Source organism: Citrus sinensis, chromosome 2 (genome assembly GCF_022201045.2).
Source record: "Citrus sinensis cultivar Valencia sweet orange chromosome 2, DVS_A1.0, whole genome shotgun sequence".
NCBI classification, from domain to species: Eukaryota; Viridiplantae; Streptophyta; class Magnoliopsida; order Sapindales; family Rutaceae; genus Citrus; species Citrus sinensis.
Window position 1 is genome coordinate 29,096,989 of NC_068557.1, and position 121,896 is coordinate 29,218,884.

General features: G+C 35.0%; 12 protein-coding genes, 1 long non-coding RNA gene and 1 pseudogene across 21 annotated transcripts in view; 6 read left to right on the forward strand and 8 right to left on the reverse strand.

The window, feature by feature from the left end:
• Nucleotides 1–1,401, reverse strand: part of LOC102615554 (probable NAD(P)H dehydrogenase (quinone) FQR1-like 1) — a 2,839-nt gene extending 1,438 nt beyond the window's left edge. Inside the window, exon 1 of the mRNA XM_006467874.4 lies at nt 1,238–1,401. Within this exon, the coding sequence (XP_006467937.1) occupies nt 1,238–1,260 (23 nt within the window). The 5' untranslated portion in view covers nt 1,261–1,401. The remainder of the gene's footprint in view (nt 1–1,237) is intronic.
• A 9,899-nt stretch (nt 1,402–11,300) lies between these two features.
• On the reverse strand, nt 11,301–12,817 carry LOC102615274 (U-box domain-containing protein 8). Its single transcript, XM_052434813.1, has one exon. The coding sequence runs from the start codon at nt 12,673–12,675 to the stop codon at nt 11,557–11,559; it is 1,119 nt and encodes a 372-aa protein (XP_052290773.1). The 5' UTR covers nt 12,676–12,817; the 3' UTR covers nt 11,301–11,556.
• A 6,718-nt stretch (nt 12,818–19,535) lies between these two features.
• Nucleotides 19,536–29,456, reverse strand: LOC112497256 (uncharacterized; annotated as a pseudogene).
• A 1,629-nt stretch (nt 29,457–31,085) lies between these two features.
• Nucleotides 31,086–35,237, reverse strand: LOC102627899 (G-type lectin S-receptor-like serine/threonine-protein kinase At1g11410). Of its 2 annotated transcripts, XM_015526981.3 has the most exons (7): nt 33,856–35,235; nt 33,159–33,299; nt 32,639–32,850; nt 32,221–32,431; nt 31,896–32,133; nt 31,642–31,792; nt 31,086–31,504 (listed from the first exon to the last, which is right to left on the reverse strand). In XM_015526981.3, the coding sequence occupies exons 1-7, from the start codon at nt 35,138–35,140 to the stop codon at nt 31,388–31,390; spliced, it is 2,355 nt and encodes a 784-aa protein (XP_015382467.2). In that variant the 5' UTR covers nt 35,141–35,235; the 3' UTR covers nt 31,086–31,387. The 2 variants fall into 2 exon arrangements, 1 of the variants encoding a protein (XP_015382467.2); XR_008052328.1 differs by lacking the exon at nt 31,896–32,133 and having other exon boundaries at nt 33,856–35,237.
• Nucleotides 35,238–37,043: 1,806 nt separating this feature from the next.
• Nucleotides 37,044–39,280, reverse strand: LOC102614776 (uncharacterized). Its single transcript, XR_369482.4, has 3 exons — nt 38,570–39,280; nt 38,229–38,292; nt 37,044–37,257 (listed from the first exon to the last, which is right to left on the reverse strand). It is a non-coding gene; the product is annotated as an uncharacterized LOC102614776 (long non-coding RNA).
• Nucleotides 39,281–54,058: 14,778 nt separating this feature from the next.
• On the reverse strand, nt 54,059–60,215 carry LOC102614004 (receptor-like serine/threonine-protein kinase SD1-8). Of its 2 annotated transcripts, none has more exons than XM_052434811.1 (7): nt 58,786–60,215; nt 55,801–55,938; nt 55,503–55,690; nt 55,193–55,403; nt 54,847–55,084; nt 54,611–54,761; nt 54,059–54,492 (listed from the first exon to the last, which is right to left on the reverse strand). In XM_052434811.1, exons 1-7 carry the CDS (start codon nt 60,137–60,139, stop codon nt 54,184–54,186), a joined length of 2,589 nt encoding a protein of 862 aa, XP_052290771.1. In that variant the 5' UTR covers nt 60,140–60,215; the 3' UTR covers nt 54,059–54,183. The 2 variants fall into 2 exon arrangements, with proteins under 2 accessions (XP_052290771.1, XP_052290772.1); XM_052434812.1 differs by having other exon boundaries at nt 55,801–55,954; nt 58,786–58,977.
• Nucleotides 60,216–66,668: 6,453 nt separating this feature from the next.
• Nucleotides 66,669–71,065, reverse strand: LOC102613319 (G-type lectin S-receptor-like serine/threonine-protein kinase B120). 3 transcript variants are annotated; one of them, XM_006467870.4, is made up of 8 exons: nt 69,487–71,064; nt 68,788–68,886; nt 68,455–68,693; nt 68,101–68,311; nt 67,732–67,969; nt 67,478–67,625; nt 67,111–67,374; nt 66,669–66,895 (listed from the first exon to the last, which is right to left on the reverse strand). In XM_006467870.4, exons 1-8 carry the CDS (start codon nt 70,805–70,807, stop codon nt 66,881–66,883), a joined length of 2,535 nt encoding a protein of 844 aa, XP_006467933.2. In that variant the 5' UTR covers nt 70,808–71,064; the 3' UTR covers nt 66,669–66,880. The 3 variants fall into 3 exon arrangements, with proteins under 3 accessions (XP_006467933.2, XP_006467934.2, XP_006467932.2); XM_006467871.3 differs by lacking the exon at nt 66,669–66,895 and having other exon boundaries at nt 66,914–67,374; nt 68,122–68,311; nt 69,487–71,065; XM_006467869.3 differs by lacking the exon at nt 66,669–66,895 and having other exon boundaries at nt 66,914–67,374; nt 69,487–71,063.
• A 12,197-nt stretch (nt 71,066–83,262) lies between these two features.
• LOC102613020 (calcium-binding protein KRP1) lies at nt 83,263–83,915 on the forward strand. Its single transcript, XM_006467868.4, has one exon. It carries the CDS (start codon nt 83,458–83,460, stop codon nt 83,803–83,805), a length of 348 nt encoding a protein of 115 aa, XP_006467931.2. The 5' UTR covers nt 83,263–83,457; the 3' UTR covers nt 83,806–83,915.
• Nucleotides 83,916–86,491: 2,576 nt separating this feature from the next.
• LOC102612309 (protein SOB FIVE-LIKE 2) lies at nt 86,492–87,692 on the forward strand. 4 transcript variants are annotated; one of them, XM_015526843.3, is made up of 2 exons: nt 86,492–87,103; nt 87,231–87,692. In XM_015526843.3, the coding sequence occupies exons 1-2, from the start codon at nt 86,591–86,593 to the stop codon at nt 87,288–87,290; spliced, it is 573 nt and encodes a 190-aa protein (XP_015382329.2). In that variant the 5' UTR covers nt 86,492–86,590; the 3' UTR covers nt 87,291–87,692. The 4 variants fall into 4 exon arrangements, with proteins under 4 accessions (XP_015382329.2, XP_006467930.2, XP_006467928.2 ...); XM_006467867.4 differs by having other exon boundaries at nt 86,493–87,103; nt 87,234–87,692; XM_006467865.4 differs by having other exon boundaries at nt 86,496–87,139.
• Nucleotides 87,693–89,563: 1,871 nt separating this feature from the next.
• LOC102612012 (universal stress protein PHOS32) lies at nt 89,564–93,705 on the reverse strand. Its single transcript, XM_006467864.4, has 2 exons — nt 92,836–93,705; nt 89,564–89,896 (listed from the first exon to the last, which is right to left on the reverse strand). The coding sequence occupies exons 1-2, from the start codon at nt 93,557–93,559 to the stop codon at nt 89,877–89,879; spliced, it is 744 nt and encodes a 247-aa protein (XP_006467927.2). The 5' UTR covers nt 93,560–93,705; the 3' UTR covers nt 89,564–89,876.
• Nucleotides 93,706–99,535: 5,830 nt separating this feature from the next.
• Nucleotides 99,536–102,101, forward strand: LOC102611724 (E3 ubiquitin-protein ligase CSU1). Its single transcript, XM_006467863.3, has 2 exons — nt 99,536–99,912; nt 101,241–102,101. Exons 1-2 carry the CDS (start codon nt 99,674–99,676, stop codon nt 101,914–101,916), a joined length of 915 nt encoding a protein of 304 aa, XP_006467926.1. The 5' UTR covers nt 99,536–99,673; the 3' UTR covers nt 101,917–102,101.
• Nucleotides 102,102–104,938: 2,837 nt separating this feature from the next.
• Nucleotides 104,939–107,773, forward strand: LOC102610736 (protein PLANT CADMIUM RESISTANCE 8). The gene is made up of 5 exons (XM_006467861.4): nt 104,939–105,679; nt 106,103–106,166; nt 106,318–106,482; nt 106,819–106,884; nt 107,066–107,773. The coding sequence occupies exons 1-5, from the start codon at nt 105,423–105,425 to the stop codon at nt 107,267–107,269; spliced, it is 756 nt and encodes a 251-aa protein (XP_006467924.2). The 5' UTR covers nt 104,939–105,422; the 3' UTR covers nt 107,270–107,773.
• Nucleotides 107,774–110,498: 2,725 nt separating this feature from the next.
• LOC102611036 (myb-related protein 308-like) lies at nt 110,499–113,439 on the forward strand. Of its 2 annotated transcripts, none has more exons than XM_025095498.2 (3): nt 110,499–110,700; nt 112,023–112,152; nt 112,631–113,439. In XM_025095498.2, the coding sequence occupies exons 1-3, from the start codon at nt 110,625–110,627 to the stop codon at nt 113,244–113,246; spliced, it is 822 nt and encodes a 273-aa protein (XP_024951266.2). In that variant the 5' UTR covers nt 110,499–110,624; the 3' UTR covers nt 113,247–113,439. The 2 variants fall into 2 exon arrangements, with proteins under 2 accessions (XP_024951266.2, XP_006467925.2); XM_006467862.3 differs by lacking the exon at nt 110,499–110,700 and adding an exon at nt 111,223–111,850.
• A 5,509-nt stretch (nt 113,440–118,948) lies between these two features.
• LOC107175470 (myb-related protein 308-like) lies at nt 118,949–121,515 on the forward strand. Its single transcript, XM_025095499.2, has 3 exons — nt 118,949–119,119; nt 119,301–119,430; nt 120,179–121,515. Exons 1-3 carry the CDS (start codon nt 118,987–118,989, stop codon nt 120,792–120,794), a joined length of 879 nt encoding a protein of 292 aa, XP_024951267.2. The 5' UTR covers nt 118,949–118,986; the 3' UTR covers nt 120,795–121,515.
• Nucleotides 121,516–121,896: the final 381 nt, after the last annotated feature.

The window sequence follows — 121,896 nt, forward strand, 5'->3', positions numbered from 1 at the left end:
AGACACCCAATGTTTTGACATCACTATTTGACTATGAATTGAACTCTTACACACAATTCAGAGCTAAGCTTTATATGGATACACATTGACTGGCCATTTTTCTGTACATGTTTACTTCCAAGAGATATACCATATAAAGCCAATTTAATACAAGTTTCATTTTTGAAATCCAAAAGTAAAATAAAAGAACTTATCCATATCCTCAAGCAATGAATGATGAAAGGCATAATAATACAAAATCTTATACAATTGAACTAGACTCCACAATGATGAACAATGGGACCGCCTTCTCTAAAAAGCTTTGAGGTAGCTAGCATTTCACTCTCCATTATTATATTGTCAAAAGATAGACTGCGTTTCACAATCGATTTTTCGGGGTTTGAAGAAAAATTGACAGCAGAAATACCTCATCAGCAAACCCAGAAAATCATGGACTTGGATTCACACATGTAATACAAAAACTCAAAGACAGGGCCTCTTTCAACAGGTGAGTGCAAAAATTAAAATCAAATCAAACAAACGTAGCAGGTAAATAGACCACAAGTTCAAGATATTACTTGCCAGGCAGGGACATTAAAGTTTCAAACTAATGAATTTCTATGGTTTCTATTCTCTCTTATTTCCATATCATTGAATCAATGCCTCATTGTATCCAGGCATAAAATATTCTCCCTTTTTTTTTAATCCTCAATTTATTTGTTGATGAAAGGGCCACCATTATAAACTGGAACCTTAAAGAAGTTTTCCAGAAAAAGATTAACACAAAAACCCTTTTAAAACTGAAAATATCATCTACATTTTGATCAGCCTACACCTAATGTATTCAAAGATATGAAATAAAATTAAGTTGAATTCTTATGAAAAAAAAACATAGAAGCTATCAAAATCATCAAAATAAAAATGAAAAATTGGAGAATTATGAAGCGAGAACAGAGCAATACCTGAAAATTAAAAAAAAAAAAAAGAAGTAAAATTACAGTAAACCACAGGATTAATACAAGGATCAAGATGATTTAGTACTTAAAAACATGCTAATTGATACATGGCAAACCAACTTAACAATCATGTAAATAAATAAACTCAAATCACAAATAGCCCAGTTGCTTTTTAAATAGTACTGCACTAAATGATACAAAACTGACAAAATATGATCTCTAAAGTATTGCAAATAAAGAGAAATTCAGTGAATTATTAATAGAAACAAGAAACTGAAAATAGGAAAAAGAGCAATGCTAACACAATATAGACTTTGGTGGCCATGGATTCCGAGCCTTTTTCACTTTCTCTGTGTAAATTTGTTGTAAACTTTGAAGCAAGAACGTGAAAAGTGAATGATACGTAGATAATGTAAGGAAAAATGAAGTGGAGGGGACCCTTTATTTATAGTGCCATTTATTTCTTGGTGTGTAGTGTTAACGGCTGGCTGATTGCATCATTAGTGGAGTCATTTTCTTTTCTTAATTATTTCTTTAATTAGCGTGCAATTTCGGGCGTTGATGTCATACACATCATCATCGTCATCCTAATCAAAATTTGAGATTAGAATTCCTTATTTCTCTTTGTAGATGGGTTGTAGTTATTAAAAATTTCAACCTTACATGAATTTGCGATGCAATTTAAGGGAAGAAAATTTGAATCAAAAGATTTTGTTTTTTTTTTCCCATAAAGACGCTACTGATACTCATCCTAAAATCATCTTAATAAAGAAAAATATGATCATAGATGAGATTATTATAATCATCACCTGAACTATGAAATAGTCAAATAAATTGTTTTAAAGATTATGAAAAATAATTGTACATGACATATCATTTTAGAATTTTCTTTCTTAAATAATTCCGGCAGAGAAGGCATTATTTATACAACACACATATTAGATCTTATGAATCAATTATGTCATATTAAGATGATGTTAAATTGAACTAATTATGCAAGAACACAATGAATTTTAACGATTAGATTGTATGAAATTAACCGCTAGATTTTTTTCTTAATTTAAGGTAAAAAAAATAAATGAAAAAAATTCTCAACCATAATATGTATTATTATATTTCTAATTAGTATGATCTTTTACATATTTACATACTATAAAGGGTTGATTTCAAAATTTTATATTAGGCTAGATTTTTCTTTTTCGAATAAAAATGAAATGCATTAAAAATAAAGAAAAACTATAAAGAATTTAGGATTCGATGTCATCCAACCAAACCACAAAATTACAATCCTTAACATAGAAACTTTTGTGCTTGAATTCTCTTATGATCTAATCTTTATGTGAGCAAATAAAGTCACTAGATTGTTAGTTAATAAATAACTAAATTTAGACCATACAAAAATGTATACTTGTTTAAAGATCCATTACAAATCACATGTACTCAAAAATCAAAATCATCATAACATCTTTATTTGAAAATTTGTGTCACAATTTACTTAAAAAAATAAATTTAAAATTTTCCATTAGTAAATTTATTATTACTTAAATAAAAAGTTTTGTATATAAATATTGATAGCAATAGGTGGTTGATTTCAAATTTTAAACTAAAGCAAGTTTGATCTAGATTACATACAAGTTTTCAACCTCTTTCTTGCACAATAAATTTTTATTTTAGATTCTTTATTCGTGAGTGATAAAGTTAACAGAAAGTAATTAGGTAATATAAATCAACCTAAGATAGTGTAAACGTATTATAAGATTTTTTATAATAATTACATATGTTTTCGATATTCTTGAAGTGACTGGAAAACATATTCTTGAAATGGCCGGAACAAATAAATTTCCACACAACTACTGTTCGTGTGAGTGATTGTAACTTAGGATTTGCCTTTATAATAAATATAAATAGCATATCTCAATATAACAATAATGCAAATCATAAGCCACAATCTATGGAACAGGCTGGACACGGAAGCTGATGCATCATGTCATCAGTTACGATGTCGTGATCGTTGACTTTATTTATTTATGCAAATTGCCATTGGCTATCATTCCGAGATGAACATTTAAATATCGTCTTTTTTATTAAATAATAGATTGTTTTTATCAGTATCAAATTGCATTGACAAATTCAGAAAACAATATAATACAATAAAAATTGCATTGATTTACATAGAATAAATTGTTTGTGTTAAAAGAGTTCGTGTAGCTTACGTTTAGAAAGAGTCGCTGTTTTGACCACTGCATTTATTTCCGCTGATTATGATTTATGAAGCTTCATTGCATGAGTATTTTGTTAGAACTCGCAAGTAGAATAATTGATATACAAATGATACTTGTAACATGTGTAATGATGCAATCAATAGGTCATGTACAGAACAGCATTCATTTGCATCATTGTTACATAGGTTCCCCGTAAGCAAACTAATTCGCACACATATTCAACAATTTCTCTTTCAAGAATCTGAGGGTTTACTGTGTCATAATTTCCGCTGATTATGATTTATGAAGCTTCATTGCATGAGTATTTTGTTAGAACTCGCAAGTAGAATAATATAACATGTGAAAGATAGCATGTGTAATGATGCAATCAATAGGTCATGTACAGAACAGCATTCATTTGCATCATTGTTACATAGGTTCCCCGTAAGCAAACTAATTCGCACACATATTCAACAATTTCTCTTTCAGGAATCTGAAAATTATCGCTAATATACCAATCTGAAAATTATGTTTTAGCACCATGCATAATTAATCCTAGAGCTGGCAAAACGGGTCATCGGGTCGTGTTCGTATCGTGTCAGCTTCGTGTCGTGTCAAATTTAGGTCAACCCAAACCCGACCCATTTAATAATCGTGTCAAAACATTGAGACCCAAACCCGACACGGAAAAATAATCGGGTTACCCAATAACCCATTTAATATCTATATATTGAACAAAAGTTACATCAAATATTTACACACTATCATACATACGTATGTACATACATACATAAATAATTTATCCATATTATAAAATATACATATCTACCAATATATTACACATTTACACTATTGAGGTTTTAATTATATATATAATATTATATATCAATATTATAAAATATACATGTCTATCAATTTTTACACATTTACACTATTGAAGCTCTAAATATATTTAAAATTTTATAAATAAAACACTGTATTTATATTCACCATTTTAAAGAATAAAAAAAAAAGAAAATCATCTCTAATATTTGAGTTTTAATGATAAGAATATGTAAATTATTTTAAAATAGAAAATATAATCGGGTCATTGATCGGGTAAATGGGTCAAGAATTTTAACCCAAACCCGACACGGAAAAAAATCGTGTTGACCCGGACCCGACCCATTTAATAATCGTGTTAAATTTGACGACCCATACCCATTTATTTATGTCGTGTTCGTGTCGGGTAATCGGGTCGTGTCAAATTTTGCCAGCTCTAATTAATCCTACTTAACCATCCATGGAAATAAAACCAATCTCGCTAGTAAACCATAAGCCAAAAAATAAGGGCACTGTCTAACTAAAATCAACATCATCCAAATAAATCCCCATACGAATAGCTAAAACCATTGCAAAACAATAAAAATTAAAAAAAAAAAAGTGGAAAATAAAAACAAGATAACTCATTAAAAAAAAAAAAAAAAACGTACACAAAACGAAAAAATCATAGAGGCACACTTACAGAAATTTTCATTAGAGAACATACATAAATACCACTGCCCCAGGACCATCGGAACCTCCAAACCTTACCATCAAAGTTAATATAACTGTCACCAATATGAGTGTATTTTGAGTACCATAGCTGTCGCATCAAAAGGATCATCATAAATAAAATGTTTACGAGTTGAACAAAAACTAAAATAGAAAACTAAAAATATATGAAATTAAAGGATGCTGGCAGGAGAGGGGAACTCCCTTCCCGATAACAAAACGGTGGCTAATTTTGAGTGTTGTAGTGGCAAGAAGATGCAAAGGATCATGAAGATTATTCGAGGTTGGCTTTCCCTTGAAGGCCTGAAGTGGTTAAAATTTTAGAAAGAGGACCAAGGGGTTATGTTAAACCAAGCAAAGGTAGTGTTAAATTATACATATTCGAATACATTCGTTAACTTATTGGACCGAAAAAGAGAAATCGAAACCATTTTCTATCATTATAGTGTTACCCAAATCAAGCCATTTAATTCATTATTTTTGGTATTATATTTTTTATTTAAAACAAAAATAACAATTTATAAAATAAAGCTCTTTAAGAATATAATATCAAATAAAAGAAAATATTAATATTCTTCATGTTTTACATTATCAAATACTATCTAAAAAAAATGAAGTATTTAGTTCTAGGCACCAATATCATTGATTAAATTCTTAAGAAAAAAATTATAAAAAGAGAATTGAGTTACATAATAAGAACACAAATGTATAGTAATGGCTACAGATTTTATAACAAATACTCATGAATTTTAGCATTTGTTTTAACTATACATAAGTAGTCAATTTATTTTTTTTAAAAAATTTTATAATTTAAGGTATAAAATTTATGAAATTATTAATCTTAAATGTTAATGGTAATGGGTGAATTGTTTTTAACATTAAGCTGAAATCCAATCCCTTATAGAATAGGTTTTAATGGATTGACTGATTGAGTGGTTGATCTATTAACAACCCAACCCAATAAAGATGGACCCAACAACTATATTTATCGTGTGAATTGGTGTTAGTGGATCCTACGAACTTTTGCTTAAACGTCTTACTCGTAACCGTTAATTTTAATCACAAATTATATATTCTAAGTTATATGTATGTAGAAAGCAATAATCATGAGATAATCAAATCTTAATAACAATTTAGGAGTGGCCAAAATTACACATAACTAAATTGGACCATCTAATGTTTGGTAAAGCTGTAGTTTTTAAAATATTTGTTGTTAGTTGTATTATAGAAATAATCAGCCGTGAAAAGAATTAGTTAAACGTTTGATTAAATTTATTTTAAAAAATGCTATGAATTATAAAAGCAATCATATGTGTTTGGTAAATTTGAGTGTCAAGTACGGTAAAAATGCACATTACTGAATTGGGCATAAAGTTGAAAAAAACTTATTTTATAAATTTATAAACATGTATATAAAATACTTTTTTGTTGTATATATATAATAATTGATAACTAAAATAAATATTTTATACTATTAATTATATTTTTATTTTGTTATTTCAATATAAGTGGTAATAATAATATCTTTAAAGTTAATTATTTTATTTCCTATTTAGTAAGGATAATTTTGAATTTTTATAATATATATGAGGATTTATATGGAATTGTATTAAATATAAAACTGATTCTCAAAATTTGATTTTGAAAAATTACTCTTTCTTTACTTTTCAAAATTTATTGTAGGATCTGGTAATTTTGCAAAAGTGATTTCTAAACAAATTTATTAAAAAACGAAGTTAGTTCTTGACATTTCAAAGTCACTTTTGTGCCTTAAAAAAACAATCCCAAAGAAGCCCCAACTTTCTACCGTGATCGGTTTATTTAGTTTAGTTTTTAAGAACCAAAATTAAAAGTCGAAAATAGAATAAATTGGTAGAAAACCAATAATAATCAATAATAGAACTGATTATAAATTGATATAAAGTGAATCAGACTGGTTCATTTTTCAGAATTTGAAATAAAAAAAAATTCTTGAACTGATCAATTTCAAATACTTGAATATGGTCACCCCTAAACCACATCACATATTTTTGTTAAGCACCAGTTCTTTATCATTTGACTGTCTACTTTATTAGATAGAACACAAATGAACAATTAAAACTCTAGTAATGTCCACGAGGCATTTTGGAGTTGAGAAACAAGGCCATGTATCTAACAAGGAAAGTAGATATTTTTTTTTGGAATATTATATGCAACACAATTTACAAATAGATAAATAAGAATAAACCCAAAGAAATATTAACATATGTATAAAGTCTAAAGAAATACATAACATAAACTCTCATGGCTAGTGAAAGGCTCAAACCCATTACTTTATAGTTATGAGTTAAGGAGAGGATGTGCTGGTCAATCTGATTAAAGAGTTATAATTACGTTTGTCATTCAATAGGGATTTTATTAAACTCGCTAGTATCACAAAATTAAGATCAATCTTCTCGCGAGAATCATTTGGATTTATATCTGAAAGATGTTAACAATAAGTCTTTTCAAAATTGATTATTTGTCCCTATGTTGAAGTTGTTCTATAAAATGGCTGCACCTTATTGGAGTTATCTTGTTATAATGACTTAAAGAAGATATTGCAATGAGGAGACAATGGTAGGGCATATTGATCGCCAAGCATGGCGGGAAAACTTCTTGTTCTCTCTGTGTCTCAAGGCATGCATCTAAATTCTAAAAGATAACATCAATAACCTTGGTCTTGAAGCGTGCTTCTGCTATTAATTAAACCAATCATTCATGCCCTTCAATTTCGTCCCGTTCACGCATTTTCATATGATTAATTACTATCTTATATCCTTTATCTGTATCAACTGCGTGATTCCCTAATTGGTCTAGAAAATTTGGCATTCCATTAGCGTTGATTTTGTCTAATTCTCGTTCAAAATCCTACTATTTTAGCTTCTATTGTAATCAACATATACCACTTATTCCCTTATTATTTTCATAATGTTTCCAAGTTTTGAGTAAGAAGTTGCATGTTCTTTCCAGAGAGTTAAAAGGAGAGGTTTGGATGTAAAATTCAGAGTATTGTGCCGGTTCTTAATTCTTACGCGTGTGATATCCGTAATTCAAAAATAGTAAGTGCGAAAAAAGAATTAGAGGAAGAGAAGAGAATTCAGTAGTTTTAATCGTAAATGTTGAATTTACGGTCGTAATTTTTTTTTGAAATTTTTTATTTCCCAATTGCATTGAATACTTGAAAGCTATTTTTGGCTTGAAATATTTACCACAAGGTTGGCACATTGGTATTTATCGTAGGTGCCTGGGGCCCTGGAGGCATCAAAATTAAAGAATGATGGCATCAATACCATTGTCTTGAAGCGTGCTCCCCACCTCATCAATACCCTCAATCGCTGCATCCCGTTTACGCATTTAAAAATGGCCATTATTAACTCGTAGTATGCAAAACCCCATAATCATTGATTATTAATCTTATCCTTTATCTGCAATCTGCATGGTTCACCTGCTTAACCAGGACTGTTCAAATAGAGATATTTAATTACTATTATTTAATTTGATTTAATTTATTATTAACACGCGCATTTTTTTTTTCATTTTTTTTCCCAAATGCTATTGCTAGCCGAAGTGCATCAGCATCACTTCAGTTTTTAGTACATAACACAAGGATTCTTGTAAAAAATCCTAGCCAATTAAAAAAGGACCAGGACACACTTCTATTTCTATATGAGCTTCTCTTGCATACAATTCATAGGATGAATATTTTAAGGTTTCACTCTTCGGCTGTGAGCAAGGGTCAATTTCAAAGCACTTTTCAGTGATTTTATGATCACTAAAAAAATGTGACACGCCTCACATTTTAAAACTTGCTAAAATGGTGCGTCCGACCACTTAGATGAATCCCATCAATGTGACCTACAAATTAAATAATATGAAATTCTTATCATTTAAAAGAAAATATTTGTAAATCCCATTAAAAGACCCATAAGACCAGCCATAAGTGGTCGCACCACCTCAGCACCCGTCCCACCCAAAAGTTTTCTCCCCTCTTAGGAAAGCGTAAAATGGCTTCATGGAGTGTTTGCATATCAATAAGTGGTATGGAATTTATGGAATCGAAATGAATAAATCATTTAATTATAAATTAAAGGTTTGGAATCATAATAAAATTCTTATGAGGTCCATAATTTTGAGAATCATTACTATAATTCTAATTCTCAAAGGGGATTGAGAATTAGAACCCATTTCTTGTACTAACAAAAGTATTCTTACCCAAATATCTAAATTTCCGCTTTGTCCTCATTGAATCATAAAAATATAAAAAGCAAAAAAAATAAAAAAATAAAACAAAAATCAAGATGCCATTGAACCAGGCAACAGCACCCAAAATAGAACCAGTATCATAACACCTGCCATTGCCAATCGCCCAGCTGCCGACGACCAGCCATCTGTCTTGCATCGAGCAATAGCACCTATCGTCGTTAGCGCACCGAAGCGGCAACTTCTCCAATTCATCAGATCAGCAGCAACCCAAAATCACAGCAGCGACACCTTTCATTGCTGGAAATAGCAGACGCTAACGTGTCGCCAGCTGATCTTGAATGGAAGCAGCTACCTGCCATTGATCTCGCATGCAGGAAACGGCATCACTTTGCAAATATGATGATGATTATTATTATTGTTGTTATCTTTTCTTTTTTCGTCATATATTATTGTTGATGTTGTCATGTATATTTTTATTAATTCTCACTTATTTAATTCATTTCAATTATTAATTAGTAAATACACCGTTAGTTTATCTCCAATATTTGAAACAGTCCCCTTCTGAATTTTATCCACCGTATTGAATAATCTATTAAAGATCAAAAGCATGCTAGCGATGGTAAATACGTAGCCAATGGATAGAATAATCAGTCAGTCAAATCACAAACAAGGCTAGGAAGAACCGGCACTGAAATATATTACATAATGAACAACGTTATTGTCCATAATATCGTTATATTACAGGTATTGGACTATTAGTCGGCAGGCAGCTAAGGATAGAATCATCAATTTTTTTAATTCATTCGAAAAAAAAAAAAAAGGAAACAACAAACGAGTCTAGTTTGGCAACCAGAGGCATCTTACCCGATTTCAATAAATAATTCAAATAGATTTAATCACTTTTTCCATCACCGGGAAATCTAACCAGAAACAACCTACCAGATTGCATTGCAATTACCAACCAAACAAGGACTTTCTTTTCAAATAAAAGTAACAATAATAAATCATAAGACACTTTTCCAGCTTAGCAACATAATTTCAACATTTAATTAGCATACATCTATCATTATCAAACCGACATCCTTTCATATATATGGGTAGAGAATTACAACTATACAAGCAAAGCTGAATGCAGCAGAGAGACGTACAAGTACAAGGTTAATGAGACACCAATCACACACAGCCTAAGGGAAGTAAATTGGAGAATTATCACAACAAATACATTAACCTCATGACTTGAATTACAAAACCTCAAATCTTAAAAATACCCAAGACATAAATAACATATCCTTAAGCCAAAAGCCAAAATCAACAAATGAAAACCTCAATTTTCAGGGAAACCCTAAATAAAAATTATCAACAAAATAAGTATCATAATTTTACCAAGTCAAATTAGATACGACCCAAAAGCTTCCCAGTCTCCACATTTTTCTCAAAATACTGTCACTAAACTAGCAAGTCATAACAAGGCCATGGCCATGGGCTTCTATAAATAGTTGCTCTTCCCATCAATAGTCTAAATCCACATCCATGCATTTTTAAAATACCACAACCCTCAAGGAATCATAAAACCGGCATGCCCTTTTCTCAATTTAAATCAAAGTATCAAACCAACAACCTCTAATGGTAGAAGGATATTCTGCCTGGTTGAAAAAATAGCAAATCACATAAACCTATGGAATCAAAGCAAAGGGTATCATCAGAGACAAATTTAACAGAACTATACGAACTGAATCATCCAATTCGTACTTGTTCTCAGACTTCAATTGCAGATCCATTGAAATCATGCCACAACATGCAAACAAAGATCATTTTCACCCCATATTCCTTCCATGACAAAAAAAGACAAGTGTTAGTACTGTTTTATTTCAAGCACTGAGCAGCTATCTAAAGTGAGCAGCATGTCAAAAGCTGGGCATGAAGAATTCAACTCAACTTCAAGTGTATAATTAAGTAAATAGTAATGGAGATCTACCACGATTAATATACTAAAGAACATTGTGCAAGTGATAAGACATGACGTTCAGGCCACAACAATATACAGAACAAAAGGATTGTAAGAAATTCAATTAGCAAGCACCATTGCTCACCTTCCAGTTTAGCAATCAATCATCTGTGGAAACGAAGATCCCATGTTTTGCACATCCTAAGTAGATCATATTGTCCAGAAGAAATTTAAAATTTTGCTTTTTCTGTGATCACTTCAATTAAATAGCTTATCAGTTCATAACTAACCATCCAAACTACCAACCAAATCATTTGTCAAAAAAAAAGATCCCGGGTTTTCTGTGTTCAAAACAGATCATCTTGTCCAGATGGAATTTTTATTTAATTTTTTTCCTGCAGTGACTTTCATTTAATACCTTAAGCGAGAAGAAGTTTGCCAACAAAAAATAGACACAAAAAATTGATTGGAGGAAAGGATTGCTTTACCAAGAAGCCAATTTCCAATTACAATTCAGATAAAATGTGATACTTTCTACACTGAAACATCTATTAACCAGAGAGCAAGCTCTCAATGCCACCTTTATTCCGATGTACAACATAAAAAAAGAAAGAAAAAACAATTTTTTTTTTTTTTACATGAACAGCTATCCGTCCAGGCATCCACCAAAATATAACCCACAACAAGGAACTTACCGCGACTGGTTTCGCCATCACTGTCACTGCATAGATGGATTTCCACTTAGAGTCTGAATCAAATTATTGGCATTTCTCCTAACCTTCTCATTGTCATCCTCCAACAACCCCATACAAATATCCAAAACCCCTTCTTTTCTTGAATCCCCACAAATTTCCTGACTACAACAACACAAACAACTCAAAGTAAAAAGTGAACACTGAACCGCTCTTGAACTCCCCGTCTTCAACATTTTGACAAACACTCCCACACACCCACTTACTCTCATCATCTCCTCTCTTCCTTCCTTGCATTTCACTAAAATACTCAACACCTCCACTGCCCTCTCCAGCCCAGCATCCGCTAGTCTCATCAGTATTGGCACCGCTCCGCAAGACACTACCCGCTTCCTGTTCTCAGGAAACGACGTTAAAGCGTATAAAGCTGTTGCAGCTTCTTTTTTCTCTCTGATCAACTTCCCGTTCTGTAATAGGGATACCAAAGCGTTAATCGCATATGGATAATCCCCGATGGTTGCTTTGTTCACTTCCACTACAGCTAAACTCGTTATTATCGTCGCTGCTATAGCCCGGCAATCAGGAGACCCGAACCGTAACGCCGCCACGACCCGGCTTACTGCCCCTTCAGCAACCAGACCCACTTTGTTATCGTCGTCAAGGGATAAATTGAGCAGCAAAGAGAGCGCTTTTTCTTGTAGGGTAAAACCGTCCGAGTGGATCTTGAGACAGTTTAAAACGGCCGACACGGCGCCGGATTCAGTGAGTTTTCTCCGGGAAGCCGAGTCGCGTTTGGATAGCTTAGTGAGTTGAGTGAGCGACTCGAGTTTGGACTCGAGAGGGGAAGATTTTGATGTGAGCACGGAGATTAGGGTTTGTGGGTTCGGGTTTGCGTGTTCGAGCTGTGGTTTCGGTAATGGGGTGCGGGTAAAATTGGAAATTAAAGATCTCAGAGCGTGGTTGGGGATAAGAGAGGGTTGGTCAGGGAGGGGTAGTTTAGTAATTGGACAAGTACGGTGACCGGAGTCCAGCCACCGTTGGATTGACGCTCGGTCAAAGGTGTGGCCAGAGGAGAGTATGACCGGGTCGGACATTATTTCTAGAGAAATCGGACACTTGAAATCGTCCGGGAACTGAGTCGCCATATCTACTTTGACTCGGTCTCGAACACAGCTAACTCGAGAGGGGTTTATAAGGTTTTTGGAAACTGCTGCCGCTGCTGCTGCCTATGAGATTTTCAGTTTCATCTATCTGTCCAGCAAATGCAGGACCCCTATCTACTAAACCGAACTGAACCTATTGTTATATAACGGACTGACTGACCGTAATGCCCCTGGTGAGCCGTTGATATTTGCAAACGCAAGCCTCCACAACTCTTAAGGGTATCTTAGGCAACTAATTTATTGACATTTTTCATTCAATTCACTTCCTAATTTAGCTACTAACTCCTGTATTTCACCATTGACATTATCACTTTGCGCAAAAAAAAAAAAAAAAAAAAATGAAATTGAACCAAAAAAAATAAAATCGTATCCTATCCTTACTCTCATTTATATTTTTATAGGATTTGATTTTTTTGAAGAAAGGCCGCTTTGAGCTTTGGACACATCATTTATTAAAAGAGAAAAGACTTTAAGAAATTGAAAAAATTTATTAGCAAATTTAAAGTAATTTAATATATTTTATCCTAAAAGTACACATGACACGATTTATTTTATTGTTTAAATCAATGTTATTTATAACTTAGAAGAGCTCCAGCTAGAAAATAAATATCTACTTAAACGATATTTAATTATATCTATAGTTATAGACGACGAAAGTAATGTTTCTTATTCACGTGCAAAAGACTAAAAAAAAAACAATAAAAAAAGTGTGAAAAATCTCCCATATTTAATTTTAACAAAATAGGAACCAAATAAAAAGATAATACCCGATTTAATAATTGATCCTAACAAAGTAAAAACAAAAAAAGAGATAAAACTCCCATAAATAATACTAAGTAAAAATAAAAGCAAATTATCAACCGACCACATGTTTTTTCGAACTTTTTAAAAAATACACATGTATTTTTTTTTATAGTTGATTTCCACCTGAAGTTATAAAATGTATTATTTTTTACTGCCGTCTAAACTCTGTGAGAGAAGCTAACATAATATTAACAAAATGACTATTTTACCTCCTTAATGTAAAATTACTATTTCATCCTAATTAAATGAAAAAAAAATAAATTACTTCAATTTTTCTTTGCAATTTAGACATTAGATAATAAATTAAACAAAATAATCTAGAATATTTTTACTTTTTTTTCCTCTTTCTACCGAGTTTAAATGACATTGATTTTTGTTATGCAAGTAAAATGATAATTTTATCCCTATGACATCAGCAAGGTTATAAAAGAATGCAAACGGAAGTGGAAAAGTGCAAGAAAATGTAACTTTTAGTGGAAATCAACTAAAAAATAGGTGGTCGGTGGATAATTTCTCAAAAATAAAACTCTCACGATGAGATAAAAACAAATGGAAATACATCTAATAATTAACATAGAAATGAAAAAACATTGATTGTTTTATCCCTCTCCACAAGAAAGGGAGGAGAGAAGAAGGACGTTGAAATAAACTTATTTTAAGTTAATTGTTTTTCTTTTCATTAAAAAAATTTAATTATTTTTTATATTAATATGTATGTTAATTTTGGTAAATATTAAATCTAATAATTATTATCATTATGTATGTGCCTTTTATTCAATAAATATTATATTAAATAAGTGCAAAAACATTGTGCCAATCGTCATTTGTAGTAAGTCAAAAATTAACCTTTTTTATTGAATGATGAGGAGGTAAACAAGTCATTTTACACTAGAATGGGAATATTCCATCCTAACAAACGGAATTTAGTTTACTAACCTATAAGGGTCTCTATGTCTTTTGAAATAATGTTTAGCGGTTTTTTGTCCCCTTATTTTTAAACATTAAGGGTTCAATTGTCATTTTGCCTTTAATTCATTAATAAAATAGATTGATGTAGATTTGTTGCATCGCAGGACTTGTGAATAGGGATTATCCTGAGGTTTGCTCTTATTTCTACGGACACAATAATAATAATAATAAATACGAAAATAACAAAATGTAATTTTATCATTATTGACAAAATTTTAGTTCTGATTTTATTTGAATTTTTCATGCTGTTGAAAGTATTAGTGATGATCATAATAATAGAAATAATAATAATAAGAAGAAGAAGAAGTAAATTCAGGACACATAATGGCATTACAAACATGTTTTTATTGGATAGCATGTAAGAGTCTTATTAAAGCAAGTCTTTAAATATCTTTAAAAACTGTAACTGTTTAAATAGTAAGCAGCAAATGTGATATTACCTTTTAAATATTTAATTTATTTATTAATTTGTCTTCTACAGAACATCATATCATCTATTACAATTATTAATATATATTTTTTGGTCGCTATTGTCAATTCACTAACCTACCTACTTTGTAATTTTCTTATACTGATGCCAAATGTAAAATTGAACGCAAATTTATCACTTAATTTGTAATTTTTTTATAATATTTTTTGTTCAAATATCACTACCCTATTAGGCTATTACTACCCCACTCCATCAGTTATAGTTGCATTGGTCTTAGATTCTTGTTTGTCGGAGCATAGGACTGAGGGGCTTCCTTTAACTTTCCAAAGGAGGAAGAGGAACGCGATCATTCTTATTTACTTGTTTCATTATGCTCTCCCAAGGATGTTTTTCACAGCACAGTTGGTGCCTAATTTCACAAGTGTATTAGTCGGTACAAATAATACAATAAAGAGTAGTATATCGTTATATAAAAATTGTATATCTTATTACTTATTGAAATTATTCTAATATTAATTTATTTGAATAATTGTATAAGTGAATTTAAATTAAAAATTAAAAAAATAAAGTAACTAAAAATTTATATAAAAATACAAGAAATTACAAAGAGATTACGACACTAGGGCATCCAACCTCACCATAACCAATCTAATTTAATCTTCTATTTATACTATTAAAATCTATTACTCATGTTGATAGTAATTTTAATTTATTCAATATTCTCTATTGAGTAATATAAAAAATATCCTCACATATTAACCCATTATATCTCTACATCTGATTAACCTCTATGGAAATTTTCAATCAGCCTCGCTTGCTCTCATGCGGCTGTTGTTTCTCTTCTTTTTCTGTCGGCTTCTCCTTTTGATTCGGTTCTGCTCGTGTCTTTTTAATGCTTTCAATCCGTGGCCTTCTCTTTTAATAATGCTGACCGCCCCTTTTATATGGTAACGCTTGGCCTCAAATCCTTAACTCAAAAGGATTTAAAACAAATCAAGCCAAGCCGCCAACAATAAGCCCACCACATGCTTGCCATTTAAATTGTCAATTAATTCTTTAATGCTCCCACGTGAATGTATGCCACGATGATTAATTAAATTAAATTTTCCTTAATTTATTTCAATTAAATTATTTATTCTTTTTTATCCTTTTAAGTATATTTCTTTCTAAATATTTTAATTTAATTCTTTTTTAATCTCAGGTTATATCTAAAATAACAAAATATAAAAATTAATATAAAAAATATAATTTGATATAAAATTAAGTTAAAAATTATTAAAATAATATATAAATTATTAGCACATCAATAGTTTTATGTCACAAAAAATTATGGGACGATTCTATGCCCTTGAATGGCCAAGTAGGAAAGAGGCAAAACAAATGTATAACGGATGAGCCAGTTGTCTAAACTCAGCTGTCATTATATAGAACTATAGAAGCCAAATAACAATATTTCTGCGGATCAAGATTCTCTCATGATCTGATCATGTTTTGAGCAAACCAATTAATTACTGATTGGTTGTTAATAAATAAAAATAAATAAATAAAATTAAATTTTACCATACACTACCATTAAAAAATATATGACAGAAAATATTTAAGAGATCAATATAATTCAGATCAGAAAAAAATCATATTCCTACTTTCGCAGTCTTCTGAGGAAACTTTTTTCAACCTTCAACGTTTGGCAACCAACAAAACAACCCCTCACAATATCAGAATGAATTCTTGTGTATTTAGTGGTTGTGTCGAGGTAAATTGGTTGCTTTGCTGCTGGGTGTAAATGCCACAAGGAAAAGGAATTTATTCCCTTTGCACGTTTAATCTATCTCCGTACTCAAATGATGCCAAAATACAAAATTCGGCAGCGCAGAAATTTCTGTACGTCGGAGGCCGCCCATTTATGGACCTGTTTATGGTACAGATTCTGTAACAAACATCTCCCGTCATCCCACCATCCGATTTTCTATTGTTTAGTTTCTCACTCCACATCCAACCACATCCAACGGCTGATGCTGCAGTCTGTACCTTACAGATTCTGTAAGCTAGTCGAGTCCCCCATTTATATATCATGATTCAAGTTGATAAGATCATTAATTGTAAAAAAAAAAAAAAAAAATTGAAGATAAGATCGATCTCAAATGTCACCCGCGTCAATTACTAGGTTGCGTTTGCTCGACAGTGGAAAGAAGAAAAATATTAGGACTGAATTATTTTAATAAACTTTAATTTAATCCCATGCCCCACTCTTTTATCCTGCCCCCGCGCTTTCGAGCTTCCGTGTGATAACCATAAAAATATGTTCCCATCTTCACCGGCGAGGATAACCTTTATACGTTTAAAATAATATTAAATAAATTTTTTATTATAAAAATATTATAACTCGAATTTTGATATTTATTTGTTTATTTTTTATTAACTAATAATTTGAACGTTAAATATTAATTAGAAATAAATGTAATATTAATTTATTAAGTTGTTAATTTTTATCCATAATTAATTCAATATATTAATTAAAAAATAATTTAATAACATGATTCATGATAATTAACAGTCGCTAATTTGTTCTTTACATAAAATACTTACAATTGTTCCTATGCGTATATAAAAAAATGAAAAAAATAATTAAACTTATATTATTTTTATTTGAATAATTCAATTAGTTAGTAATACAACATGTAATTTAGAAAAAGGAAAAAATAAGTGACATGTTATACAGGTCTTGTAGCCTATTCCAATGTATCTAGTATGCATGTTTCATATATTGTACGGTATGTCATCTAAATGATGAATTTATAAACAACATGCTTACGATATTTACTCTCGAGACAAAAATAATATGATGTATTCTCCGTGACTTATTATGACATATTACGCATTAAATTTTAATCTAGTCCAATATACCAAACATGTCTTTAAGAAAATGCCCAATACACTATCAAGAGTCATGAATTAATTTAAAAAAAAAAAGTGTTCTCCGAAACTTGTAAATCGAGGATCAAGATCCTACCCTAATTTTTAGTTGATGTTTGTATCAAGTTTGCGTTTTGCGTTTTGCTGAAAAAGAAAATAAATGGTGAATATTAAAGAAAACGCAAAATTCTTCAATTTTACTGAAATAGAAAAGAGTTGGGGGGGGGGAGGGGGGGTTAAGAACTTAAGATTAAGGTCAATTATCACGTGACAGCTGTTCAAAAACTGGTGGCTTGCGTTAAATTTACAATATTTTTTTTTCCAAATTTGCATTAATTTACGGGGTTTGAGAAAGGGAAAGGTGAAGATAGTGATAGGTGGACGAGACTGGTTCATTAATCTCGACCCCAAAATGCTTAAAAAAAAAGAAAAAAAAAGAAAAAAAAAGAAAAGAAAATAATAGAAAAGCTAACGCGTCAACAAACTTGATTGATTTGAAGACAAAAGGGACCCGTCCTTTTGATTATGATAATAACAATAAAGAGAAAACGTGTTCCATGAGCATCGCCATTTTCTTTGCGTTCGTTTGGACCGTTTGTACAGGTACTCACTCGATGGATGCGTATCATTCTTTTTTTTTTCGTGATTTTTTCTTGTTAATTTCGGTGTTCCTTAAACGAGTGACGCTATGTTTATTCAATCGAAAATAGGAATATTTGGTTTGTATTTTAATTGGTGTGTAATAAATAAAATTTTATTATTCAAATTAGAAATATTAAGAGTTAATAATTAATTATCACTTAGGCTAATTAAATAGTAACACATCATTTGTCTTGATTAGAACACAAATTAAATATCTCAATTAAATAACTATAACATTATTCTCTAAAGACTGACGTCCTTAAAAAACTAATTACATAGGCAAACAGAAAAGCCAATTGAACTTATGAATTATTATTTTTTTTCCTCTTTTTTAGTCTCTAATTTAAAGTGCAATCAGATCTTTTCTTTTCAACAAACACAAAAGAATTCAGAGTATGAGAAATAAACTACAGTATGATGAGGATTTACATATATTCTCTTTCAAGCTCATTAGTTTCTTTACTCTATTTCCGCTATTTGGACTCAATCCCCAAATCAATATTAGAGAGAAAAAGAAATCTTAATTTATTTACAAGAAATTTCCAGTGGCTTCTTTCTCAAACTTTTAATCTCCATTGCTTTTCACATCTATTCGCACTAACAAAAAGATTTTGTTTATTAAGATAAAAACAGAGGTTCATTTTCAGATTTAATAATTGAGTTTTTAAACAAGTCTTGTACGTTGGTTTTCTTTTTTTTTTTTTTAATTTGTTCTTTTTTAATTGTCCTTATTGGAGTTTCAAAAGAATCAAAACTGATATTTGTAAAAGCAAAACCCTAATTGAGAAGAGAAAATGTAAATTTTAGATAAGGTTTTATTAAGAGAGAAAAAAAAAGAGAGTTAATCCACAACTGATGAGCATATTGGGACATAGGGTATTTATTAAATTATTTGTTATTTTATTTTGTAATCAGCGGTTTTACAAGAACTTTAGAAGGGCGCCAATAGCTGTAGTCTGACAAAACTACAAGTAACTGTATAAGGCCAAATAGAAATGCCTTACAGATAAAGCCCAATGCCTAACTCATAAAACTCAAAATATAACCATGGAATAGAATTAAACTCCATTTTCAGATCAAGATCACCAAGGCTAATGGTAATGAGCACGTCCATTGAAAATCAAGGTAAAAATGACGATATACACAGCGGTCTATTATTATATTATACAGACTAGTAAGACTTGACATGGGATAAAGCTGCTGCTTTTTAATTATAGTTGCATCATTTACAATGTCCAAGCTAGAGTCTACCGAGGTTGAAATGCAGTAATTGTCAGGTCATTCACAGAAGTAGTAACTCCTTCACCAGTCCAGAATTCATCAACATTGGAAAGTCCTTTGGCAATGAATGCTGGATGCTTTGGAGAAGAAGGAGCATTGTCGCTGCCCAACATAGAAACGACCGCCGACATGTTCGGTCGATCTGTTGCTTGTTCTTGCACACACAAGAGCCCGAGGTGAATGCACCTTAAAATTTCAGGGGCACAACATGACTCACCCAATGATTTATCAACTGCCTCCATTGCTGTGCCTTCTTTCCATAGATCCCAAACCTAATGTATATTGCAAATTTATTATGATTAATTAACGGTATAAGGTGAAATACTAAATTTAAGTTGTGAGAGAGTTATATTCGGTTTACTTACATGTCCAACCAAATTCCAGGATCCACTGCCTTGTTCAAGATGAAAAGTGTTGTTCCTTCTACCTAAAATTATCTCCAATAGTAAAACTCCAAAGCTATAGACGTCAGATTTTGTAGAAAATAACCCTTCCATTGCATATTCTGGTGCCATATAACCACTGTAAACAACATCGCAATGTATGAGAATTAAACTATTAACCTTAAAAAAAAAAAAAAAAAAGGCAAAATAATTCAGCATAGTCCTTCTATATGGCTGTAACTCGAGCATGTATATATAGATAGATACTTACTACGTTCCAACCACGCGATTGGTGTTTTCTTCGATTTGGTCCCCTCCAAATATCCTAGCCATACCGAAGTCTGAAATTTTTGGGTTCATTGCAGCATCAAGTAGAACATTGCTAGCCTTTAGATCTCTATGGATGATTCTCAATCTTGAATCTTGATGTAGGTATAAGATTCCTCGAGCAATCCCGCAAATGATTTCAAAGCGTTTACTCCAATCTAGCAATGATCTTTTTGCTTCATCTGAATCAGAAGTTAAATAACTCAACAATCATGACATAATGAAAATCTCTCTCTCTCTCTCTCTCTATATATATATATATATGTATATGGCAGTGGCACTTAAAGTTCATCCGAGACACAGAGAAAAATGATACTCTGAAGTGATGATTAATGAAAGAAAGATTACCGAAAATGTAAACGTCCAAGCTTTTGTTAGGCAAGTACTCGTAGATTAACATTTTCTCTTGTTCTTCAATGCAACAACCTAGGATGCTGACAAGATTCCTGTGTTGGAGTTGTGCAATGAGTGCAATTTCAGTTTTGAACTCTTCTATTCCCTGCCCAGAGGACCTCGATAGTCTTTTAACTGCTATTTCCTTTCCATTCTGAAGCACACCCTAAAACCATGATTCAAAACCATTACTTATGCAACTCTCAAAGCCAGCTTTAGAAAACATACAGACTGTAAGTACAATAATATCACAAGTGCTTTGAAGAATAGACATGTCTATGAAAATAACAAAAAAGTATCTCTATTGAGACAAGGGGGACAAATTACCTTATAAACAGAGCCAAAGCCACCTTCTCCAAGTTTATTATCAGAAGAAAAATCATTTGTGGCTGCAGCAATGTTGCTCAGGTCAAACACTGGAAGATATTCCGAATTTCTTCTGCTGTCATCTTGTTGATTTTTACTTGTAAAGGAGACGTCCAAGTATGATGATCTTTGGCTAAATTGAAAAGAAAATCCGCTAAATTTGCTACTTGTTGCATTCTCTGGTATCAAACACATTAATTAATAATGCTAGCTGTTGTATTTTAGAGGCTAACTAATATAAGAATACTAAAAAGAGACAAGGCTTGAACAAACCAAGATCAAATTAGAAGCAAAAACAGAGAGTCAAATCAGCAAGCTTTAAGAAGTCAAAAACTACCACAGTGACCAAGCTTCTATGTTTGAAGGAAAAACATACACAGTTTTAATATTCAAACTGTTTAGAAACAGATCACACTTTACAGAGGATATTACAAAGTCTATCAGAATCAAGAATCACAAATTTTGGTTAAGAAATGAATGAGAAAAAGGCCCAAACATCAGGTGCTGCGCAACAGCCCTTTTATACTGTATTTCTGGAAATTTTCTGGAAACGGCCTAGCAATCTTTAACGGCTTTTGGCCACATAAGCAAAATATTTGTAAGACGACCCCTTAACTGTTTATCTGCTCTATGGCCCAGAAATTTTCACACTAGCCAAAGTTTGTGAACAATTATACGCATGGTAAACAAGTGCAAGAGTAGACAGAAGAAGGAGTGAGTAAAAAGGAAGTTGATTACCCATTAATCTTTTCCTTTTGATTAAACAACACACAGCCGCTACCATTAGAAGCATTGCAATGAAGGAAAGTACCACAATTGCCTCGATTTTCTTCTTGGCAAGCGAACCATTCTTCATATGTAACGCTGAGCAGAAGAAGAAAACTTGTGATCAAAAAAGCATAAACAACATTTAGGTAATTATGTGATGATGCATGTCTAAATCATTATCATGCGAAATTTTTGAAATTGATATTTCAACAGCTAATACTGTGATGGTTAATTTATGAAATCAGGCCAGGCCAATTGATAATGGAAAAATAAAAGTACTTGATGAAAATTGATATGTACCTAATTCAGCTGCATCAACACGTACATAAAGATCTTGACCCGCATTGATATACGTTCTTGTGTCCATCATATCCCCATGATATGTCAAGCAACCAATCCTGCCATTGCTTTCACTTTCAGCATATGCACTTGTGTAGGCCAAGCAAGAACAATTCCTCAAGCACATATGCTTGCATGCTTCCAACCCCAAACTCATGTCCACACGTGCAACTGACATATCGGGCACCTTGACACCCGCCACCCTTATGAACCCATCTCCTCTTCGACACGTGGACATCTGGGGTTTTCTCAGGCACCCACGCAACCCCTCTCTCAAGAACCATTCTGAGGGAGACTTGGGTTCGAAGCCGGGTAGGCAGGTGCACTCATACTCATCATACACACGATACGGGTTACAATTACTATTTGATCCACAATGCCCGTAAAAATCACATGGCTCCTTTGGAGGGGCGAAATACTCGATCCATCTATTTTCCTGATTACTCCAAGTAAGCCGCTGCTCATTTCCGGACTCATTGACAACTATTCTTGTTAACATAGATGGGTCAGTTACACTATAAGCCATCGACACTTCATCTTCGTTATCAATATAGGTAGCATTAAGAAAATTTTTCCCCGTCCAGGATCCGACCCGCCACCACTTAGCCTCACCCTTGTATAAGAACAATTGAGGAAATCCATCGAGTTCCATCCTGAAAGTATAATCCCCAGTTGCAGGGTTGTCCCAGGATTTCCAAGACGTTAAAAATCTGTTAAGACCACTTCGCTTGTCCAAACCAATTTTCATATATGGAAGCATAGTAGCTGAAGGATGATCAAAACTTTGCCACAACGTTTGTCCGGTATTATTTCGAGCCAAAACAAGATTTCCTGTATCTAAAAGCTGAGCAATAGTGTTGCTTTCTGATGAGTCCGAAACATTTGCGTGCCAGACAGGAACGGTTTGATTTCTTCCGCAAAGGACAAGGTTTCCGAGACTGCTGATTGTGAGAACTCCCGATGTATCGTTTATAGGATTGTCTCTATTTGCGGCCCAAACAACTGTTTGCACCGGAATTTGGTTATACCAGATCCCGACGTATCGTCTCACAGAGTTGCCAGGACTGAAGAACCCAAGCGCGAAGATATTTCCGCTGGAGACTATAACATCCCCGTCTTTGATGGGCTGGTTTGATGTAATGGTGTCGACGGAAATTGAGACTTGAACAAGACGGAAGAAAAGCAATGTTTCCAGAAAACATAATTTTGCCACATTCATGATTTTTGATTCATTTGCTAGTGTAACTGGAGTGGTTTCCGGAGATTTGTCTGGTAAGCGAAGTCGTGATTCATTAGTAGTATAAGTGGGACTACTTTTACCTGGATGATTAATATAGGCCATATCCACGAGTACTTCAACTGTTAACAACGAAATAAATAAAACACGAAAAGGACTTGCGCTTTCCATTTATTTCATGAACGTCCATGGCGTCAGAATTTCTTTCCGCACCAAAACATGTGATTTACTCTTGCTCATGTGATTTCCACAAACGAAAAAAGAAAAAAAAAATTCAAGCGGCAGATTGAATCCTGACAGAATCCATGTTGAATGATTCTCATATGCACGGATTTTGAGTTCCAATTCACATATTGTTCTTTGCTTGTCATAATTTCTTGACAGTGATAGAAATGTGCCCTCGACCTGAAGCAAAGGAAATGTTTAGTACCTAAAAATCTATGTTTTTGGTTTACTGCCTGCCATGAATGTGAAGACTTTGGAAACAATTTGGATGCAGCCAGTCAAGATCCAAGAAACATACTAGAAGGATTAAAGGAGTGACAGGAAGCAATTTGACGTGATTCTATTAACTTGGCTTTTATGACCACAAATTAAAGATAATTTCCAAGAACCAACACTACTTCTATCTTATAATAGAGCAATTGTTGAACTGTACATCAGTGGTTTTGTTTGTTTGTTTTCTTGTTTTATATTTTTTTCCCCGTGTCACTAGTTAAATAATTCTGGTACTTGCATCAATCTTCTACGTCTATTATCGAGATTGCATTATACGAATCTCAATAGTTATTCAGTACCCGAACAAGCGTGTCAGTTTGGACTATCTTTGACCGCATTAGTTGTTATTCTATTCAGTATTCACATTTCGTTATGAACTTGATTCAAATAAGTGTATTATCTACCAATAAGCGCGTAGATCAACTGGCATTGAGTTGTTCTAATTTAACCAAGGTTCTCGGTTCAAGATTTAAAAATGTGGTTGCGTTAAATACTTGTTGGGAGAGATTTGCCACTCTAGTGATCCTACCCGGCTTAAATTTGAATTAGTCGAAACCCAATATAATTTTCGGATACCAGATGGTTTATACACAAAAAAAAAAGAAAAAGAAAGAGTGTACTATCTTCTCTTCCAGACAAAAATTGATGAAGACAGTTCTGAAAACAGAGCACACAACCGTCTGAAACTCGAAAGGAGAAGTCGAGTCGCGCTTAGTAGACATTCTTTCTATCTTTTTGCACTTGAGCCCTTGTTGTTTGTAGAAAGGAACTCAGAGACCAAATATTTTTAAAACACATCAGCTAAGTCCTCCCTATTTATATTTTTGCAACCTTTTATGTTAATTTCTGTTCTTGCTTCACTTTTACCTACAGCATTTTAAAAATTAATAACGAAGTCACACACGCTTTGCAGTACAAATTCTATGACAATTGACTATATTCAGCCACTTCATAATCCATTGTTAAGACAGATTTAACCAATAAATGGGTAAGTCAAACTTAGTGGACTTTTCTGAATTTAATTTTTTCCACTTTGAAGCTAACAATCACACTTACTGCAAGTACCGTGCATCTTGACATTACCATCACATAATAATCATAGTCATGCAAGGGCATTTAGATCTATAAATATTTGAATTCTATTGGTTTTTCCTGTCCTTGAACCTCCGATTTTACTAGGTCTTTTTATCATGATTTTACAAATGAATTGTTTGTCTGCATACAATTATAATATGACAAGCTTTGATTCTAGAAAATAGTTGCAATACAATAGAATATCATGCAAACTCATCGACCAATAAATGTAGTTAGTGTCACCTCATTAACAGAAGACTTTGTCCCAGTACTAGAGTAGTCTGTGTCAATTTCTATTTTCCGCACCGAAAATGTAGGTTGTTTTGGGGAAGGAACAGATGTTTCATTGCTTAACATAAAGACAACTGTTGACATGCTTGGCCGGTCTGTTGTTCTGTCCTGCACACACAAGAGTCCTACTTGAATGCATCGCAAAGCTTCAGGAGCAGGGCATGAATCAGCCATAGATGAGTCAACTATCTCCAGGGCCTTGTCGTCACTCCAGAGTTCCCATACCTTTGTGCATGATTTAAGTACATAAGACATCAATAAACAGATGAACAAACTTCATCTGAAAGAATCAATTGCTCATGAAAGAGGAAAGGAAGACTGTAATCAAATCAATAAAAAGTATTATCTACTGCAAAGGCAATGTCAAGAACATTTAACTTACATATCTTATCAGATTTGAGGAATCATCATTAAAAATTCCAGTGTTCTTCTTGCCAGTTATAATCTCCAATAATAGGACTCCAAAACTGAAGACATCTGATTTCGTAGAGAATAGGCCACCCAGTGCATACTCTGGTGACATATAGCCACTGCATGCCAAAGAAATTGTTTTTATCTTAGTCATAATCTCTTTGCATCTTAAGTTACAATAGATTACAAGAAGTAAAATAACATCTTATGTTTGCTTACTACGTTCCAACCACCCTATTTGTATTTGTTGATATCTCCTCTCCTCCAAATACTCTAGCTGTACCAAAATCTGAGATTCTAGGGTTCATCTCTTCATCTAGAAGAATATTACTAGCTTTCAAGTCTCGATGGATAATTCTTAACCTCGAATCTTGATGTAGATATAGGACCCCTCGAGCTATCCCTAAAATTATATCGAAGCGCTTTTTCCAATCCAACAATTGCTTCCTTGATTCATCTGCTTCAATTCACATTTTATCATATTTGTTACAACAGGAAGGCAACAAATTAAGTAGATATCAGGTGCATAGTTAAGGAGTCATACCAAAAATAAAGTAGTCCAAGCTTTTGTTAGGCATGAACTCATAGATTAACATCTTTTCATCTTTTTCCAAACAACAACCCAAGAGCTTTACAAGATTTCTGTGTTGAAGTTTTGCTATCAATAAGACCTCATTTTTGAATTCCTCAATTCCTTGTCCTGATGTTGTTGATAACCTTTTGACAGCTATCTCCTGTCCATTCGCTAGCTTACCCTGAAATTTGCAATATTCAGATGCCAATTATATCAGTCTAAACAAATAACTTCAGCATGTGCTTGCTCTTACTGGCAAGCTTTCGTTCAGGTCACCTATCATACAATTACAACTGAAGGTTTTAAAATTAGTGGAACGACTGTAAGACAGTGTTCACCCCAAAAGTAATATATTCTAACTAAAAGAAAAAAAAAATTATTATGTCACTTCATGTAAGGGAGATTACCTTGTAAACTGGACCAAATCCCCCTTGTCCAAGCTTATTAGAAGTGGAAAAATTATCTGTCGCTGCTAGCACAGTGCTTAGTTCAAAGAATGTCACATCTACATTCCCAGTGTCTTTGTTGCGTTTAGCACTAGTAGAGGCCTCACGATCAGACAATCTTGTGCTTGAATTCAAAAATAACAATTCACGTCGCCTTTGTCTTTGCCTCTCACCTAGATGAGATAAGGCATTTACACATCCGGAAGAAACAGTAACCAATCAACATTAATGTTGTAAACTGTCAGGCTGATGTTCTATTTTGGTTTATTAGTAACAGTGGGATTCAAAAGTAACTTAAGAACCTTAAAACATATCGAGTCAGTCAACATAGATTACAGTCATACCACTTTCAGAATCTTGCATTATGTCTTGATAATAACAAGGTCCACAATATTCTGCAGACCATTTAATTTTGGGTATAATTCTAATAGATTTATAATCTTCTCTATAACAATAGTATAAAATCGAGTGCCTTGCACTACTATAAATGGTGACGTTAAAACATATCGAGTCAGTCAACATAGATTACAGTCATACCACTTTCAGAATCTTGCATTATGTCTTGATAATAACAAGGCCCACAATATTCTGCAGACCATTTAATTTTGGGTATAATTCTAATAGATTTATAATCTTCTCTATAACAATAGTATAAAATCGAGTGCCTTGCACTACTATAAATGGTGACGTTAATGGTATAATTGTTTGGTTTTTGATTACCTATCCTTGTATCAAGCCTTCTGCACAGGAAAAAGTAGCATAAGCCCAGCAGAAGCACTCCGAGAACAATAGCGACGATAATAAGAGCAAGCCTCCTCTTTCTTGCTCGATTGCTTTTTGAGTTTTTCTGTGCCTCTGCAGCTGCAAAAATAGACTTGTCATTCAGACATGATAGGTTCAGCCATGCATTAACCAACGGTCAAAGTTCAGCCTAGGTAGCTACGAATAAACAAAACAAGAAATTGGGATGAACAAGTTTCCCAGTAAATAATTTTCAATTGGTTTACTGAGAATCTCAGTCTAACATTGAACCCATTCTCCAATCAATTAGATGACTGAATCGAATTTTTTTTTTAAAGTTATTTCTTGAGGAGTAAGCTTTCAACAAGAATTTTAGAATCTTCTTCTTATGACTATGAACAAATTACAGTGTCCATCTTCCGCGGTGGTTAATCAAGCATCGAGGCCTAATAAAACAAAAAGAAATTGGGTGAGAATAGACACTTTACCTAATTCAGCCGCGTCAGCACGTACAAATAAGTCTTGACCAGCATTTGTGTATGTTCGTGTATCATTCAAATCTCCGTGATATATCAAGCAACCTATCCCTCCATTAGTCTCAGCATACGCACTTGCGTAAGCCACGCACGAACAATTACCCAAGCACTTCTCCTCGCATGCTTTCAGTCCCAAATTCATGTCCACATGTGCTGCAACCGAAGTATCCGGCACCTTCACAAGTGTTAACTTTATGAAGCCTTCCCCTTTCTGACACGTGGACGTCCCCAGTTTCCTCTTGCATCCACCTGACCCATCTCTCAAGGACCATTCTTTCGGATACTTGGGTTCGAACCCGGGCAGGCAGGTGCACTCAAACTCATCTGCATGATACGGGCTGCAATTACTATTTGGCCCGCAATGCCCGTAATAGTCACACTGCTCCTTGGGGGCGGTCCAGAACCCGATCCATCTGCGATCCTGACTACTCCAGGTAAAACGTTGCTCAAATCCGGTTTCATTCACTACCATTCTTGATAATATAGAGGGGTTATTTAGACTATAATATACGAATACTTCATCTTGATTGTCCATGTAGGTAATATTGAAGATGAAATTTCTGGTCATTTCGGGCACACCGCTCAACCTTTGGCCCGTCCAAGATCCGGCCCGCCACCACTTGACATCACTTTTGTATAATGACACTTGAGAAAATCCAGCAAGGTCCATCTTGAAAGAACAGTTTCCGCTTCCAGGGTCGTCCGGGGATTTCCAAGCTGTTAAGTACCTGTTAAAACCGGTTCGTTTGTCCCATCCAAGTCTCATATTTGGAAGCAGAGTATCCGTAGGATGATCAAAACTTTGCCACAGCGTTTCTCCGGTGTCATTTCGAACTAAAACAAGATTTCCCGAGTCTAAAAGCTGAGCCACACTGTTGCCCGTTGACGCGTCCGAAATATTTGCCTGCCAGACGGGAACCGTACTTTGGTTTCTTTCGTACAGTACAAGGTTTCCTTTAATGTTGACTGAGAGGACCCCAAATGTACCGTTGATAGGATTGTCTCTGTTTGCGACCCAGACAAGTGTTTGCTCGGAAATTTGATTGTACCATATTCCGACGTATCGTTTTACAGAGTTTCCTGGACTGAAAAATCCAAGCGCATAGAATTTTCTGCTCGAGACTATAACATCACCATCTCTGATGGGCTGGCTTAATGATATGGTGTCAATGGAAGTGGAGATTTGAGAAAATTGGAAGAAAAGTAAGGTGTTCAGCAACAGTTTTGCGGGATTCATGGTTTTTGATTTCTTTGACTTTGATGATGAGAAAGATAAATGCAATAGAGGTTGCTGAGGATTTAGGTGGTAAATCTAGTTGAGATACATTAAATGAAAGTGGGACTACTTTTTACTATACATTAAATTATATGATGTGGCCGTGGCAACAATTATTAACCTCTATATATTCAAATTAATAAAGAAACCGTGATAGAGACTTATTTTATAATCATATGGCCTCAAAATATCTACTCAGTTAGAGGACTGATCAGTCGTACCTAAATCGATTTTGACTAGTTCTCATAGTCGTATGTATGAGTATGACTAACTTATCAGTTAATAGTTCCAAAATATTTATGTTTTACTTTGTAGTAGGAGAAACTACCATGAACGGAAAGACTTTGAAAGATGATGTACAAGTGAATTAAATCAATCAATATTTCCTCTCGAAGTATGCTCTTTCAAAGTTAAAGTTGACCCCGCTTTCATACGTCTGAACCCGCCTGTAAAACGGTTTTATTAAGAGAAATCATCGGCCTTATATATTACAAGTTTTCACATACCAAGTCGCCAACTTCAGCCTCATGCTTGCTTGAATGCATTCAGTATAAGAATTGGTTTAACTTCTATATTCAAATGATCAGATAAAAGTGTATGGAAGAACTTGATCTCTTTCATCAAGTAAAAGATTTAGATGAAGTTCCTTCTCCCATGTTTGCTTTGATTCTTTCAAATTCCTAGAGATTGTACTATATAACTTAGTATGCACTTCCTATTCACCAGTTCTATGTTATCATAGCATCAAGCCATCAAGTTAGGACTTGGTCATCTATATTATGTTTATTTCTAGAGGAACTGATAAATTGAAATATTACTAATGGCAAATGAAAGATACAACATCATTCTGTTTGAGTTGGTATATGCAGTTTTACTATTTTGACCATATAAACTACCTCTAACTTCAAGAGCAAGTAATCTCGAAATTATCACGATTCTGCTCCTCATTACCACCGACGCATATAATAATCATACTTGTGAGAGGAACGTTTTCAAGGATTTTTTGTTTGGGCCGTCATTTTCGTTCTTTTTCTTTATTTGGCGCTCTTTTAGGCCGGTGTCCCATTTTCACAGCAAAGAGAAACGAATGCACAATCAGATTGCAGGTTGCAGCGAAGAATACAAATCATAGAACAATTCAATTGGTTTTACCTGTCCGTTAACCTAGAAGTCTGATTAGCGTCGTTTTATTGTATAGATTGTTTTCTCATTTTGCAAATGATTGTAAGTTTAATGTAAGCTAAAAACAATGTAACTGCAATTCGCGCAAATTCATCGAGCATTAAGTTTACCTACTGTCACCTCATTAACAGAAGACTTGGTTTCCGCAGTAGTTGAGTCCATCTTTCAACTTTCCTCACTGCAAATGTAGGTTGTTTAGGAGAAGGAAGAGATGTTTCGTTGCTTAACATAAAACAACAGTGGACATGCTTGGCCTGTCTGTTGTTCTGTTTTGCACACACAACAGACATACTTGAATGCACCGCAGAGCTTCAGGAGTAGGGAATGAATTAGCCAAGGATGGGTCAACTATCTCTGAGGTCTTATTATCTCTCCAGAGTTGCCACGCCTTGATCCATGAAATTAGAATATAAAACATTAAAAGAAAAAGAAAAGTCAAACTAAATGCTAGGACATTTAGATCTATAAATGTTTGAACTCTATTGGCTTTTCCTATCCTTGAACCTCTGACTTTACTAAGTCTTATTATCATGATTTTATAAATGAATTGTTTGTCTGCATACAATTTTCATATTACAAGCTTTGATTCTAAAAAATGGTTGCAGTACAATAGAACACCATGTAAACTCATCGAGCATTAAGTGTAGTTACTGTCACCTCATTAACAGAAGTCTTTATCCCAGAACTAGAGTTGTCTGTGTCAATTTCAGTTCTCCGCACTGAAAATGTAGGTTGTTTTGGGGAAGGAACAAATGTTTCATTGCTTAACATAAAGACAACCGTTGACATGCTTGGCCGGTCTGTTGTTCTGTCTTACACACACAAGAGTCCTACTTGAATGCATCGCAAAGCTTCGGAAGCAAGACATGAATTAGCCATGGACGAGTCAACTATCTCCAGGGCCTTGTTATCACTCCAGAGTTCCCATGCCTTTGTGCATGATTCAAGTATATAAGAAATCAATAAGCAGATGAACAATCTTCATCCGAAAGAATCAATTGCTCAAGAATCAAATCAATATAAAATATTATCTACTGCAAAGGCAATGTCAAAAGCATTTAACTTACATATTTTATCAGATTTGAGGAATCATCATCGTTAAAAATTCTAGTGTTCTTCTTGCCAGTTATAATCTCCAATAATATGACTCCAAAACTGAAGACATCTGATTTCGTAGAGAATACGCCATCCAGTGCATACTCTGGTGACATATAGCCACTGCATGCCAAAGAAATTGTTTTTATCTTAGTCATAATATGCTCTTCGCATCTTAAGTTACAATAAATTAAAAGAAGTAAAATAACATCTTATGTTTGCTTACTACGTTCCAACCACCCTTTTTGTAATTGCTAATATCTCCTCTCCTCCAAATACTCTGGCTGTACCAAAATCTGAGATTCTAGGGTTCATCTTTTCATCCAGAAGAATATTACTAGCTTTTAAGTCTCGATGGATAATTCTTAACCTCGAATCTTGATGTAGATATAGGACCCCTCGAGCTATCCCTAAAATTATATCAAAGCGCTTTTTCCAATCTAACAATTGCTTCCTTGATTCATCTGCTTCAATTCACATTTTATCATATTTGTTACAATAGGAAGGCAACAAACTAAGTAGATATCGGGTGTATAGTTAAGGAGTCATACCAAAAATAAAGTAGTCCAAGCTTTTGTTAGGCATGAACTCATAGATTAACATATTTTCATCTTCTTCTAAACAACAACCCAAGAGCTTTACAAGATTTCTGTGTTGAAGTTTTGCTATCAGTAAGACCTCATTTTTTAATTCCTCAATTCCTTGTCCTGATGTTGTTGATAATCTTTTGACAGCTATCTCCTGTCCATTCGATAGCTTACCCTGAAATTTGCAATATTCATATGCCAATTATATCAGTCTAAACAAATAGCCTCAGCATGTGATTGCTCTTACAGGTCACCTATCATACAATTACAACTGAAGGTCTAAAATTAGTGGAACGATTGTAAGACAATGTTCACCCCACAATTAATATATTCTAGCTAAAAGGGGGAAAAAAATTATGTAACTTCATGTAAAGGAGATTACCTTGTATACTGGACCAAAGCCTCCTTGTCCAAGCTTATTAGAAGTGGAAAAATTATCTGTTGCTGCTAGCAGTGTGCTTAGTTCAAAGAATGTCACATCTACTTTCCTAATTTCTTTGTTGCCTTTAGTACTAATGGAGGCCTCACGTTCAGAAAATCTTGTGCTTGAATTCAAAAATAACAATTCACGTCGTCTTTGTCTTTTCCTCTCACCTAGACGAGATGATGCATTTAGACATCCAGAAGAAAGAGTAATCATTCAACATCAATAGAGGATCCAAAAGCACCTTAAGAACTTTAAAATATATCGAGTCAGTCAACATATACTACAATCATACCATTTTCAGAATCTTACATTATGTCTTGATAATAACCAGGTCCACAATATTCTGCAGACCATTGAATTTTGGGCATAATTCTAGTAGATATGTAATTTTCTCTATAACAACAGTATAAAATCGAGTGCCTTGCACTACTACAAATGGTGAAGTTAATGGTATAATTGTTTGGTTTTTGATTACCTATCCTTGTAGCAAGCCTTCTCCGCAGGAAAAAGTAGCATAAGCCCAGCAGAAGCACTCCAAGCACAATAGCGACGATAATAAGAGCAAGCCTCCTCTTTCTTGCTCGATTGCTCTTTGAGTTGTTCAGTGCCTCTGCAGCTGCGAAAATAGACTTGTCATTCAGACATGCGAGGTTCAGCCATGCATTACTTCCTCTTTTATACTGTTATTGCCGTTATGCTTAAACAGGCTTTAACCCTAAAATGCTAGAAAATTTTCTATGCAGCCATTACATATGTAACTTGAAGTTAAAGTGAAAGTAATTACTCAAACAAACTAAGCTGATTGGAATTTTCGATAGTGAAATTTCATAACGCTTTCACTAACGGTCAAATTTCAGCCTAGCTAGCTAAGCATAAACAAAACAATACATTGGGATAAACAAGTTTCCCCTTACATAATTTTCAATTGTAAATAATTTTCAACTGGTTTATTGAGAATCTCAGTCTAACATTGAACCCATTCACCAATTAATTAGATAACCGAATCGATTTTTTTTTTTTTAACTTATTCCTTGAGGAGTAAGCTTCAACAGGAACTTTAGAATCTTCTTCTCATGATTATGAACAAATCACATTGTCTATCTTCCAAGTTGGTTAATCAAGTATCTAGGCGTAATAAACATAAAGAAATAAGGAAAGAACAGACATTTTACCTAATTCAGCCGCGTTAGCACGTACAAATAAATCTTGACCAGCATTTGTGTACTTTCTTGTATCATTCAAATCTCCATGGTACATCAAGCAACCAATTCCTCCATTAGTCTCAGCATACGCACTTGCGTAAGCCACGCACGAACAATTACTCAGGCACTTTTCCTCGCACGCTTTTAGTCCCAAATTCATGTCCACGTTTACTGCAACCGAAGTATCCGGCAACTTCACACGTTCTAACTTTATAAACCCTTCCCCTTTCTGACACGTGGACGTCCCCGGTTTCCTCTTGCACGCACCTGACCCATCTCTCAAGAACCATTCTTTTGGATACTTGGGTTCGAACCCGGGCAGGCACGTGCACTCAAACCCATTTGTAAGATTCAGGTTGCAATTACTATTTGGCCCGCAATACCCGTAATAGTCACACCGCTCCGCCGGGGCTGTCCAGTACCCGATCCATCTACGATCCCGATTATTCCAGGTAAAACGTTGCAGAAATCCGGTCTCATTCAGTATCATTCTCGCTATTGTAGAGAGGTCATTTAGACCATCACAAAGGTATACTTCATCTTGATTATCAATGTAAGTAATATTGAAGATGAAAGTTCTGGTCATTTCGGGTGTACCGCTAAACCTTTGGCCCGTCCAAGGTCCGGCCCGCCACAACTTGACATCACCTTTGTATAATAACGGTTGAGGAAATCCAGCACGGTCCAACGTGAGAGAAAAATTCCCGCTTCCAGGGTCGTCCGGGGATTTCCAAGCTGTTAAGTACCTGTTAAGACCGGTTCGTTTGTCCCATCCAAATTTCATATTTGGAAGCACAGTATCTGTAGGATGATCAAAACTTTGCCACAGCGTTTCTCCGGTGTCATTTCGAACTAAAACAAGATTTCCCGAGTCTAAAAGCTGAGCCACACTGTTGCCCGTTGACGCGTCCGAAATATTTGCCTGCCAGACGGGAACCGTACTTTGGTTGCTTTCGTACAGTACAAGGTTTCCTTTAATGTTGACTGAGAGGACCCCAAATGTACCGTTGATAGGATTGTCTCTGTTTGCGACCCAGACAAGTGTTTGCTCGGAAATTTGATTGTACCATATTCCGACGTATCGTTTTACAGAGTTTCCTGGACTGAAAAATCCAAGCGCGTAGATTTTTCTGCTCGAGACTATAACATCACTATCTTTGATGGGCTGGCTTAATGATATGGTATCAATGGAAGTGGAGATTTGAGAAACTTGGAAGAAAAGTAAAGTGTTCAGTAACAATTTTGCAGGATTCATGGTTTTTGATTTCTCTAACTTTGGTGACGAAAAAGATAACGCAATTGAGGTTGCTGAGGATTTAGGCGGTAAATCTAGTTAAGATGTATTAAATGAAAGTGGGACTAGTTTTTCCTATGGATTAAATTATATGACGTGGCAATGGCAACAACAATTAACCTCTCTCTATATTGAAATTAATGGTGCGTTTATTTCCGGGAATGGGAATACGGTAGAATAGGAATGAGAAATAAATTCTTTGTATATTTTTATATTTTTATTGACATGGTAAGAAATTATTCAAACCTTATAAAATTTAAGTTGCAGTAGCTTGTTTTCTTTGTATTTTCAAATATCATTTTATTAATTACATAAAAGTCAAATCTCACATTTATTCCTACTCAGTTTACTAAATTTCAACTGTAATCCGAAATTGGCCCAAACACAATTACGGAGGAAATGGAAAATCTCTCCTCTCCAGCCATATTTTCTAGCAACCGAACATGACCTTAGTTCAAAGAATGCCACATCTTCTCTTTTGATTTTGATTTTTGTAGATGGAGAGGCCACATTATCAGACAATCGCATGGTTGAATTCATTAATAACAATTGACGTTGCTGTCTTTTCTTCTCAACTAGATGAACGAATGCATTTTCACATCCATAAGAAGAGCAACAATTGAACTATCTTAGTAAATAGTGAGGCTTGTGGTTTCTTTGCAAAAGGGGTAAAACTTGATTGCCTTTTAAGTTTAACCATGGTGGTTAATGATAATATGATATAACTGTAGGGTTTTGTATTACCTCTCCTTTTTTTTTTTTTTTTGGTCTTAACCACGAGGTATCATGGGGAGGACCCCAACTGTGAGAGACACCTTTAAGCCCGTACCACAACCCATATTAGAAGTCCCCGCTCGAACCGGGAGGCACAGGTTCTCCCAACAAATGCGACTTCCCTGCGACTCGAACTGGGGAACAAACCCAATCAAGCCATTTAAGGGAACTCCATTGTCAGTGGAGCCAACACTTTGTTGGTTGTATTACCTCTCCTTTTAGCATGCTTTCTCAACAAGTAAAGGTAGCACAAACCCAGCAGAACCACCCCAAGAACAACAGGAAATTAATTACAGCAAGCATCCTTGGCCTTGCTCTCTTGCTTTTCAAGTTTTTCTGTGCGTCTGCAGCTGCAAAAGGAGAAGCGTCACTTAGACGAGAGAGGTTCAGGGAAGGTTTATCTGCACTTTCTACTATTGTTGTCAGATGGCTAAACAGGGCCGACTGTGAAGTTGGAAAACTTTCTAATACAGTTATATCCATGGGTAAAGCTCAGTTATACAAATCAGTTACAATGATTGTAACAAGAACCTTTATGTGCAAAAAAGTAAAAACTGCTTGATTCAAGTTAATACAATGAAACTTCGGAATGCTGAATGACTGGCAGCCACATATTGGACCGAAAAGCAGGAAAAAAAAACAAGAAAATAGTGTGGGCAAACAAGTTTTCGGGTAAGCAATTTTCTACTGATTTTTAAATATTTTTATTTCAAGTTTGAGCTTATTGACCAATCAATTAGATGATTGAGATTAGCTTGACTTCAGGAGGAGGAAAGCGTCGGCATTAATAGATCCTAGATATTTTTGGCTACTGATTCGTACCAGCGAGAAAAGGCGTGGCAATAAAGGGGATGGTGAGTGAAACAACCCGCCCCAAATTCTCCCAGATGAGTCAATTTAGTCTCATCAAAACGGATTTGATAATAATCTAATTAATGAAAATGTAGCCGAAAATTCAACAATCTTATTTATAAATATAACACTCTCAATATGTAAATATGAATAAAACACTCCCCAAAATAATTCAATACAACCAACTCCAATAATTAACATCCTCAACAAAAATACTAAATTTTACTAAAAATGGCTCTAGAATATCAAAAGATTATATTATAAATAATATTAACATACATTGGTTTATTCTTAATCCCAAAATAATAATATAACAAAATTATACAATCCCAAAAGAGTGAGATGATCAGGATGTCCTAACAAAAATCATCTATATCTTCTAACATCATCACGTGGCCAAGACTCAAAATATATTTACAGTCGCTGGATCAGTCTGGTGTACTTGCAACCTCCTAGTGGGGGGAAAATATAATAAAAACGGAATAAGTATAAAACTCAGTGAGCTCAATGAGTGGATAGTAATTTTTGAAAATTAGTTCTTACTTTCAAAGAAATAATCATATCATTTCCAAACACGATTTCATCAAACTATATGCGAGAAACCGGTAATAAATCATTTAACATTTAAATCAAATCACTAACCATGAAAAACATATATAATATCGTACCTAATAACTATATAAATCATATCACAATATCATATAGAATACACAAATCTAAAAATCATCACCAAACAAATACCTAAGGAAATAATCTCGTCGTATCCAGACCTCAAAGGGCAATAACATACTATCTAGGTACAGTCACGCCCCGGAACTATACGGATAGACATGAAAATATCATCTCATATCTCATCATATCTGTGCATCCATAATCTAGTCCCCAAATGATAAAAGCGCCCAAGCACAAGGCCAAAAGCCTTTGTGTGTACTCAGACGAGCCCCAAAAGCTTGTATCTCATATGCATAATCTGTATCTCAATATTTGTTTGTATCTCATATCTGTATCGCTGTAATCATCATACCGCATGCATATACCCCTAAAAGCCTCTATGTGTTTTCAGACGGACCTCAAATGCCTCTCATCTCATCTGTATCATTATATCTAGAGGGAAGGGTACTGTCCAATTATTTTAAAAACAATCTCTATACTTATATTCATGTACATTCTGATTATACTTTAAATCATACATTTCTTTTCATTATCACATCTAAATCCACTTTTCTCATATTTAAAATACTATCATATTTTATTCAAAGTCAATACGAAAAATCATTAACCAAACATTTTAATATAATATCAACGCGTGAATAAAATTCATTTCGAGAAAATCATTAAATCAGAACATTTAAAATACTTATTTCACAAACATGCTTTACTATCATAATTAACTATGAAAATAAATTTTGTATATTCCACTCACAGTGACGATGTTCACGCTTGGTTATCGTCCACGTCCGCGGACCGGTTCTTGCTCGCAGATCCTCCTAAATTAAGGAAACAACATAATCATTTTTCGTCAATCGGAATTAAGACTAAATTTATGCAATAAACTCGAAACAAACATTTGTCCATAATTTACAACTCTCGTGTCGATAGAATTACCAAAATACCCTCGAATCCGTAAATCATTAAAATACTCTGAAATCGTAAATCACCAAATCACCATCGGAATCATAATTATACCTAATCCTCAATTTCAGGAATTACTAAAATATCCACAGACTCAGAAATTACAAAATCGCCCTCAAAATGTGAAATTACCGAATTGCCCTCGCCAGTCAACGGTCGCCGAAATTCAAGCAACGGTGACCATGAAGTTCAGGTTTGACACATCTCACTGAGCTGAGTTCAATGATACAGGCAGTGCGCTCCCACACGTGGCGACGACACCGGAATCTAGCTCGACAGCCCTGTAACTACAACGGCTGAACCACAGCAAATCGACGGCTCTCGGTGGCTGTGGATGGTCGGAAAATCAAAAGGGAGTCGTGGGGAACAAAATCCAGCCGGTGGTGTCACCAAAACCGGTGAAAATCCCGGCAGAGCAAAGTGGAAAGTCGCGGGTTTTTCAAGCTTTGGTTGCCGACGTTCTGGCTATTTTTCGGCGACGTGGACAGCTGGGTATGATGGCCGGTCTTCAAGCTTCAGATTGGTAGCAAGCTTGACCAATAGGGTGGCCGGAATCGCAAGATATGGCCGGGTCGATTTCGGGTCAAATGGGTCGGGTTTTTGGGTCGGTTTTGATAGCTTCTCTCTCACTCTCTCACACGTGTGTATGTTTCCCCATTTCCAGCTTCTTCTTTTACTTTTATTTACTTTTTAACCGCCTCACCCTTTTTTTTTCCACATATGTTACAGTGAGGGTGGTAATGTTAGGACGTAACAACTATGTGGCCAATAGTTGGCAGAATTTATAATCTCCGGTCCACCAAGCAACGTTGTCAACAACAATAAATAGGTTTCCGTCCATTCTACCCCGGTGGATCCGGATATTTTGGAAGTTTCAAACTTGATACGGACAAAGATTTGCCGATTAATCATCAAAAAAGTTTTACAGCCAACAGGATTTACCTGAAATTTCACCGAACCCACCCACTTTAAATCTTCAATTGTTTATTTAGATAATATATAAAATGGCCTCAACCGAGCGCTACAATTTCTGTCTTGTTAGGTTAAAAAAAAAGAAGTGGTCTGAACTTCAATTCACAAATGTTAGTGAATGGATTCCACAGGGCAAGTGATTCAGATTTTTCTGGCTTTGCAATCAAAACTAATGTACGATATGCTAAATGACTAATAAATTGAAAATATATACTCACAAAACTCCACTGCATCAACGCTATTCATCCCGTCCGCTTTAATTAACATCTGCACTAGCATGCCCTGTACAGTTACAACTGTCCAATGCACTCTTTCTCACATTCCTTTAAGCTCGTATTACCCGTAATTTCTGGAAAATCTAGCATCAGGCACCTTCACCCCTTCGAGCTTCACAAACCCCTCTCCGTAACCTTTGCCACATCAATCTGGATTCCTCTTTTCCACACAGTTTATGAACCAATCATGGGGATACATTGGCTTGAATTCTGGTAGGCATGTGCACTTTATTGCATTGTCCGCACGTACAGCTGATGGGCTAGACCCAGCATAAAATCTCACACCAGTCGTCCGGTGCCATCCAAATTTTACCCATGCTTTTTTTTTTCCTGGTGTTCTCACGCCAGAGTAGCCCCTGCACAGTCCCTATTAGTTCAAGAACAAGTATAGAGGGCAAGGTACCATTTCTTGCTGAGAAAATTACATAGATTTCGTTAGGATTGTTCTCGAAAGTGTAGCTAAAAACCTCAGTCTGCTTGGAATAATCAACCTCGTAGGTTTCGAGTCCGGTGGTTACAACCGGTATTCCTCTTAGTGTGCGACCATTTCATCGCCCATCATTCCAGTACGGAGCACAGTTCTTGTACAGGGGAAACTGAGATAATCCTTGCGGGCCAAGTGAAAAGGAGAACTGCACCAAGTTCGAATATAATTCTCAGAGAAGCCATGAAGGCCAGCGTTTAGACTGGCTTGCTGGAGATTATTTTTTCTTGTTTGCTTGGCTGAGCGTTTGTGAGCTTTCACTTATGCAGTATGCGTTTAGAAATCTAAATTTATTGCATCTGTAATGATTTTACTTTGTGTGTCAGGCTGGCGGTCGACTCTTCTTGAACACAGAATTCATAATTTTAAAGGGAAAATTTAGTTTACTTCTACCTAGTTGAAGATCCTTTCATAATTGTTGAAAATTACTCGTGGTCACCTGCTCGCGTGGACGCATTAAAAATTTTCTTCCTTCTCATCAGTTGACATCCGAAGAAAAGGTCTCTTATTTTGAATAAAATTACACACCTATGGTTAGCTCAATTGACATTTGTAGTAGTTAGCTCCAACAAAGGTCTATAATGCTGTCTAATTTTAGAAAATGAACTAATCCATCTATCGTCCTTCGAAATCTGTGATAGTTAAAATGTTGGCAGAATAACAATTTTGTCCACAGAGGAAGAAGTTGCAAAACAAACTTCTTCTGGCTGGGGAACCTTAATGCTCTCATTGCTTAACATGGTTAGCACAGATGACATTGTTGGCCAGTCTTCTATCCGTTGCTGCACACACAAGAGGCCTACTTCGATGCATTTCACCAATTCATCCGCAGAAAACGGTCCCTTCATCTTCGTCTGTTCATCAATTATTTCCATTGGATCTCCTTCACTCCATAGTTTCCATGCCTGCAGCAATTCCGGGACAGTCTTCACTGTCACAGCAAAAAATTGCAAGTTAAAACAGAAATTTTAATCTTGTGACAGGGGTAGGTTAGTAATATATCCAAATATTTATGCTTACATGTCCTATAAGATTAAGATCACGATCAAGATGATGAAATCCCCAATTCTTCTTGCCATTTACTATCTCCAACGTCAACACACCAAAGCTGAATACATCTGATTTCATTAAAAATGACCCATTCAATGCATATTATGGAGACACGTAACCACTGCATGCCAAAAGAAAGTTTTCAATATTTTAAGCCAAATTATTGACCTCTGATGAAGACTAAGAGAACTGACTGTGTTCCAATTACTCTTCCGGTCACTTCTTCTGTTTGATCTCCAAAAATTCTTGCTGGGCCAAAATCTGAAATGTTAGGATTTATTTCAGCATCTAATAGTACATTGCTTGTTTTGTGATCTCTGTGGATAATTTCTAGTCTCGAGTCTTCAGGCAAATAAAGTATCACACGAGCAATCCCATAAAGAATGTTTGTCACATCTTCCATTTAAGAAACGTTTTCATATTTATAGGTGGAAAATGCAAATATTCAAACTCAAATCATTAAATATCGAGCCTACTTTACAAGTGAAAATAGAAAACAAAGCTATTAATTTTGGATGGCTTTACCCAATAGGGATTGTCTAAGCTCGTATTTGGCAGATACTCATAAATTAGCATCCTTTCATCTCTTTGAATTCAGATCCCAATATTTTAACAAGGTTTCGATGCTGAAGGTTTGCAAACAAAATAACTTCTTTCTTGAACTCCTGTAGACCTCGCCCAGAATTTTTTGACAGCCCTGCTTCATGTTGTGCAAATTTTAATGTACTCGCAAGCGCACGAATCTATTGTAGTATAGACTAATGGTGATGAGTATCGATCCCACGAGGAGGTGGATTTTAATTGTGTATAGAATTAATTTTGTAAATCGGGGATTGGATTTGTGGTGGAAATGATTTGGAATATGCTAAAACTTAAATTAAAATGGCGAGAATAAATTCTAAAATTGGAATTGAAATAGCGAGAATAAATTGAAGAGAATTCTATTGAAATGATATACTTGGGTATCTGGATCCGTATCAACATGCATCATGGGCTAAATATTCCTTATTAATACCAATTAAATCATGAGGGGGGAATCCACACCTCATGAACCACGCTCTAATCAATATGGTGCTAAGGGCTTATCGTGCCAAATAATAATAACCTTATACTAGAGAGCTGGTGTAACCAAGGCGGTATCTAGACAAGATCAGTATTATTTGTCGACGATAAGTCAAATCATCCACAAAAACTAGAGGGGAAAAGAAAATAAATTTACCAAATAAAGCCCATGACACATGTTGAGACTTCACCTTCAACCCAAGCTTGAAAGGAAATTAGCTACTCATAATTGAACTAGGGGCAAAATGGGAATTTATTAAAATACAAAGAAAATACAAGATGGAGAAGGAATTACAGAAAATGGATCCCAAAAATGGATTCAAAGATATCAAATTAGGGGGGGGGGGGAGGCCCCCTTTTTATAGATACATGGAGTAAATCATGGCCATCGGATTAAAAACAGTTTGGACGCTCAGGATTGCGCCATGTCATCAGTCAACAGTCCACGGTTTGACCACGCGGATGAACAGTAACGCGGTTTGGTTGAAAATAATCCTGTGTGATGCATGCACCGTACGCGAGATTTTTCGTCCACTGATATGCTGCCACGTCACCATCAATAGTACATAAGAATTTTAGTCCAACAGGATCGTGACACCTCATCAGTCAATGCCACATCATCGGTCAATGCCACGTCATCGATCCGTCTATGTGAACAGTGCCGTGAACAGTAACGTAGACAGTATCGTATACGTGAATAGTACCGTACATGTGAATAGTGCCATTTTTTCTTTTATGCTCCTCCTAAGGTTTTCGACCGTCCTGAGTTCAAAAGTGATGTCCGTTTTGCCGTCTGATCTCTCCTTTATTGTGAAATGACCATAATACCCCTAAAATACATAAAATACTTAATTAAAATAACACACACGTAATTACATCACAAGAAGGTTAAATACATAAAAGTAAGGGTTGTTAGTAAGACTTGAAATGTAAAATGATGGTTTTCTCCTTTATAAATATGCATTTTCTAACACTCAACACTTCACTGTTATTTCATCTCCGTAAGCCACCCTGTCCAATCTTATTTTCGAAGGAGAATTGATTAGTGGCAGTAGAAACTAAAACCAGATCAAAAGCGGGCGATTCTAGTTCCTCCACTGGATTATCTTCATAACATTTTTTAAATGCTACTTTCTCAAGTGCTGCTGCATAGGAATGTTAAAGCACATATCAAAAGAAAGAAGAAGGAAAATTAGGATTCTACTTCAATATACAGGAAGATCATCATTTTCCAGATGCTATTGATGTTGATGCGAGATTCTGGTTCTCCTCGTTCTACGACCAGGCTCTCTGCTCGATCAACTTCACCACGACCAGGAGGTCTCCTCGTAAGGCTTCTTCTCCAGAGGTTCCTGCGCACACAGACAGGTCAGAGTACGCCGGTTGTTTTCCCGGCGCAAACCCTCCGACGCTCAAGTCAGATATGAAGGTTCGGGGAACGCTTGCCACAGATCTTATGGCTTTTTCGTAGTTTGCTCTTCTTTAGAATTTCTTTAGCTCTCTTCTAATCTCAAAATTGCTCACCTTTTTACCTTCGTTGGCTACCTTTTTATAGGCTTCCTCTGAATCCCAGCTTTCCGCAGCCTACGTTCGTTATCCTCCCACCTCTCGAACGTGGATTCCCCATTTTCGTAGTCATGGGTGGTTGCGTGGCCTTCGTGCCTAGATTCTCGGGCTGGAGAGCATGCCTCGCCAACTGTCATTGACCGGGTCTCCTCGAATCAACCCTTAGCAAGAATACAGCAGGAATGGCTTTATGCTTCTTGCAGGAAATTGGCCTCGCGGATGACGCGCTTCCTGGTGACTTCCTGGTCGAGGTCACCACATATTTTTCTGGTCGAGATGATCTGCTCAACCATTTGCTCACTTTTACTTTGAGGAGAGCGCGATAATGTGTGAGCAAGCACCTTTATCTTGGTCACCCTATTTCATTCCCTAAACACCAGTCCCCCAGTTTCTAGTGTTGAGAGTGAAACGAATCAAGACTGGAACTTTAGTGGTCTGCTCGTCTTCGCTTAGTTGAGCAGATCCCGGTATGCTTGGCTTTCTGTCTCGCCATAAAACAGGCTTTGAGACTTTGGTGAGCCTTTGCATGCCTTAGTAAATTCTTCAATGCTTGGGATTCTGCTCGCCTTCTCGTGGTCGAGCAGATCCTGGCACGCTTGGCTTCTGTCTCGCCATAAAACAGGCTTTGAGACTTTGATGAGCCTTTGCATGCATTTGGTTCTTCAAGGATTGGGATTCTGCTCGCCTTCTCGTGGTCGAGCAGATCCTGGCACGCTTGGCTTCTGTCTCGCCATAAGACAGGCTTTGAGACTTTGAGCCTTTGCATGCCTTTGATTCTTCAAGGATTGGGATTCTGCTCGCCTTCTCGTGGTCGAGCAGATCCTGGCACGCTTGGCTTCTGTCTCGCCATAAGACAAGCTTTGAGACTTTGAGCCTTTGCATGCCTTTGATTCTTCAAGGATTGGGATTCTGCTCGCCTTCTCGTGGTCGAGCAGATCCTGGCACGCTTGGCTTCTGTCTCGCCATAAGACAGGCTTTGAGACTTTGAGCCTTTGCATGCCTTTGATTCTTCAAGGATTGGGATTCTGCTCGCCTTCTCGTGGTCGAGCAGATCCTGACACGCTTGGCTTCTGTCTCGCCATAAGACAGGCTTTGAGACTTTGAGCCTTTGCATGCCTTTGATTCTTCAAGGATTGTGATTCTGCTCGCCTTCTCGTGGTCGAGCAGATCCTGGCACGCTTGGCTTCTGTCTCGCCATAAAACAGGCTTTGAGACTTTGAGCCTTTGCATGCCTTTGAAAATTTCCACAGTTGCAAGTGACTGAAATTCTTCGACGTTCCATTAATTGCAGGATTCAACTTACATGAAATTGCTTAGTCATAAAATAAATAACGGTAAATACGAACAGAAAGAACTTGAGAATATTAACGACTCTTACTGGAAATATTTCCTGAGGTGTGCTGCGTTCCATGGGCGCTTCACCTCGTGGCCATCCATGCGAACCAGCTTGTAAGCTCCCGGACCAACTAGCTGCTTGACTCTATATGGCCCTTCCCAATTCAGACCGAGCACTCCTTGAGTCGAGTCTTTGGTGTTCTGATTCACTCTCCTCAGTACCCAGTCTCCGACCCTGAACTGCCGTACATTCACCTTCTGGTTATAATAGCGAGCAACCCTTTGCTGGTAAATGGCTGATCGGCCAGCTGCTTGCTCCCTCTTCTCCGTTAGCAGATCAAGATTCAAACACATCTGCTCGTCGTTCTCCTGCTCATTGAAATGGTTTGTCCGGTGCGTGGTCGTTCCTATCTCAGCTGGTACGACCGCTTCATGTCCGAAAGCCAGGGCGAACGGTGTCTCCCCAGTTGCTGTTTTGTGGGTTGTCATGTATGTCCATAGGACACCTGACAGCTCATCAACGCATGTGCCCTTTTTTGCTTCAAGCCTGGTTTTCAAAAGCCTCTTGATGGTCTTGTTGGCTGCTTCTACTTGTCCATTCGATTGCGGGTGAGCAGGCGAGCAATACTTCAGCTCTATCCCGAGGTTCTGGTAGAAATCCCTGAAGCTGTGATTATCGAACTGCCTGCCATTATCCGTTACCAGGGCGTAAGGGATCCCGTATCGACAGACCAGGTTTTTCCACACAAAGTCTGTTGTTTTCTTCTCTGTGATCCTGCTAAGGGCTTCGACCTCTATCCACTTCGTGAAGTAATCTATAGCAACTATTGCATGCGTTGCTGCTCCTCGTCCTTTTGGCAGCGGGTCGATCAAATCAATTCCCCATTGAGCAAATGGCCAAGGGGAGACCATAGAGGTGAGCTTCTCTGGTGGTTGGCTGGGGAAACTTGCAAAACTCTGGCAGCTTGCACAGCTCCTGGTCTTCTCCTGTGCATCCTGGTGCATTGTCGGCCAGAAATATCCCTGCCTTAGAACCTTGTGGGCCAGGGATCTCCCACCAGAATGATTCCAGCAAATTCCTTCATGTACTTCTCTCAGTACGTAATCCGCGTCGTCCTCATCCAAACATCGAAGGAACGGTAGTGTATATCCTCGCCGATACAGTATCCCATCAATCATCGTGTATCTCGAGGCATGGGCTCTAATCTTCCGAGCTCGCAGCTTGTCTGGTGGTAGTACCCCGTCTCTGAGGTATGAAACTATCGGGTCCATCCACGAGCATTTTTGTTCTATTCGCAGCACCCCCAAATTCTGCTCGATGCTCGGGCTGGACTTCACCTTCAGAGGGACCGACTTTGGCATTTTTGGGTCTGCTACCGCTGCCATTCTGGCCAAAATATCTGCTCGACTATTCTGCTCCCTAGGGATTTGTACCACCTCCACCGCTTCGAATTTCTCCATCATCTGTCTGACTATCTTCAAGTACTGCTCCATCTTCTCCTCTCTCGGTTGGAATCTTTCACTGACATGATTCGCAACCAGCTGTGAATCAGTTCTGATTTTCACTCTATCTGCTCTCACGGCCTTAGCCAGTTCCAATCCTGCTATCAAGGCTTCATACTCTGCCTGGTTATTCGTTGCTGCGAATTCTAACTTTACAGCATAAGAGATCTCTTCCCCCTCCGGGCCTTCCAATACAATCCCTGCTCCCCTGATGACCCATCTACAGACATTTGCCATACTTGAGCTTCGCCACTGTCTGCAACTACATCTTGTTGGTCTAAACATACTTCAGGCTCTGTGAATTCTGCTACGAAATCGGCCATTGCCTGAGCCCTCATCGCTGCTCGGGGTTTGTAGTCTATGTCGAACTCGCTCAGCTCTATAGCCCACTTGACGAGCCGACCAGAAGCGTCGGGCTTGTGCAGAGTTTGACGCAATGGCTGGTTTGTTATAACCGAGACTGGGAATGCCTGAAAATATGGCCTCAACTTCCGAGCAGCAACCACAAGGGCAAGTGCCCATTTCTCCAATGGTGGGTACCTGGTCTCAGCGTCGAGCAGGGCCTTGCTGGTGTAGTATATTGGATACTGAACTCCTTCTTCCTCTCTCACCAGAACAGAACTGGCGGCCCGATCCGATACCGCCAGATACAAAAATAACTTGTCCCCATCCCTCGGTGTGGATAGTAGAAGGGCTTGCTGTAAATACTGCTTCAAGTTCTGAAAGGCTTCCTCGCATTCCGGGGTCCACTCTGTTTTCTTTCCCCTCCTTATCACTTGAAAGAATGGTTGACACTTATCTGTAGCCTTGGATATGAATCGGCTCAATGCCGCCAATCTCCCCGTAAGGCTTTGTATTTCCTTCAGGCTACGAGGAAACCTCATCTGCACGATCGCCTGGATCTTCTCGGGATTTGCTTCGATCCCCCGATGACTCACCATGAATCCAAGGAACTTCCCCGACTCGACCCCAAAAGCACATTTCTCCGGGTTGAGCTTGATCTTATACTTTCTCAAAAGCTCGAATGTCTCCTCGAGGTGTCTGACATGTTCCTTCGGGATTTTGGACTTGGTGATCATGTCATCCACGTACACCTCCATGGTTTTCCCAATCAACGGCTTAAAGACTTTGTTCACCAGCCTCTGATAGGTGGCCCCAGCATTTTTGAGACCAAATGGCATTACCCTATAACAGAACAAACATTGGTTAGTGATGAAAGCCGTGCTCTCCTTGTCCTGCTCGTACATGGGGATCTGGTTGTATCCCGAGAACGCGTCCATGAAGCTAAGCAGAGCGTGTCCAGCCGTTGAATCTACTAGCTGATCGATCTTTGGTAAAGGGAAGCCGTCCTTTGGGCACGCCTTATTGAGGTCTGTGAAATCCACACACATCCTCCACTTGCCATTCGCTTTCTTTACCAACACTACATTCGATATCCATTCAGGGTAATTGACTTCCCGAATGAACCCTGCTCTCAAGAGCTTCTCCACCTCGCCATTTATAGCCTCATACCTCTCCTGGTTGAAGCACCTCCTCTTCTGCCTTACTGCCCGAGCACCTTTCTTTATTGCTAGCTTATGACATGCTACCTCAGGGTCAATCACTGGCATGTCTTCATGTGTCCAAGCAAACACATCTGCATGAGCCTGTAAGCATTTCACCAACTCCTGCTTTTGCTCTCCCTTAAGTCTCGACCCGATTCTGATTGTCTTTCCCGGATTCTCTGGTCCCAGGCTTACAGTTTCCAGATCCTCTACAGGTTCTTGTCTGCTATTCTTGTTTTCCACTCGGGTATCGAGGGATGTTATCTGCATTGCTTCCCCTGTTTCCATCGTTTTTCACTTGCTTTACTCCCCTTCTTACTATCAACAGAAGCTTTTTGATCAGCTCCCCACAGACGGCGCCAAAATATTGATGCGAGATTCTGGTTCTCCTCGTTCTACGACCAGGCTCTCTGCTCGATCAACTTCACCACGACCAGGAGGTCTCCTCGTAAGGCTTCTTCTCCAGAGGTTCCTGCGCACACAGACAGGTCAGAGTACGCCGGTTGTTTTCCCGGTGCAAACCCTCCGACGCTCAAGTCAGATATGAAGGTTCGGGGAACGCTTGCCACAGATCTTATGGCTTTTTCGTAGTTTGCTCTTCTTTAGAATTTCTTTAGCTCTCTTCTAATCTCAAAATTGCTCACCTTTTTACATTCGTTGGCTACCTTTTTATAGGCTTCCTCTGAATCCCAGCTTTTCGCAGCCTACGTCTGTTATCATCCCACCTCTCGAACGTGGATTCCCCATTTTCGTAGTCATGGGTGGTTGCGTGGCCTTCGTGCCTAGATTCTCGGGCTGGAGAGCATGCCTCGCCAACTGTCATTGACCGGGTCTCCTCGAATCAACCCTTAGCAAGAATACAGCAGGAATGGCTTTATGCTTCTTGCAGGAAATTGGCCTCGCGGATGACGCGCTTCCTGGTGACTTCCTGGTCGAGGTCACCACATATTTTTCTGGTCGAGATGATCTGCTCAACCATTTGCTCACTTTTACTTTGAGGAGAGCGCGATAATGTGTGAGCAAACACCTTTATCTTGGTCACCCTATTTCATTCCCTAAACACCTATTGCATTGAAAGGGAGAAAAGTAAAAAAAAGAAGAAGACAACATGCACACAACAAATAACAAAAATGTACACAAATTTTTCTAGGAAACATTGTTGCAGTCAAATACCCGTTAACCCTTCAAAAATTTTAGTAATGACTGCTGCTCCCTAACTTTCTCCAGATAAGGACACCATATAGTGGTTCTTTGGGCTTTATACCCAAAATATAACAAGGCACGATCTTCCAAGGTCTCTGCAGACTGAAATAAAATGGTTCTTGCTTCTAAACTTCCCCATAGTAATGATATCATCACTCTTGCAAACTTTGAGCCTGGTGTTCAACTCTCTCTTTGCTCATAGGCCTCAGCTTTAATTCGAAATTCCTAAAAAATAGAACAGTCTTCTAAAAATATCTCGCATTAATCAATAAATCTGAACTTTGTGACTGTCCAATTATGAAAATGCATGAGCAGATGCTTAATGAATACTGAAGGGTAAATTCTCAATCAAGATTTCCATCCTTCTTTGATAAACTAATGTATTTGATATTTGGGTAAATGGAATGCATCCTTACAAAAAGTTGACGATGCAAATCAGATGCGCAAGTTGTGTTACCTCTTCTTTTCGCTTCTATCGAACGAAAAATATGCAGGGCAGAGATAACAAAGAGAAACATCATAGAAACCATTGGTATGACAGTGCGCCGGACTTTTTTTTTTTTCCTTCCCCTGCCGAATTCTCTTTCCAACCGCAATTGACTCCGGCTATCCAATGGAAAAGTGAAATCAAATTGTTGCATTTAACAGAAAATTGAAATCAATCATTCGTTTTTTAGTTGTAATTGTTGGCGTTACAAACACACTCCACTCGCAAGGAATTTAATCAAACATTTGGTGGACAATTGATCAAACTCATATGAAACATTATATAAATTTGTACCCGTGGTTGAAAAATATGTGAGGCAAGACTTTGAGTTTTTTTTTTTTGAAAATAAGTAAAAAAAAAATTGAGTTGGGAATCATAAATAAAGCAAAAATCATTACTTTTACCCCAAATTGTCATGGTGCAGTATATATATACATGACAGCAATGTAACAGTATTCAAGAGGTGATACTTACCTAGCTCTGTTCAAGCCATTCGTATATAAATAATTTCTCCGGCTACAGTATAATGTTTCATATAAGCCAAACAAGAAGAATACTTCGAACACTCAAACTCACATGTAAGCTCGACTTTGTCCGGAAGCTTTATTCCTTCAAACATCAGAAAAACTTCACCATCTCCACAATCCGCCTCCAAATTCCGTTTGCAGCCGCCAGACTAAATCATCATGTCCCCCTATTTTCAAGACCGTGGCCTGAATCCTTGTAGGCAACGGCATTCGGGATCGGCATCATTCTAGCAAATTGCATAAGGTCCACAAATCCCATCCTGTCACAATCGTTGTGTCCAAGGTTCAACACGGACACACTGTTGTTATTATGATTATCCCATACAAAAAAACAAATGGAGCCATAGTCGGTCAGGGAAAGCCTCAATAGAATGGAGTTATTAGTGTTACTTAGTGCCTATGAAGTTATTAGTATTATTTAATGTATAATAAATCTCTTTAGGATTTGACACAAAATTATGTGGAAAACTTGACTGGGTTTATGCTCGCCGCTTCTTCTAAACATGATCCCATTCCACGAGCGGAAAACCTTCTCAGTGCGTCTCCATGAAACCAGCTGAGGTGTATCAGATTTTTCCAAGCTGAAAGTGTAAACCACGAGAATGATCGTCTTCAGACTTCCATGCTTTTATATTTTGGTTCCAGCCGGTCCTGAGGTTCATTCCCCGCTTCATTCCAGGCAAGATTGTATCGGACGGAGAATCAAAGCTCTCCCACAAGTACCCTTCTGAATGACTTAGGGAAAACTCTCTCAAAACAAGGTTACCTGCGACCAAAAGCTGCAAAGCAGGACTGCCTGTAGCCCTTGGAAGGATTACATTCCATATAATGCCCAAATCATTGTCTTGTGAAAGACTTTCAGAGGATAACTATAATTTTCCGGACTTAGAATTGATAGAACCGTTTCTGTTGGCCACCCAAATCACTAGGGGAGGCAGATTCTTGTACGAGATGACCAAGAAACTTTGACTGGAGTTTCCAGGGCTGAAGAATCCAAACTCAAAAGATTCGGTTGGAAGACATCAAGCTATTGCCACCCCAGAGAGAACTAGGTGCAAGCAAAATGTCTCTTACCTCTGTTTCATCGGAGCCTGATGATAAACTAAATAGGAACAAGGAGATTATCGTTGTTTCACCGCTAAATTGCCGGATGCAATCCATTCTTTTTTCTTTTCTTTTTTTCAACAGAAACATAACAATATGTGAGCGCCTTGGTGTTTAATTGGATAATGATGAAAAGGGTGATAACTGCGTATTCTGTTGCCTATGTAATCAATGTTAGTGTGAGTTTAAGTAGGAACAAATTTACAGAGTAATTTGGTTTTTTTTTTTTTTTTTGAAATGCTTCACAAATGACGATTGTTTTTCTTTTTTCTATTGAGTATTGTTAAACGAGTTGTAACACCCAAATTCGAAATCTAAGGGCAAATATGTCCACAACTCACATATGAATTTAAATAACTCTTTACAACCGATAAAATTCGAGCCTCAAATACAAAAGCCAGCGGAATAACTTAAAAACTCAACCAAACCATCTAATATCCTCAATTCAAATCCATCTTCTCACTCATCACGAATCAATCCTGACTTATGGAAACTTAATCACAATAAACTATAATGAGTACAAAATCTAGTAAGCAAACTAGTTTTTTTCTTATACGAAATTACATACATACTCATACATAATGCAATGGATGATATGCCATGATCTTTTAGAAATACTATAAAATAATTTCATAAAAATCTCTTTCTGTCGCTTTCAAACTTTCTCATTTTCTTTCGATGAAATACATATTCTGCAATTGTGGCACTTTGTGCTGTGCGTGACACTTTGCACCATGCCTGACACTTTGGCCCTCAAGAGGTGGCCCCCGCATAGTCCCAAGAGGTGGCCCCCACACAATTTCAAGAGGTGGCCCCCAATGCAAAATCTCATAAAACAAAAATTTTGTTTGTTAAAATCCACTTTCTCATTCATAGAAAACTCAATGCATTTTCGTGCTCATGCCAATGAACCATCACACATACATATGCCCATGTACATAATCACGCCCAACACATGCCAACACATCACATAAACACATGGGCAGAGACATCTAAATCCATATCCAGATATATATATCAAAATAGGCTTTTCACACAAGTCAAACATATATATTGTTTAGTGTGATTCATTTTAAAGTCTAGTTTACTTACCTCTTGGCATCCTCACATAACAAATGCATACTGATACCATCAACCTAAAATCATCAATAAATTCTCATAAGATATAATCAAATCTCAATAATAAACTCTAATGTCCTCAAATATCTCAATTTAAACATCTCCTAAGCTCAACCTCAAATGTCCTCAATAATCGGCCCTCAAAACATAACAGTCCATACTTCTCCGATTTTTAATAAATTATTCTCTTATTGGAAGAATCTCAAATTTTACAGACCATATGCTGACACATTGAAAGTTCATTGATAAAAATTTCATAACATAATTCCTTCCAAAACGACTGAAAATAATTCACATTTCAGACATCATCAATAGTACTGTCAAACAGTTTTCTGTTTTGAACACACTTACTTTAAAAATACAAAACAATTTATTTCTTTATCATAAAATCATGAAAATTTCCAGAATCATACTAGACATATATAAAAATCATTGGTCCAAATTTCATAATTTTTTAAGAAGTCTAGATATGGTAGAAATAATTTCGTAATTCACGTTATTCACCGAAATCATAAATTTTCAGGTTTTCAGACTTGAATTTGAAAAATCATAATTAATTGAAATCTTATCCGATTAACTTGAAACAAGTTTCAAAACATTCTAGACGATGTATAGTTTAACATACCCAAAAATCAGAATCAAAATCAATTTGTACAAATTACTATGATTTCCGTAATAATTCACTGTCAGCATATTTGTACAAAATCTTAGATTTCTACATCTATTGCAATCGTGCTTCTCCAAAATCTTAGATTTCTACTTCTATTGCAATCGTGCTTCTCCAGAATAATTTAATAGAAACCAATAATTAAAACTTACCTCCAAAACTTCTCCCAACAATAACAACTTGATCCCATGTGTTGCCTATGATAGAACTAAGAAGAAGACTTTCTTCTTCTCTTTTTCTTTTCTTTTCTCTCTTGTAATGAAAAAGAAACATCATGTTCTATTTATACTAGGGTAAAAAGAATCACTAAAAATTAAAAGACTTAAATACCCTCAGGAGATTTGAGATATGACACGAGTTATTGTTTGAATGATCAAATATATTCTGTATTGTGGTAAACTGGTAATGATCCTTGCTCACTTCAAAATAATTCAACTCAAAAGCTCTCCCATCTTATCCCATGTTTATAACTTGGCTACGAAATGTTTCTGCATCCACTTGTGTTTCTGACTTGATTTTTAATCTAAGAGATAAGGATGAAAAACCACGAATCGATAAGAGTCTTGTTAATACCGGTGACTTAATTAGCACCATTAGGCGAAGTTCAGGGATAAATCCTTAGGTTGACAGATCCTTTAGGTATTTAAGTATTTTCAAACATTTGAAAAAAAAATTAATTAATGTTACCGCATGAAATAGTTTTTCTTTACTGAGATCGATCAATAACAATTAACAAAGGATCCATGAATTGAAGTTGTAACAAAAATCTCAGATCAAGATATACAAACAAAATTCCAGAGGATACTGCAATATACAGCTTTGTAGATGAGGTAATACCTTTTTTTTCACTACCTGGCATTTAACATTGTAACTGTGACCTGATTCACTGTAAATGTTTCATCATGCTTACTTGAAGATGAATCAGTTTCAATGGGATTTCTCCCTAGGCAAAATCCAGGGGTTTTAGGCTGGGGCATGGTTGCAGTTTCACTACTCAACATCAAAACTACAGATGCCATAGTTGGCCTTTCTTCAGCATTCTCTTGGACACATAAGAGGCCGACATGTATGCATCTCAGAACTTCATTTGCAGGATAATTATCCACTGATGAATCTACCATTTCCAACACCTTTCCTTCCTTCCATAGTCTCCACACCTGCAAATACTACCAATTTTAGTTTTTGCCAAGAATCGTTGATTCAATCATACGAAAATATGATCGCTAACGATAAATAATAATCTTTGGAGGAAGAATTAATCACTTGTGTACTCACATGTCCAAGCAGGTTAAGTTCATTGTTTGAGTGATAGAATCCTCTGTTCTTCTTACCACTTACTGTCTCCAATAATAAGACACCGAAACTAAAAACATCAGATTTCACTGAGAAGAGTCCATCCATTGCATATTCAGGAGACATATAACCACTGTATTTCACAAAAGTGTCAAGGAAATTATAATCTATTATAATCGTATTAATTGAAAGAAAAAATTATTATTTGTAGTACTTACTATGTTCCGACAACTCTCTTAGTATTTTGTTCAGTTTGATCTCCTCCAAATATTCTAGCCATTCCAAAATCTGATATTTTGGGAGTCATTTCTTTATCAAGCAAAATATTGCTTGCTTTGAGATCCCTATGGATAATTCTAAACCTAGAATCTTGGTGAAGATATAGTAGTCCTCGAGCAATCCCACAAATAATGTTGAAACGCCTTTGCCAGTTTAATATGGAGCTCCTAGCTTTATCTGAAAAATTTTAACTGGAAATATAAGTACCGTTGAGTCAGAATAACCATATCTACGTTGACTAAAGAAAGCCTGATTTGGCTTATTAAAGTACTAAGAAGGACTAACCGAATATAACAGAATCCAGGCTCCTGTTTTCCATGTACTCATAAACGAGCATCTTTTCATCCATCTCAACGCAGCAACCTAGAAGTCGAACCAGATTTCTGTGCTGAAGCTTTGCAATCAGCCTAACTTCATTCTTGAATTCTTCGATGCCTTGCCCAGAGTTCCTCGAGAGCCTCTTAACAGCTATTTCTTGGCCTTCTAACAATCTACCCTGTCAATGCAAAACACATTTTTTTTTCTCTATAAGCACATATTGGGCGTATTTTATTAGTAAAAGGCAGCATGTTGCAACCTGCAACAACTAAATTACCTTGTAAACAATACCAAACCCGCCTTGTCCAAGTTTATTATAATCAGTAAAATTATCTGTGGCCCTTACTATCGTTTCAAAATCAAACAGTGGCAATTCGAGGTCATCTGTTTTGTCAGCCGAGTAGTCCCTCTTACTTGAAATAACCACCTGATTTAACAGTAAATCCTGGCTTCTTTCAGGATGACCTGATTTGCATAAAGCAAGAAACACATGCGTTAGATATACAATGAATGTACAACACTATAACGGCATTTCTTTGTTCATTTATTTCAAGGACAAAATACCCTGACGTTACCTCTGGGTTCTGTCTTCCTTATTTGTCTACCGAGCAACGTCTTCCTTCTCCAAAGAAAACAGGCAACAAGTCCTAAAATCAGAATGGCACTGCCAACAGTAACTCCTATTATAATAGGAGTTGCATTTGCTCCATCACCTGAAACAAAAAGATTCTAATCAATCTATAAATTAGAAGTTCATTTGGAAAACTGCAATTTCTTACTGGTTTTCTTTTGGTGTGAAGTGGTGTCAGGTAGGCTGTTGCTTTTCAATCATTAATGCATGCGACTGTTGATTCTTTATTGTATTTATGATGAACTACTACATGACTTCCATGTACCTAAATCACATATTATTTTCATTAATGCTTTTACATAATTAAAGCGAATACACTTGTAATGCATTTACTAATCATTAATCAGAATGTGATGAAATCGGAATGAATTCGAATCAAAATGAGGAAAGGTAATCGTAATAAATTGTTTGCTTTAGCGGTAGGAATCATAATTGAAAATATATTGTCATTTATGTGTTTACTTTCTATTAAGATTAGAATAGATTGTTGTAATTTACTAAATAACCTTTTGTTGATTATTGTTATTGTTTATTATAATAACTGTGATTATTATTTTTATTAAAAATAATTAAATATTATTGTTGTTGTTGTTATAGTAACTTAAATGAGATAAAAAAGAATTTTAAATTTTTGCTAAGGGTAAGAATATCAATTCACTCCTCATTCTCATTCTCAACTCCCCAATTCTAAAATTTGTGAAACCCACACTAATTTCATTCTCAATCTTTCAATAAGTAAATATTATCAATAATTCTCATTTCTTATTTTCATTCTGCAATCCCATAAATAAATACACCATGAAAGCTTCAGGAAAACTATAGGGCTATGTAAATTGTAGAAATGGAACACAAAGAATTCCACTCCAATAGATAAAGATTTGTCCAAACATAACGCACCTCCAAAGGCACCACGGATTTCAAAGGTGTGGCTCATCGGATTATCGCCTAATCTTGCAAGATTATAATCTAAAGGGTGGGATTTGACATGGGATGGGACTGTTGTTTGAACTTGTGCTCGTAATGTTCCACTTTATGAAAGCAATTAGAGAGTTAAAACTCTGTGATTGGAACATTAAGTTGAATATCAAGCTCAGCTTGTGGACCTAATATGAGAATAAATTTTCCACAAGATCGCATGTGCTAAATGGAAAATGTTAAAAGACGCCTAAATTTATGATTCAAAACTATGAAAACTGAAAGTGTATATAGAAAGTAAAAACCTACAAATTATAGGTACCGAAAACATCATGATCCTAATTCAAGCTAATTGAAAGTATTTTCGTTTATTATTTTATGAGCACTCAATTTTGATTTTTGAGTCTTTAGAATTTAGAGCACTGAGAAATGGTAAATATTCTAAATTTTTATTTTAAATGAATTAATTACATTGTTTCACTATTTATTTGATGAATTCCACATCATTTATAATAAAATTTTAAGATAAAATTTTTGAAAATTTTCGTATTACTCTATAATATTCAAGCCATGCCATAATATATATAACCAATAAGAATGCAATTTGTACCCATATTCACCTAAGTTTTAAAATAATAATAAGGACAGGTTGATTTTAGTAGGCTATCATCTTAATCTTCTTTAAATATATTTATAATCCTTCCCTAATAAAGACATGAGATATCACTGAAATATTAAAAAAAACAAATTTCGATATATTGAATTTTTTTATCTGTATTTTTTTTTTTTACTGCTAACGCTCTTCCCAAACAAATAAAGAACAAAATACAAAGGAAGACTCAAGAAAATAATGGAGTACTACTGTTGGCATCAACGCCCTTTGAGGTAATGTACAAGTTCAAGTCCAGAATGTTGAAGCAACACCGGAAGCAAAGTTTTAACCCGACTTTTTCTCTCTCTCTCTCTCTCTATATATATATATATATATATATATTCAAATAATTCCTTGTATCTGCGTTTTCGTCCTCCTCAAATCGGAAGACTTGACTTTATTGGAAAAACCTCTTTGGTGGGAGCACTATTTGAGACAACAATCTCTATGCACTAGTCAAAGAATAATTAGGCCCGGCCCAATACGTTCGCCAAGTCAAAATTGTCGGCCCTGAAAACCTTTTACCCCAAGATTTTTTTGTGGGCCCCGACGAAACTTAATTTACTTTTAGTTGGACTTTGTGGAGTATACATACATCACGCAATCATTCAAGGATGAATGAGAATTAGGAACATGGATTTAATTTAAGAGTGGTGCCGAGAGAAAGTTGAAAGAGACTAGTTCTCCCGCTTTACCACCCATTATTTTTCTACCTTTTTGTTTGTTATTTCTCTCGGCTTTCTCTCAACTTTCTGTCAGCTTAGTATTTTTCTTAATTTAAACCGAGGGAACTTTTTAGCCACCACAGACAACCTTACCAACATCTGATCAAAATCTAACTACGATGGGACCCCCACGTGCGATTCGTACAAAAGGCTCGTGGATCATAGACAGTTAGACACCTGTTTGATGGATGGACACTAATATCCTCTGTCTCAGCCCTAAGCATATCACCGGTGCCCACTAACGTTCAATCACGCTATGCGTATACCTAAGATGGACGGCCAAAAAGCCTCCATGTTAATTAAAAAATCACTGTTTGAAGAAATTAACAAAGCAATTGCAGCACTGTCCCACGTAACTCCCATTTCGAAGGGACAACAAGGGCCAAGAACTAGGCCCTGCCACGTTTGGGGTCTTTTCCTATTGGAATGCCAAAGCTTAAGGAGTCCGAATCCAAACTAGACTCTTATGCAGCCCTCTTAGCTATAGGCTTAAAATTCCTCTAACGGCGCTGACCAAACCCTGTGTCTATTCATCTACCCAACGGACTTTTCATGCTCCATGGTTATGAGTTGTGATCATGGAAAAAAAAAAAAGTTCGAATAAGATGGAGTTAATGTAAGAATTCAGCATACGTACCAATATCAGAAGCAGCCAATCTAACGTATAGATCTTGGCCACCTTCAGCATATTTCCTTATGTCCTTGAGCTCACCAGTCCAAGTCACACAACCTGTGCCTCCAGTAATATTCGTGTTGGCATAAGCTGTACAAGAACAATTCCTCGAACAAAAAGCTTCACATTCTTTGAGCGTCATATTATAGTCAACAAACGACGTCGTAGTGTCCGGCAACTTCATGTTTTTCAATTGTAAAAATTTGTCTTCCGAGCATTGCAACTCTGTTTTTCTAACACACCCACCTGACCCATCTCTCAAACTCCAGGCTTGAGGATCTTTAGGCTCGAATCCTCTCATGCACTGGCAAACTGGAGAAGCGTTAGTGTCACAGATGCCAAATGGACCACACTCGCCGTAATTGTCACACTGATCTTTTGGTGCGTACCAAAACGGATTCCATATTTTGTTCGCTTCAATCCATGTGAATCTTTGAAGAAACCCATCTGGAGAGACAATTAACCTCGAGAATAGGTTCTTATTTTCAATAAAAAATGAATAATAAACGTCATGATCTTGATCTATAAAAAATTCAAAGTTGATGCCTTCTATCGGCTTCATTTCTGGGACGCCACTGAATCTTACACCATTCCAGGGCCCGCTGCGATATTTCCTCTCTTGTTTATTCCACAAAAACCCTTCTGGGAATCCATGAAAATCAAGCTTGAAAGAGTTGTCACCTGTTGAAGGATCATCTGTGCTTTTCCACGACGTTAGGTACCATTCAAAACCTGTTTTTAGATCCCACCCAATCTTCATTTGTGGCAACAGAGTATCAGTTGGATAATCAAAGCTTTGCCAGAGAATCTCATCACTACCAGCTTCTTTTAGCACGAAGTTTCCAGAGTCTTGCAATTGTGCAACTGGGTTGGTAGCCTTGGTTTGATTGGATGACCAGACAAGATTCTGTGATCCATCAAAAAGGCCAATTCTTTGATTGATGATTCTGAGAACTCCTGAGGAGTTTGCAAGTGGGTTGTCTCTGTTAGCAACCCACACATATGTCCTCTGAGCAATGTTCTTGTACCATATACCGATGTACCATTTGCCTGAACTGCCTGGTGAGAAGAATCCAAGCTCAAATACATCATCGGAGGAGACAAGGGTTTTTCCGTTTGTGAGATTTTGGGTTGCTGTTAAGGTGTCTACAGAGATGGCAATTGTTGGAAACAAAATGAAGATAATTAAGAAAAGATTTGTGTAACAAGGGTGGCTTGTTATATCATTCATGATCATGTTCTTCACTGAGGTTTCTCTTCTCTCTATGACGAAACATTTAAGGGTAATTTTAATTTGGCTTAATCCTGTTGAAGACATTTGTTGTTGTTCGATAGGAGAGGAAAGTAGAGCCTCATGACGCTGCCGCGACTTTCTTATTTACCAAGTCTTTGTCTTCTGAATTTTTGCTTTGAATGTACGCTTAAAAAGCCGCCAAGAGTTACCGGCAACTGGAATTACGTGGACATGAAGCACATGTTTGGCGTGGGATAATGTTGGGCTTTTTAACTTGGGCTGGTAGGTCGAATTGGAATCCTATCTAACTGTAGCACTTCATTCATTTCATCAGGCCATGTTTATTTTTAAATTATATTTAATTATATTTTAGAAAATATCTTTTTTTTAATACACTTCTAATTTTTTAGTTAATCCTTTTAATGTTAAAATTCAAAATAGTATTTTACTTATTTTTCATTTCTTCTGCAATCTTGTTATTACCCTACACACAAATTAAAAAATTCTGTGGGTGAGGAATTTTTTAATGTTGATCATTGGCTTTAATTACACATATTTCACATTATAATTTGAAAGCAATATTAGGTACAAAAAATATGAAAATAATAATAGATTATTCTAAATTTATATAATTTATTTTAATTAGATAAGAAATAATCAGTAAAAAATTAAAAAATATTTATTAAAAAAAAAGATTAATTATGAATGTAAGTAATAAGCTTTTCTTCAATTCCTATTTCTCTCAAAAAAGTGTTCCAAGTCAAAGTGCGTAGTTTATAATGGATGGTGGCCTATTTATAGTAAGGTTCCACCGTCCTCTACAAAATCAAGCCGTGCTTCTGGTCTGATTTGCATGAACAGAACAGGAGTTTTGCAATGCATCGTTAATTAAATTATTACACAATAGTGATAAATAATTACCCAGTAAATAGTGAAGTGGGGAAGAGACAAAATAATCACGACAGTCCTGACCTTGATAAGTATAGACAAATAATATAATTTCGATACAAAAAGACATGAGAACAAAATTCCCACTTTTAAAAATAAATCAAAAGGTTGCTTTCAAAGACTTGGTTAAGCGTGAAACGCAAGCCATTGTATTTTTCAATTCAATGGGACCCGTGAACCCCATTTCCATTCTTAGATGATCTACCAATATACATAAACTTTGAAATAAAATCTGGACATGACGCAATTCATTCACATTGGAAGTTCTGGCTACCATACGGTGAAGTTTGCTGATACCAGTTTCAAACTACAAATCATAGCAATACCCGATTTTGGCATTTCAATTTGTTAGCACCTGGCTTCATTTACCGCCCAGTTTCATTGGATTATTCATAAACGTCCTCGTCGATTCTCTGATGCAGGCAGCGGAATTTTTCATGCAAATAATACAATCCAATTTCATGTTAGTCCACGGCCTGTTATTCTCATGACGAAACTTCTGTGGAAAATGGTTCATCCTCATGGCAATACCATTAAGTGACAATCGTTAAAGTAAACGCAGTCTAAGGCTCTTTGAGCCTAACTTCCATTGAAGTCCCAATTTTTCTTCAAATGTATCTATTTCTTTTTCTCTAGTTTAGATTATAATTACGTATCCACTTTGAATCCTGGTCTAAAACATTCGAATTTCAACTCTGACCTCGTCCTGATGCTTGTTGCCAAGAAACTAAGAATTGATCACCCTTTTCTGGCAGGTTCAAATTCAAAGATGTTATATTTTAATCAAAATTTGACCTGAATTGGGTTGCGGTTTGATTGAGTTAGAGATGTTTAATAATTTATATGGTCGATTACTTTCCTGTATCCATCAATTTGCGTAATAAACAATAATTGCTTATTAGACTTGCAAATTAAATAAAAATATATGCGCCTTGCATGTATGAAGTTCTACATCATGTAGAGTTGGTCGGAGACAGCTTGTAGGCCCATTCAACTGTAATATGAAAAAGATTTTGAACAATAATAAATATATAAATTTAAAAAATTTATCAAACTTCATTTACAATTATTAACCCTCACTATATATATTCTACCCCAAATGCGAAAAGGCAAATAAAATTTTATATACGGCTGGATTTCAAATCTATGCACCTAATGGGCTACGTGTCGAGTGGCGAGTTTGTGGGCCATTTAAAGATTAAATTAATGTTAATATCTACGGGCTATAATTCTAGTTGGAAAGCCCAATTCTTTTAATTTGTAATTAAAAGTTTTGGATGTGACAATTAAGTATAAATATATCCGGATTCTAATGTAAAACTATCTAAACATTAATATTTTTTTTTAGGTCATTGGGCATTGTATATATACATATACATTATCTAGAACTTTTATCTAATGGCGACCTCTTCATTTTAATTAAGTGAGGATGTCATTAATAGATAAAAAGATATAATTTTTAATGCACTAACATATAAAAGAACATAATTTCTAAGGTACTAAAATATGTTTTTTTTTTTTAAATTTTTGTAGCATCCTAACTATAACAAAGCGAAGATATCCTCATTTATATGATGATGATGATTTAATGAGGATATCCTCATTTTAACTGAATAAAGATGTGACCAACAAATTAAAAAAAAATATAGATTTAGTAAAATAACAAACAAAAAATATATAATCTTTAATATAATGAAATATGTACTTATTTCTATTTTAGTAACATCTTCACTTTAATAAAATAGGGATGCCCTAATTAGAAAATAACTATGAGAGAGAGAGAGATTATCAAACGCATGTGTTCTCTTTTTTTTTTATGCGGACGCATAGTTAAGTCATATGATTTAATGGAGTCAGTATTCAATTTACTATAAAATCATACAGTTCAATAGCATGTCCTTTACAAAAAAAAGACCGAGCATATATATATGGCCAATGACCGAGAACCACAAAGCATGACAAACATTTGTATAGTACAAGCATGCTTCAGAAAGGCGCGTATATGGGCTGGGCTGAGTTTAGATATTTAAGCATATAAGACATAAAAGCACGACACGAATGGAGACATACCAAATCATGGCACACAAAAAATGCCAAAAGAAAATACACTTAAATTTTTATGTCTTAATTTTAATTAAAATAAACTACTACCTTTGATTTGAATAAATGAATTTGGAATGAAAAACATTAAATAAAAAAATGTTTTGCTCCATTTCTATTTAATTGAATTTTAATTATTAATCAATATTATGTTATTTTAAATTACAAATTGATTTTAAGTTATTAATCAAATTTGAATTGAATGGTATTATCATTGTGCGAAGATGATTGTTAAGTTTTCTTGTTATTATTGATAATGTTATGCAAATGTACGAATTTTTTTAGTATCTTTCAACTCAATGTATTAATATATTTCTAAAAAAATTAATTAAAAATAATGTAATTTGTCTTATTTTATTTTATTTTATTTTAATAAAAATTTTATAAAAAATGGATGTTTGAAAGATCAATAGATTTAAACTGTTTTATACATTACATAAACAACAAAAGCATTAATTTATTTTTAAAAAACATATAAAATAAAGGTGCTGCCGCTGGGCGGAGCTTCTGTTCGACACTCATTGGTGTCTAAGTTCAAATTTTTTTTTTTTTTTTCAATTGAATCAAACCCAAATTAAAAAATGCTGGGCAAGCACGGCCCACTGAGCCAGTGAGAAGTGCTGTGCTGACACGCATGCTCTGATACACCTGTTTCTAACGGGCCGTATACGTTGGCAAAATTATAATTTTATATTCTAATCTTGTAAGTGTTTAGTATTCAACGTCAATAATGACACGTGAAATATTTTATGCTAACGATATACTTTTTAGTCATCAACTTTACATTAAAAAAAATTAAAAATTAAAAAACTAATTATAAAATCTTCGTGGTAAAATTTTATTAATTAAAAAAGTGATCCCGAAATTTTATCAAAGTCCCGACATTATCTTGAGTTGGCATGTGGCGATCTGCTCGTAATGAAGTTATTTTGGTGGTAATAGTTAATTCTTTACATTTGAGTGGAGGATGACTATCAAATTTTTGTAGGACAAAAATTGTAGCTATAACACCATCGACAAAGTATGGGAGAGTTATTGGATTTGTAAGGGGTGATTTATATTTTAATTGGTAAAGTACATTTTGGGGTGTACGAGCGCTCCATGAATAAAATTGTGCGAGCCTTGTTAAGGCCCAAAACAAACAATATTTTGGCATGTCTAGGTTGGGTCAAGACAGATGGTATCAGAGCAGCTCCGGGTGTCTTCTTGAGCGATGATGGGCCAAACCTCAGTGAGGACGCTGAGTCCCTAAGAGAGGTTATATGTAACACCCTAAGCAAAACACGAGAGAGATGCTGGGTTTATAAGGGGTGATATACACCTTAATTGACAAAACATGTTTTGCGGTGTATGGGCGCCCTAGGAACAAACCGTGCGGGCCTTAACATCGGACAATATCTTTCCAGGTTTGGGTTCGATCATGACAGTAGCCCTACATCTCCAATTACTATTAATAATAATACATATATGTTGATGCTAATTTTTAGTTAACTAAAAAAATTAAATAAATGATATAAGAAACAAAACACAAAGAATTTACATGATTCAACGCTTTTTATGTCCACAGAAATAGAAAGAGTAACTTTTTACTATTCAATGAGAATTACAACGAATTTTTTTTTCTCTTAGCTATTTGCCTTTACCCTCTATACATCAATAGCTCTCTATTTTAAATACAATTTTAGGTATCCTAAGAGTATCACCAAAAGATTCTTTTAATTTAACTCTTCATATACTTATTTTTTTATTTATGTGGTAAATAGAAAAATAAAAAAAGATATCATCTCCTAAAAAAGTCTTCAAATAAAAATAACTATATATTATTTTAAACAAACTTTTTTTCTTTATAAAAGTAATAACAATTATAACGTTTTTCTCTCTTCATGAATTATGAGATAAAAAATCATATAATACTAAATTAAAGACTCCAAAAAACTCTCCAAATAAGAAAATACTTCTCTATCTTTAATAACTCTTTTTGTCGATGTAGTTTTTCAAATAAATAGTAAAATCTTTATGAAATCTTATATATATATAGGATCCAGCTATGGTACCACCGTGGTACGGTACCACTGGTTTTGTCTTTTGTGCCAGCTGTGTTGTAAAATTTCATTGAACCCCTTTCATTTATTTTTATTTAAACTTTACCTCATAAATATTAAATTAATTTCTATTGCATCCATATAAACATTATAATTAGCACCTTATACTATTTGTTATTTATACATTTTTCTTCTATATTACACCTTGATCACAATACCCCTCTCTTTATCACAAACACCGGCGAACCCGACCCGAATTTCGTTTCCATTTCCGTCAACGCCACCGGCCAAGGTTAGTACCGATCGGAAGATCGTGCGACGCCGGTCATCTCCACGCCATCCTTGTCACAAAAATAACTGGGTCAACCCGACCCGCGAACCCAACCCGAATTTTGTTTCCGTTTCCGGAAACTCCACCGGCCAAGGTTGGTACCGATCGGAAGCTCGTGCGACGCCGGTCATCTCCATGCCATCCTTGTCGCCGTAAAGCATTCGGAAAGCTGTCGATCGAAGCCGTGAAAAGTCACAGAATCCCCACTTCAATTTGCCGCGGTTTCTCCAGTTTCCGGTTACGCCACCACTTGAGTTTTGTTCTCCATAATTCCTTCTGTCTTTTCTGGCCAACCACAGCCACCGGATGAGCCGATTTGCCGTTGACCGGCCGTTGAAGGATTCACGGGTTTGGGAGAAATGAACTTAATATTTGTGAAGCAAAATTCAAATAAGAATAAGTGAAAGGGTTTCATGAAATTTTACACAGAAAAGACAAAAGTGGTGGCATGGTGCCACTGTTGCACGATAGGCGAGTCCATATATATATTGTTATCATGAAAGAAAGCATGTATGTAAGAACCATGACATATGCAAGATGTCATGAATATATGAAAACAAGAAAGCATGCATGTAATAAGCATGACATAAGTAAGATTTCATGAACATATAAGAGCATCACCAAAAGGCTCATCAAATAAGATTTTATTAATTATTTGAAGAGACACCTCAATATTTAAGGCTCCAAAAGACATTCCAATTAAGATTTTTCAAATAAGAAATGATTCTCTTTCTTCAAATTTGGAAAGTTGATTTCTCCCTCTTCAATTTATATTTTATTACTTTTAATTGGAGAAAAAGATAAAAGTGCTTTAATTGCTATTGATTTTTTCTTTAAAAAAATAATTATTTGATTAAAATAATATTAAGTTATTTCTATTTGAAGAGTTTTTTTTGGAGAATATGATATTTTTTTTACCCTTCTATTTGCCACATAAGTAAGCAAATAAATATTTGAAGGGTAAAATTTATAGAGCCTTTTAGAAATGCTCTAAGAGTAAGTAGCATGACATCAGCAATAAGTCATGAAGATATATGAGCTTGAAGCATAAGAGCATAAAGTAAGGATGAGATCATGAAGACAAAGTAATCGCGGTTGTAGAGGAAGAATCTGGGACCTGTTATCTAAACCAAAAAAAAAAAAAATTCTAAAAGTTTCGGAAACTCAATTTGAGAAGGAAATAAATATAAAATTTAAATAAAAGTCTAATTAAGTAGTAAAAGCCGATCAGAACAAAGGAGTATGAGTTATCCAATTACATTGCCCAAATCCTTGAAGGCCTTCGCTAGTCGTCACAGCAACCCACTCTAATATGAGTCATATGATCAAAGTTGATGGTTGCATGTATCTGCATCAATCCAGCTCAATGCTTCTTTTAACTCAAATACTTGCCCCTTTTCTTTCTTATGAAAATTCTCTCTATTATGGCCACATAAGTTAATGAAAGACCACTGTAATTTGTATTCGAATAGAGAGAAAAGCTAATAAATACAAAATCTCATGAACACTATACATATTGAATCCTGATGTATAAAACAGCATATCAGTATTAATTTTGAAAAGAATATGTGAGTTTTTTGTTTTGAATTCTATCTCCCCACTACCATAGTTACTGTCAAATCATTTGAGGATACAGTATCATGAGCTTCCATAAAATGATCACCATCTACAGAGCTTCTCATTGAAGTAAATGTTGGTTGTCTGGGCACCGGAAGTGTTAGAGTTTCACTCTCAAGCATTAGCACCACGGATGCCATTGTTGGTCTATACATTGCAGAATCTTGCACACATAGCATTCCCACATGTATGCATCTCAACACCTGATTTTGAGAACTTGAATCCCGGATATTTGGATCAACAAGCTCCATTGCTTTGCCTTCATTCCAAAGATTCCATACCTGAAATAATTCCAAATTTTCATTTTACTGTCACAAACCTCTGATTACAAATTATGAAAATCATATGCAGTAGGTTTACTAGAAAGTAAATCAATCTGCTTACATGTTCGATAAGGCTGGAGTTTTCTTCTAAACGGAAGCTAGTGTTCCTCCTGCCGCTCACAATCTCTAGTAACAATACCCCAAAGCTATATACATCTGACTTTACTGAGAATAGGCCTTCCATTGCATATTCAGGAGCCATATAGCCACTGCATTGTAAGAAAAAGGTGTCAAATTCGTATTAGTAAACTAGTTGCTTGAGTTGGAATTCCAGTGGGCTTGTGTTGTGTACTTATGTGAACATGTCATACTTACTATGTGCCAACAACTCTATTTGTATTTGCTTCATTTTGGTTAAAGCCAAATATTCGGGCCATCCCAAAGTCTGAAATCTTCGGATTCATATCTTCATCCAGCAGAATGTTGCTGGCCTTTAGATCTCGATGAATTATTCTAAGTCTTGAATCTCGATGCAGATAAAGTAGACCCCTTGCAATCCCTTCAATAATTGCGAAGCGTTTTGTCCAGTCTAGTAGTGCTTGCTTTGCCGGGTCTGCCACAATAATTATCAGAAAATGCCAACAAACATCAATACTAATGCTTGATGAAATTCATAAAGGCTAATATAATCATTTTAGTCATGAATAGCAAATTCTAACTCTGTGATAAGATTAAAAAACATGCCAAAGATAAACAAATCCAAACTTTTGTTTGGCATGTATTCATAAATCAGCATCTTTTCTTCGCCTTGAATGCAGCAGCCCAGTAGTCTAACAAGATTTCGGTGTTGTAGTTTAGCAATCAGTATAATCTCGTTTTTAAACTCCTCTAAGCCTTGGCCAGATTTTCTTGAAAGCCTCTTTACAGCTATATCTTGTCCCTCGGGAAGCTTCCCCTGGTAATAGAAATAAAAGTTAAGCTTTCTTCTTTAGTACATTTCAGTTCACAAAATCACTAGAAATAAAAGTTAAGCTTTCTTCTTTAGTACATTTCAGTTCACAAACTTACTGATTGCAGCATTTTCAAATCAAACATTACCTTGTGGACAGGACCAAATCCCCCCCGCCCAAGTTTGTTTCCTTCTGAAAAGTAGTTTGTCGCGACTGCTATAGTATTAAAATTGAACATTGCTAGGTCTGTTCCATTTACTTGACTTCCATCCACAACCATGTCAGACGGTCCAGAAAAATCTGTTGAGATTTCTTGGCCCTTGCTCATATCTATTAATTGAGTATCATTGTTCTTGCAACATGAAATTGTAGAATCTTTGCACAAGGCTACAGAGAAAAAGAAAGAAACACGATTTTCTTCAAAACTCCTTTTGTATTCAAATTCTATTTCCCAATTAAGAGAGGAGCAAAAAGTCCCTACCTCTGAACCTCCACAAGAGCCATACAGATGCGCCTAGTAAGAGTGCTCCTATCACGACAATTATAGCTATCACAGCATTGGATATTTTACTCCTGCCACCTATATTTAAGAGTTGTTAATGAATTTCAGTTGATATTTGTATCTAAAGGGAAAAAATAAGAGTTAACTGGAGAAGCAATAATTCATGAATCAACAGGACACACAAGTAGCATTTCTACTTTATAGCTGGAACAAAGCAAATACATTTGAGCATGTTATGGTTATTACGAATGGGATAAATTCAAGATTTCAAGTGGCAGTAAATTCAGCAGACTCGAGAGCATTTTCGAGATACATTTTCTTAACTAGTTTCCAATTCAATAGAGATTAATTGAGGACTCGTAGCCTAAATAGCAACTTAAATGAGGCTACTCTTGTTTCTGATGATCATTTTTGAGATCAAAAACCTCCATTAAATCCTTATCATCTAGGGATGAAATTTTGCAGCCATAGTGTTAAATGGTTCATACTATTCATTTTCAATTAAAAAACAAAAGGTATCCCTCAAAATGATTTCAACATTCGCAACACAAACTGATCAAGCAAATATGAAGATTATGCACATCAACTGGGCAGGTGATCTAAAATTCTCTCCAGAGAAAAGATAGAAAATAAAGACCAATTAAAACCAATTCAGCCACAGAAGAAAAATTAACTTACCTAACTCAGAATCTGGAAGACGAACATGCAGTAAATTGCCACCTTTCTCAAAACTCTTAACATCAATCAATTCCCCTCTCCATAACATGCACCCAATCCCAGGAATGTCTGCGTATGCATTACAAGAACAATTCTGCAGACACTTGTCTTTGCAAGTTTCCTGGCCCACCGACACTACGTCTGCAAAATCCGGCAACTTGACATTCTTAAACACTTTAAACCCATCTTCTCCTCCACTTTCCCCTGCTTCACTACGATTCCTCTGGCACTGCAATTGAGTCCTCCTAATACACCCAGCTGACCAATTTCCCATCCTCCATTGCTCAAAATGTTTTGGTACAAATCCTTCCATACAAGTGCATTTGGTAGAACCCAATGCATTACAGATCCCAAAATTCCCACAGAAATTATAAAGCTCGCAATCATCTGCAGGCTGCTTTTGTATCACAGACCACTTCTTTGCACTACCATCCCACCTTAGCTGCTCCTCATTCCCATCCCAGCCAATTCTGAACCTCAACAAATAAGATGCATTTGCTGGGACATATGTAAAATACATGCTTCCATCTGATTCCCTGGGAGATAGCTTGAAGCCAAATAAAAAACTAGTTAGAGTAGCCATGGTTGGAACTCCGGTGAATATGACTGAATTCCATTGGCCGCTTCTCCACCGCCTTTTTAGCTGCTCCCAAATCACAATCTGCGGCGAACCCTGGGGATCAACTCCCATTGTGAAGTTTCCGGGAGAAGGATCACTGGCAGATTTCCAGGAAGTGAAAACACGGTTCTCTCCCAATGCGGAATTTACCCCAACTCTCATGCCTGGAAGATGCGTATCCGTTGGATGATTAAAACTCTGCCAGTAGGCCTTACCAAGATTACCAATGTCCTCGCTGTTGGTAAGTATAAGATTTCCATCATCCTCGAGTAGTGCTGCCGTGTTGTTTGACACAACTGAAGCATTAGATGACCAAACCGCAATGCTATTCCCATTTAAAACCATCAAATTGCCATCATTACCAATTGTCAGAGTTCCCCTTTCATCAGAAATTGGCCTGTTTCTGTTTGCAACCCAAACAACAGCTTTTTCATCAATCTGGTGATACCATATACCCACATACCTTAGACTAGAATTTTCAGGGCTGAAAAACCCCAGCTCAAAGATTTCGCCGTTGGAAATCAAGCTTTCACCATCTCTGATCGACTGGCCTTTTGTAATTGTATTGACTGCACGGCCAAAATGAGCAAGTGAACATACAATAAGAAAGAATGAAAGAAGAATAACACTAACAGGGTGCTTGCTGTTGCTGATAATGTCCATATTAAAATCTCTGACAAATAATGCTGAGATTCATGAGAAAACGGATAAGAGATGAAGGAGTAATGAAAGTGTAAGAACGTATAAAATTCAAAGGAAGATACGCCGAATTACTGGCTGGCTGACCTTGAGAGAGACGAGAAGAGAATTAAGACTTAAAAACCTCAATTTGAGTGTAAGCAGCAAGCAAGTTGTGAAAATCACATATTCTTGTTTGGTTTCGGTGTAGTTACCGGTCAAGAAAATTGAATAACACATGCTATTGTTGACAACGTTTCGAGACATCTTTTTGTAAAGGTCCGAAAATTATTATTCCCCCCATAATGCAATAGGTCGTATGATAAACGTAAACCATTGACCAAGTGGATCCCACTTAAAAAGCCTTCAATCGCAAGATGACGTGTTTGCATTTATTTTAAATTTTTTGAGTCTATTTCAAATTTTCAATCAAATCTTTCTATTTCGATGTGATTATTCTTTTTAGATAATTGTTGGATGCTTCTATTTTAAGGTCCTATTGATTCACATTGGTAATTTCATACACGTGAGGCCCAAAAGAAAAAGAAAAAGGAAATTCTTGGTAACCTAATTCAACCAATTTGTGTGAAGACAAAACATCCTGCCAAAACTTTTTTCGAACTTTTGGTAAACTGAAAAAATTAATTTCTAAGTCAGATTTTTTTAATGCGGTGTAAACTTTAATTCCCAGTTTATAAGAATCCGCGGAGGCAGGTGATGAATGTGACAGGTACGGTTAAATTTATAAATAAATAACCGGTGGCCGGCTAAGCGTGGCTGCTAGAGACATCAAATTGGACGGTTTAGTTGGAGCTGAAGGGAAAGAAACTCTTCTGCTAAACAAACACTAAAAAATATCCGCACCACAAATACACACGTGAAACAACTTTCCCTGTTGTTGACAATTACAAATTAAAAAATAGATAGATTAAATTACATACAAATCACAGTTACAGGGAAAGATAATATTGGTTGGCAGCCGCCAGCCGCAGCCACTTGCTGCCCAAGAGTCAGCGGGCCCTAGATTAGTTTCCAGGAAAGAGTGTCTGTCGGTCGATTAATTTTCTATTCTAATCAATCATGGCTTCTAATCCATTCTGGCCTATGCAATTACTTTATTCACATTTCTGAATGGATAGTAATTTAATTGCATATTAATAATGAATGCCTAAACTTGTTACCTGTAGGTTGGAGCAGCGTAGCAAAGTATAGACCATCGCCAAATACTGTACTGTAGTGAATTGTGACTTGTGAGATCATTGTGACTTTGATGTAATGAGTGATGAGCGTCTCTCAATAATTTTTCTTAGAATGGAAGGCTTGAAACCATAAACATAAAGCACATGTTAATGTTGTGACGGAGGATTGGACAGTGTTTACACTACATCGTGTCTGAACGGCATTACATTGTTACTTCCTGTTTACTTGTCCTCTGCTGGTGACAAGCTAACTAACCAAGTACTGCCTACTGCCGTGTCGTGACTGAAAATTTTCCAATTTCCCATTTAACCAGAAGATGCTGAAAGGATTTTTGAGAAATTTCCCATTTTCTTGTCATGTGCCCACATTTCATTATTTCAATATTTTCAACGCAGGTTTTTCTCGTTGGATTAAACACTGTATAGTAAGTATTGTAGTGTGTACGTTTCAAATTTATTGAAAATGAGGTGAGCCCTGAGCTTAGGCCTGTGGTTTGAAATTCTTGCACGCATACGATGGATCGGTCAATTCATATGTTAATTTCTTCCTCACTTTTCATGATTATGCACCGAGGCCGAAGATTTTTTTCACAAGTACTTGATATGCAAATCAAATATTAGAGGCGGTGGTGGTGAGTTCTTGGGTTGCTTTTGCTTGCTCTCTTGGTTTTCTAGATCAGAATGCTTTTAATGCAGAGTTAATGGGAGTGATTCTTGCTATTGAAAATGCTCACATGCGAGGTTGGAATAATTTAATTATTGAATGTGACTCTATGCTCGCTGTTTTTCATCTTTGTAATTGACGTCATGGTCACTTAGTACTCCTTCGACAAATTGTTCTTTTTTATGCTTGAGAGAATGCCAGTTCGGTTCACTCATATATTTCGGAAAAAGAAATCGTGCAGCGGACACATTAGCAAATGTGGGTGCTTTGCCATCTTACTGATTTTTACTGAGCTTTTTGTTTTTATTTTCAGTTTTCTGTTCGAAGCTTTTGTTCTCTGGCCTCATTTGATTTTGCTGAATGCTATTTTTAATTTAATAAAATCTTAATCCTCGTTTTGACGAGGTTATTCCCAAAAAATAAAAAGAAAAAAGTCAAATTTTGTTAGTTAAGCCTGGAGAAGAAGCACTATATAAGCACCCACTACTCTTCTTTCTGGACACGACTTTCAAATCACATACGAACCATCAACATTTTAGTAAGAACAGGTCTCCAAAAAGATGCTTACTGGGGCTAAATTACAACTATCCGAGTCTGAATAAACACATCACCGCCTACTTTGACCCATGAATACAAGTGGAGGTGGTGCTGTTGCTATTCACCCCACCATGTACCTATCTAATTAACTTCTAGTGTAACTCTTAATTCCAATTTTATCCTCCAAAAATAACTACGAACGTCAAAATTTTTATTTTTCTAAAAGTCCAAATTAAACTAGTCAACTGATAATGCTACGACATTCTTTTTGGTTTTGGCTTCAAATTATTGCTGACTAGGAGAAAATCCGTTGTTCCAGAATTTGATATTTTTAGAATTCAACATCTTTTCTACAATCATTTAAAGAATCTCGGTTTTTTCCTTTCCTTTCCTTTTTTTCCCCCCTCCTAATTGAACTATAAAATTACTCAATAAATCCATTATTAAAATTTAAAAATTATTTTTTCTAGATACATCAAATACATTCTCACTCAATTTAATCCCATTACTAAATAAACCCATTAAAATTTATAAAAATTCTAGTAACCAAATTTATGATAAATCTCATAAATAGAAAGGAGTAAATCACTTGATTCTAGATAAGAATTGCATAATCGAAAAGATTTCTACAAAGAATCTATTTTCTTCCCTTTTCCTGTGCACATTACACATGCTCTCTAGGACTTTTGTGTTTTGGCGTCTAAAATTTTATCATGATCTTCTTTTCTTTCTCAATCATGAGAACTACCTTTTACATTGTCCAAAATGACTTCTCCATCAAGGAGAAACGGGAGAGTAATGCAAACATTTGGCAGTTTAACATAAACCCAAGATCGTCTCCCAAATAATCAAATTTCGGATATTTAAGTTATCGGTAACCAATATGCAAATTAATGACAAAATGACACGTGTCGATGTAAATTACTTGGAAATGCCCGGTTTACCTTGGGTATACCTAATAATCGAGGTAGTACGCGAGGTATCCCATGTCGGAAGTGAAGTGGACAAGAAATTATCCAAAATATTATATGCATAAAATATATTCATCGCCCAAAGGAGAATATTTAATTTGGCATAATCAAATAATGAATATATTGCTAAAAAAAAAAGATAGTTGAACACTTACAAAAAGTAAAGGACAGCACACCAAGGATAGTGGTCCTCCAACCAGCTTTTGTTGAGGTATTCAAGACCATCGCATGAATGCGACACATGTAAAAGAGAATAAACCAAGTAAATAACGCCCTACTTGCTCTCCACGCATGCTCCCAATGCTCCAAATGAATAAACAAGCCAAAGGAATGACATATTCTTTAGGGTTGACCAATAAAAAATTCTCCAGGTGGCAGGCAACCAAGGCACTCTATATAAAGGCACTCAGGTTTTATTTTTCTCACTCATGAATACTCGCAATAATACACACAAAAAAAAGTGCTGAAGCTTTCTTTAATCTTCAGCCACCATTGTTAAGGGCTGGCAAGCTCTTAACACCTAGAATATTGCCCATAAACTGATTTGAGTGTCAGAGTGTGGTCACCGCCTGCTATTGGCTCCACCTCTAACCTCTCTTCTCAATTTTACAGGTTAAATACGGCCCATCAAGCCAACCCTCACTCTAGATCTAGGTTTCCCATAGCTGACTAACTTCATCCAACGCCGTCTCAGATAACGCACTCTGGGCTTTGTGAGGCACCCATGTTACCCTCAATACAAACTTTATTGTGTTTACCTGAGTTTTAGTTTCTTTTTTCTTCATACCAAAATCTATTTAAAACACTTCTATTTAATAATAAATTATCTTTGATTATAAAATGTGGGTATTTTAAGAATATAATTTTCTATTAAAAAATGAGTTTAACGAATACTTTCGCATGTTTAAATTGCGCAATTATTAGCATCGCGCTCATTTTCCTAACAAATGCCTGCAATAATGACTATACCGAACTTTGTGGGCTTACCCCACGTTGTTTGATGGGCTTCGCACTACTTTTCCGAAAGGCTTCTAACCATCCATATTATAGGTGATTTAGTAATTGGCATTCACGTTGAGTATCAGTGTATCACTGCTTGATTTGACTGTTTTAATCCAAATAGTAAATCAGATACTTTGAGATTTTTCAACTTGTTTAAAAGCAAGGATTAAGGGGGGAAAAAACAAAAAAAAAAAAAAGTACTCTTTCCTTGCAGTTTCCAAGTTAATATCCTTAATAGAGTGATAAAATTTAAAGAAATAATTATGCGAATTCCAAATAATTGAAGGGAGTGATGTTAGGGATGGGTTTACTTTAGGAAACTGCTATGGAAAGGAAATAAAAAATAAGTGGTGACATTTGATCTATTTCATTTCTCTCACTAGTCTCAATAATCATTTTGATAGGTCTATTTGAACCTACAAAATTATTCTCTAAATTAAACCCACACTTAAATTTTGAAAATTTAAATTTTACTCAACAAACCCACCTAAATACCCAATATACCCTTACCAAACTCAATTTGTATAATAATAGTATATTTACTATAAATTTATATATGTTCCAAATAATTAATTCAAATATTTCATTTGTATAATCCAATCCATAGATAAACTAAAAATTTTGCAGATTTCTATGATTTTTTGGTTCATTTAGGAAATAATTTGATAAATTATTAAATTTTAATGTTTACGAATGGAATGCTCGAATTTTACTAGAAAAGAATGTAAAAGAATCAGTTATGTAAAAAAAATTTAAAAAATTATTTATATACTTTACTATCTCTCGTCATAAAGGAAATTTTATTTTATTTTGTTATAAAAAATTTTAAACAAACTGTAACTCTTTTTATCACTAAGATTGATTATATTAAAGCATTCATCGCTTAAGATTAAAGCATGTCCAGTTAATCACAAGATGCAACTACATGGTGAAACCATATTATGGGAATCAATCCACTAGTGGCTTGGTGACATATTCACTTTATATGTGTTTTAAGATTAATTTAAAAAAAAAATACACACAGACACAAAATATTAGTTTAGGTTTAAGAAAAATATAATATTAATATAAAAATGAGTTTAATAATAAAATTCTGTTTTTTTTTATACTATATTTTATTGTCCATCATGATAATCTAATCTAGGGGTATTTTAATAATTAAAAGTTATTTTTAAAGGTGAATTTAATGTGTAGTTTAGCTGGTAGGATTGGCAAATTAAGAGCTTGGGCCGAGCTTTTTCAAGCTCAGGTCCAAGCCCATTAGCGTAGAGGTGTAAGGGCTGTGCTTGAGCCTGGTCCACTGCCAGTTTGAGCTGGGTTGGGCTTGGACTTTTACTTATTTTTTTAATTTTTTTAAAAATTATTATAAACTTGAAATGAGTTAATGATAATCAAATTGTTATAATCACCAATGAATCCAAGAAAATAGATATTTCAAAATAATAAAAAAATAAATAAAGCAAGTAAAAGTTTAGAGATTTAATTTTTTTATTACTGAATTTTTTTTAATATAAGCACTCTGTTAATTAATTAATACTTAAAAAAGAGTTTAGTATTATAATTTTAAATTTTTTAATTCATTACTGATATATAAATTAGATTTTTAAACTTTTTTTATTTTTTTAAAATTAAATTTATTATTCTAATTTATAAATTTATATTTTAAAAACATTGAGAATTTGGGTCTAGCTCAAACTTTTTTTTTTAAACCCTTCTCCCGGTCTTCACGTGGGAGGCTCATACCAAAAGTCTATAGTAATGAGCCGGGCCAAGCCGGACTTTTTGGTCATCCCAAAGTTTGTTCAAATAGACTCACCCTAATCATTTTTTACATTAATTTTTATTTTATCCTTAAATAATGAAATTACAAAAAAGGACAAACCATTTTTGAAGTAATAATTGTTTTTCCAATTAATCGCAATGCTTGAGCAGCTCATTCGTCTTCCTGGCTCGTCAATCGTAGCAGGCTTGTTAGTCACACAAATATCTAATAATCTAGTTCGACAAAGCACGGGCAATTTCAGCACAGCATGTCTTGTAGCGCATAATCTACAATTCAGCCTTAGCTACTATTGCGCATTATACTTCAACTTCTCGCACCTGAGAATCAACAACCTCTGCTCCGCCCCAACTGTTTGAAACGAAGATCTTGTGGCTGCTATATACGCCAGCGCAGGACTTAGGTCCAAACTACTAATGGGATTGTTTGAGAGAGAGGAGCTGATGAAATAATTTGATGGTTTGGACGGCCTTGGTTCCTTTACAATGTACGCCATACGAGCAAGCATCATCAAGTTGTCGCGTCATGGGAATTTCCACTGGCGATTGGTCTGGGATTCTTTCGTTGTTCAATCTAAGTGCAAGTGACGTCTTTTTGTATGCGAGAGAAGTCCTTTTTCATCAACATACATAGCACGTACATCATTCACTAATTCCAACTTGGTACGAAACAGCGTTTAAGCTTTACAGAAGTGGATGATGCATCGTGTGTGTAAATATATAGGACAGACTGATTTAAGTAGCTAACTCGGCTATATATCTGATTTAAAGCCCTGGTGCCGGCCTACTCATGGTCATGGACAATTGGAATGCCAACAAACTGCTTATGATGATTTCATTTAGACAGTTCACTGAAAGAAAAAATCTCGAGATTTGATCAAATAACAAAAATTATTCAATCTATGTGAATTCGTCTAATCTATTAGCCTTTCAAAATACTTAAAATTTCAATAAGGAATTGAGCAGCTTCTTGCTTTGAAATCTCATCAAGAGTCATCAAACATAGATATATCAAATAAAGAAAAAGAAAACAGGTACCTGTCTCGAGATCCTCTATGCTAGCGGACATCAATGGCCGTGACAGTAACGTTGTTAATAGGACATCTATGTTGACTCCCAGAGGACTCGGAATCCAGGGCACTCTGCCCTTACTGTGAATACAGGTTGCTTTGGAACTGGTAGATCAACAATTTCACTACTAAGCATTGATATAACAGTCGATATGCTTGCCCTATCGTGCACATATTCTTGCACACACAACAATCCCACATGTATGCATCTTAAAATCTCCAGTTCGAAGTCTGATTCCAATAGCACTGGATCCATTAACGTGACAATGATGTCTTCATTTCACAATTTCTATGCCTGTATTGGGAAACATTGGTTTTAACGTCTATCTTGTGAGAGCAACAGTATGAAATAAGTTGTTGAGACTTACAAAGCTTAGAAGATTCAAACAATCATTCTCAGGATTAAAACTTGGGCATCTTCTACTGCTGACTCTCTCTACCAACGATACTCCAAAACTGAAAACATATGATTTCTCAGAGAATGGCCCTGCCATTGCATACTCAAAAGGACATGTAGCCACTGCATGTCATCAAAATATTGTCAGCTCAAACCAAATTTACCATTGAGTTGAATTAACTCCAAGCACACGTCCCAACTACCCTCGCAGTGTTGGCTTGATCTTGATTGCCTAAAAAAATCCTTGCCATTCCAAAATCTAAAATTTTTGGATTAGTTCTTCATCCAATAAGATGTTATTTGCCTTTAGATCTCTATGTATGATCCGCAGTCCAGAATCCCTATGAAGGTAAAGGAGACCTCGACTGATTCCACTAATGATATTGAAGCGTTTTCTTCAGTCCAGAAGTTCTTGCAACATTCGATCTAGAAGAATTGTGTAATCCGTAACATGAGAAAAAAAATGTGTTAATACACAAAATATTTCATGCGTGGGAAATGGCAAATGAGCAGAGTTTTTCTAGTTTGTTTCCTAATTTATTGATAAGGTGTTAAAAAGGTGGTAAGAAATTCTCTTCTTTGCCAATTTCACCACTTGAGCTTATCCTTACACATTGGAGTTGTTTCTTTCTGACACAACCGCTACTCCAGTTTCCTCTTTCTATTCCTCCACATTTTGGCTCAAAACCTTTCATGCAGCTGCAAATTGGTTTTTTCCTCTGAGTTGTATCTTCCATTCGCCGCACACTTGCCATAAACATTGCACTCGGTTTCTGGATATGAAGTTAGTAACCCCCCAATCATTCTCCCCATCAACCCGATTTGTTTTCACAAGTTTCCCTTGTGAGTTCAAGACAAAGATTGAGAATGGATCGTTTGCAATTGGGAAACTGATATTATTTCTTCCTTCTTCATTATCTACAACAAAATTAAATCCATCACCATTAGCAGAATTCATGTTAGGTACTCCAATAAATATCCGACCATTCCATGGACCGCTTCGCCAGTGAGGGTGTTCCAAATAAAAACTTCAGGAATGTTTAAAGGATCAATCCCAGCTGAGAACTGAGAAGCTTCCAATGGATGGATCAAAGGGGCTTTTCCATGATGTCAGCTGCACTTTCTTATCTGTTCTTACATCATCACTAAGTTTCATATTTGTCAAGAACGTATCCGTCTTGGAAACTTTCTCTTATGCTTATTCTACGTCAGGTGTCACTCAAGACAAGATTCCCAGAATCTAAAAGCTGAGCGGCTGTTTTAGGCTTAGTTACTGAATTTTCAACAGTCGATGACCAAAGAACCTCTTCCTGGCCATTCAAAAGGAGAAGATTGCCATCCTCAGATATGGTGACGATCCCAGATGAATCGTCGAGAGGCTTGTTTCTGTTGGCTACCCAAATGACAGTTGAATGGGTGTCATTGTACCAAATTCCAACATAGCGATTGGTCAAAATAACTAGGGCTGAAAAATCCCACCTGAAGACACTGCCATTGGAGATGATCGTTTCAGGATCTCTAATGAAATTAGAAAATGTTATGGTATCAATGGCAGTGCAAAAATATGAACAAGAACAAGACAATAGCTGCACAGCAAGGGCTACTGAAATTCTGCGGTTGATACGTTCCATAACATAACTTAGTTAATTGCTTCTTGTTGATCTTTATGAAATGTGGACTTTTTCTTTAGGCAAAATAATTTTTTCATATCTATTTCTGTTCCACGTTTCAATTGGGTAGCTTTAATTAACCTAGATTGGTCAATGCTCCCCTAATTGAATAGCTTTGAGGTTGGAAAGTGTATCAAAATGATTGATATTGATTACTGAATGAAGATCGTGAAACGATGAAAAACAACAGAAGTATTAGCTGTTTACGATAAAAACAAAAAAAATAATAATAATAAAAGGAACTTAATTTTAAGTGGGCCTTTAAATTAATTCTAATTGTCAGACCACAAAACCATGCATTGACTTAGGAACTTTCAAGGAAATAGCAAGATGAGGGAATTGACGTTTATGCTAATGTTTGATAAAATCTTAAAAGCCTAAAAGAAAGAAATCTTGCAGCCTGCATTACTCTATTTCTATTCAACATTCAATATTAAATTAGTGATATTAGTATTAAGGGGAAGGCAGTTATAAGGCTTTCTTTAATTTATATTGGAAGTTGAAACAAGACTTCGCCTTGTTGGCAAGCTCTCTTCATGTTCCCATTGCATCTGTTGTAAAATAGCATTGATCGCCGACTTTTAGAAATTCATACCGGTGCCTGATTATTGATTTCATATAAATTCAGACCATATGAGGGGAGCGACTTTGTGGGAAATTTCATTTTGTAATCTAAGTTCCAGAGTTATCAATATTATATTAATGATGCTTAAGTTGAATTCTCTTTTATCTCCTTGAGAAATTTTATTTGAATCAATCAAGACCCAAAATTTTAATATTGATTGCATGAATTTAATTGTATACATTACTGGTGCCTTTAATTTCAATCAGAATCAAACTCACGTAATCATGTTTACTTGTTAAAATAAAAGGAGGAATGAAATTCATTTTGGTGGGTTCCACATAAATTTAGAAATTGGGAATGGAAATTGATTCCCAAAGAAAAAACTTCACAAAATACCCCACTTAAATTACATTGTTACAACTTTCTCCTCTATTTAAATAATACAAAAAATGAAAACGAAAATCACAGCAAGCAACCAAAACCCAAATCTCCTCGCGTAGCACCTCGAAATTGCGTCACCTTTCATTCGGCAGCATCTTTGGTGTCTTTCATTGTTGATTTGAAGATGGAAAAGAAGAAGAAATGATAAAGAATAGAAACAAAAGAAAAATGAGAAGAAGAAACCAAGAAGAAGAAGAAGTAACGAAGAATTTGCATAAGAGAGAGAGAAAATAACGACAACAACTATTAGTATTGGATCATGATTCTCTCATGATCTGATTATATCCTGAGCAAATAATTCAATTATTGATTGGTAGTTAATAAATAAAAAAATAAAAGAAGTTGAATCTTACCCACACACTACTACTAAAAGACACATGTCATAAAATCTTGAAAAGTTTAGAAGAGATTAGATTAGGAGAGAATCATTTTCCATTAGTATTATTACTAACAATAATTTTCTTAATAATAATAATAATCATAATCATTATAATGAATAATAAAAATATGGTAATAATAAACTATAGATATTTTAGTAATTTGAAATAATTCATATGAGTAATGATATAGCCACAAACTCTTTTACAAACTTATTTTCATTCAACCAATGAATTAATACCACGTCAGTTTGTACAAAATAAATTTGTACAAGAGTTTGTGGCTGTATCATTACTCCATATGAGTAATGATATAGCCACAAACTCTTGTACAAACTTATTTTGTACAAATTGATGTGGCATGATAAGATTGGTTGAATTAAATATCACTTGGCCCACATGATTTGTTTTTATTATTTTATATTTTCATTCAACCAATGAATTAATACCACGTCAGTTTGTACAAAATAAATTTGTACAAGAGTTTGTGGCTGTATCATTACTCAATTCATATTGATTCTAAGGTAGAGTAAACACATCAATGTTAATATAGCTTATTTCTATTTCAATTTCTATAGTTAAAGTAAATAATTTATTTTGATTTTTATTCCCTAATTTGATTCAAATCAATTTAGATTGCAATCCATTACAATTCTAACCCATTCTAATTACGGATCAGTAAATTCACCATGCATATAATCTTTATTGTACGAAGAGGTCAAAAACTATAATTCTAATTTATTTAGCCAATCTAGGTGTTTCCTACTTCCATCTAAAATAAAAGTCTTTGACATCTCAAATTAGTGATAATAGTTTGTGTGATAATTCACTTGATAGAAAAACTTGAAAAGCGCTACTTTACAGGGGGATTTAACATTCAAATTTTTTTGTTAAAAAAAGAAAAGAAAAGAAAAAAAGAGAGAGATGGGGATGGGGAGAGAATTTCATCAACCTGCTGTCATCTCTAACTTATTAAACATTTATATATAAATAAATTTTTTTTTTAAAAAAAATAAAGCATACACACTACCCCATGCATTACCCAAAAGAAGAAAGTAAAAAAAAAACAAACAAAATATCTTCATCATCGAGGGGCTCACGTGCATGTCAAGACTCAGGAAGGAGCCAATACTACTGACCAGTGACCTAACTCATCTTCATCGAAGCTACGCACAACTTTCGCATCGCAGTAGTAAATGTCAGTAACTTAAATCAAATCTTATTTTATTCTTAGTTAGCTATTGCCAAAAACAAAAAAAAAGAAAAGGACATGCACACTCCACTTCCGTCCCACAAGAATAAATTTATAAGGCGATTTTATTATTTATTCAAATTTCAAAAATATTAATTACGGTTTTCATTTACTTTTATACGAGGTTAGAGCTTAAGTTTCTATTTAATACCATATAAAGCAAAAGACTATTTGTCTATTTCTACCCTACAAGGCTAACGCTATGTTTTTGGCGGCAGTGTGTACACACGATTTTAGGAAGGTGTAAAGCTATGTATAATTAAAAAAATAAAAAATAAAAAATTCCAATTAAAGTTGTAGCATGGCGTTTTAGTAAATTGCCGTCCAAAACAAAACTTTAATGATTTTATCTTATGAATAGGAAAACGCTTGCCATGACCAAAAATAAACCTGGTGGCACCTTCCCATGCAACTTCGAGGAAGGAGAACCCTTTTCAGTAGACGAATCATACTCAGCAAAATGCCGGCAACTTCTACAGCTTCTGCAACTTACCTGTACCTTCGTTGTCATTCATCTCTCCACTCTTTCCTAGAACGCCTTTTTTTTTCCTCATTTTTTTTCTTTCCCCTTAAGCTTTCCTTTGTATTTCTCTTAATTCACTCATCGCACACTTTACGTATATTATAAATACACCGCGCCCTCATTCTCAGTTCTCACATTTCAGTAGTAATTAGTTGTTCAAAGCTAGCTCTAGCCTTGATTATTGAACAATGGCTTCTGCAAATAGTGGGGTTGTGTTTGAAGATTTCTTTCCTGCCATGGTCGAGAAATTGGGAGCTGAAGGGTTCATGCAGGAGCTGTCTAACGGGTTTCGTTTGCTAATGGATGAGGACAAAGGTTTGATCACTTTTGAGAGCCTGAAGAAGAACTCTGCCCTGCTTGGATTACAAGACATGAGTGACGAAGAGTTGATGTGCATGGTGAGAGAAGGTGATCTTGACGGTGATGGGGCTTTGAACGAAATGGAGTTTTGTACTTTGATGTTTAGGTTGAGTCCTGGCTTGATGAAAAATTCTACCAATTTGTTCTTAGAAGCTTTAAATGTTGATGATTTTTAGCTTGTACTTTTGCTCATCATCTAGAGCTTCCTTCCTTATTATTTCTGAATCTTTATGTCCCTGGCTATATATATACATTACTTTGTAATGCATGTTAATTATTAATTAGATATAGGTATATCACTCTTCTTAAGCCGTAACAACGCAGTTGAGATGGCACCTATCTGTGACCTAACCTCCAATTATCCTCCTTACATGGCTTTATCCGACCACCTTTGATGGTTTGAATCATCGCGCAGTGATTGTGGACACATTACATATCTATGCCCGCAGGACGATATCAGCATTACCCGATCATCTGCTGTTTTCGTATATTCACAAATTAACTAACAAATGGGCTTTCAACGAGCCAAGCCCAGCCGAGTCATGCATCGCAACTTCAAAATTAATACGGGAAGAATGAGGATGCATATCACTTCTGCCGAACCAAATACATGTTGCCATGTGGCTACCATTTATTGCAAATTAAAGAGGGACGGAAACAGATTCTTTGGTGGAAGAAGACGCCCGGCCCCAACGTAAAATGGAAACAATTCTCTGGTTGAAACTGTTCCTAACAGAAAAGGGAAACAGTTTTCTGGCCACGGGCTGCACACATTCAATGGAGGGCATGCTTGCCACTTATGTCCATGAAAAGATCTTTTTAACTGATGAGTCAACATCATCACCATTGATGGGGACTCAACGTGAGCTGTATCTGTCATTCATACAATCCTATATTTGAAATTTTATCTTCACGCAGGGGATTTATAATTTTACTCAACAGGAAAGAGGTTTCAGAGTCAAAATCTATTTCAGAATTAAAATCTTACAATACACACGGTTTAATTCCCTGCATTCTATTTGATTGTCAGTGTAAATGGCAAAGAGTATAACCACTTACTCTATACCAAATGTCTATAAAAAATATAATAAAAACACATGAAAGGATGTCTTCATGTTACTCCAATCAAGGGGTTTAAGACACAACAAATACGTGACAATATAAAAATCACATGACAACTTATATTAAATTTCAAAATTTATAAATCGAACCCAAAACATTATCAATAAGTGACACGTGATTACTTACAAAATCACATGTCAACGGTTGAAATAAAGACAAAAACGGTTAACAAATCTTACGACATAAGGTAAAATAAAATGATAAATAGTGAAAATTTAGATCTAAAATCAAATCTCTCACCAAGTCTACTTCCTTCGATCTATAAATACAGGCCAAAAGAATTTAGAAAGGACTTTTGGCTAATTTTCCTCACCTGAATAAGAGAAATAAGATCTCAAATCTATATAAGTTCATAAAATAAATATTGACAAAAGAATCAGGGTGCCTTCGTAGGTACATGCTCCAGTTTAATTTGTGAAGATATTTCAAAAACAAACCAAAAAACACTCAATCTAATAGCACAAACAGATATAATTCTTTAATTGAATTTCTAATCTAAACATATCCGGAACGTTGAAGGTTTTTTGAGCATTTAATTACCCGTGATCTGTAACAAAATATTCACGTCGATGGATGCAAGTATGCATTAAAGTTGCTATTGTTATTCAGCAAAGTAGATTGATTTTTGCCATTCTAAAAACTGGGTTTCGATGTGTTCTATGATATGACAATGGGAACAAGTTCAGTGGCACCTTAGGTATCCAACTGTATCCGGCAATTTATTAAGACTTAGATGGTCATGGCCTAGGAGCCACACATATTAGAGTCTTAAAAAGCATTTGAACTCAAGGGTTAGACACTAACACCAACAAAACCAAACAAAACAAAGCATAAAATTAAATAACTTTTTACTTGAGATTAACCCGTAATGAGCTTCTTCACCACGGACACATCAAAATAAATCCACACATCCTAACTACCCAATTTGAAAAATTCAGACAGTTAATGATAATTTATACAATCTATCTCGAAACTCGAATGGGTCGACATGTGTCAACGTCACCGGGCACCATCATTTGAAATACTCGAACAAGATAAAACAATAATAATGCCAAAAGGGCTAGAGTCTTATATTTCATTTTCGATATGTGTCTAAATACAGAGAAGAAAGTGATTAGCGGAAATAATTTCAGCCAGAAGATTGACGCAAATTAAGAAGCAAGTCAAGTTAGGTCCAGTGCTTGACATCCATGTTAGCATCGGAACTAAAACACCTTGTGGATATCATGTGACGTGGGAAGATCTAAGTGGGCATTCAATTTCCAATATCCAATAGCTCACCAAACACACACCTAAGGAAGTACAGATTTAACTTAATACATCAAATTCGTTAATTTAATCACTCCATTATTTGATTGATAAAAGCATTTTCAAAAGATTTTTCAAATGAAATTTTACATTTCATTTAAAGAGCCACATCGGTTTAAACTTTTAAGATTTTTCAAATGAGATTGTCATTCTCTCTCTTCAAATGGTGATTTATCTCTTTTTAATTAGTGATATATTTTTTACCTCATCATTATTAAAGAAAAAAAGTGTTATAATAATTATTATTTTAATAAAAAAATTAATTAAAATAAGATTATTTATTTTTATTTGAAGAATTTTTGGAAAGGAGTTCCCGAATGGTCTAATAACCAATTATTAAATCTATTTTGAAGGGACCAAAATAGACAAATATTAACTAACTGCAAGTTGCCCTGATCCCTGAACCACGTGTTTAGTTAACCTTTAAGCACAAGGTTGGCTAACATAGATAAGAGCAAAACAGAGGGGTATATAACATATTGGTTTGGAGTAGCAAGTGTAAAATTAAAATCTCTTTAGTTTTCTTTGAAAATGAAAAAGTGTGAGCTCTGTGGGTCTCCAGCCAAGATGTTCTGTGAATCTGATCAAGCTAGCCTGTGTTGGGACTGTGACACCAAAGTTCATGGTGCCAATTTTTTAGTGGCTAAGCATTCAAGAACTCTTCTTTGTCATGTCTGTCAATCTTTAACTCCCTGGAATGGCTCAGGGCCAAAACTCGGCCCCACTATATCTGTCTGCAATGTTTGTGTTGGTAACGGCAGTGGTTCTACTTCTAGAGAAGAAACGAATCGTGGAGAAACATATACTGATGATGATTATGATGATGCCAATGAAGAAGATGATGATGATGATGATGATGATGATGGGGGTGATGAAGATGATGATGATGATGATGATGAAGAAAATCAAGTTGTGCCATGGTCATCGACACCGCCGCCTCAAGTTTCAAGCTCTTCAACAAGTGATCAAGAATTTGCAAGTAAGTTTTGTAATGGTGGAGAGGGCACTTATTCTGAATCCCAGATGTCATTCTCTTTGAAGCATGTGCGTAATGAGATTACAAAGTTTCATTCTCGTCAAGTATGTTGTTTCTATTACTCCTGAATCTTACTAGATCTTCTTGGTAACTTGAAATCTTCCATTAATTAATATTATTAAATTGTTCTTGAAGCAGGATTATCATCAAGGGTACTCATCATCTTCTCAACAAAGCAAGAATCCATACTTTTGAAATACATCTATGTATATCTCGGCTTGCTTTTAGTACCTTCTGGGCTAATGTTGAACTAAAAAAGAAGTGAAGCAGCGTCAAGATCGAAGACCAATATAGTTAATCAATCCATTTTTCTGAGATATCAAGAATAATGATTCATCACATCTCATGGGCCAAAAAAAAAAAAAAAGAGCAAATTTCAGGGAGTTGTTGATGGCATTTTCATTGACTAATAGCTGCTTAAGATGATGAGGTATTTGACTTTTAAGTTATCTAGTTCAAGTCTAATTACATTGATGATCGATGTTGTCTCTTTTTGAGTCCTAAAGATTCACATCCTTTCTTCAATATCTTTCATGTAATGTTCTTTGATGTTTATATGAGTTTGTACCTTAAAAATTAATCTCCATGTTATCTTAATTCCGGGTCACTTGCTGGATATTTCATTGCCACACATAATGCTGCCATTAGCAAATGTCCATTCATAAAGCACACGAAATATCGGGTAATGGCCAGGCCATTATCATGAATGCATTGAGTTCCAAGACAAAAAGTGGGGGGGGGGGGGAAAAAGAGTGGGACCCTAGTTCTACAAAGAATGTGGATATAATTGGCTAAGTCTCCAATTTGGATTCATCCTTAGACCGATGAAATACAAGTGAACAATCAACCAAAACCATTGAACTATTTAATTCTAGAGAGGAAGGTGGTATTCATTGTTTCTTTAGCATGCGCCCCAAGTTTTTTGGCTGTGCTTCTGTTTTTGAGACCCCTTTTGCACACCAGTGAAAATTCAAGGTACATTCCATTCCTTTGAAACGCTGAGATCATAATAAATTATCGAATGGTTTTCATTTACAGTTGGACTTGAGGCTCTCAAGCTACACTTTTTTCTTTTTCTTTTTTTAATATTTTAAATTGGAAGCTTCGATCTGGGCTTTAAAATGGCCTATTTCTCTGCCAAGTATCCAGTAACATGCAACTTTAATGGAAGATTGTCAAACGTTCTTTTGTCAATCAACAACCTGAACCTGAACCAACAGAGGAAGACAGAGAAATAGTCTCCATTAGAATAAAGAGTCATTTTTTTTTTATTATGGTAATCTTAATTCTTAAACAGGAATCTTTGGATTATAATCTCAAGATAATTTTCACAATAAACATTTCATCTCCTCATCAGATCTATCAACACAACCGACCATCACTCTTGATTTATTTAGTAGTCCTTAAGTGATAATTCGACACCTCCACGTGATTACCATAACCCATGGATTTGTATTTTAATTGCAAGTTGATATCGATCTCTGTTCCTTAAAACAGAGTCATTATTCATGATAAAGGCTTGGACAAAAAAGAAGGAATCAATAAAGGAGAAAATTTAAGTGGTTATGCGATATGTTCTAAAATCGTAAGTATCCTATGGATAAAATCAAATAGATATTTGGAAATATTGGATCCCCCTTTGGAATGATAATAGGTTAGGATTCCATTACTAGCTACAACGACCTACCATAGATATTTTGAGTCATCATATGATAGCCGCAAATTTAATTATTCTTCTCAAAGAACATTGGCCCCCCTTTTTTCTCTTGCAATTATAGCCACTTGTACTCTCTTTATATAGAGAATATAAATACATACCTCTTCCAAATTCCAATTAATTCGAGTTGCATGCATGACATATAAATATATAATTCACCCCAATACAGAAAGCATCGGCTCAAAGTGCTTCCATTTGTAGGAGATTCTCTGAGAGTTTCACATTTGTTTACAGTTCATATCCATATGCAGCCAGCAATTATCGTTTCGTATATAGCACATCAAATGCTTTTGACCTTCCCGAAAAGCTCAAGGACCTTCGATATCCCTCACTCTCAGTTACTCTTCCGTCCGTGTCTCTCTGTGTGTGGTGCGCTCGCATTTTAATTTTTAATTTTTTTTTTCCCTGGAGACAAATTCTGGGAGGCTGAAGATCATACCATCAATGCTGGAACCCCCTGAAGCCACATCTTGCACCCCCGTGTAACATTTTGTCATTCTTTGCATCCAACATCAGGCTTGTTTCTTTATAAGACAATGACACTTGAAATCAGCTTCTCACCTTATAACAGTGTCGCAAGTCATCTCACGACAAACATTTTTCTCTCATCTTTTTTCTCAATTTTTCTTGTCTCTAAACATTAAGAGCAATGTGGATAAAGTCATTATAACAGTGGGCAAGACATGCTACAATGCTAGATTCCAAATGCAAAATCACCTTACTTCCAAACCATTACCGAAAACACATGAGATACCAAACCCCATTTACAGCAGCAGTATCACATATATTATGTATTAAAACTAAAAGCTTAAGGTTGCAAACTGGTAGAAAGGTTTCTAATAGACAATTTCCATTACAAGATTAAAAAAAGGGTAAACACTACTTACACTAAAATACCAAGAAGGAACCAAAAGAAATGATTTGTTATCCAAACTTCACAGGTATTCAAGGCAACAAGCAAATGAAGAAAACATAATCAACTGCTTCCACACTTATTCACAAGACATGTTCACACACCCACAAGCACCCCTCCAATTTTTGAAACCTGGCGTCTCCTTATCTGCTCAAGAAGCCTTCTCAATATCTGTGACAAATGAAATATTGCTCTCAATATCAAGTTTCACTTTAAAAAAAGGGACAACGATTGCAGTACACATGACTAAAGGTGAACCAAAAGAGAAGGGAAATAGACGGAGAGGGGAGAACAATTCCGGCACTTAGTGCATACCATTAACTTTCGTTTTAGCCTCTACTAGTTGGCTACACACCAGTTGGGAGTGAAATATACTAGTATCATAAACATCAAAGTTTTTCACCATTAAAAAGTTGTCCACCAGTGCCTACCCACTATACCATCTAAAACACGAGCAATGTTCTAGCAATATGAACTAGATGGATTTATATGAAACAGTCTTCCTACATAAATTGCCTACAAGCAAAGATAGTCATAAAAAATCAAGGAATGTCAATCTATCTCGCTTTTTTGTTAGGGAACCCACAACTTCAGGAACCATTTTGTCACCAACAGTAGAAGGCAGTCTCCACAACTTGAGATTGCAACACCAACATTCTTCGATATCATCATCTCAATGGAAAGTGGCAACCACACACCACAACAAAGATTCCATCACTAACCCATAGTCCTCATTTATCTCTTATTCACGGATTCAAAATCTCCAGCCTCAACAATAATGAACTACCAATCCTAAGAGAGTACCAAAACTGCAAGGCAATCTATAGAAATACTTAGTCTGAGCATAGAGAAAATACGAAAAAAGTATTATCAACTAACAAATTTTGCATGCTCAAGATGCTCTGACAAATATTCCAATTGTCTGCAAATACTTTGAATAACAGAGTATCAGAGAAACACTTTTGTCACGGCAGTATGCTTGTCATTCTAGCAAATGTCTGGATGCATGTATCAGTGCAACATGGTATTTGCTAATAGCAAATTCATTGTTTCATAAAACTGGTTGCTTCACTACATTGTCACACATTTTTTCATTTAAACTAAGCATCACAGAGACCACAATCACCAATATTATCCTTGAAGTTATCACTAAGATAGGCAGTTCTCAGAATGATGCTGCATTTGCCATGATCCCCCTTTTCAGTAAAAGAAACAACCAAAAGGAAAACAAAAACCTTCTGTCCCCATTATACTTCACTCACTTTTAGGCAAACATGACAGGATCAGGACATTCACATTCAAAATTCATACTTGGCTGTACCAAGTTTGCCCTCATCTTCTGAAGTTGCTTTGCTTTTTGCAGAAACATACACAATTCACATTAAAATTTAAGAGTCTAATAGAAATCCGAGTTACAATTCCCTTTTGAGTTTTGGTCATATACAAATATTTCAGGAATCTAGAACTAAAACCTGATTACTGTTTATGACAGTAGATATAATTACAAGTCCATATATTCTCATATATTTAATATTGTAACAAAACCAACATGGATTCAAGAATCTATCATTGAATAGAAGCAAGAACTCAGTAACAAACTCTTTTTGCATCAATGAGGAACACTGGTTGCTATAGAACTTTTTTCACGGCTAAGGACAAAATTATTCTCAAGACTAATGAAGCCTCATAAAGATATATGTCTACCCAAAGTCCCAATTCAAGAAGAAATCAACAAAACAATAAAAGCAGCTCTTGTAAGGATTTACTTGAGAGAGATCCCTCCAACCCTAGGCCACTCACAAAAGGACACAATACTTCAACGGTTAAAGCAACAATTAATTTCTACACAGAAGATACTTCAAAAGATAGAAGATTCCATATTGATCTTCATACCCAAAAAGAATTGAATGAAAGTGCTCCACCAAACAACTATATAGTAAAAGTGACGTAAGAATTCAATAATCGGACCTTAAATCCAGTTTCTGTTACTTCTTTTTTCTTGTCTTCATTTAAAAAAAAAGGAGAAAATTAAATTCCCTTTGATTTCCTAGATATCAAATTGTTAATAAGTCCAAATGGATGCCGAATTTACATCATGAATGTTGGAATACTGAACTCAAAACCCGGAAAAAGGTCGAAACTGTTTCTAAACTACACTTTCAAAGTAGACATGTCCCCAAAACCTGGAACTTTGAAATAGTGCTTGCAATGGTGCCATGAAATTTAATTAAATGGGAGGGTCAAGGAAAGAAAGATTGTTGCATTGCATGTGCTTTGAATACAATGCCCATTAACTTATCTTGAAATGCTGAGATGAAAAAGAATTTTTTTTGCATAAGTGAAGTACCGACAAATGCATGAATGAAGCGGAAACGATAAATTACATTGTAACAGATGAACTGACCACAAACAGACAATACTTAAAATGATGCGTAATCTAGGAGTGCATCTTCTTTCTTTTTTCGGAATAAGACACATCAGCAATTCTAAATGGACTATCAGCAAAAAAAAAAAGAGTTTACAACTTGGGAAAGGAGGTGCCCTAGAAATAGAAGTATTTTGAAGAAGATAAATTGATACAAAACTGCAACACCTTTTATGGACTGTAAACAGGAAAATAAAAATTATGCATACTTGTCCAACCAAAAAAAAAAAAAAAAGGGACATTTCCATATGACAAAGGCAACAGTCTCTAAAAACTTTAAGCACTATGAACTAAAACTAGAGAGTCCTCATTTCCCCTTTCATCCAAATAGAATGATCCAGAATTGCTAATTTCTGGGACTAACCATTTGATGCAACAAAATGAAAAATGGTCAAGAAAAACATGGTTAACAACCGATACTCTATAGCAACACAATGTCAGGACTGAAACACTGATCATCATACACAATGATCTTCAGTTAAACAGAAACCTGTAAGTATATACAAGGAGTGAAAAATTCATAATGAATAATTATTATACACTGTCAATATGAGCAATAAGAACTGCCTAGACCACAATTAAAAATGAGGCAACAATCGCAATAAAGACCATAATCTGGGAAACAAAAATGAAAGAAAACTTGAAGCATTTGACATTGAAAGTAGGATGAAATTGTAAAAGAAACCTGAATGTTTATCGAAAGCATCATGGTACTCCTGCTCATCCTCTTCCGCAACCGTACAGAGCTCATTCTCTCGACCAAGTTTCAGTCCATCGGATTTGGAGGCAGCATCAGCATCACCATCAGCAGCGTCTTTGTCATCAGAAAACCTAACAACAATAACAGGACAAACACAGTGATGCACACAATAATCACTCACACTCCCTAGCCTACTCTTACTACTCTTCTTTGCAGCACCAAAGCCTCTGCTTCCCATAATCACCGCACTCAGCCCCAGCCTCTCCACCTCCAAACACAGCCTCTCCTTCATATCATGATCCTTCACTATGTGGATCTTGAACGGTATCTGCGCCTCCACCAGCGGCTGCGCCAGATCGTTGGCTTTAGTCGTCGTGAACTGATCAAAATCATCCTCCAGCTTCCGCTGCGACTCCTCCGACTCGCTCATTTCCAACGACACCTCTATCGCGCCCCAGTCCGCACCGTACAGCACGCTCGTGGGACGCACGTGCAGCAGAATCACGGCGTCCCCCGGGCGCAAGTAATTCTGCACGGCCCATTTCACGGCGAACGCGCTCTCGTCGCTCAGATCCACGGCGATCCCGATCTTGCGGTGGGCCCCACCGGTCGTTGGAGAAGATAGTGGGAATCTCGGGGAGGACGGTTGGACTATCACCGCCGTTGCTTGGCGGTCCGATAATTCCGGCGGGTGTTTTGGCGACGTCATGCTATATTTATATAATTATATAATTAAGAGCTACAACAGAGTTATAATTTAGTTTTTCGTAATTGATTGAGGGAGAAATGAAACGCGGAGCGGCAGAGGGACGCGGGGGTGCTGTGTATTTAATAATATTTTATTTAAGTTTAACGGGGGCGAGTTGCTGCAGAGGGAGCCACGTTGGAAGGTATCAGCAGTATCAGTGGCAAGTGCTTGGCACATTTTTTTTTTTTTATTAGTAGAATTTTCTAATATTTTGTTTTACCTATTGTCTTGTCCTTCGTCTGCCAAAATTGTTGTCTTTATTGTTCTAATAAACTAAAAAAATTAAAAATATATATATTTTATTTTATGTTGTATTAAAATTTATATTTTTTTATCATTGACTTATTCTTTATTTTAATACAGTCAAAAATCTTTAATTAAAAATTAACTCTCGTATAGATAAAATTATTAAACCTGATAACTTAATAATATTTTTGGCTCGGTCATTAAATCATATGCCTTAATAACTTTCTTAGATTTTAATAAATTCAAAATTTTGAATTGAGACATTTCTAATTAAAAGATAATCTTTATTTTTAAAATTTTGTTAAATTATGTATTGAAAACACACACACACACATATATATATATATATATATATATATATAAATTGTATACTTATTGTTTCAAAAGTATAAAATAAGAATTATGATTAGGGTACGAATCCATAGGGTTATTTGGTTCAAAGATAATACAGACAAAACTTACTTCGAAATTAAAATCACTCCGTAATTTTATGTGAACTATTGTGAAATATAGTATAATCGATTCGTACGTTGCTATAGAAGTATTAATCAATAAATAAAAGAAAATTAATATTAAATTGTATATAATTTGTCCTTTACTAAATCTAGATTACTCCTCAGTTACTACATCTAGAATACTCCTTAGCCTTGTTAGGAAAAATGAGAATGCGAAAGGCGAATTGAAAAATCATCCTACGTAATGTGCGCTAAATTACTGTGGACCACACCACATGGTGGGCTGTCTCTCTCCCGCATTATGAAAGTAAAAAGATCGAGGCAGAAAAATTGTTTAGGAAGCACCCGGGTAGCAGCAATGCACGGGCTCTGTGAACGATCTGATCCGATCCATCTGGATGACCAATCTTTGGCATGTCATAGGAGCTTTTCGACATAAAGGGTAACAATTATAAGACGTAGTTTTGGGCTGTACGACATTAACGACAACAAGAGTTCTTACTAGAGAATTTTGAACTGCTGAAAATTAAAGAGTCAAGTGTCCTGACAGAATTTCAATAATGTTCAGTAATATCAGATGCAATGCTTACCCTACATAGCATTCACATAAATTGAAAGAGTTGATGCCGGTAAAAGCTTGTCAATGGGAATCAAGAAAGTGCAGAATCTGTGTTGATTTGTGTTATATATTTACATCCATTCAAGAAGCATATATAAAAACTTCAGGCCTCGATGGATCTCCTACGATTACAATATGAGAGTAAGGGCGACAATAACAAAATTTCTAATTTCCGGATAGATCTTAATTTCTAGGTGTGGTGAAGTTCACTGAAGTAAATTTTGTGCAACAGCCCTCCATATCTGATAGAAAAGGATCCCATGATCTTGAACCGATCTTACATGGGATCGCAAATCACAAGTTTGTCTATGAAGAACATATCTAATTGTATTAGTGTCTATAATTGATTTACAATCCTCTGATGAATTTTCTACACATTGAAATTACACTAATAACCAAAAAATTAAGGATGACGAATAGCGGTTTCAAGTGCTAATGGCTTTGCCGCTTTGGCGGATGTTAAATAAAATTTTATTGGAACAAAAATAGACTTGCACAGGGTATCATCTTTACATGCGCATGTTACTATCTTTAAAACATTTGACAATGAAGCCATATATAAACAACTGTTGCAAAAATGATAACCTTCTATCAAAATTCCCAAAATTTTATAAGTTTTGGTCTCTTCATATGTGAAATTAATACGCTATTAATGTCGCATGAGTTGGAGTCAGACATTCAATGGTGAAGTGGTCATTGTCAAACGGCTTTTATAATGAGAGTAACGGTTATTTCACAACTATTTGACGCAATATCTGAGCTGTGCTTGATACCTTCAATCTTGTTATATAATTTTAGACTTAGAATTTTCAGGAGGCAATTGATTGTAGGGTTTTATTAAGTTACAACTTATGTAATTTACAATTCTTGTACCAAGTAGCAAGACACTTGATTGTAATATCAATAGATTGTAATATAATATTTATAAAAAAAAAAAAAAAACTTAAGTCTGTTATAACTCTCCATAAACTACTATTGTTAGTATAGAATCTAGTTTTAGTGTTATCAAAATTTGACGATAAAAAAAATAATAATTCTCACCTCCTTTCGTAATTTTAAACAAAAAGATTAAGGACCTATTTAGAATTATTTTTTACAGGCTCAAAAGTAATTTTTAAAAGTTAAAAACTTATTTTGGCACTTGGTAAATTTTTAAAAAAAATTATTTTTGACAAAATTACCTTATCCTACAATATATTTTGAAAAGTAAAAAAGGAGTAGCTTTTAAAATTTTAATTTTGATGATCATTTTACGTATACCTAATACAATTCCGTGTATAACCCCACATGTATTATAAAATTTAAAAATTATCCTTATTCAATTAGCAAATAATTTGAAGATATTATATTATTACCAATTATAGTGAGATAACAAAATAAAATTAAAATTAATGAAAATATAAAAAATACATCATTTTATTTATCAATTATTATATATACACAATAAAAGATCTTATTTGTATTTTGTAAATGTGCAAAATAAATTTTATTTAACATTATATCCATTTCAGTCATTTGCATTCTAATAGTAGTTTTAACTACAAGATTTTCCAAACACACACGAGTGATCTTAAAACTCACAGCACTTCCAAAAATAAATTTTATCAAACATTTAATCCATAGCTGATTATTTTTTTAGCACAGTTAACGTCAACTATTTTAAAAGTAACAATATTATCAAACTCTTCCTAAATATTTACTATTAGGAACATGCCGGTTGATTTTTCCATCAAGTAATTAAATTTTTTTGGACCGTTCATTGCGGTTGAAGATATAATATATTATCATACCCTATTTATTGCTATCATACAATTTTTATTTACTTTAATCGCTATAAAATATAATTTGTTTACAATATCCGTAAATATGTTGTAAGTATAGAATTTATAACAAGAAGTAAAAGAATGTGTATAAGAGATGAACTAGGGAGCATGATGTTATTACTCCTTGTGAGAATAAATCTCAATTCGGATAGTATCATGGTACAACTTATACAAGGCGAGAATTCACATATTTATAGCAATCAGAGACCAATACTAATTAGCCATGTCATGCTAGACATGTAATGCAACTTAAATGCCTAACTTAGATCGGTTATTTTCGGTTTGGCTTGTAATGTGTATACAGGCACTTGATGGTTTAGCCGAGGGTTGGCAATCTGGGTCAGGATTTGTTTGTTCAATTTGATTTGATTTGATACAAACTAAATAGGTTTGGCTTTAAAAATATTGATTTATTTAATAAATGGATGAATCTGTTTCGATTTGCTAATTAAAATAATCGAAATCGAGTTTGAGGACATTGATTCATTCATTCGTTCGTGACTCGTGTAATAAATTGATCATAAACGAATCCAATATGAACCGTTCCTTTAAAATTCGTTTATTATTAATTTAATTATATTTCTTATTTATCCTTAAATATGTATGAAAAAATTTAAAGTTTGAAGATTAATTTAGTGATTATAAATTATAATAAGTTTATATTTTATAAGATGTTAAATTTGTGGTCTTTTTATATTTTATTTTACTTAATTTTATTTATTAATTATATTTTTATAAACGAGTTCATATGCAATTTAATTTGGTATGGATTCATTATATGATAAATGAATAGTGGACAAATCTAGATTCAATTCATTATACGATAAATGAATCAAATATTCATTTAATAAATAATTTGAATCTAAATATTGAGATTTCAATTCGTTTAATAAATGAATCAAATCTAAATTATTAGAGTATTGACCCAATTCATTTGCGATTTGATTCGACTTAATTCATTTGTTGCTTTTGCATCCAATCAATCCAAGCAGTGTTTAAAGACATGCCATGCGTGCGTCACTCAAGTGTATGTAGCCAAAACAACCATTATCAGATTAGGCACGTGGTAGAGCTTATTCTTCCCAGGACATCAAGCTAATTACCTAGGACGTCACTCTGGTTATTCAGCCATATCTGACCACGTGTCTTTCGCTTACTGCACACTTGCAAACCAAACAGACCAATGGTGGATAGCCACCAATATCACAACAAAATACAATTAGTATACTAAAATGACCAGAACCCTTAAATATCTCTTAAAAAGGGTATTTTTTTTGGTTAATTTTTTTAATTAGAAAAGAAAGCTTAATATCATTCATATTGTCGTCGGCCCTTTAGCGGTTTAGCCCATTCCCTTAATTTAAAAACTCGCCAGGAACTCGTTTTCCTTTTGAGAATTTGAATGGGCCCATAAGAATTAAGGGAACTGCCCCAAACTCATAAACATATCACATGCTTTGATTGAAGCAGGTTTCTGGGCCTTGTTGGGAAACGTTTTGGGTTTTACTAAATTTAATGTCCTAATAAAATATTAAATCATAAAAATTTCAAAAAGAAAAAACATAGGAAAATGATACTTGCACCGGATCAAATCCCGAATTAAACGCGTCGTTTTACTCAAGCAAAAAATGCACCATTTTTGCCAAGTTAGTTTATTTACCATTTCCGTGCTCATAACCCAAGTTATTTTCCCTTGCCATCACGCGTGAAATTACGCACAACTCACAACTATTCAGAATCCACAATACGCTTGCAAATCAGCCACTGCCACTACCACCAACGACAACCATCACACGACGACCATACCAACGTGATACTTCTACACTTGGAGTAGTGCTTCGATTTTTGGTTGATTTTAATCCTTCCGGGTTTTATTTGTCATCCAAGTATCTCATCAATTCGTCACAATGCCCACTGACTCTTTACTATAAACCACATTGTGTATACAATCAAAATTTTCTGGAGAAGGATTTGGTCGACATCGTCATTATCCTGAATTAAAGCGGCTTCTTCCTAAATTTACTTTGGTTTCTGGACAAGAAGATGCAGTTAAACTTGCTAAGCTGTTGCATGCCAAGTGTATATCAATAACCTCAACCTTTGAAGCTAAGGCAACAACAATTTATTGTATGTTTATGTGTTTTATTTCCTCCTTTGTTTTACAGGTTTATTGTACCAATGAAAAATGGAGATCTTGATAGCAAAGTGTTGTGAGTATAATTCAGACTGAAGGAATAGTTGAATCATTCAAAAAAAATTGACTTTGAGTTGATTCCTTCAAAAAACTATCATTTGATTTTTCCTCCTCGTCACACTTGCTGATGGTGAAATTTTGAGTTGATTCCTTCAATGTTTCAAGTTTTTCCTATGAGATCTAGCTTGCATTTTGAAGAATGAAGTTTGACTGTAAAGCTAAAACGGCGTAGGTTTACTGAAAGAGCTGTGTAAAAGAGAAAAAAAAGAGTTGTTATTGTGAGTCTCAAAACGACATCGTTTTATTGAATTTTCGGGACTTGTCCCGGGATTTGACCCGGGTAAATAGGAGCTCTGAAAAACATATCATTCGTATTGAAATAAAAAGCTTTAATATTCTGTTGAGCCCGTATAAGCGCCCATGATTAGAATCACCCACGGACCCACCGAGATTTGGAAAATTATTAACCGTTGGATTGAAATCAACCAAAACAACGAACGGCGCCGATGCCCATCTTTTAAATCCGACGATAGAAAGTAAAACTCCACTGTCTTTACGAGCAACATCTATACTTATCTCTTTAGGATACAAGTAAAATAAACCAAACAAAAATACTCGGATCGAATTCGATCTCTTTCTTTCGCTATTTCTAGGGTTTCACGTCTGTGGTCTAGAGCAATCAATTTGGGTTTTTCTTTTTCTTTTTTCTTTTTCCCAATCAGACAACAAAATCAAACGATGCCGCAGAGGCACTCAAAGAACAATAACGATCTCGCCTTTTTCACGTACGATGAGAAGCGTAAGCTCGGATATGGCACGCAGAAGGAGCGGCTCGGCAAGGACTCGATAAAGCCCTTTGATGCATGTTGCCTTTGCTTGAAGCCGTTTATCGATCCCTTGTGTTGCCAGAAAGGCCACATCTACTGTAAAGAGTGCATTCTCGAGTGCCTTCTCTCCCAGAAAAAAGACATTCAAAGGTTTGCTTGCCTTCTGCCGTGACTACATACTTCTATTTTTCTTTTTCTTTTACTTTTACTTTTAATAATTTTACGAGTTATTTTTTTTATTTTTATGCACAAGATTTAGAAATTCCGATACAGCTATGGTTATTACACCTGATTGGGTACAGTGGAGCTTGTAGGCACAAAACTCAATTGTATTTCATGTGAATATAATGAAAATCAAATCATACTATGGAGCCCCTCCACATGAATCTTAAAACAGTTAATGGAAATTGGAATGATCAAATCATAAAGTAGACTTGTTAGTAGCATACAAGTTAACAAACATGCTTCAACGCAAGTATGTGCTGTTAACTACTGTAACTTAAAATGAGGTATGTATGCTAGTGATTTATGCCAGGGGAACAGATTAAGCATGGAAGTTATAACTTCGTGTTTTCCACTGATTTGATTTGAGAAATGCTGTATTCATTGATTTCTATTAGATTGGGTGTATGAAGTTGCGGTCCAATCAACCACTGAACAGGGAAAGGATTTTTGGAGAACTAAAGACAATCAATTGTTTGTTTGCAATTGTAATAGTGGAATCACCCAATAAGATAATGGTACATGACAAGTAGAACATAAGTGTTTTTGGATCACTTAAAATCGTGTGCAATTTTCTTTTACTCTAAATGTTTACGGATCTATATTTTTCACTTGTTACCATAATTATATGAAGTGATGATTGATTTGCAGTTTTATGCTCTTAATTGTGTTAATACATTTAGAACATTAGTGTTTTTGGAATCGATATTCATATGTTTTTTTAATCAAATAATTCTTCTCTTTTTCATATATGTTTATTGGCTATTGTGATATGAGTTTTTGGTTTGTGTACATTTTTTAAGAATCTTTTGCCGAGGTATCACTTGCCTTTTGTTGGTAGAAGCTTGGGAAACTCATTCCAAAGTTTGTTCCAAAGTATCCTAACAGTTTCCAGTCTCTGTTTCTCCTTACCTTTTAGGAACATATAATTTGGTTTACTTCAATCGAGAATCTTCATTTAAACTTTTGCTTCTGTTGGGTCATTTGTTGGAAATCTGAGTTATTTATAAATGACAATTGCACTGTAATGGAACATATATTTTAGAGGGAAAAACAAAATTTCTGGTTGTTTAGTTGAATGCTTATGCAATAGCTGCCATGTACTCGTCCCTCGAGCATTAGTTTTCTGAAAGAGAACGAAGGAAGTAGAACATTCTACACATTTCTTGATTAATGTTTTGATGAGCAGTCTGCTTAGTTTTCCTATTATCTTGTGAATTCCATGCCAAAGAGCTTATTTTCCCTTTTCCTGGCAGAAAGCTAGTTGCCCATGCTGCTCAGCAGAAGCAGGAGAAGGAAGAGGAAGAAGAGAGGTTGATGTTGCAGAAAGCCAGGGAGCTTGATGCATTTGATCAGCAAAACCATGGTGCTGTACCACAGTACAATGATAGAAATCATAGCCAAGACAAGAATGGCTTCCATGGGGCAAATAGTGTGAAAGTCACATCTTACGAAGAGGAAGCCCTCCGAACAATGAAAGCATTTTGGCTGCCTTCTGCTACCCCTGAGGCTCCTGTTAAGGTTGAGGCCCCCTCCGCTAGCACAATATGTCCAGAAGGCAAGGAGAAACTGAAGCTGAAATCCCTCTTCCCTGTCTACTTCACCGAAGACAAGAGTGAAGAGAAGAAATCCAGTTCTAATGATAAGTCTTTTATCTGCCCCAGCTGCAAGGTTACCTTGACCAACACATTGTCCCTCGTGGCCCTTAGCTCTTGTGGGCATGTCTTCTGCAAGAAATGTGCTGACAAGTTTATGGCCGTTGATAAGGTTTGTTTGGTGTGCAATAAGCCATGTAAAGAGAGAAACCTGGTGAATGTGGAAAAAGGAGGGACAGGGTTTGCTGCCCATGGTGATCGACTGGAAGCAAGAGACTTCAAGCATTTGGGTAGTGGTTCGGGATTGGGGCTGGTGAGACCTGCAGCCAAGACATAATACTTTTTGCTAATTCAATTTTGTGTGAATTGCTCTTTGGCCAAAATAGGGGAAAAAAAAGGAAAAAAAAATTGCACTCAATGGCCCCTGCTAATGTAATTTAAATTAGCATATTCTTCACGTGTTGCTGTTATATTACATTATAAATATGGTTCTTGTGCAATTCTCTTCATGTGTTGCAGTTATATTGTTTCTTGTGCAATTCAAACTGATCAATAGACGTGAGCAATTTACTCCTGCAATCTTTTGTCGATGATATCTTTAGCCAAATTCTTGCCAATAGTTTTGTGCTGCTGTCGGGGTGGTGGCGAGATTGCTTCATCTCTCCGTGCTTGCTTGCTGTCATATCAACTTGCTTGCATGAGGTTTTTCTTTTTTGGAAAATTCAACCTTGTATGAGATTGCTTCATTATTTTGCTGTCGGCCGCATCATTATTTAATGCGGCGGCAAATCGGCAGCGTAAAGGTTATTGCCTATCTTGTGAATTTGAAGGAACACGATTCTCTCATGATTTTAGTATTATTGAGTTTTTAATGATATTTTATTATGTATTTTTTAGTGGTAGTGTATGTATAAGATTTAATTTTTTTATTTTTTTATTTATTAACATCAATAAGTGATTGAGTTATTTGCTCAGGACATGATCAGATCAAGAGAGAATCATTATTCACTTTAAAAATAGAAGAGAACAACAACCAAAACTCCCAAAATATAATTTATATGGACCACGAAAATTCTCCAAGGAAATAGAATTCAAAAAATACTTAAATGTAGGGACTAGGTCCGAATATGAAAAATAGGTAGAATTGATATTCCTCCAACACTAAAAGAATGAGAGTTGATATTTGAATTGAACTGTAATATGATTATTTAATAAAATCGCTGATTGTGGATTTTATTAGGGCTTTAATTATAATATATCAATATAAAATAAAAAAAGAAGAATCATCAAATGCAGTACAGTTGACGAATGTCATGTCTTGATTGCGACCACAAGGTCATGATTATTTGAATCCTTGAATGAGGTCCCGTTTCAGACTAATGCGTGGCGGCTGAGCTGCTGGGCTGCCAAAGCCCACCTACCCAATGTTTGCCCGGTCAGTATTTTCAATCCAGTATACAGAGTGAAATAGCCATATTACCCTTGTAAAGTAAAATATAATTATATCGTAATAAATTGTAATTTATTGTATTTAATGAACATTAATCTAATTATAATATTTATAAAAATAGTAAATCAACAGTCGGCGACTTGGTGGCAAAATCAAAATGTGCCCGTCACAACACATTCAATATCGTTGAACTGTATTTCTTGTAATTTATCCTATGGTGGGATCATCGACGTCAAAGGAGCAGCAAAGAAGCCACAATTGTTGCCTGGCCGGCCAAATGCGTAGCTGTTGCCTTCGTAACACCGCCGTCAAGTGGTGGTGATTTACGGCACACCCACCAACTAAATATGGCTTCCGGTTTGACGCACTCTTTGAATCAATAGGTGGTGCGTCGTAACTCGTTGCTCTTTCACGGCGGCCTTATAGTTTTACTATAGCTTAAAAAATACATAACTTTTTTTTAGGTTATTGATTTTATTTCACAATAATTATAGCTTAAAAATAAAACACTTCAATTCCAAATAAGGCGTAAGATATGAAATCCAAAGTGTCAGGTATGATCTGGTTCCAAACTTGGGCTGAGTGTTGCAGGCAAAGTTGAAACATGGATGATTTTCAAAAGAGTTAGCTTCCCACACCCTTTTAAAATTCTTATAACACCCTATTTTAAATTTTATTTCTTAAAATATTCTAATTTAATTTATAAAATACAAATCTATATATTAAAATTAGAAAAAAAATCCTCTCTTGATATAAACTCTCATTAGTTTTTAAAAATCTCGTGTCATGTGTGTTTAAGTGATAGTGTATGGATATAATTTAATTTATTTTATTTTATTAACTACCAATCACCATATGTATATTTGCTCACGAGAATATCAAATTACGAGAGAATCTTGATCCTTAAAATTAATTATGTTTTTCATAAAATTTCATCCTGAAAATAAGTATTTCTTTTAGGTTTTAATTTATAAAATCCATATAAATTCTAAAATGTTAAATAATTTTTTTCTTATTATATATTTTTTATCTCCATCACTCTAAATTCTTATAATTTTCTAAAAGAATTTAATTATATAAAATATAAATTATGAAATGAGGTGGATTTAAAAAATTTTATTAAAAGAAAAGTAATTTAACTATTTAATTGAATTTTTTTCTAAAAATAAATAAATAATCTAATCTTTGATTATTTAAGTAATTTCAATAAAAAAAACCAAACTCCCTCACTAATCAACTTGCAACAAAATGGCTTCTTGCACGTGGGGCGGTTGTTATTTTAGATAAGAGTCATACAAAACTTTATCGGGAATAATAATAATATGGTTTCAACAAACACTGCAGAAAAGGATATATATATATATATGAAAAATCAGTGGTGCAATGTAGTATTGTGTTATAGTTGTATCTAATCGTTGGATGTCAGTAGATTCCACCAATAATAATAATAATATGGTTTCAACAAACACTGCAGAAAAGGATATATATATATATATAAGAAAAATTTGTGGTGCAACTGTAGTATTGTGTTATAATTGTATCCAATCGTTAGATGTCAGTAGACTCCACCAATCTAAATACATTCAACAGCTAGATATAACTGTGACACAATATCAAAGTTGTATAGTAACCTGATCATATTTATATAAAATCACATATGAGCCACGCGGGTCCCGCCACCCAGCCTGACACTGCTGTCCACTCCAAGTCGAAACCAACCGATGATCATGCTTTTTCTTTCTTAATAATATTCCAAAGCCTACCACTACCAGTATTATCATTATTATTATCTTCTATTCTTATCATGACATCTAACTTTAATTATAGATTCTTTTTAAAAATAGATAACCTAACCTAACTTCAACAGCATTTTAAATGTGAATATGGTTCTGACTTCTGAGCACGAAACTGAATTTTTAGGCTAATAAACGGCGGTTGCAACTTTCAGGGGCTGTTAATAGATCCTCCAAAGATAATACTTTTTTTTTTCCCCAATTGGGAGGTTCTTATATTAGAGCGTTAATTATTTGTTCAGTAATCACGGGTAGTGGTGATTGTATTGTATTGGTAGTGATCCTCTCCTATATTTGAAATCCAACGTGGCAACAGCTGTATCGTCAATTAATGAGCCGCACTGGGCCCCACTCTCCCTCATTAATTGCCCGCCATCGGCCGAACTTCCTAACACACACAGTCGTCGTCACTATCCCTCCCCTCGCCGAACTCTAAATAAAGCAAACCCTCCATTATTATTTGAAAACACGGAAAATGCGAGAATGAGAAAAGCACATTGAAACTTTTCCAAGAAATACATAAAATAACAGCAGGCTCGTTTTCAATTAGCTGAAGCGGGTCGTTTGAAACCGCGAACGAAGGGAGACGACGGCGTATTGATGGCGGAAACGGACAGGCAGCAAGAGAAGGCGGGTGGTGAAGAGGAGGAGAGCTTGCTCGAAGGGATGGCGGTAGTAAATTTCGACGTCCTGTGTTCGACGGTGGCATTGCAAACTCAGGGGAAATGGAGGACACCGGAAGGTGACGGCGCGGACGTTAATATGGACGGAGGTGAGTTCGGCGCCGTTTTGAGGATGTGGGAAGGTGAAGTCCTTGACTGTTTCGATGACCGTCCCATCGCTCTCCAATCCGCCTGGTTAGTCTGTTGCTACTTTCTTTGGATATTTGCTTTTGTTTTCTCTAAATGATTTTTTTTCCCGAATTAATTAAACCCAAGACAGTAATTAAAACAAAATTTTCTTTTGTTTTAAGGCAAGTAGCTCGTAGGTGGATTTTGTATTGAATAATTTTTGTAATTTGATGAATTTTTTTTAATAATTTATAGAAATATATTAATTAGGGCGTGTTTGGTGTGCTTCTTTAGATATGGGGCTTCAGGAGTAAAATTAAAATCGCTTTCTACAAAGGCACCTGAAATTGCTAATTTGAATATCATCTATTGACTGCTTCTACAGAAACCTAAAAACTTTTGGGCAAAAATCATTACGTGTATATTAGCAAAAAAAATTTATTGTGCTTATGAATAACGGTATGAATAACAGTGTCATTGGTGTTGCAGCTGTCCATGCTACCGGTTCGGGAAGAACATGAGACGGGCTGGTTTTGGTTATTGTTTTGTTCAGGTAAATCTTGCAGCTTTTGGAGAATGCAAATATTATCGTCTTTGATATATTTTTATACTTGTTCTCTAGCACTTAAGAGTTGCAGAATTTGATGTCATTGTTTATGAAGCTGATTTAGTCAGACCCTGAGTTTCTTATTGAAATTTTTCAGGGATCCGCTTATTTCATTCTGGCCATTGGTGCCATTATGAATTTCATTGCTTTCATCGTCACTAGGCGGCATTGCTTTTTGTATTTGGCTATGGCCTTCTTCATTTCTATAGGAGGGTACTTGGGATTTTTGCGAGCGCAGATGAGAAAGAAATTTAATATTTTGGTGAGTTTGTCGTTGATGCTTCAACATTAGTATGTTGTGTGCACTAGTTTTGTACTTTTCCTCTTCTTTTCATTCAGTTTTTTGTTCCATATTTTAATCATGTACTGGTTCATAATGAGTTTTACATATCAAAGGGATCTTGTAACCCAAAAGTTATTTTTGTTCATATCATTATTTTTGTTCCATATTATTGATGAGTTGAACCTTGCTAGAATTCTTATCTAATGACTAGTGCACTTTCTGAATCTTATGCCTTTTGATTAATAGTATTTGTTGCATTTGATATGTGTTGAAATCTCTCTTCTTGTTTTAATGGAAAAATTTGATGGTTTTCAGGGTAGTGATAGTTCTATGGATGACTGCATCTATCATCTTGTCTGCCCTTGCTGCACATTATGTCAGGTATATTTTGTGCCTTCCCTTATTCGCAGAAATCTAGTTTCTTGTTTAAATGGTACTGCAAACTTTTAGAAGTGAGGATATGTCGTCATTTTATAGAATATGTAAATGCGACTTCAATGAAACTTGGCAAACAGTTCATATATCTGAAAATTGATCACGAGTATGATTTAATTATGAGCAGGAAGCTAGAACTTTGGAGATGAACAATGTTCAAGATGGCACTTGGCATGGCAGGGGTGATACGATATGCATAGGGAGCTATAGTGAAGGGAATAGAGACTTCTTTAAGCTGCACCAACCCCCCGTCTCAACGAAGTGGCCCGAACGCTGCATCATGCAAAAGAGTAGGGATGTGGTGATCACCCTTGAGCCAGAGAAGCTGTGAATTTCAATAATTGCTCTGTTTATCCCTCCATGGCTGCTGCTGTGTGCAAAAGTACCGACTTCCCGTTTCTTTGCTGAGGGAGCAATATTGTACTGGCTCCATTGACTGATGATTCTTGTCCAAGAGTTAGTAGCAGCCAACAAAGGGAAGAATATAGCCTTGGCTGCCAGATTACCACCCTGCATTTGCAAATCCAGATGCTTACCTGTTCAAACTCTTGATGGAGATATCTCAGGTCCTTGTACATAGTAGAAAAATGGTATTTATTAAGGTGGGGTTTTTTTAACCACCCCTTTTCAACCTTTACCTGTAGTTGTTTGCCAAAAGTTTCAGCTACGCTCCATTCTTCCTGGTTGATTTGAAACTTAAATATGTGTTCCATTTTGGAACAAAGCTTAGTCTCCTGAAAGTTTCTGTTGAATAGTTGTATATAGATTGATTTGTTTGCGTTCACACGCATTTAGTTTTTATTTACGATGATAAGGCTTCAACTTTTTAGTTTTCTATTTGTCTCTGATGTTGGTTTGGGATTGTTCATTTATCTTCATGATAAATGAGCTTCTTCATTACTTTATCGTTATCACTCGATTCTCCTCCCAGTAAAATTGGGTAGGAGTTTACTTGTCTCTCACCATTTGGGATAGATTAAATATCTCTCAGATATTGAGTGAGTCGAATTTCGAACTGTATTATAATAAAATTGTTAATCAATTAATTTTTTATGTAATATATCATAAAAAAAAAAAAAAATTCTTCAAGCGCTATTAAAATTATAGACCTTTTTGGCCTTGGGGTAGATGAGGTTATGAATTATGACCAAAAAAGTGCTCGAACAAACTCTAAGAAGAGGATGGTCGGGTTCATGGACAGGACAAACTAAAGTCAAATTCTACTTATTGAGTTTCGGAGTGAATAGAAAAGCAATCGTGGAAATGCAATTTTCCTCCGGAATTCTCATGCTATTGTAGAAATTGCTAATATACATCATAAGTTTCACTGCTACGAACAGACGGATCAATAGATGGTCCCAGTCATAAAGTGATTGGTCTTTGCAGGAACGGGGATCGTGCATTCCAATTTTAAGCCAAACTTAAGGTCGCATTTACCTGCAATACCCTTTCGCATATTACATTCAGGAGAAATTAATACATTTTTGGCCACCTCAATCTACTTTCTAACTTGTCATTAACAGTGAAAACAAAAAGAGTCACTCTCCATCACCAAAAAAGCCTTGATAAAATTCGAACCAAAAATATTTATTTCTTCATGGTATGCATGAACGAATACCAGGTTCACTTAGTTTTCTAAGCCAAATAATGGAGCTAGTCTTTCAATCACGAGGGGTTGAACCGTTGAACTTTGACTAGAGCTTTTTTTCTACCCAAGCTTACTAGAAAATTTGTTGCCATGGCATTGAATATAAGCATGTGATAAACGCTCTTCCTGTCGTTACTACGCGGTCTTCAAAATGTTATTTTCATCTTCGTGGAAACTTACTAGTAAAATCCACAATATAATTCAAGTGACAGTCGTCACCAATAGTCATAAACAACTTCACTCAAGTGTGAATGATTTGATAAAAATTAATGATAAATCGAAGTTTCTATCGATCTTCTTTAATTTGTTCTTAATTAATTATAAACCATCAGACAAAAAATTGATCTTCTTATATATAAAATGAAACTCAAGCATGGAAGTCAGCCAGTCTACCACCCCGTCAGAAATTGAAGTTGCCAGCTTGTCTTTTTAAAAGAAAAAATTATTCTTCCCCACGATATGTGCATTAAATTGTTTACTTTTGTATTCTCCAATTTCATTATATTGGATTAAGGTCTTAATCCTTTTTTATTTAGCAACTTGCTTATAAAAAATGACTTGATACCCTTTTTTCCCCCCAAATTAATTACGTTCACGTAGTCCGAAGCTGCTGACCTAAGGTGACCCTGCGTCACCACCAGGCAACATGCCAGCCATCCTCACAGTTTATTAACACGTGGGTAAAATTAAAATTTAATGAATCAATAATCATGTTGACGGTAGGGATGGCAATGGAGAAGGGAGGGGAGGGGACCAATCTCCTCGTATTCATCTATGATATTTTGCGTATGTCTCCGTCCCCTCCCTGTCTCCGTCATAATTATTTGAGAGAATTCACATCTTCTCCCCGAATAATAATAGGGGATCCCGAGGGTTCCCGATCCCTGAATTACTAATATATATATATATATATTTTTATTTTGAGTTTATGATATTAAAATAAAAAATTCAAATAAAAGTAAAATTCGAAATATATCTTACATTAATATCCATTACAAAAGTCACATACATTAAATTAATAAGTACCGCAGCATGCAAGGGATACAAACTTCTTTTACAAACTATTATGAACAAATTAATAGTCTAATACAAAATTGTTACAAATAAAATCAAATTTAGATTCAAAATTAACTTTTTCAATGGTGGCGTGGACACTTTATACATATGGACTATTCCCTTTACAACACAATAGTTAAATCGGAGAAAATCAAGAGCAAATATTAGATTAGATTAGATTAGATATTAAAATTTTGATCAATATGGGCAATTATAACATCTAAAAATAAATAAAAAATATATTTAAGTTTAAAATATTTAAAAAATATTAAAATTAAAAAATTTTGGGCTAATAGAATCTATTCGGTCTTTTTAATATCATAAATAAAAATTTAGGACTTTAATTAGTTAATTAGGCCTAAAAGTTTAATAATATAAATATTTTAATATTTTTTATTTTTACCAATATTTATAATTTTATAATTTAAATTTTATTATTTATTTACTAGTAATTTTAAAAAATTAAAATAAAATTAAAAATTAAAATGGGGAAATGGGTAGGGGATGGGGATTCCACTTCATCCCCGTCCCCTCCCCGAATAAGAAATTGGGTAAAAAAAATTTCACGTCCCTTTCCCGAATAAGAAATTGGGTATGAAATTTTCCCGTCCCTTCCTCGAAGGTACTCATCCCCGTAGGGATTTTTGCCATCCCTAGTTGACGGAGTCCTTGGCGGAGTTAATTATGATTAGTTAACGACTTTTAAACCAATGAAATAATTAAACACACGCTTATGAAGCTGACCTTGCGCTGGATTCCAAATTTGACCTCTCTCGAAGCTTCATCAGTCAGTACTCGGTTTGGTCATTTGCAACTTTGTGGTTGAAAATTGAACGAAAGAAATTATTGCGGACCAAAAAGTACTAAGACCAATACCGTAGGGAGCTTCTGGCAAGCATCTATCTCAACTTAGGAATTATCAAATCACAGTTGTCTTTTAAAAATTCAGAGAGAAATTCATCTTCCAGTTTCCTTTTCCTTCATGTCTACGTGTTTTTTTAGCAAGAATTTTACAACAGATTCCGATTGTCTCTTTAGAAGGGCGTTGGATGTGCCAGGTTTGTTATGTTTAATGGCTTACTTAGGAAGTAGCTCTTGTTGCCCTATTTCTACGAGTTCATCTGTCTCGTTTGCTTAGACTTTGGCTCAGCCTCAGGGTGATCTGAATATGCTATTGTTCCAATTTGTTTATCAACTTGTGTACAGCCTCAGGCGGACTGAGGAACTTAATTTGATCGGATCTACTAAAGTACATATTTATTATATTTTTGTGTGTGAATACTTGTGCATTTAAAAGAGGGAATAAAATAAGTCCTTAACTCTAATTAAAATGACCTATTGCTTTTTTAAAATTGAATTTTAGACATCAAGAGTAGCTTAACTATAAAATTGTATTAATAGATTATTATTTTTATATTGATTTAGAGATATTCTTGAGAGAAAAGTGAAAACCCTATTATAATGAAACCTCTCTACACTAATACTCTCTCTCTCTATATATATATATATCTTATCAATCTCTATATATTAGATTTAACATGCCCCACTGATTAATTATTAATGTAATATGTATTTTACATCTATATCACTTTCACTAAGAATAACTAAGTCAAAATAATTACTTTTATTAAATAATACGTGAAGAAAAAACATATTAAAATATCTAAATAAAAAAAAAAAAAAAAAACAAAGAGTGAGTGATATGGTAAGCACTAAACAATAAAGTCCTGAGCGCTTTTATAGATTCTATTAGGATCTAGAAAGTAAATTTATTGTTTTTCTATATAGAGCAAAAAGCCTTTTTTTTTTTTTTTTCCCCTCCGAATACTTTTATTGTGTGCTTACTAGTCAAAATTGATCTGAGGAAATTTGTGACATATACTTTGGGATGGGCCCTCTCTGCTGAGAATACGTGTGCTTTGTCATCATTGAAGAAGTTAAGACATTTAAAAATAAATTTTCTCTCTCTCTCTCTCTCTCTCTCTCTCTCTCTCTATATATATATATGTATATATCTGAGCCCCATGAACTGCTTTGAGGGGCTGAAAGCGAGTTAGATCTCCACTAGAGGAAATATGGTGAAGGCTCCAGGCAGTGAGAAGCCATCTTTGAGAAAAGGATCATGGGCTCCTGAAGAAGATCGGAAATTGATAGCTTATATTAGGAGATACGGCATTTGGAACTGGAGTGAGATGCCAAAATATGCTGGTATATACATATATAAACATAAATACCTAGGAACAACAAAGGAGGAGAAAAAAAAGAAAAAAAAAAACCAAAGGAGAGAACCTCAATAATTTTTATCTTGGAATGAGAGAATATATGAATAATTATATGGCTAGCTAGCTAATCAACGTCCGTCTCCGTTTTGTTCTTGTAGGTTTGTTGAGATGTGGGAAGAGTTGTCGACTTCGTTGGATGAATTATCTCAGGCCAGATATTAGGCGCGGAAACTTCACTCAGGAAGAAGATGAAACCATAATCAAGCTGCATGAACAACTTGGAAATCGGTAAGTGATCTGAAATTTTAGCTTAACTTGGTACTTAGCAAGTATATAACATCTATACTTGAACTTTATGATTGGCTTCTCTTCTAGTAACTTTCAAGTACATCCTTTAATTTAATTATAAGCTCAGTTGGCTTTGATATATATCATATTGAAGCTCAATGGCCTCAATTGTACTCGTTACTTAGCTCAAAAGAGTTTAAGGTTGTTTTAAATCGAACTATTCTCAACCGTGTGCGACAATCTCTTAAATCTGTAATTAATATATTTATTGATGCCAAAGTCAACTGACAGTCTTAGCAGCACCACCTAAATTTATTATTCCATTTACAATAACTTTGTTATGTGAAGTGAAAAAAAATCCTGCAATTGTATTCAGGGTTTCTGTAAATTTCCAGCAAATTATTGATCAATTATGTATATTGCTACTGTAGAATTTACACATTAACTAATTAATATGTGTATGAATTCACGTCATCAGATGGTCCGCTATTGCATCAAGGCTGCCTCGAAGAACAGACAACGAGATTAAAAATCACTGGCACACTCGCTTGAGTAAGAAACGCTTAACTAAGAACAACCAGCAGCAGGTGCCGTCAGTTATTGAGTCTTTGCAAGAAACTCAAACTGCAGCCATATTTGGATTTGATGAAGCCAACAAGCAGAATCAGAATCCACCTGAAATATTATTAGCTGATCCCTTACCTATTGTTCCCAATAACTCTCCGAAACCACCAAAAGTCCTTACTGGGTGCACTTCCCCTTCCCCACAACTTTCTACTGATAATTGTTCTTCATCAACCAGCTATGTTTCTGCCAATTATGAAGAAATTTACACGATCCAGATCTCAGAAGTGAATAATTATGATCATCCATCCGAAAACTTAGATGAACTTCACAATTTTTGGGAGCAGCCATTTACAGTGGATACCTTGTGCATGACTGTGGCGGAGGGTTATGGTCAAGAGGCAACACATACAGATCCTGGATTTGTGGTATCAACTCCTCTGTGGGAGTACCAACAAGATTACCAATTTCCATCTGCTTCCAGTGCTTCCTCTTATGATGCTGACGATGATTTATGGGTCTGTTTCTGATGCAAGGAAATTAATATGGTGTCCAAGTCCATTAATATTGGCTTTTTCTGTTAATTTGCACTTCATACATATAATGTTATATGTGTTGAAAGCAATATATGTATACTGTTGCATATTGGATGCTAAGTTCATCGATCGCTTGTTCTGATTATTGTATCAAGTCTATCTAAATAAAGTGTTTGCTCGAGCGTATCACCATCGTACATGGCTTGGATAAAAGACCAAACCTTATGTTCCTCAATAGTTACAGTTTGAAGATCTTAAGTCTCAATTAGATTGATTAAGCCCAAGACCACTCTAACGAGTTTTTTTTTTTTTTTTTTTAGTTCACTGCCTATATATTTTATTCCAAATTTCCAATTGGTTGATGCTAGAGACAGAAGATTAGATTCGCCCGAGACGACGTCACCTGTGAAAGTGCCAAAGTCCGCACAATCAATGTACTTGAACATTAGGAAGACACTTATGATAAAAATAAGGTTTTTGATCATATTACAGTGCCACAATATGCTATTATTTTTATTTGGTGGTGTCTTTTTGGTGGCTCAATATCATTTTTCGGAATACTAGAAGTTTATCTAGCGTTCTTTTTTTATAAGTCAATCTAATGTTTTGTTTTTTATCATGTTTACTGCATCTTACGCATAATTATTAGGAGAATAATTCTATGTGGCCAATAATTGATAGACAAATAATATAAATTTTAGACAATTTTCGAATAGTTATCAAGGTCATTTTCAATTTGGATATAAATTGTGTAAGATGTTAGGCCATGTACAACAAGCGTATGATGATTTTTTTGGGCTTTTGTTGGGAGAGGAGAATCAGAGAGAAAAAAATGAGAATAAAATAGGATTTTAATTTTATTGTTTTGTTTTCTTTTTCCTCCCCTCCCCTCCCGTCTTTTCATTTCCTCACCTTTCATTTGTTCAAACCAAATATACAATAATAACTAATAAAAGCAGCAATGGAAACAATGTGGATGAGGATTTGGAAATCTGAAGCAGCATTTTCAACAAATACATTAATGCAACTAAGAAGAGTTTATGTCAAACTAGCAATTTCGAAAATAAAATCTGCATAAATTTTCCGCAGCTACGTAGACTGTAATTAATTACTTACGAAAATAAATTTGTCAAGAAAATCAATGAATATTTTCACAAAATTAATTAATATGAAAGTGAATGTCTTTGTTTTTTTTTTAACAGATGCTAGAACAACAAAACGAGGGAGCCTAACCCGCACAAACAGGTTTGACCGACTATTAAAGTTGTAAATTAGCTACTTCCTTTTTACATTCTTTCTTTTTAATATCATACATATACAAATTAACCGAACCTAGAATGAAAAAGTAGAAAAGAGAATGCCATTCTTGTTTCTTTCATCTTTTTAAAAAATTTAGATTGTATTAATAAACTGAGAAGGTCTCTATTTTGTTAGTGGGATCCCCTATGTTGGACTTGATAATATAGAAAATGTCTCAACATTAGTTGAGAATGAATTAATGAGTGTTACACTATTATATAAGTTTGAGATAACTTTCAATTTAATGTAATGAGTTTTTATATAATATTAAAACTAAATTCACTTTTATGTTGCCCCACGCTATTTTTCCTCGTAACAAGAACTAGGTAAAAATATCAATTTACACGTGATGAGGGTGCTAAGGGAAAAATCTCACATTGGTTGACAATAAATCTCAAGATAAATATATAAGTTTAAGACAAATCTCACCTTTTAAGCTAACTTTTCAAGTAATAGTTTTATAGGTCTTGTTGATAAATTAAGGTAACATTTATATTTTGGATTGGAGTGGAATCTTGAGGAATGGGAATCCTGGGATTGGGAGTGTAGAGTGGGAATAAGAGTGTGTTATTTACTTATACTATAATGGAAGCGTGGAATGGAGATCAGAATTCAATTTATGTGTTTACTTTGTCTTAAATTAGGAGTAAATAGTTTCAAATTATAATTTTACCCTTATTTAAAGAATTATAATTTTAATTACAAAGTTAATTAAAAAATATATTGATGAATAAATATTTATTTTATTATATTTGTTTTTAATTACATTTATTAATTAATAAACATTTATTTTATTATTATAGTTTTTAATTACACAAAATTAATAAAAAAAATATATTTGATGAATAAACATTTATTTTATTATATTTGTAAATTTATAATAATTATTAATATTCTTAATTATGCACATCACAATTTTTTTATTAATTTTAATTTTAATTATGTAAATTAAAAATTATTGATAAGGGCAATATAAATGAAACATTTTTACTATTAACATAGTACGAAATTAATATTTTCTTAGAATAAATTATTTATTACTAATATTAAATAAATATAATACTATCATGTTTAAATAAATATAATAATATTATATTTTCAAATAAAGATAGTATATAATAATATTATTAATTCTCTATTAATATAATAATATTAATTGTATTTATTAAGGTGGGGTTTTTTTTACCACCCCTTTTCAACCTTTACCTGTAGTTGTTTGCCAAAAGTTTAAGCAACGCTCCATTCTTCCTAGTTGATTTGAAACCTAAATATGTATTCCATTTTGGAACAAAACGTAGTTTCCTGAAAGTTTCTGTTGAATAGTTGTATATAGATTGATTTGTTTGCATTCACACGCATGTATTTTTTGTTTATGATGATAAGCCTTCAACTTTTTAGTTTTCTATTTGTCTCTGATATTGGTTTGGGATTATTCATTTATCGTCATGACACGTGAGCTTCTTCAGTGCTTTATCGTCATGACTCGGTTCCCCTCCCAATAAAATTGGGTAGGGATCTACTCATCCCTCCATCATTTGGCGTAAATTAAATATTCTTTTGATATTAACTAAGAGTCCAACTTCTGTTTATGTCATAATAGAATTATTGAAGAGAGTTTCAATTGATTTTTTATCGTAACTTATCAAAATATATATATATATATATATATATTCTTTAAAGCACAATCAAAATTATAGAACCTTTTGATCTTGGGGCAGATGAGGTTATGAATTAAGACAAAAAAAAAAAAAAAAAGAAGTGATGGAACAAATTCCTAGAAGAGGGTGGTCGGGTTCATGGACAAATTAAAGTCAAATTCTACTATGAGTTTCGGATTGAATTGAAAAGCAATCATGGAAATGCAATTTTCCTCCGGAATTCTCATGCTATTGTAGAAGTTGCTAATAGACATCATAAGTTTCACTGCTACGAACAGACGGATCAATCGATGGTCCCAATCATAAAGTGATTGGTCTTTGCAGGAACGGGGATCGTGCATTCCAATATTAAGCCAAACTTTAATAAGATCTATTAATGTCGCATTTACCTGCAATACCCTTTCGCATATTACATTCAGGAGAAATTAATACATTTCTAGCCACCTCAATGTACTTTCAACTTGTCTTTAACAATGAAAACAAAAACAGTCACTTTCCATCACCAAACAAGCCTTGATAAAATTCGAACCAAAAATATTTAATTCTTCATGGTATGCATGAACGAATACTAGGTTCACTTAGTTTTCTAAGCCAAATAATGGAGCTAGTATTTCAATCACGAGGGGTTGAACTTTGACTAGAGCTTTCTTTCTACCCAAGCTTACTAGAAAATTTGTTGCCATGGCATTGAATATAAGCATGTGATAAACGCTCGTCCTGTCGTTACTACGCGGTCTTCAAAATGTTATTTTCATCTTCGTAGAAACTTACTAGTAAATCCACAATATAATTCAAGTGACAGTCGTCACCAATAGTCATAAACAACTTCACTCAAGTGTGAATGATTTGATAAAAGTTAATGATAAATCGAAGTTTCTATCGATCTTTTTTAATTTGTTCTTAATTAATTATAGACGTCCGTCAGACAAAAAATTGATCTTCCTATATACACAGTGAAAATCTAGCGCGGAAGTCACCCAGTCTGCCACCCCTTCAGAAAATGAAGTTGCCAGCTTGTCTTTTTAAAAGAAAAAATTATTCTTCCAATTTCATTATATTGGATTAAGGTCTTAATCCTTTTTTATTTAGCAACTTGCTTATAAAAAATGACTTGATTTTTTTTTTCTCCAAATTAATTATGTTCACGTAGTACGAAGCTGCTGACCTAAGGTGACCCTACGTCACCACCAGGCACCATGCCAGCCATCCTTACAGTATGTTAACATGTGGGTAAAATTAAATTTTAATGAATCAATAATCATGTTGACGGAGTCCTTGGTAGAGTTAATTATGATTAGTTAACGACTTCTAAACTAATGAAATAGTTGAACACACGCTTATGAAGCTGACCTTGAGTTGGATTCCAAATTTGATCATGTAGAGAATGTAGACCAATCTCCCCGCTCGAAGCTTCAGCAGTACTCGGTTTAGTCATTACAACTTTTTGGTTGGAAATTGAACGAAGGAAATTATTGCCAACCAAAAAAAATACTAAAACCAATACCATAGGAGCTTCTGATAAGCATCTATCTCAACTTGCGAATTATCAAGTCACAATTGTCTTTTAAAAATTCAGAGACAAATGTATCTTCCAATTTTCTTTTCCTTCATGTCTACGTGGTTTTATAGAAAGAATTTTACAACAGATTCCGATGGTCCCTTTAGAAGAGCGTTGGATGTGCTAGATTTGTAATGTTTTTTGGTTTACTTAGGAAGTGGCTCTTGTTGCCCTATTTCTACGAGTTCATCTGTCTTGTTTGCTTAGACTTTAGCTCAGCCTCAGGGTGATATGTATATGCTATTGCTCCAATTTGTTTGTCAACTTGTGTACAATCTATCTAATGACGTGGTGAGTGAATGCCAAAGCTTTTCATGGGCGGACTTAGGAACTTAATTTGATCGGATCTGCTAAAGTATATATCTATTTTTATTTTTATTTTTGTGTGAATGCTTGTGCATTTAAAATAGGGGAAAAAATATGTTTTTGATAAAATAAGTCTTTAACTCTAATTTAAAATGACCGATTGCTTTTCTAAAATTGAATTTTAGAGGTCAAGAGTAGCTTAACTATAAAATTGTATTAATAGATTATTTTTTAATATTGATTTAGAGATATTCTTGAGAGAAAATTGAAAACTCTATTATAATGAAACCTCTATGTCCTAATACTCTATATATGTATCTCTTTTATCAATCTCTATATATTAGATTTAGCATGCTTCATTGATTAATTATTAATGTAATATATACTTTACCTCTATATCATTTTATCATTTTCGCTAAGGATAATTAAGTCAAAATAATCACTTTTATTAAATAATAAGTGAAAAAGTGAAGAAAAAACATAAAAAAAACACCTAAAAAAAAAAACAAAGGGTGACTAATATGGTAAGCACTAAACGATGAAGTCTCAAGGGCTTTTATGGATTCTATTAGGATCTAGAAAGTAATTATATTTTTTTTCTATATAAATCAAAATTCCTTTTTTTCCCCTCTTCCGAATGCCTCTATTGTGAGTTTACTTGTCAAAGTTGATCTGAGGAAATTTGTAATATATAAAATCCAAATAAGCAGGATAATGGCATCTATCAGGGATTAATCTATACTTTAGGATGGGCCATATCTGCTGAGAATACGTGTGCTTTGTCGTCATTGAAGAAGTTAGACATTTAAAAATAAAATTTCTCTATATATATATATATCCGAGCCCCATGAACTGCTTTGAGGGGAAAAAAAAAATTGCTGGAAGTGAGTTAGATCTTCACTAAAGAAGAAAGATGGTGAAGGCTGGAGGCAGTGAGAAACCATCTTTGAGAAAAGGATCATGGACTCCTGAAGAAGATCGGAAATTGATAGCTTATATTAGGAGATACGGCATTTGGAACTGGAGTGAGAAGCCAAAATATGCTGGTATATACATATATATAAACATAAATATCTAGGAACAACAAAGTAGGAGGAAAAAAGAAAAAAAGAAAAAAAAAAAACAAAGGCGAGAACCTCAATAATTTTTATCATGAAATGAGAGAATATATGAATAATTAGATGGCTAGCTAGCTAATCAACGTCCGTCTCCGTTTTGTTCTTGTAGGTTTGTTGAGATGTGGGAAGAGTTGTCGACTTCGTTGGATGAATTATCTCAGGCCAGATATTAGACGCGGAAACTTCACTCAGGAAGAAGATGAAACCATAATCAAGCTGCATGAACAACTTGGAAATCGGTAAGTGATTTGAAATTTTAGCTTAACTCGGTACGTAGCAAGTACATAACATCTATACCTAAACATGATCTTTCTTTGTGACTAGCTTCTCTTCTCTTAGCTTTCAATATGATATATATCATATTGAAGCTCAATGTCCTAACTTATACTCAATACTTAGATCAAGGGAGTTGAAGGTTGTTTTAATTGTATTCTTAATAATTAGTCCTCGAACCATTCTCAACCATGTGCGACAGTCTCTTTAATCTGTAATTATTATATTTATTGTTGCTAAAGTTAGCGGAGAGTTCTTACTTGAACAAGGTAATTAATTAGCTGCACCACGTAAGTTTATTATTCCATTTACTATAATATTTGTTATGTGAAGTGACAAAAACATCCTGCAATTATATTTAGGGTTTTTGTAAATTTCCAGGAAATTATTGATCTAGCAATGGCGATCCTATCTCAAACTCCAGTATGATCTGGTCTCTTAATTAATGTGTGTCAACTCCTCACTATTTTAGAGGTTGTTTATGCAGATATATGGATCCATGTACTAATGCATAGTGCTTCTGTAAAATTTACACATTAAATTTGTGTAAAATCTGGTCTCATAATTTATATTAATGCGTAACGCTCCGGAGCTGCCAAAAAGATGGGAATCTAGCTATCAGCTGAGAATCAACTATCTATTGCCGATTAGATTAATGCTTCTGTAAAATTTACACATTAACTAACTAATATGTGTATGAATTCACGTCACCAGATGGTCTGCTATTGCATCAAGGCTGCCTGGAAGAACAGACAACGAGATCAAAAATCACTGGCACAGTCGCTTGAGTAAGAAACGCTTAACTAAGAACAACCAGCAGCAGGTGCCGTCCGTTACTAAGTCTTTGCAAGAAACTCAAACTGCAGCCATATTTGAATTTGATGAAGCCAACAAGCAGAATCAGAATCCACCAGAAATATTAATAGCTGATCCCATACCTATTATTCCCAATAACTCTAGAGAACGACCAAAAGTCCTTACTGGGTGCACTTCCCCTTCCCCACAACTTTCTGCTGATAATTGTTCTTCATCAACCAGCTATGTTTCTGCTAATTATGAACAAATTTACAAGATCCAGAGCTCAAAAGTGAGTAATTATGATCATCCATCCGAAAACTTAGATGAACTTCACAATTTTTGGGAGCAGCCATTTACAGTGGATACCTTATGCATGACTATGGCGGAGGGTTATGGTCAAGAGGCAACATATACAGATCCTGGATTTGTGGTATCATCTCCTCTGTGGGGGTACCAACAAGATTACCAATTTCCATCTGCTTCCGGTGCTTCCTCTTGTGATGCTGAGGATGATTTATGGGTCTGTTTCTGATGCAAGGAAACTAATATGGTGTTCAAGTCCATAACTATTGGCTTTTCTTTTAATTTGCGCTTCATACCTATAATGTTATATGTGTTGAAAGCAACGTATACTGTTACATATTGGATGCTAGGTTTATCGATCACTTGTTCTGATCATTGTATCAAGTCTATCTAAATAAAGTGTTTGCTTGAGCGTATCACTATCACACATGGCTCGAATAAAAAGATCAAACCTTATGTTCCACAATAATTACAGTTTGAAGATCTTGAGTCTCAATTAGATTGATTAAGCCCATGACCCCACCCCCTTTTGGATAATCGAATCTTACGAGTTTTTTTTTTAATTTTTTATGTTTTTGTTTATTTTTAGTTCACTGCCTAAATATTTTATTCCAAATTTTCAATTGGTTGATGATAGAGATAGAAGATTAGATTCGCCCAAGACGACGTCACCTGTGAAAGTGCCAAAGTCCACACAATCAATGTACTTGATCATTAGGAAGACGATTCAGATAAAAATAAGGTTATTGTTTGTTTTACAGTACCACAATATGTTATTATTTCTATTTTAGTGGTGTCTTTTTGGTGGGTCAATATCATTTTTCTAAATACCATAAGTTTATCTAACTCTCTTTATTTATAAGTCAGTCTAATGTTTTGTTTTTTATCATATTTACTGGCATCTTACATATCATTATTAGGAGAATAATTCCATGTGGCCAATAATTGATAGACAAATGATATAAGGTTTAGGCAATTTTCGATTAGTTATCAAGGTCATTTTCAATTTGGATCTAAATTGTGTAAGATGTTGTGCCATGTACAACAAGTGTATGATGATTTTTTTGCTTTTTTTTTTGTTTGGAAAGGAGAATAAGAGAGAGAAAAATAGAATAAAATAGGGAGGATTTTAATTTTATTGTTTTCTTTTCTTTTTCCTCCCCTCCCCTCCCCTCCTTTCCTCTCATTTGATTTGTTGAAACGAAATATATAATAATAAATAAAAAGAGCATGAAAAGTATAAAAGCAGCAATGCAAACAATGTGGATGAGGATTTGGAAATCTGAAGCAGCATTTTCAACAAAGACATTAATGCAACTAAAGAGAGCTTA

What these genes read in the sequence shown, in the direction of transcription:
- LOC102615274 (XM_052434813.1), bottom strand. Translation starts at nt 12,675, where the DNA reads ATGGCGACTCAGTTCCCGGACGATTTCAAGTGTCCGATTTCTCTAGAA.
- LOC102627899 (XM_015526981.3), bottom strand. Translation starts at nt 35,140, where the DNA reads ATGAATCCTGCAAAATTGTTACTGAACACTTTACTTTTCTTCCAAGTT. An exon ending in TGCTAACGCGGCTGAATTAG is followed by an intron (nt 33,300 to 33,855) that starts GTAAAATGTCTG and finishes CTATTTTCGCAG; the next exon opens with CTGCAGAGGCACTGAACAAC. An exon ending in CCTCAAATCTGATAAAATAT is followed by an intron (nt 31,505 to 31,641) that starts GTAAGTTAAATG and finishes TCATGCACAAAG; the next exon opens with GCATGGGAACTCTGGAGTGA.
- LOC102614004 (XM_052434811.1), bottom strand. Translation starts at nt 60,139, where the DNA reads ATGTCTTCAACAGGATTAAGCCAAATTAAAATTACCCTTAAATGTTTC. An exon ending in AAGGAAGACAGAACCCAGAG is followed by an intron (nt 55,691 to 55,800) that starts GTAACGTCAGGG and finishes TATGCAAATCAG; the next exon opens with GTCATCCTGAAAGAAGCCAG. An exon ending in CCTGGATTCTGTTATATTCG is followed by an intron (nt 55,085 to 55,192) that starts GTTAGTCCTTCT and finishes AAAATTTTTCAG; the next exon opens with ATAAAGCTAGGAGCTCCATA.
- LOC102613319 (XM_006467869.3), bottom strand. Translation starts at nt 70,807, where the DNA reads ATGGACATTATCAGCAACAGCAAGCACCCTGTTAGTGTTATTCTTCTT. An exon ending in GATTTGGTCCTGTCCACAAG is followed by an intron (nt 68,312 to 68,454) that starts GTAATGTTTGAT and finishes TTCTATTACCAG; the next exon opens with GGGAAGCTTCCCGAGGGACA. An exon ending in TTTGGATTTGTTTATCTTTG is followed by an intron (nt 67,970 to 68,100) that starts GCATGTTTTTTA and finishes TTATTGTGGCAG; the next exon opens with ACCCGGCAAAGCAAGCACTA.
- LOC102613020 (XM_006467868.4), top strand. Translation starts at nt 83,458, where the DNA reads ATGGCTTCTGCAAATAGTGGGGTTGTGTTTGAAGATTTCTTTCCTGCC.
- LOC102612309 (XM_006467865.4), top strand. Translation starts at nt 86,591, where the DNA reads ATGAAAAAGTGTGAGCTCTGTGGGTCTCCAGCCAAGATGTTCTGTGAA. An exon ending in CAAAGTTTCATTCTCGTCAA is followed by an intron (nt 87,140 to 87,230) that starts GTATGTTGTTTC and finishes TTGTTCTTGAAG; the next exon opens with CAGGATTATCATCAAGGGTA.
- LOC102612012 (XM_006467864.4), bottom strand. Translation starts at nt 93,559, where the DNA reads ATGACGTCGCCAAAACACCCGCCGGAATTATCGGACCGCCAAGCAACG. An exon ending in TGCTTTCGATAAACATTCAG is followed by an intron (nt 89,897 to 92,835) that starts GTTTCTTTTACA and finishes CATTTGTCACAG; the next exon opens with ATATTGAGAAGGCTTCTTGA.
- LOC102611724 (XM_006467863.3), top strand. Translation starts at nt 99,674, where the DNA reads ATGCCGCAGAGGCACTCAAAGAACAATAACGATCTCGCCTTTTTCACG. An exon ending in CAGAAAAAAGACATTCAAAG is followed by an intron (nt 99,913 to 101,240) that starts GTTTGCTTGCCT and finishes TTTTCCTGGCAG; the next exon opens with AAAGCTAGTTGCCCATGCTG.
- LOC102610736 (XM_006467861.4), top strand. Translation starts at nt 105,423, where the DNA reads ATGGCGGAAACGGACAGGCAGCAAGAGAAGGCGGGTGGTGAAGAGGAG. An exon ending in ATCGCTCTCCAATCCGCCTG is followed by an intron (nt 105,680 to 106,102) that starts GTTAGTCTGTTG and finishes TTGGTGTTGCAG; the next exon opens with CTGTCCATGCTACCGGTTCG. An exon ending in TTGGTTATTGTTTTGTTCAG is followed by an intron (nt 106,167 to 106,317) that starts GTAAATCTTGCA and finishes GAAATTTTTCAG; the next exon opens with GGATCCGCTTATTTCATTCT.
- LOC102611036 (XM_006467862.3), top strand. Translation starts at nt 111,718, where the DNA reads ATGGTGAAGGCTCCAGGCAGTGAGAAGCCATCTTTGAGAAAAGGATCA. An exon ending in TGAGATGCCAAAATATGCTG is followed by an intron (nt 111,851 to 112,022) that starts GTATATACATAT and finishes TTGTTCTTGTAG; the next exon opens with GTTTGTTGAGATGTGGGAAG. An exon ending in CATGAACAACTTGGAAATCG is followed by an intron (nt 112,153 to 112,630) that starts GTAAGTGATCTG and finishes TCACGTCATCAG; the next exon opens with ATGGTCCGCTATTGCATCAA.
- LOC107175470 (XM_025095499.2), top strand. Translation starts at nt 118,987, where the DNA reads ATGGTGAAGGCTGGAGGCAGTGAGAAACCATCTTTGAGAAAAGGATCA. An exon ending in TGAGAAGCCAAAATATGCTG is followed by an intron (nt 119,120 to 119,300) that starts GTATATACATAT and finishes TTGTTCTTGTAG; the next exon opens with GTTTGTTGAGATGTGGGAAG. An exon ending in CATGAACAACTTGGAAATCG is followed by an intron (nt 119,431 to 120,178) that starts GTAAGTGATTTG and finishes TCACGTCACCAG; the next exon opens with ATGGTCTGCTATTGCATCAA.